Source organism: Mauremys mutica, chromosome 9 (genome assembly GCF_020497125.1).
Source record: "Mauremys mutica isolate MM-2020 ecotype Southern chromosome 9, ASM2049712v1, whole genome shotgun sequence".
Classification (NCBI taxonomy): domain Eukaryota; kingdom Metazoa; phylum Chordata; order Testudines; family Geoemydidae; genus Mauremys; species Mauremys mutica.
Genome location: NC_059080.1, coordinates 10,649,460 through 10,771,355, shown reverse-complemented (window position 1 = coordinate 10,771,355; position 121,896 = coordinate 10,649,460). Strand labels below are relative to the sequence as shown.

General features: G+C 42.9%; 1 protein-coding gene across 1 annotated transcript; it reads right to left on the bottom strand.

Annotated features, from left to right (window-relative positions):
• Nucleotides 1–3,922: 3,922 nt before the first annotated feature.
• On the bottom strand, nt 3,923–98,520 carry MAMLD1 (mastermind like domain containing 1). Its single transcript, XM_045029881.1, has 5 exons — nt 98,337–98,520; nt 40,450–42,132; nt 8,216–8,362; nt 6,417–6,498; nt 3,923–6,124 (listed from the first exon to the last, which is right to left on the bottom strand). The coding sequence occupies exons 1-5, from the start codon at nt 98,376–98,378 to the stop codon at nt 5,106–5,108; spliced, it is 2,973 nt and encodes a 990-aa protein (XP_044885816.1). The 5' UTR covers nt 98,379–98,520; the 3' UTR covers nt 3,923–5,105.
• Between the last annotated feature and the right edge of the window lie 23,376 nt (nt 98,521–121,896).

Genomic DNA, 121,896 nt, shown 5'->3' with positions numbered 1-121,896 from the left:
AGAAACTGGCCTCTGCACTGTGACTCTTTGAACAAAGATGCACCGAGGTCGCGTGTGTCTGGCTGCAAAGAAAGAATCTGGCACGACAGAGCGAGTCCTTGTTAGGCTAATGCATGCCTTGGGCAAAGCGGGGAGGGAAGCCAACGGCAGGAACTCTGCCTGGACCTACCCACCATGTAATGGGCAATGGAGAATGACGTATAAAATGGCATATTAATTTTGAGCAGTGTTACAAAAGCAGTTAAATGAGGGGGGAAGGGAACAAAGAAAACTGCTTTTATTAAATGTCTCTTTTGTTTCACACTAAGGAGCCTTTGCAGGGTTTTATTCAGTATTATACCTTGTGGCCCTATTGACCAGAAGGAGCCTTAAGTTTTCAATAGCTGCAGCAGCTGCCAATCAGTACTTATGTTCTAGCTTTCCCAGGAGAGAGACTTATTGGTATTTAAAATGCACAACACTCCCCCCACCCTCCTTTTTTATTTGCTATGTATAACGGGGAACGGGAGATGAATCAGGCTGTAAATTGATATTAAGCACCAAAGCCTGGCGGTGCTGATGTACATAGGATACGGAATCACCCACACCCCGTAAGTGGAGGAGGAGGAGAGGAAGACTGACGTGGCCACAGATCCTCTGACCTCAGCCCTTCCCCACCTCCTTGCACGTGTCCGGCTGCTCAGGGTGCTAATGCAGACCAGGGGCAGGGCTGCTCAGCTGTGGCATGCTCCCCGAAGCCTTGTGCAGCAGAATCACACCAGGGCAGAAGTGCAGGATTTGTCCTGAGTGCTCAGTCCTGCTCTCAGGAGTTGGGCGTAAGTCAGGAGTAACTGCTGGAGTCAGCAAAGTTATTCCTGCTTTACAACATCCTACACGAGAGCAGAACTTGACCTGAAATTTCAACATCACATGCCTTTGTTGAGAGCGTCTTCAGCAAGAGATGCAACACATCTCAGCGAGAGCACAAAGCGTTCTGTGTTTACGCTGGAGTGCCTGGCAGCTAAATTTGGCTCCTGGTATGAGCCTGCATGTATTTTGTGGTGGAATCTGTTGATCCAGTACATGTAATTTGCTAATGGTGCGGGCGCAAATAGCTAGCTGGAGGGCTGAACTACATTACAAAGCCAGGCAGCTTAACTCCATCGCCCAGGGCTGTGAAAAATGTCATGCCCTGGGCGGTGTAATTAAGCCAACATAAGCCCCAGCATAAAGAATTCCATCGACTAAGCAACTGCCTCTCAGAGAGGTGGGTTTACTAGCACAACGGAAGAACCCCTGCCATCGCTGTAGTGTGTTTACACAGCCACAGCTGTGCCGCTGTAGCATTTCTAATGTAGACGTGCCCTCCTTCTAGTCTCACACTGGTTTGAACTCTGTATGACTCTATTGCAGCTCTCCCTGATTTACAGCCATGTGAGGGCAGGATCAGGCCCCGTGCATCTGAACACTGTTTTCTGTAATCAAAGTAAGATGAATGGCAGAGAAAGGCGTTTGGTAGAACAAACCAGTTTATTGACAGAGGCATTGTCAGTTACAGTCTGATCCCAACCCAAAATGTAAAGCTAATGCTCCAGTCGCTGATCCATTACACAATATTCACCCTGCTTTCATCTTTGTGGCCCACGTTCTGCATGCTCCGTTCACAGGCAGTCTGGGATGGCAACAAGAGAGAGCCCGGCTATCCCAAATGGAGCAGTTCCCATTACTGTTTACATGTGGAATCGCCAAAGGGACATATTTGAAAGTGAGTGTTCATGGGTATACTCCATAGACACCAGGTAATAATACTTTTCATCTTCCAAGCACTTTACAAGCTTTAGTCCTCACAACACCCCTGTGAGGTAGGAAGTATTAACAACTCTATTTTACATATGGAGAAACTGAGGTACAGAGAGGTGAAAAGAGCACGGTCAGCTCAAACCTGGCCTAACAATTAGAGTGTGAAAACAAGTGTTTAACAAAGCCTGAGACCAAGAGAATGATTTTTCTTACATGCTAGTAGAAATGTTTGCTTTTCCATTCCCTCCCCTGCAGTGTTTGAAAAACTGGAAGGCAAATTGATTTCAGTGATTTTAATGGTCCCAGATGAGAAAGTAAAAAAAAAAAAATCAGATAAAATAATCTGATTTTAACAATTGTTTCACGTAAAATCATCTAAGTAGTTAGTAACGTACTGGAGGTAAAGACGTTTGCAGCACAGGATTTTGCAGTTGACATTGTCTCTAAGTGACACTCTGCGAATCTGAGATTGGGTCAGGATTGGAACTTCGAGCTCACCTCTCCTTAAAGAGACAAACTGCATTGACTTCCAGTTGGAGCCAACGCCCCTTCACTGGCAGAGCGGACTTCAGAACAGAAAAGCAGCAGAAGCCTCAGCAATTCTCATAGCCAAACAAACTCACCCATGTCCTCATTGTGGTTGTATTGAGACGAGTTTACCATACTCTGCTTTGTACGGAGGTGAGTCTGCGTTTATGCATAGGGCTTTATTTGGAGAAGTGCAGAGGACCCACAGCTCCCATCTTGGCTTCCTTCCCTCCCCTTTTTAGTGGGAGTTGCAAGTGCTTCTCACTTCCCACGACCAGGCTCATCAGGGATCATTCCTCTAGGATCCACATGTGGATCTTCCCATCTCCGCACATAGCAAGGGGCTGTCATCACCCTACTGTCCCCCTCTCAGGACCAGCTGTAGGCCCAAGGATTCACGCTTAGGGAGAGACGTGTGCATCATCCCCAGCGGCACCCTGCCAGGAAATCCATCCAGAACAAAGCAGCAGAGGCTGCATTCACTCTTCCTTGCCCCCACTCCATATACGATGGCTGGGAGCAGTGGCCAGAGAGGGAAGCCATGGCAGCGGGGCTCCCTGGCGCTGTCCTTGTCAGGGAATGGGGAAAAGGCCAGAGAGTCTGTGTGGGGCAGTGCTCCATGCAGATGCTCATGTGCCTCTGGCAGCTCTAGGGAATCTGGAGGGGAGGAATCCCTACTTATTCCACAGCAGGGCAAACCCTGCCTCCCCACAATAGAATCATCTGGGGAAGATTCCACAAAGGGGATCTCCTGGAGGTTTACTCATCCAGACTGATTTCTTATCGGCTTTTTGGTAGGCACGGGTAGGGATGACCCTCCACCTCCACACTGAGAGGTTGCAAAATTGTTTCCCTAACTGCATGATTTTATTTTCCCAGAAGGTTTGCAGCCTTTTTGGATTCAGTTTATTTGGAGCTGATTTAACTATAGCTTCACTTGTATATTATTAAGACCCATTTGGGATGGCAATTTTTTTTTTTTAATATCCTGCCCCCCCAGAGCAGGCAGTAGCTCTTTATATCTAGAGTTCTCCTGTAAGGGCTTACGTCTCTATCTAAAATGAATGCAGTGGCTCAGCTTTGTCCCCCACACACATATATAATATTTACCATATCTATTACGAGATGATATGGCCTGGCTCTACCACGACAGCATCTGCACAACTGCCCTGAACCGCTTTACACAGCTTTTCCTTGAAGTGGAACAGCTGCATTTTCCAGATAGGCCAACAGATATTTACCAGTAAAAATAAAGAGTTGTCAAAGCAATAGTTCCAAAATCTAGATTCATTTATATTTCTGGATAATAAGAAGTGTCGCCTAAATAACTATGGTGATAGGTGCTATATAAAAATCAGATAGAGCTGTCTGGATTCCTTTATAATTGCATTTGAAAGGATGGATAAAGCTGGCATAGGAAATCCCATCCAAAATTGAAATTCTAGCCTGCTTAATTCAGTTCTTCCTCTATCTCATTTCTTCTAGTAATAGCACATATACATTTATACAAGGTATTCGAATGATGTTTTAACATCCTGGAAAACAGTGAAATAATTCAAATCAAATGTTTGCAGATACAAAATGTTGCTTCTGTGAAATGAAAACATAAAATATATGCAATTTTCCCCTGGCAGTTTATTATGGTATGAAGAAAAAACATTCTGTGCTTGAAGCTGACGTTATATTACAAATGTATTGCAAAGTATGACGTGACTATTAAAATATGATTACACAAATTATGAACGTTTTAAGAAGTTTACAGTACAGTGGATCTTTTATAAACAGACTTAAATATACATATGACAATAGTAGCTGACAAAAAACATCAAAAATTAACTATTTATGTTGATAGACTTTTCCCCTGTGGGAAAAAAAAAGTCTCACATTAAAAACAGAAAATTATGAAAAACCTTGAAACCAGGAACAAATCACCTGTACACTACAAATATACATGGCAGAGGTGTGCAAACCAGAACTATTGTGTCATTGGATGATACCTCCATACAGGGGCTTTACAATGTTTGGCTGATGTTTGCTCTTCAGGTGTCCTCATTTCACACCATAATTCCTCAATTGGTTGCAATCTGTAGTCACGTAATCTGTGTTAACAGTTGTACTATTATGAGTATATACTCAGTACTAGACAGTTAATGCATTCAACGCTCTCATCAACATATGGAGGAGTGTATCCCAACTGAAAACTTTGCTGCAATAGAATATCTGTGGGTGGATCCCTCCACCTGCATGAAGCTCTGATGGGATCCACTCACGAGGATCAGTTTGCAGGATGGGTGCTCTGAATAGGTTGACAGTTTAAAAAAAATGCAACTCCTCAATCTTCTTTCTTGACAAGGGAGATAAATTATCACATTTGCTTCCCGTTTAGCCAGTTTGCACGGACACCCCTAGCTCATGTGTTAAGTTATGTCAAAAACATAAGTATTTTATGCTGTAATACACAGTATTACTGAAACTAACAATATTATTTGCATATTTATAACAAGGTATAATGAATTTCCTATAATAAAACAAAAAATGTATGCTGTAGATTTATTTACAAACAGTCCAGCAAAGAAGTATAAATACTTCTATATTTAATGTTTAGGAAAACATAATTTATAAAATATTCAAATATATACAGTCATCTGAAAAACTGCCAATATTAAACTTTGATGCAGGCAAAGAATTGGCCGCGTCCATTCATTCGGTATTGAAAGAGGAGGCAATTTTTGTTGGTTTGTTTTCACTTTTAAAAGTCACACTTAAGTTATTTACAAGTCAGTCTGCTTCCCTATGAGCTAAACATGTCCGGAGTTTTGAGCGTGCTGTCCCAAAATGTCATCTATCATTGTCAAATTGTTCAACCAGTCTTCATCGTTGTTGCTACTGTTCTTCATAAGGGAGTCAATGAAGTCAGTCTCACTGCAGTTTCCAGGCAAGATCGAATTGCTCTGTTGTGGCACAAAGTCGTACTGCGGCAGCTCGGAAGCAGTACTCATTCTGTTGAATGTTCCTGACAGCTGGCCTGCGGAGGGGTAACTTGGCGGGCAGAGTCCTTGAGCAGGATTGAGCTGGTTAAAACCGGACATGCCTTGTGGCATGGATTTCATAACATTCATAGCTGGCAATGGTCCTCTGGTTAAATTGTGTCTTAAGTTCTGATTATTCAGCGTGCTCAGGCTCTGGCCAGACTGTCCCAGGTTTAGTTTTTGCATCTGTCTGACCTGGACTCCAGGTGCAATCTGATTAGGCGGCGCTACAGCCTGGTGGGAAAACTGCTGACCTGGTATATTTGGTCTCACATTCTGTTTGGAGACGAGAGGGTTACTGGAGAATTGCTGCATGCTGGTATCCATTTGGCTTTGATTGGGCATTCTTGAAACCCCAGTCGGTGTCCACATCTGAGCAGATGCGCTGGGGTAGACAGTAGAAATTCTTGGCATACTAGGCTGTCTTAAGTGTTGCTGAGTTGCTGAGTGATTTGTTAAGGAACTGGAGTTAAAGCTAGACAATGTCATTCCTGGCCGGACAGTAGCATGGCTGTGAACCGTTTGGCATCCTGAGTGCATGCCCAGAGAGGTTTGGTTTGGTCGCAGAGGGATGTTAAAATCAGAATTAGGCGGAAAAATCCCTTGCTGTTTGCCAGGATTATGCGGAATCATAACCATTGTCCCACTGTTCTGGTTAACAGTGGTTGGAGTAAGTCCGGAGCCCAAGGTGTTCTGAAGTATTCCCGGGTTGGATGGCATCATGCGGTGATTCAGTGGAGGAGCTGGCATGGACTGACCGCAGTCAGTAGGAATAGGTTGTGGTACTGCTGTATATAAAAAGAGGTATATGTTAAACATTAAGGGTGCATTTATCCCTGAAACATGGCAGATTTTTAATAGGATGCTTTGCTTTAATTCCTCTCTTTCATTAAACAGGCCTCGCCACAGCGTTCCTTGTCACAGAGTTACTACTTGAGTGATAAGAAAATAGGAGAATCCCATCTTATGTGACAAAATGTAGAATGGTTTTCTTTCAGTGCAAAGTATCATTAAGAGCCCTGCATTTAATGAGCACCCGGCTCGTCAAAGCTTTTAGTAGCACACACTTTCACTCCTTACCCTGAAACTGATTCATCTGCTGGGGTGCAAATGAACTCCTTTGCTCGGATGCTACTCCCAGCATGTTTTGTTTCTGCTTCTCCTGGAAAACAAGAGAAAGAGTTGTCACGTTGCAGCCTCTCCAGGAACAAAAATAACAGCAGACATCTGAAGTACGGCCAGTTGGGCACTAACAACCTACCCAGCTACACACACACAAGCTCGTCAGACGTGCAGCCCAGACAGTTCAGTTCAGTCAGGAACCTAACTGTTCATGTGCCCCTTCTAAAAAGGTGTCTTCTATATAGCACAGTCTAAGCAGGGGCTGCCTTAGGCAAAAATTGTGTAAGCAGGTCCATCTCTATAGGGGAGCTGGAATGACACCGGGACCACTTTGTTCACCCACCTGGGGGCGGGGAGTTCTGCCCCCAGCTCTCCTTGTTTCTGCTCAACCGGGGCCTGATTCAAAGCCCACTGGAGTCACTGGGAGTCTTTCCTTTGTCCTCAGAGGATCAGGCTCTGTGTGCTGCAGGAATCTTTGGGTCTCCCCAGAATCCACCGGGCCAGCTGTCTGGGCACATCCTTTGAAGCCCCAGATTCTTGGGGGTGGAAATGAAAGGTGCTCGCAGCATGTGAATGCACAGAAAGGGGGCAGCCTTCAGGGGGCAGATTGATGGAGGACAGTGCTGGTGGCTGCAAGTGTGTTGGGAAGATGACTCTACTCTCGTGTGTATAGACCAGATCCCTGTTTTAAACCAAAATCTACTGTGGACCCACAGGGAAAACCCATGGGAAGCTCCCTCCTTACCAGGATATTGTGGGCTCTGCCTAAAGTGAGCTGACTTGTATGCCGTGCACTTTCCCTTCCGTTTCAGAGGGATCTTCTCCAGCACAACCTGCCTATGCTACTCGGAGCTCTGGCCATGTCCTTCCAAATGGTGCCATGCTGTCCGCTCTGTGACAGCCCGTACGTACAGTGCAGAGAGCACCGTGTGGATTGGAATGAGTGCCCCACAACTCCAGCACAGACAGGCATGGGGGCAGGTCAGGAGGGGGGCCATGTTGGTAGTGAGAAGGAGGCAAAACCAAAGAGAGGAGGCAGACAGCCAGTAACTCCAGCTACCACGTGCAGGACAGGCCTGGGGAGGAAATCTCAGCAAGGTTCCCTCATGGAGCTCCCATTGCACTGGCTTCTTGGGGGGAGGGGTCTGATTGCCCCACACCTGGCAGTTTCCGCAGGATCCATGGGAAGCCAAGGCCATCCATGCAGAGGTTCTGTGCCTCCTCCCCGCCTCTGATCCCTGGCAGCCCCTCCCACCCCAGCCCCCCGACAGCAAAGCTCCAATACAGCTTCCGCTGCAAGGGCCTCCCTGGCTCCTGGGAGGAGTGGCAAGCTCAGTGCAAAGGGGGCTACAACCTGGGGCTGGACCATCTACTGGGAGGAATCCCCATGAAAAGCCCCCCCCCAACCCTGCCTCACTCACTCACTGCCCTTTCTCCTAGCACAGACCCTGGACTGCAGGGGATGGAAACAGCAGCATAGAGGTGGCCATGTTCCTCTTCCACAAGGAGTGAGTGGAATGTGCGCACGCACGCACACACACACACACACACACACACACCCCATTCCCCCGCTGCAACTGGTGCTGGCCTTTCTCAGAGACAGAAGGCTGGACTCTATGGACCGATAGTCAGACCCAGCCTGGTGATTTCCCACACTCCAGCAATACTCTGTAACAGCCATTTCTTACGCAGCACTTCTCACTTTAATCCTGGCCACGTGTACATTACAGGAGCCCCGTAGGCACAGCAAGCCGAACCTGCATTAGCTGCCGTCTCATGATTTGCTGCTTCAGCAAATGGTTCCTCATCGTATATCCGTTCACCGTAGCTGGCGCAGGCACCGAGCCTCCGCTTGGGATGGTGCCTGGCTCCTGAAGTCTGGTAACAATTCCAGGATTTTGATCCTGCCAAGAAAGATAAAAAAGAGGGGAAAAAAATCAATCTCACCAGGGAGATCACAACAGAAGCCATTGTCCCATCCACAGGTGGCCCCCTCCAGCCCAGTTGCTGTTCCATCCTGAACTGCGTCTTCTGGATTTTTACAAACATTGAATGGTGCACACTGTGGCTCTTGTAATGAGTAGCAGTGGACTGCTCTGACTTCAGAGTATCAACACAGGAAGAAACTGAAGGATCAAAGGTTAATCCAAAGTTCTCTGTTCCTGGCCCACAGCTAGGGGACTGATTCACTGGGATCAATGGAGTCACACGGGTGTGTAACTGGCAGAAGGGATGTGAATCAAGCCCTATATTCTCCACTAATTCCCCAACGTGACGCTAACAGACAAAGGAAGAAGAGCCGGAGCTCGATATTGGATAGAAAGGAGAAGCACACTGCGGAAAGCATAGGAAAAGGAGAGCCAAGGTCATGCAGAAAGCTGGGAGTGGGGGAGACCAGCATCAGAGGAGAAAGCTCCTGATTAGGATGATCTGGAAACAAGGCAAGAACCTGAATATGCAGAAGAGAGAAGAGCCAGATTCCCAACTGGTGTCAATCAGTGTTACTCCACTGGAATCCCCAGCTGGTGGGAACTGGCATTGCTCCATTGTGGTCAATAACGGATCGGCGTCAATTTACGCCACCTGAGAATCTGACCCAAAATGAACAGAGGGGAAAATTCTAAAGCCCATCACAACAGCACCCCAAAGATTCTGGGAGCAGAACCTGAAAGGAAGAGAAAGTCAGAAACATTTAAGCCAAAACATCTTACAGAGGTAGCATGTAATTAGGGAAAGAAAAAATAAGTGAAAAAGCCACGTCTTCAGTGAAGAAGAGGAAGAGCAGGGAAATGCTCCGGCAAACTCTATACCCAGGCACAGTAGCTACCAGTATAATCCCCATTTTAACATCCAGCTTTTACATTATTTATGATGCTTTGTTATTATTGGCAGAGAGAATTATGTACATTATATCCAGCATTCTTAACCAGGCCACGTTTCCTTTGTTTTCAGAATGGAAGCCCACATCCTTTGTCTGAGAATCAATGTTATCAGAAGATAAGCAAGAAGAAAATGGTTGTTGCCTTTTGACATCTGACAATGAGAATCATGCTAAAATGGAGCAAACAGGATACGAGCAATGGTTCGGAGTGACCAGAAGGAGACGTTGGAGGGTGTTTGTCAAAAGCCAGGCTGTCAGAGCAGGAACGCCTTTCGCGATGGTTTCACTATAAGGGATTGCCCCGGTCATTCGGAGATGTATACTTTTTTTAAAATAGGAGCGATTACCAAGAAGGTCACTGAAATTACTCACTTTTATGGCGCCTCCTTTTGTTGCAGCACTTAGGTCTATTATGCAAAACCACAATTGATGAAATGTAAATGCCTGTGAGATAATTCACCAAAAGACACAAACCTGCAACTCATCACTGGACTCATTATCATTCCTATTCATGGGCAGTCTCACAAGACCAGACATTCTTACCGCTGCTTTGCTTACAATCCTGCTGGACACTATTCCTTTTCTCTCCTCCCTCCCACGGAAGGAGAAGGAGGGGAAGAGAAGTAAATATGATTTACTCCTGATGTAAATGCAAAAGTTCATGTAAAGCTAGTGTTCTGCTTTCATGTCAAATATCATTTTGCAGCCATAGTTAAGCTTTGAATAATATGGATTGCCTCTAGGGTAATATTTGAAAGAGCAGGGATTCAGTTTGTGTACTCTACACATGAAAGACACTGAAATGTTCATATCACTAAAATCCCTACCATCTCGCCAATTTCCTCCCAACTTGTCTTGTTGCGTGCAGAGGGTCTGTGCTTACTGAAGCAAACGCGTTTAGTGCAAGGACAAGCATTCTGTTTCGCTCAGGGCTATTGCATTAACAAGTCATAACATTAAAGTCGTCTTTTTTTTTTAAACTAATCGTGTCCACCTCATTCTAATTTCTCCAAAACCTAATTAGGAAAATAATGTTGTTTTTTCCATATTATTAATGGTAAAGAAGGGGAAATCACATTACTAATTGCAGCTCTTGGGCTGCAGCAGAATGGCCTAACGATATGGGATTTTGCTGGAAGAAGGACAATCAGCCAAGTTCATTTGCAAATACCCAGAATAGGTTGCTACATTTGGGATAAGTGTTGCATAACATTTAATTAGGCACTAAAGAGAAACATATATACACACACATTTTTGCTTGGGGGAAAATTAGGCAAAAAAAAAGGAGGGGGGGAACAAGAAAGGAATTCAAAGTCTTTCATTTTACAGTTCATGTTTAGGATGAGCAAAAAAAAAATAAAATAAAAAAATCTCTTATTTTCACCACTAGTGGGAACTACTGCATTCCCTTACAGAAGAAAATAACCGTGTAAGTGTCATGACTAAGAATAGCTCTTGCATGTGGTCTAAAAGATGCTGCTATCTGTACCAAAGGTTAATGAACTTTAAACATTTTTCCTTTTCATCACTTCCCAAGGAAAATCACTTCCCATGCTAAGGCCAAGCCAAACAAGCCACTATATCTGAACTGGCCCATGCTTTGGGCTATCCCATTTTAAATTTCAGGAAGATAGGATCTTGGGTAGGATTTGAATTTCAAAGCCAGAGACCACAGCCCTGGGTGCTCACACATCTGGGGGTGCGTTTAGTTACTTGTGGGCTACATCCAAAGAGATGAATCCCTGGTGTGCAGTCATTGAATTCCACTTGTGTTTTTCATAATACATCACAGCTTCTCTCTCTCTCTCACTCCAAAACTCAAATTAAAACATCAAATCAACAGAATCTTTAACCAAACAGCACGTTGTAAGGAGCCTGGAAATGGTGAAAGCGTGTGGTTCTGTTGCTAGGCAAACTGTCACATGGCAGTTCAGAGCTCTACCGTACTCAGTGGGCTTTCCAATTTGGCCGTTTCGGTTGGAGATGGGATTGGTGCTGTGAGTCGGTCGATAGGGACCCAGCATCGGGGGCTTGTGTTGGGAGTTAGGCAGCAAGAGTTAGAGTCAGTTTTCAGGAATGTGTATGCTTAGTATCCGTGCTCAGGTACAACCATGACACCTGTGGGAGAAAACCCTGGTCTTTGTGTACACCCATGATGGGTCAGCCGCATCAATGGCCATTCACGAGCATAAACCGCGTATGCAGTGACTCATGGTTAGAACTGTTCGTATGCACAAACAGCACGGGTGATTCCTGTGGCTGAGTGTGCCGTCACAGCACTTATGGCTCTGATCCAGCAAAGCATTTACACATGTGCTTAACTCAAAGGCCATGAATCGTTCCACTTGAGACTACGTGCCTGCTGAAAGTTAAGCACGTGCTCAAGTACTTGGCTAGATCTGGGCCCACGTTTACCAGCCATGCACGTACGCACCTCTAAAAACCTGGCTTCCAATTGCGGTAAGTGCACAGGCAAATGAGTTGTGTTAACAATGTGATCACATTTCAGAAACTCCAGCTCTCTACTGTTCATCCAGTAATCACACCCATGTTCACTTAGGTGAGAATCTGGAAAGTTACAGTCCTTAATTCTTCATGAGTCTTCATTAACCAACAGGACTTCCCCAATCTCATCTTGAGGGGTTTAGTCACCCTGGATGGGCAGGCAAGAATCCCATTAACCTTAATCTAAAGTAGTCACTGTTTTTTAAAAAAATTGTTGGAAAGCACCAGTCTCATTCATCATTCCTATATTTTCCCATCTGCTCTTAAGGTGGCACTCTAAGGAATAGAGCATAAAGCAACTTCAATTTTAAAATGCACTAAGTTAAGACCAGAGCTATTGAAGATTTACAATATATTTCAATGAGGGCATAAAGGGGACTGCAACTGCTGGACAAAAAGTCATTGAAAACATCAAGAAGACAGTAACCTGCAGAAGAGTGGCTCTCGGAAAGGCACATTTACTTTACAAGACATAAGCGACCAGTGGAGGCCACTGAGCATTATATTACAGACCCTCGCAATAAAGCCAAGTCATGTGAATTTGAACAGTTAACAGATGGACTAATCAGAGCAGAATTCTTTGTGGTTAACAGATAACCAGGTCAAAGCAGGGTTATTGTGAGAAACAGACTCAGCTTTGCAAAGAACATGAGTAGTTGCTAGTGAAAACTGTGCATCTCAAACGAAAGTAACAAGCAGTGGAAGAACTGAAGTGCATCTGATTAAAAATGCATACAGTGACTGAGCTTTAAAAGTATCTTCCTTTTTGAAAGACGCTGCCAGTTTGAGAAATAGTCCCTTTTCTTTCAATGGGGCTCACAGCTGAATCCAGTAATTACAGCTCTCAAAACAGAAGTAAATGTTTAAGCGCAACCACTGTACCAAAGCATAAAGACAAAATGCAAAGATAAACAGGCAGCAAAGATCAGACTTCTTCACTATTAATATGGGGGGAGAGACACAAAAATGTTAGTGCCGATGTTTAACAAGCTTTTTGAGCCGAGACAATTAACCCTGAAGTAGTTACAAACAAGCTATATTCCAGCAAACTAGGATAGAAGAGATACTGCAACAAAATTCCTCAACAGTTCTATTTCTGGCTCTGCTACTACTCACTGCAAAGCCTGGGCTAATCAGACAACCTCTATGGGTATGTCTACACTGCAATTAGACACCCACGGCTGGCCCATGGCAGCTGACTTGGGCTCCTGGGTCTTGGGCTAAGGGGCTGTTTAACTGCATGATCCTAGAGCCCAGGCTCCAGCCTACGCCTGAACGTCTACACTGCAATTAAACAGCCCCCAAGCCAGAGCCCTGCGAGCCTGAGTCAGCTGGCACAGGCCAGCAGTGGGTTTTTACCTGCACTGTAGACATACCCTATGTGCCCAGTTCACGTCTGTAAAATGGGAAGAATGAGGCTTTCCTACCTTGCAGGGTGTCCTGAAGTTTCATTAACTTGTTTTTGGACAGTGTTTGGAGGAGTGACCTCACAGACTCCTAGATTTTAAGATCAGAAGGGACCATCATGATCATCTAGTCTGACCTCCACAAGTAAGAGTTTTCTTCTGTACAGGGGACATGTAGATGTGTGTTATCCTCAGACAGATAGATGTGGCCTTGTGCTCCCACATCTGTCTGTCTGTCTTGTAAGCTCTCTGAGGCAGTGACTGCCTTTTTGTTCTCTGTCTGTACAGCTCCTAGCACAAAGATCTCATTGTTCCATGCATCAAACTACACTGCAATGAGAGTTGCCTGTTTGGCTCAATTGCAGGATCCATAAAGAATCCACATATGGTGTTCCCTCTGCCTGGTATTCTTGAGAGGCTGCATAATAGGAGGAGGGTGGAGACATGCATATGTTTAAAAAAGGAAAATCCTGGTGCAAGCCTTTACTAAGCAGCTGCTATCAATGCTACCATAAGTTTTAATCTAAATGGATATTAAAAGGTGAAAATATTTGGGTTGAGATGTGGCTACCTTAGTACAAACAACCTCCTTCCTCCCACCCCCAAAGCCTCCCATGCATTGGCAGAATTTTCATGTTACGTGACTTAAAACTGATGTTATAACAGGTCATGACTATTTACATTAAATCAGCATGCACGGATTATAGATCAGTGGCTCTCAAACTGTTGTACTGGTGACTCCTTTCAAACAGCAAACCTCTGAGTGCGACCCCCCCTTATAAATTAAAAACACTTTTATAATTTTAACACCATTATAAATGCTGGAGGCAAAGCGGGGTTTGGGGTGGAGGCTGACAGCTCGCGCCCCCCGTGTCATAACCTCACGAGCCCCTGAGGGGTCCCGACCCCCAGTTTGAGAACCCCTGTTCTAGATCCTATTTATTGTCTTTAATATTACTTTACGTTTGCTCTTTGGGGAAAGATTTCTTCCTTTCCTTCCTTTTCCTCTTCTTCTCCACCCCCCACTCCCACCCCGATTCTATCTCCACTTCTAAGATGCACTTCAAGATAAAACTGACCCTTTTAGTTCAGACATCTTCTGAAGCTCCCCTCCCTCCTCCTTTCCGCTTTGTTTGTTTTAACACAATATACAAGCATTGATCAAACAAACTGTGTAACTCAGTGGGTCTTTTCTTTTTTCATCTTCCACCCGTTTACTTGATATACAACCATGTGAAATACTATCAGACTCGAGTTTCCAGGCTTATCTCAGGGGCTGTCAGTCAGGAACAAGCTTTGTTTGAAGACTGTAAGTGATCCATGGGTATACGGTTTTGTAAAAAAAACAGGGGAAAAAAGTTCTTTTAAGGTCTTTCTTCTGTTCTTATGGCACGGGCATGCTTAGCATCACACAAAGTTAACCCTCCTTCTCTGATGGAAGCAATGACAAGATCACTAAACCTGGTTGGCAACTACACCCGGGACTGTTTTAGCCACGTAAAATAAAAAAATACGCTCATCTCCTTATAGCTGCTCTTATGTTGCACGCTGCTCAGACGAGAAATATCCATAAGGCTGTTTCTAAATGCATCCAGGCTTTTAAGAGGATGGACATTCAACCCAACTCTCCCTTCCAAAAACAATTAATCAAATTAGTGAAAACTTTTATGCAAGGATTTTGCCACATTTTTTCCCCCCAGCTGGTTTTATTCAGCAGAACAAAGGAAAAAAGTATCTAAAAAAATACTGCAAGTTCTTGCATTGGTTGTTTTACTTCATACAGAGGAAAATGCACGCTTTATCAGGCCTATCTGAGATCATGCTAATATGGGGTTTTAATGAACATCATATTGGTAGCAAGAAGGAGCACGTGAGACTGGTTCAGGAGTACAATCAGTGTTCCACTTAGACCGGTGGGACACTCAAGGTAACACGGGGATGCATATACCCTAGGGCACTGAATGCATTGCAGTCTAAGCAAGCCTTAGAGTAGGAGTGGCCACAGTACCATAAAAAATGACTCCCTGCCTTCCAGGAGGGGCTGGAGTAGATTGCAAATTACACCGTTGGTACAGGCATCCCCTACTGGCAGATTGCCAGAGCATCATTAATAGCAACCTTGGAAGAGGACCTTCTGCACTCCACCTCCCCAAGTGAAGGGCAGCAGCAGCAGGATCGGAGCTGCACTCTTATGGAAGCACAGAGGAAATCAGAATGGTAGGAAAGGTTCTGCCGCGGTCCTGATCACAGGGCATCCTCAGCACACGTACATTGTTCCACACTGGCTGCTCCATTCAAGGGCAGAATTCTAGGAGTCTTACTCATTTTGAGCAGGGTCTTTTGGTCACTACCCCTTCTAATAAATTTGCCTGTCTTAGTTATACAGATACACTTCCTGCATGTCTATATTCCATACAGGCAAAGTCCAAAACGGAATTCTCTGCAAAGAATAAAATATTTATATTTGGCTTGTTTCAGCTGTCATGATTCTCCAACCCTTGACAATGCACTCTCATTCCCACTGAGGGCAGCTCGCCTATCAATTTCAGTGAGATAATTTAAAACTGTATTTATCTCACCCAGTTTTGGCTAGTAGTCTCTTTCTGACCACCTCTGCAAGGTTGTGCTAGCCCCAATGACAAACTGCAATGGCTCGCGTCTATAAAGTACAGTTTGAGTCAAGTAATGTGTGTGTTATGTCAAGGCGCTCTCTCTAACGGAGGTGCTGATGAGGTTCACAGGAGTCAGTGTAGCTGAATGCACAACAGGAGCAGCCACAGAAGAAAGCGCCAGCTAGATGCGGAATGTATATATTAAATAGCTGGGGGTGGCGGGGGAAGGATCACATGAAATAACCATGCAAGGTTTGGCTCAAACATGGCAAAATTCAGGAAATTCAGTGTTCAGCGGGCAATTAGGCCAATTCTGGAGATCTCTGCCATTTTTAATTACTTGGACCAAATCAAGATGGAGTGGGTTAAAACGGGGGTTCTTTTTCTTTCTGACCCCCCCACCCCCGCAACATGCTATAAAAACTCCACGCCCCACCTGTGTCACGAAAACTGTTTTTCTGCATATAAAATCCAGGGCCGGCATTAGGGGGTAGCAAGCAGGGCAATTGCCCGGGGCCCCACAGAAGCTACAGGGGCCCCCAGGAAGCTACGTTACTGAGGCTTCAGCCCCGAGTGGCTTTCTGCCCTGGGCCCCAGTGAATCTAAAGTTGGCCCTGCTTCGTAGACCCCCTGAAACCCGCTCGTGGCCACCCAAGGGGCCCCAGACCCCTGGCTGAGAACCACCGGGTTAAAAGAAGGAGTTTTTGAATTGCTCCCTTTCTGTAAGTTAATTTTTTAAAAATATATAATATAGATTATGCACATGAGCAGCAATCACTTTTTCACTGTTAAATCTCTTACCCGCTTTCATCCCTTCCTGCCAAGCCAGATACCTAAAACTCCCAGATCAAGTAATCAGTCCAATCAGGTTCCAAATGCTCCTCAACTTAAAAAACAACAACAACAAAAAAACACCAATAAATGTTGGGCTTAAACAAATGATAATAAATAAAAATAACATGAGTGCTTGTGGCACCTTAAATTGGTTAGTCTCTAAGGTGCCACAAGGACTCCTGTTCTTTTTGTGGATACGGACTAACACGGCTGCTACTCTGAAACCTGATAATAAATAGGCTGTGACCTGCAATGCAAAGTCATAGCCAAGGTGCTAACATCTAAAAATAGAAAAAAAATATTAAGGCACCCTTGACTATTAATGTACATGGTGCCACTAATTAAAAAAAAATCATGAGAAATATTTAAGACACCCAGAGCTGAAATGCTATAACCAAGTCAACTCAATCGCCCCTTCAAAATTCCTTTCCCCCTTCCATTCAGATTGTATTTACAAACTGGAGAGGGCTCATTTTTTTCTTCTGTCATTTCATTATTACAGAGTTGAGATCACTAGCCATCTGCAGCTTCATTTCATCAAGCTCTGATTTGTCCTTGGAGCAAGGTCATCTGGGACAAGAACATAAAATGCCGCTTTCTACTACTGACAGTTCTTTATGTCTTCCTGTAAATATCCCCACTAATTTTAAATAATTTCACCACTTCAGACTTTTCCCCCCACCTCCAAACAGGCTGATGTACAAATACGGGAACAAAGATCTCATTATTTAACCACTGCATGACACACTCTAAAAGCAATTAATGGTGTGTGTTTGTAGATAACTGAAGCATTTCAAGCTATAGCCCAGGAATCCTTGGTAGCTTCACCTGACTTGTAGGATATTAGCTATGGGTCAAGAATTGGGACCCCCTCCTCCATTCAGCATTAACATATGCTTGGAGCACCTCCATATTCCATCAAGTAGACCCCCCCCACACACAAATGCACAACTCTCCTTTCCCCCCAGTCAATGCACAAAAATTACCAGATGCATAATATAGCCTATGGTGGGTGCGGTGCTAATAAAGCATCACTGGGTGAATATGGGCTAGTTTATGGAAATAAAGAGACTGGGAAGGAAGGATTTTCAGATGTAAAACAGAAAATTCCAAGCTAAAAATTAATAGGAAATTAACATGGATTTTTTTCTCAAATCAGATCTGATTTGCCATCAGTTCTGGGGCACCTTCTCCTGAACAGAGACCACAGCTCTAGATTGCAAAACCACACAGGGCAAATTAATGTAAGAGTCCTGATCAGTACAAATAATAAAGCAAAAGAGAGTAATTAAATAACAGGGGAATCAGCACTAGCTCTTGGGAGTCTTAATTCCTAGTTCCATCCAGCATACGCTGGCATCAGCACACTGAGGGGTGCAGATTCTGATCTCAAGCTCACAGTGAGTATTGCTGTGTGTCTGGAAAATTCAGCTACCAGGCTTGTGTACTTGTGTACTGGATTCTGAGATATGCTCTGATGTGCATGGCAATCTGGATGCCTGACCTTTCTGGTTTTCTGTAACCAATAAATCTGCCTGTAAAGACAGTCATACTATGCAGGATTGGTTTGAAACTTTGGCCTGCAATTGCTCGTGTGTGCACGTACCACAGTTATGTGCACAAATGCCTAACTGCTTTATTTGCATATGCAAATACCCTTCTGGATCCACAAGTGGGGGATCTGCTCATGCAAATGTATGCATGCATAATGTCAGAGGCAAGGTTTGGAAATTTGTTTAACTACACACTGGCTGCAATTTTTCAATGATACCTAAGGGAATTAGGCACTCAGTTGCCATTGTAATTCCATGGGTGTCAGACCCCTGACTCCTTTACTCAACTTTGAAAATTCTACCCCAAACCATTTTTTCCTGTATTTTACAAGTCCAAACACAGCTTCTCCTTATGCAAAGCGCCCCTTCACACTGCCCCTGTGGTGGAGTCCTGAGTTGTTGTAGCTGGCACACAGAGGGCATGGCAGTGGGCATACTAGGTGGGTGGCCTGGACACGCTGCACTCCAGTGATCTGCAGCTGGCATAAAGGCCACTAGGGGGCCATTATGAGTTGGAAGACAATTATCCCCTATTTAGGGACACTGAAGAATGGAGAGATTAAGTGATTTGTCCAAGGTCACACAAGGAATATGTGCCACAGTTGGGAACTCCCAAGTCCTAGTCCAGTTACTTAGCCACCAGGCCACATGGCTACAGAAAAGAAAGTGCCATGGACCGGACACTGAGCAAACCAGCCTTTGAAGAGCTTTATGGCGGAGCAAACCTGCCTAACTTGAGGCATTTAGCCTGAAACCTCAAGCTTCTGTTTGTCTATGCCCCTTCCTGCTCAACTCCCAAAGTCTCAGGTCTTCATCCACTGCAGCTTCATCCACTAATGAAAATTGGACTTGAGTGCCTAAGACACACGTCTTTGAAAATTTTACTCTTTGGGTTTTTTAACTATACCAAGTGACACAGAAAAATCAAGGGTCTTGGGAAGGCTGGTGAGATTTCCATCTTCCATCTGAGGCATGGACATTGCAGAGCCATTACAAGCGCTTCTTTCACAAAAGGACATCGCGCGTCAACAGTTAACTTCCCTTTGTTCGCATACAAATGATTAAGGTTAAACGCTTGCCTGGTGACATCACCATAGTTTAAACATGCTGGATATGGTCCAGGGAACCAAAGTTATTGCTGACCCCATGGTTACTGATCCGCTTTGCAAGGAGCTGATGTCTGCTCTCACTTTATGAATTATTTAATGGGTTAAAGATTGATCAGATCTTCTTTATGTAACGTACGGCTATGCAGTGGGCAGAAGGACGTAAACATGCATTAACAAGGTTAAAGTCATATACTGTAACTACCCTGTCTGTTTTCAGCTTGCAGCTTTATTGACTTAATCATACTGGCACTGCAGCCAACAAATCATTAAATCCATTCCATTCTTCTGCTGGTTACCAGCCACAAAAACAGAGGCAGGCAAACGCTAAGCAAATCTCGAGAGGCAGTGGAAGGGAGAGGTGGGTGGAGGCCGAGGGGGGAAAGAGAGAACAGTGGGATCACTATGGAATTCTGGCCTGTCCCTGGAAGCACAAAGACGCCCAATCTGTCTTTATGGACTAAGTGGTCTCATGGTTTAAAGTGACACACTCATTTGTTCCTGTTTTGCAATGATTAAAAAAAAAAAAAAGTGAACTGAGCTTCCTCGCCTCTGTTAGGTTTTAGCTGTGCATGTGCATGTGACAGAGAGCGAGCGAGCATGCACATGCGGTAAACACTTCTGTAAACAAATGTGAGGGGCAGAAAAGATAATATCTGTGCACATGAGGTCTCAGAGTCCTGCGTCATACATATTGCTAATCTGCAGTGAAATGCAGGCCTGATGAAGAGTGCAAGAAAAATACCATGTGCATTTAAATAAGTCCCAGTCTCCCCCTGCCCCCCAGCTGCCTTCTGTGAGTAACAATGACCAATGCAGAGGAAAGGAAGAAATATCTTGATTTCAGACTTTAGTAAGAACTGTAACCCTTAAATCAGCAGTCAAAAGCCTGAATTTTCAAATCAGTGTTCCTAACGGTAAGCTAGATAAGCCAAAACCCACATTTAGGTGCCTAATTATAAGTGCCTTGATTTTCAGGAGTGCTGAACACCCAGGTGTGCCACTGAAGCCAATGGGAGGGGCAGGTGCTCAGCACCTGTGCAAAATCAGGCCACTTTTTAGGAACTTAATGGTAGGTACCCAGAAGTAGAAATATAGGCCTTACACTCTAACTTGTTTTTTTAAGTCCCAAGACATTTATTTGCTATTACTGCCTTCCCAGTTCGCCTCTGGGTGATGGCAGCTGTTTTCTCCATTACCCCACAGGACAGGTGTCTGTTCTGAACAACAGGAAGTTTGTACCTATTGTAGATGATAGATTCTCCCCTATGTCTTCCAAACAATACATGGAGGCTATGTCTGATTCAATCCAGTGTGAAACTCCTGTAGGCCTTAGGACAGCAGGATGAGTTTGTATCTTGCCTCTTTTAGAGAAGGCCACTTCTCTTTTTTTGTGGGCTTTCCCCTCACTGAAGGGACCTACGAAGGAGATTCCCCTAGAGTAGAATGACTCACCCACAAGATTATATCCAAATAGATTCTGGCCGTCCCTGTTCAGCTGCATGAGGAGGGAGAGGCCAATGAGTTCCCCTCTCTTACGCCCTGCATACAGGCTGGCCATCATCTCCCTGGGAGAATAAACCTGTTCCTACTAAGTGCCATCCCCTCCCTCACCTCACTCATGCATACTGCACTGTTCTGACCTGTGTACCCTGTCATGAGATATAGAATCACAGAACTTTTTAAAGATCAGTCATCAATGGTAGTTAGAGTTATTTTCTTTAGACACAAACAGGCTTCATCACAGTTTGAGTTCCAGCTTCGTCTCCGTGTTTACCAGGCTCCACAGCATGTGTGGAATCCTATACTGTGCATAGAGACATCTAGTGGCTAAATACTATACTGCAAACAAACAGATTATTACACTACCCACGAGTCAGCCAGCATTCCTTCTGGGAACACCAGCTATATGATGGTCCCATCCTGTGCCCCAGTAACTAGTCTGTGGGTATCCAGGGCAGAATTTTGCCCTGAGAGAGAAGCAGAATATGACAGGATACTCCTTTGATTCTTGACTGTGGCACCTAGACCCTACAATGATGCATGCACTAGAAATATGGAGATAATCTCCTTTTTCCTCTCAACAACACTATGTGGTGGATACTGTCTCTATGTTGCTGAGGGAGAGAGGTGAAGTGACTTTCCCAAGGCTATGGAGGAAGGCAGGAGAGTCACAGCTATCTAAGATACTTACATGCCCCCTCCAGTATGTGAACGCCTCACTATCTTTAATGTGTTTGACCTCACATCACTCCTGTGAGGTAGGAAAGTGCTATCCATCCCCATTTTACAGATGGGGAACTGAGGCACAGAGAAGTTAAATGACTCACCCAAGGTCACACAGGAAGTCAGTGGCAAAACAGGGATTGAACTCAGGTTGCTCAAGTCCTAGTCTAGTGCCCTAGCCACAGGACCATCCTGCCCCTGAAATGGAACTCAGGAGTCCCTGGCTCCCAGTCCTGTAATCAGTGCTGCAGATCACTACACTCTAAAATTTATCTTGGGTTTATCTCGCATGCCAGAGTCCAGTTTCGCGGCTACAGACTCCACAGCTTCAACATGACTGTTTTTGCTAGCTGACAATGGGATTTCAGCTCTCTTGGTCCAGCATGTACTGTTATCAAACAGTGGACTCTTGTGGGGCTGAGCGCTCGAAGTAAGTGCATCTGTGCTGAATGCTTGTGTCTTCGGGCACTTTTTCACTCAACTGCAAATGTCGTCACAAGATACAAATGCAGGCGAGGCTTCTGTTTGCCACGTTCATTAAGCAGACAGACTGTTCCAAAGTAAACGATGAACGCGGCGATGTCTTAGGAACTATGCACACAGCCAGGAGTCACACACCAAAAGGACTATGTATAATCCCCAATTCCAAAGCACTAAAATAGCACTGCTTTTATTTTTAAATTTTACACAGACTTGTGTTTTCAGATTCAAGCAACTCAGCTGGTGGGTTTAACCTGGTGCAGGCTTTTCATTCCACTGGAGTGGTCATTGGTGTGGACTGGGAAGTTCATAGAAAGGGCTCAGCACACAGGGTCTTTATCCAGCATGTTCCTGTGACCACAGTTACACTTCTTAGGCCTGGTCTACACTGGGAGTGGGAATTGATCTACGATACGCAACTTCAGCTATGAGAATAGCATAGCTGAAGTCGACGTACCTTAGACTGAATTAAAATTACTTACTTCGTGTCCTCGCGGCGCTGGATCGACGGCTGCGGCTCCCCCGTCGGCTTTGCTTCCGCCTCTTGCCGAGCTGGAGTTCAGCAGTCGACGGGAGAGTGATCAGGGATCGATTTATCGTGTCTACACTATATGCAAGAAATCGATCCCCCAATAGATCGATCGCTACCCACCGATCCGGAGGGTAGTGTAGATGCACCCTTAGCCAAGCTCCTGGGATGGGGTTGGAGGACACACTGATCCCTCTCTTCTCTGCAATAAGCAGAGAGGAGATCCCCCTTCTTCCCCACGGCTCCTCCCAGACTGCTGCGGTCAGTGCTCCCATATCTGTTTCCATCCACTTTAACCAATGGTCAAGCTATTCCAAGGAATGCTCGTTGCCCTGAAATTGAATACAAGGGACAAACTCTGCCTGCGGATGCACACATGCTGAAATGCATTGGAAGACAGGGGCGGAGGGTAGGGGTGATAGAAAGACGTGGCAGAGTTGCTGAATTCCTTAAAATTACTCCATGCGCGTGCACACGGGCGAGAGTGAGTGAGAGACTAAGAACTTCCATCTACCCCAGTATCAGACAGTGGCCAATGCCAGGTGCCCCAGAGGGAATGAACAGAACAGGGAATCACCAAGTGATTCATTCCTTGTCGTCCATTCCCAGCTTCTGGCAAACAGAGGCTAGGGACACTGGAGAGAAGGGGGGGAGAGAGAGAGAGATGGCACAGGCATCAGAAGGAGTTAATGGGCCCTACAATAAAGTGATCCTTTTTGTTTGTATATCTTTAAGCAATGCACAGAAGTAGTCATTATACAGAAGGAGCCAAACGAGTTTCGAACACCTGAAGTAAGAGCTTTTCCCAGCCTCAAAGGGCTAACTCTTTGCACAACTCTGTCACTGTCTGCATTTCATTAAGCTGCTCCCATCAGTTATACCTCTTGTAAAGCAATTATGAAATATTCAGAGCAGGAGTGAATCTTCATGTTCAGCCAACGCCGAGGAAGACTGGTTGTGCTGCAGTGTCACATCCTAAATCATTAGGCATTTTGTTTTAATTGCAGGGTTATTTTTAAACGAGGAACTGGTTATTAACTCAGGACAAAACAGAACCTACCACTCCCCATCATTAAAAGGGCTATGATGGCTGGCCAAATTCAGGCTCTCTTCATTCTGGTTGTTCAGCCTGGCATGCAAAGGCAGCATTGATGTGGTGCCCTATACTAACTTCACACACCTAAGGGCTGGAGGAATCTGCACAAGATGCAGCAGGTCAGGTCTGGGAGTATCTACGCTAGATTGTCCTGAGCCCAAACACTGCCCTGGATTCCTGCCTCCTCCCACAGAGGATATGAGAGAGCAAGAACTCTGTGGTTTTGGGAGATACCATTGTGGGGGTGCAGTGACTGCTCTCTATGTCACCAGCCTCCTTTCTCACAAAGAGGTGACAAGTCCTGGATCTGGCCTGCAGTATGTAACCCGCTCTCATTAAAATTCAGGTTATATTTTCATTCACAAGATTTTTATCTGTATTGAAAAAAGTTTCTGATTTCACCAGCGCTAATCAGGACACAACAGATTTCCCCTCTTCGAGATGAGGCTCAACATCTTTGTAGGGCTCATGTGGAGCAGGTTTTCATTCCCCTCTCTCCCTGCCAGAGCCATTACAAAGCTGCGTGTTGAACAGATTTAAAAAAAAAAAAATCACGGATCCACTTTACTTCTTAATAAACGTTCCCACAGACACAAATCCTCCCGCCCATCACAGTACTTACTCCCAGACCCGCCCGACCCCACGAAGGCCTCCCCTGCTCCACTACGCTCTTGTGGAGTAAGAGCAATGTGTCAAAACACAGCACCGGTGCCCACTTCAAGCTCTGGTTTATACTAATGCAGACATCATAAAAATAAACTCCCAGCAAGTATTTCCTATCTAAACAGATTAGCATACCTTAAACTCTTGATTGCTCGCTCACCACATGGCCATAGAGTCACTGCATGCTGGGTCAATTCACCGGGGTGTTCTCACTCACTTACGCTGTTAGTAGGGCACTGAAGATCTGGTGACCTGAAGGAAGATATCTAGGAGACCGTAGGGAACAGTCACGAGCAAACTGGTGGATACCATAGTAGTAAGTTGAGAGGCCCAATATGCTACTGGGACAAAAGATCTGGTCTGAGAGGGGAAAAAGCACATCCACAACTGGCTTTACCAGAAGAATGAACCAACCCTGGGTTATATCTTCCTTTCTCTCCTACCACTTCCACCCCCAAGGACCATGTGAATCATTGGAATGGAGGGAAAATATATACTAAATTCTATGAGCACAAGACACCAGAAAAGTCGCCTCTGGCACTTGACACCAGCTGCAAAACTGGGTTCGCTTGACATTGCTGCTGGAAGTGAACGGACCCAAAAAAGCAGACTGCCACTTGGATACCAGAGAGCTAAAACCCTGTCTGCAAGGCAGGATCCATCCACCTGGGTGAACTGACATAACTGGAGTCCCACCAACAAAGCAGAGTGGCAGGTCCTTAAACCAGAAGCACCAAGGAAGTAAGGAAACAAAATAGTGGCTCCTCACCGAAACAAGAGGTTTTGGCGCCTTAGTGTGATGAGGCAAATGCCATTTCAGAGGCTTTGTCCGAGCAGATCATGATGGCTTGGTCCTACAAGAATTCTCTAATGGATCAGACAGTTTTTCTGATGATCCTCAGCTCAAGAATAGTGAGGTGAGAAGCACTTTTCAGGAACAAGAACTTTTGGACTGTGTACCTCCCCCAACCCCAATCCTGGAGACACTGCAAACCATGCTGGTTCTGGAAGAGGAATCCCTCAGGGTCTCTCCAAGGTACTAATTCAGGGAGCACTTCATTGCACTGGAAATAATTTAGAGATTGTCTATACTACAGCATCCAGCATATGAGCTCTTGAGTAAAGAACAGTCAGAGATGCCAAGATCCAGAGTAGAACTGGGCCGCTTCACAGGACGAAGTCATAGGACTCGGGGGATGGATTCTCTTTTGAATGCAGTAATGATAATTACGCTGGAGTTGACAAATGCTCTGTTGCATCTTCCAGAGTCTTTCCTCTGGCATGTGTCAAATTGGAAAAAAATAACAATGAGCCAACTTCTGTGACATGAGCAATTTTGGCTTGGTCACCTCCAACTCTGACTCAGAGGATACTGTTAGAAGCCATGGGGCTTCTAGATGGATTTACAGAAGTGAAGGTGCCTGGATCAAAAAGAAAGGGGGGTTGCTACTCATCTCCTCTTTCTGAAGAAGCCACCATGACTGTCATAATTTTAAAGAAGAGTTGGTATCCAGCATCCAAGATCATTATAGAAGAACATCATATTAAAGTGAAGTTTCCCCTAAGGTGAATCTCAGTCCCACGTGGGTGCAGTTTGTAAAGGTAGACGCCAGGAAGTCGGAGAAAGCAATGGGATAGAGAGAATGTGAGGCAAGCGGTGCCTGTCATTTCTCCCTGGGAAAGATCACAATCCCATCATCTTCAATGCAGCTTGGAGAATGTAAACGGTGCAAAAGTTAAACTAAATCAGGGATGTGTGAAATTCCCATTGCAGGCTCCCACCCCGAACATACACAATCTGAGAACTAGGATTTAAGGCCAAGATTTTCAAAACTGACCAGTGATTTTAGGGGCCCAACTTGAGACCCTCTAACTGGGCCTATTTCCCAGAGGCCCATTGTTCAGGACTTTCTGAAAGCGAAACCCCTTTAAAAGGTCTCTGTCAATGGCACTCAAAACTCACTGGTCACTTGGCCGCAGCTTGTAACAGCTAAAGGACAGTGAGGAAAGACTGGTCTTCAGCCACATGGCTGCAACAACACCTCCTGCACCAAACACACACCAAAAAAAAAAATAAAAAAAAAATACAGTGCAACTAAAATTACTGGGTTTTACTGAAGGGTTTGTTGTTTGTTTGTTGTTTAAAAGGCTTTACTTTCCTGCCGCTCTTTAGGGAAAGGTAGCTAAAAATTAGTCAGACAATTCAGATCCTCCTTCCCAACTTGGCGAGGTTTCCGTTCTGCTAGCTAGAGTGATGGTGGGTGTGGGGGTCAGATAGGAGGAGGGGGAAAGGACACAGAGGACGGGGGGGAAGGGAAAAATGAACAGCTGCAAACCAATTAAGCCTGACTCTCTGACTGCCTGCTTTGGACAGTGAGGCAATCTAATTCAGCCTGGTGCCTCTCTTCCTTCAGCCGTCTGGTGCCTGCCTGCCTGCCTGGGATTCAGGAAAGGGGCTGTCTGCCTGCCCACTTCGTCTCGCAAGCCAAAGAGGCCCTTCCCAGCCACAGTTTCCAAAGGAAAGAGCTCTTGGCTGGCGGTGCCTCTTCTTTTCTGAGAAAAACATGCACGGGATGTAGTGGCAGCAGCTTTCTAGCCCTCTCCTGCCCTTCCTCACAAACTAAACCAAAGTGGAGTTTGAGTAAGAAGACAACCCGCCCGGCTCCTCTGCTCAGCACTTGCCTCACAGCACAATGAATCGATTAGCATCTGATCATTGTGGTGGTAACCGTATCTTTCACCAGCAAGATTTCAGAGAGAGATAGAATATGATGTTTTCTGCTCATTTCCTTCCCGTCATCCCAATCATGAATTGCTGTTAAAAATACGCGTTCAAGCCTGTAATGTATGGGAAACTGGTACACATGTTTGCAAAGACGAGTAGCTGTTTGTTTTCTGAGCAGTAAACGCGTGGAAGAACAGTGTTACAGGAGAGGATATAGTATAATTGGGGTAGAAATGCACACAGAATTTACAGAAGGTCACTTAAGTTTTCATGCCTCTACTACTCTGAATTACTTTAATTCCTTCTTTTTTTGCTAAAGCTCTTAGGTTATACCATGGGCATGGAAAGGCTCCCTATATTTCCCTCAGAATCCAGATTTTCAGACACAAAGGTCTGGTTTGGAAAGGGTTATTGTAGTGGTCATGATTTTAAAAATATCTGCTCCCAGTTAGAAGGCAAAAAACAGCTTTGTGAGCAGGGTACAAAACAACTTTACCATTTAGTTACACTTTACAGTACTCTAGAAAGCAATTATGTAACTGTCCCTAAAACGTTTAATTAAGAGAGAGATAGGGGCAAGGATTTGTACTCGAGAGACAAGATCTTCTTTACAGTGGCATCTGGATATCATCATTCTTTCAGAAGCCCCTAGGTAACCCTCAGTATTGTTCACACTTGTACGTAAACAAAACAAGAAGTCATGGAGAGAGTTAAATTACTGCCCATAGTGTAACAACATTTCGTGCTTAAAGAGAGTCCATGCAGATTCTGGGAAGACTCCAACATGTTAAAACTGACACAGATTTACACACTGTGGAAAGCTAGAATGGGTAAAGGAGGTACAACGTGGACTGCCCCTCTGACTTCATTTCACACAGGAACTCTAATTCAGGACACTTGCTCATTTTTAAATTAAAACCCCAGCCTGTCAGCGTGTACATCAGAAAAAAAAGCTCACATGCAGAGCTGGCTGTCCAAAGGATTTTCCCTGTTCCACCCTTCTGCAAACAATTCTGATGAAAACAAAATCCCAGTTTTTCTTTCAATAGTTGGGATTTTCCAGAAAAAAAATACAAGTGGAAAATTTTCAGTTTAAAATAGATTTTTCTGGTTTTTGGAAAAAAATGACAACTTTCAATGAAAGCAGAAATTTCCCTTTAAAAAAAAAACCAACAGAAAAAACACATGTACAGAAAATTGTTGACTGGCTCTACTGACATTTTTTCAGAACGCCAGTCAGTACATAATGATAACATCACTCTCTCTCTGCTCATGCTAATCTTAAGTACTCTTAAACCATTAAATACATAATATTCCCCGATAACAGAGTGCCATTCACATTTCAGCAACAATAGGTCAGTTCAATGATATGTGAATCTTTGTTGAGGGCAGGGAATGTATCTATCTCTGTTGTCTGTGAAGCATCTAGCACACTTTTGGGAGCGGTTTAATCATAAAACAATTATCACATCAAGGGCCACACACCCCATTCCTTGTACGCACAGAACTCCCAGTGACATCAGTGGAAATTTGGGGTGCGTGATCAGGCACCAAATTGCCAAGGACATTATATATTTCACACACACACACACACACACACACTTCAGAAATCCAGAAGCACTTCATGGTACCAAGACCTGACCTCAACATAAAGAGACATTAAAGTCAACTGCATCCTTTAACTAAGCCATTATATGGTAAAGTAAGACTTTCACCAGAGACTTCAAGAGGTTTACAATTTTTTTCCTTACGTAATTTAAAATGATTTCTTCCTCATTTGAAGCATAGGTAATAATCCAGGTTTAGCTGAAGAAGATGGAAACACGGTGCTTACATAAAACACACAAACTTAATTATTTACTTCAGTTTCTCCTGAGCTTCTGGTCAGTTAGCAGGTTCTATACTGGAATAAATAATGAGATCTAAAGACAGACACAGTTAGTCAAACCAACACTGAAAATTCACAAGCAGATTGTGTAGCCTCACTAGTACCATGGCAGGACTTTGGTTCTACAGATCCTAGAGAAATTCTGTTCTGAATCTCAGTCAAAGTAATCGGAATGGTCGGTCAGACCATGGTTATTGCTCTGCCTTCAGCGCTGCTGCCCCCCCATGAGGACGGGGCTGGAAAGAGTACTATTGTCAACAAACTGAGGAGGAAAAATACAGCAGGAACAGCTTAATTCCAGATGTAAATGAGCTCAGTAGGGAATCTAAACAGTCAAGTCAATTGCCAGAATCTGCCCTTTTCAACCTCATTCTGCTCCTTTGATCAGAACGAATTCTGAGCTATAGCGATTAATGGAGTAATAGAGGAAGTCACGGGACATCTCTTGGGAAAAGGGAGCAAAAAAAGTAACATCCTTGTTATGCAATTTTTCTGTTAAACACCACATTTCCCTACAGAAAACTGAACGAAGCTATTTCAAAAAGGAACACATGCTGATTTAACAAAGAAAGGATCACCAAAAACAGACGTGTGAAATAAAACGAATAGATTTCAGATCATTCACTCTTTAAAACAATCCCCACTATAGTCATGGTAGGGGAAAATAACCTATCCAAATGTAAGTGCCTTGTAAATTAGAGAGCAAGAGCATATACTTAATACTGTGCTCGTCAACAGGAAATATTAGAATTCAACGCACTCAGTATTCAAGGCAAGGCTTCCAAAAGTCCTCAGTCTTTAAGTACCAACTACAATGGATTTGTTTATGTTGGGGAGATTAATGCTGTCCCCGATAGTATGTCCTTCCCGGAAATGGAAGAAAAGTATTAACATTAGGGGGCTGCAATTCCAAAAAGAGGCTTTTAAGGATTTCTTCTCATTTGCTGTTGTCACTGTTGTGGATGAAATGGCAGATGAGGGTCAGTTCCCCTCCCCCCGCACCTTACAAGGGGCAGGTTTTGCCTCCTTTGTGCCTGATTCTCCCTAAAACCCAACCCCCTATGGAATAAAAATAATCAGTGAAACAAATGACACTGTGAATGTGCTCAAAGTCACAGAAATTTAAAGAATAATTATTAAACTTGCATAAAAAAGGCTATTAAAAGCCAAGTCTGAACTGATGTGAAACATGACATCGAAGTTCTTACCATTAAAAAAAATCACTGGACGAATATGACATTTGCCAACCATTACTCTGCTGCTATGCCGCATCCCTTTTCTCTACAGGATCAAGGTCTAAACTGACAAAAGGGTAAAGACTTACACATGTGATTCACTTTACACATCTCCATAGCCCTGTAGAAGCCATGGGTCTACTCCCAGTGTGTGAAGTTAGGCATGTTCTTAAGTCTTTGCAGGATCACAACCTTCAATAGTGAAGTCTTCAGGCAGGGACCATCTCGTATACATTTGTACAAGTGGGGGGCTCCTGATCCTGACTCAGGGAATACTACAATGTAAACAATAAAAATAAATACCTAACATCTATTCATCAGGCTTTTCTCTGTCTTTAGTGTCTCATTTTCACTCCTGGTAATCACTGGCATCAGAAATGTTAAAGCATGACACTGGATTTTATAGCTAATACTATCTATGCTAAAGAAATTCAACCCACTTGGACCTCAAACAGTTAAATGGTAGGACAAGCCCAATTTTTTTTAATGGCCAAGATAGATTCTTAGAATGACACAGCAATATGGTAATATGTTCCCCCAGAATACAGCATAAAAAATTAAACTTCAGCATGTACATGTCCTAGAGTGATTAGCCTTCAAAGTCCTAAGAGGCTGCTACATTTTGATTGTGAATTTCTATCAATGATTAGTGTATGATACTTGAAATAGACCTAAGTACTTGAAACAGAAATATTGCAAAGCCAAAGAGAGCAGGCTGATTTGCTTCCTAAATGGGCAGAATTTCTGAAGACAGCTCATAATAGTGTTTCGCTTTCTCACATTAATGTTAACAGCTTTGAAGCGACTGCTCCTAATTTGTATTTAAGACCCTTTACCTTTTTCTCTAAGCCATTTTCATAGACCAGCATTTGTTCCAGGGACGTATTTGCCACACAGAGCAGATCTGTAATGGCAGTTAATTTGCACCATTTTGCTTGCTCCTGTATTAATCAGAAAACTCTGAATCATCCCAGTGTTTCCAGATACACAGATGTACGAGAGAAACCAATGAAGCCCGTTCAGTTCTCTCCCCATTCAGAAGCAGAGACAATATCAGTTCCTGTTTACAGCCACTTGTCTGTTTTCCCCCACCCACACACTGAAATTTCTCCAAAATGCCCAGAGAAAAAGAGAAAGAAACTGAGTTCATTTTACCAGGAAAGTTATTTCTAGGTATTGCATCTGAAACAGAACAGGTTTGCACTTTTGTTGTTGTTGTTGTTGAGCACTTATTTCACCGAGGCCAAAAACTACCGAAGTGGCATAACGAGAAGGACCAAGTAGTTGACTGTATTTCCCCCACCCTCCAAACCTGCCTTCATATTTTAGTTACAGTACACAGTTTACCAACCCTCAAAATGATTTTTTTTCCTGTTTACGTGACATCAGCTTTTGATTCTTTCTTTAAATATTTTTGCTTTGTAAAATAGACACATAGCAGAGGGTGGGGTCTGAGTAATCAATATGACCACAGAAATCATGTTTTCAAAATACTTTGGCCAAGGATTTTCAAAAGTGACTCATGATTTTGGGTGCCCAATGTGAGACACATTGAAGTTTTCTGACAGTCAGGCCCCGTTAGGGCGCCCCAAAAATCACTAGTCACTTTTGGAAATCCTTTGCCTGTTTTTTTTTTTTTTTTTTTAAATCTTCCTCAAATGTGGCAAGAATCGGAGGTTAGAGGTAGTGAAGTCAATGAGAGTTTTCAGTACGGGAGGAAAATGGGATCAGGCCCACATTAGGGTAATGGAAAATACTTCTTGGCATTCATGAGTACAACCCACACACACCTTTTTAATATGGGAATTATGGTTGTATGAACTTACAAGTGAAAACACAAGTAGCAGCCCTCGGCCGTCGGCTAAATCACTATTCACGGTCTTCTTTTTATAAATGAGACACAGGCAGACTGTGCATTCAGATAACTTCATTGTGAAGCCCTCTAGGCACCAACTAATGAGAAAAGGCCCCTCTGTATTGCCATTTGAAACTCAAATGTTCAGAGTGTTTAAGTTCCTTCAAAGATAAGGGCCCAGTCAAGAAAAAGTTACAAACCTTTGTTAAGTTGTTTACAAATTAACTGCCTAACCAATAGGTCTCAAAATGGAATTGTAAAATGAGAAATCATTATCGAGTGGGCATGTTTCTAGTGAGAGCCAATACAGATCTGTTTCTGGCTCTACGCTAGTTAACATTTTTATCAATGACCCAGAAGAATAAAATGTAAAAAAAATAAAAATAAAAATAAAGTTTGCAGATGACCAAAATTGTGAGAGAGTGGTAAATAATGAAGAGGACAGGTCATTGATACAGAATGGCCTGGATTACTTGGTACGCTGGATGCAAGCGAAAAATATGTGTTTTAATACAGCTAAATATAAATGTATACATCTAGGAACAATTCAGGTCATACTTACAGGTTTGGGGGACTCTACTCTGGGAAGCTGGGACTTTGAAAAAGATTTGGGGGTCATGGTGGAAAATCAGCTGAACGTGAGTTCCCAGTGCGATGCTGCAGCCAAAAGAGCTAATGTGATCCTAGGATGCATAAACAGGGGAATCTTACTTGAGTACAAGCAGAGATGTTATTTTACCTCTGTATTTGGCACTGGTGCAACTGCTGAAGGAATATTGTGTCCAGTTCTGCTGTCCACAATTCAAGAAGGGTGTTGAAAAATTGGAGAGGGTTCAGGGAAGAGCCGTAAGTATGATTAAAGGATTAGAAAACCTGCCTCGTAGTGATAGACTCAATCTATTTAAGTTAACAAGGAGAAGGTTTAAGGGGTGACTAGATCACAGTTTATAAGTACCTACATGGGGAACAACTATTAAAAAATGGGCTCTTCAATTTAGCAGAGAAAGGTATAAAAGACAATCCAATGGCTGGAAGTAGAAGTTATACAAATTCATACTGGAAATAAGATGTACATTTTTATCAGCAAGAACAATTAACCACTGGAACAATTTACAAGGTCGCGGTACATACTCCATCACTGGCAATTTTAAAATGAAGATTGGATGTTTTTCTTAAAGATCTGCTCTAGGAATTATGTTGGGGAAGTTCTCCTGTAGAGCACAGGCCATAGGTCAGACTAGACCACCACAATGGTCCCTTCTGGCCTGGGAATCTATGAACCTATGAAAGGTTTCTATGATCAGACGCTTTTTGTGCCAATACAAATCAAAAGGCTTAAAAATGTTTTAAATGAAAATCTGTAGCTCTGGTCCAATCCTGTAACTGTACCTGCAAGTACTGCCGTTTTACTCAATGGGGCTCATGGAAGGGAAAGTTACTCATCAAGGTTTACAGGATGGGCTCTTAGTCCAAGAATCCTTTTGGCAAGAAATTAAAAAACCAACCAACCAACCAAAACAAAAAAAACAACCCACCCATATGCACAGTCCATGGGCAAGATTCTCATACTGTTACTTGAGGTGCATCCCCTCTGAAATCAGTGGGGCTTCCTGGAGAGTAGGGTATTACTATGTGTGAGAAAGGGTGGCAGAATCTGGCTCCACTTAAAGCTAATGAGACACTCTTTAACATGATCATGTCACTTTCCTTACACATTTGAGAGAGGGTTTCCCCCCGCCTCCCCTTCTACTTCTGTTAAACAAAGGGAAACAACAGTGCATTTGTTGCTTAAATCAACATGAAGGGACTGACTTAAAACCACAAAAGCAAGATTTATTTCAGTGCTAAGGCAGAGAACTTTGCGTGATGTGCAATGTCCTCCGCTCACTATGCAAGTACTGTGGTATTGCTGAGGCCTATGAACATTTGTGGTACAAAGATGTAGTACACTCCATGTGCTGCAATTCCTAGGTACAAGGCAGTTAATTAAAGACAGAGTGTTAGGATAAAATTCCAGGCTTGTTTCTGAATTTCTTTCGATTACTGGCTTACGCTCCCCTCCTGAATATATGCAGCCCACAAAAAACATGTTTTCTCTCTCCCCCCATCTCCAACAGCAATTTTAAAATACTACGTGTCTGAATGTGCACACATTTTACACATCATCATCTTGTCATGTGGGGAATAGGCAAGAAAGATATTTTGCATAATATCCCCCTGACACCCCTCACTGTTCTTTACTATAAACCCTAGGATTCTTTTCTGTTTCTGCAGCTTGAGTGAACACACTCATTTATTTTTGTAGGGTTGCTCATGCCATAAGTGCCGAACGAACTGCGCTGCTGGCATGGACTTTTTCTGTATTGTTAAGGGGAACATAAATTTAAGAAGGTGAGAGCGTGATGGATCAAGGAAAGAGTTTCAGCTTTGACAGAGTTTCCTAGCAATTTTCAGAAAAAAAAATAAGGGAGTGATAATCGGATGGGGTTGTAAAGTTAGTTTAGTTACTGGTCTTCCACTTACAGCAGGAGATGGTTTATCTCCATGCATACTTTCCTGCATGGATTGTTCTTTGGGGCTGATGCACTATGAAGAGTTTTTAAAATAATGTCAGTTCCACAAACTGAAGAAGTTTAAAGATTTGACTACAAAAGCTCATTTTACAATCCAGAAAACTCTGGTACAAGAGGAGGGTGCCCACAATTTAAACACATAAAGGAAAATGATGATATAAAAAGAAATCAGTTTTGAATGAAAACTAATCTTTGTAATTTAATTCCTAACTCTTGCATTTTGAATTGTTGCATTAACGTCCATTAAGGGGGTCCCGCAGTTAAGTGGCCAAGTCCACCACAGCTCTTCAAGAGTTTATCTCTGAGTTTCTAAAAAGTATTTAACATTTGCTTGGGGGAGGGAAGGGGGGAGACCAATCTATAACCATTTCGTGAAGGCTCCTTTGAGACTGCTGAAAGGAGGGAGGAAAAAAACACCCTACAAGTTTGAGAAAAACAGTTCCAATTGCACAAATAAATATAAAAGCAGAAATGACCATTCAAGAAGATATTTTCACATCTGTGAGGAAAGTATGTGGCGAGGTCAAACTCCAGGCTTAGACTTATTGCTTTCTGTAATCCTGATTCATCACCAGCATCCTTTATTCACCATTCAAAGGCACTTAATTAGCTGAAGGGCTTGTTGCTTTGCCTTTAGAAGCTCTCCACACCCTCAGAGGCCTGGGCTCCGGCATTGTACTATCACTAGCAATACCCTTTGAAATCAAATCTGTTTTTCTTCTCCACGGTACTAGGAAAGAAGTAATATTTTTTTTAAGAAAAACTTTTCTAACCATCAAAAACAAACTAACCAACCAACCCACCCAAAACAAAACCCAACTGGAACTTCTTTCAAAGTGGCACTGAAGAAACTAAATCTGACACTTTTTAAAAAAATGTTCACAGAAGACACAAATGAAATCTGGCCAGCAGTTTTTGGTCTGATCAACTAAAGGTTTATTCATGCATGACTGCTTGGACACTCTCTCTGCCAGAAATGTCTCCATGAAACAGCTAAGCGTTTAAAACAATGGGCATTTTCCCCTGAAGTCACAACAAGATTTGGACGTACTTAGATTCAAGGAGCCTGATTCTCCATTGCTTTTCAGAATGCTTATCCATTTACGCCAGAGCAGCTACCCAGCCAGAATAGTAGCATTTTGCACCAACTACAGGCTGACTTTCCACTGGTGTAAATGACCACACATGGTGCAGGGCACCAGGAGACTCAGGCCCAGGGTATTCAAATGCTTATGCCTATATAGATAAAAGGTAAATGAATAGAGTGTGATGGAGAATATAACAGGGCACCTTTAACACCAAAGCACTGGGTCAGTGTACTCTTAGGACTGCGAATTTTTCTTCAGGTTTGTTTCTAAATGCAAGAGCTTATACTCAGAAACAAAACTTTAGCGCAAATGCATAAAGAAAAAATATCTTAAATAATCTAGCTGAGGGGTTTCCGTTCTTCTATGCTACCTATAATTTACGCTGCCAACTCAGACACCGTATTACTAGCTCTTCCCACAGCTAAAGAAACACTGTCAAGCCCCTTTAGTGTTTTCTCACTTTTCATTTCAATCTGCTCTTCACAGTCTTACTCTTCTTCATGCACCACTCAATAGCAAGAGGCAAGTCTGACCATTCATCCTATAAACAGAATTGTTTTCCCGCTGATTTTTGCTCCTCTCCATTCTTCCCTCCCATGGCTTTGGCAACAGAGCTGAAGCCAACATACCTTTTGTTGACTCCCCTCTGTACAGCTATCCCACATGTCAGCAGGAATGCACAGAGCTCTAGGAACAGCATGTCTGGCTGCTGCAGAGCTCAGGAATGTGCAGTGTGTCACACCTAAATGGTGGTAATTTATTATTTATATCCTCTGCAAAACAATCAGCAAAATGCTATTTTGTTTTTAAGGTATTTACACAATCCAGATGCCATTCTCTTAGCAGGTTCTACACAGTTTCACTATATGTCAAATTTGGGGCCTACAGGACTGAAAGTGTCCCAACCTGCTCCTTGCAAAGCAGCCTGAACTTAGCCACTCACATTGCAGGCTCATTTGCCCTTCTGGGGACCTTCCTTTCCTCATTCAAGGACCTAGTTCTCTTCTCACACCAATAGGAATCAAGAGTAATTCCACTGAAGGCAATATTACATCAGAGGAGAATCATGCACTACATTTTTGACATGCAAGAACGCAGCTCTGCAAGTGCAAACTGTACTGCATGCAAATCAGAGCGATGCACAGCTGTCCAGTCGATCTGGGCAAATGCAGTTTGGGCTCTGCTTTCCAACCTGCCATGTGTCCAAAACCTGACACACCTTTTGGACCACTAAATCTCCTAAGTGTGGAAAAGTGTGCATGATATTTTTGGAGACCACTTTTGACAATTTGGCCCAAAAGACTGGGACTTTTCTGCTTAGAAAAGAGATGACTAATGGAGGATATGATAGAGGTCTATAAAATCATGACTGATTTGTAGAAAGTAAATAAGCGTTATTTACTCCTTCTCATATTCTTCCCTGTAGTGTGAATTTATGAATCCAAATCGGTGTGCGTAATTTCACTCTGCATGGACCTTTACTACATGAGCAAAATGAAAACTTGAATATAATCTACAGGAGCAATGCTAGCAGTACCAGGCTTTCCAATGTCACACAATGCAAACTGTCAGTGACTAAATCAATATCTGTCAATGCTCAACAATGAAGACACAGCACTTCAGATGAGAGAAGATTAGACATTATCAGATTTACCAATTGTCCAGGCACTATGTGATTTTGAAAACAGTCTGACTAAGCTACATGATATATTTTATCTCTGAAGTACAAAAAAACATATAGCTGCGAGACACCAGTAGGTTGCTCCAGCTTTTGGAATGCAGAGTCTTCTCTTTAATGTGTTACAACAACAACAACAACGCAGCTCACACTTGGAGTCTATGTCACAGCAGCTGCTTCTTCCCCATGCTGCTCTGCCTGCTGCAAAGATCAAGTTTCATGCTTTATTGTTCTTCCTCCAACTGGCCACCATCCATTCTCTCCTCCTCCTTCTGTACAAAGCCGCACCTCTTGCTCAAAAGAAGAAAGCACTATGCCTTTTCTTTATAAGTTGTAGTCACATATACAAACACACGCATGCACAGAGTATGGGGATGATTTCAAACCACATTCCAGGGCACTATGATAATTTCCTCTTAACATATTTCTCCATATTGTTCTCCATCAACAGTTACTACTTTTAAAGATGGAGAAGCTATTTGCCTGCCCCCTCAATCTTTTACTTGTTGTCCTTTAATGCCACGGTCGATCTCTGTTTGAATAGTTCTATTCGTTACTGGCTGTGATGGAGAAGTGGTGGTAATAAAATATAAAGGGCCCGATTCTGCTCTCAGCTACTTCGGTGTACTGGAATAACTCCAATGAAATCCACTGAGTTACACAGGCATAAACCTGGTGTGAAATCGGGATCCCAAATAAAATCTCAACATCAGTGCTTTTGACCCAACTGAAAAAATAATTGTATACAAAACTGCAAAAGTTAAGTACTAATATTCAAAGAAATGTAAGTATACTGGAATTTTGATGCTTCATGTGCCTCGAATATTCTCTCTCTATGGTATTTTTTTTTTAAATTTTGCATACCAGGGCCACTTTTTTCATTAAAAATTGTCAAAGTTATTAAAACTTAGGGCAAATATCCTATCTTCAACACTCACCATTGATCACAGGCAGTTTAACAAGCTATAAAACATGGAGAAGCAGTGTAGTTTAGATTATAACTAATGTAATAAGTCTTACCTTATAAAATCAGTGAGGCACTGTGAGCTTCCCTACCTGACGTGGACAGGTGAAATAATCATCACCTGTAATCACTGTCTCAAATGTCCTTGAACTTTACTGATAGCCCCCAAATTATACACTCTCGCTCGCTTGCTGTAGGCAGGCAGAGGCTAGAAATGCAGCACGGGCCGAGCATGAGGAAAGATGCCTGAAGAGGAGCCACTGACCAATTAAACAGAATCTCCAAAGGGAATCTTTTCCAGTTTTTCTTAGCTAAAGGGATAAATCAGTGATGTCGGAGCTCAAAAGGTGTGTGACAGAATGCAACGCAGGGAAAATTGGGGCACCAGGGTCCTCAGGAGCAGGGGAAAAAACACTCTTAGCCCATGACACAGCAAACAACTTCACCGTATGCTTAACTTTAAGAGGACAACTAGTCCCACTGAAGACAATGGGATTTAGATGTGGGGTGAGCAGACAGCAAATGTGAAAAACTGGGACAGGGGTGGAGGTAATAGGCGCCTACATAAAACAAAGCCCCAAATAACGGGACTGTCCCTATAATACTGGGACATCTGGTCACCCTACTCACATGCTTAAATTATGCATGTGCCTAAGTGCTTTGCTGGATCAGGGCCTTACATCTGTAGCCTGTTTTTTTTCTGTTTTAACACCTAATCAACCGTGAAGTGCCCAGTGGTATATGATACATATGTTTGGATAAGCAGCATCAGTGAGTTTCAGCCCTTCCGACCAGCCTGTTTGAAGCAGACGCATCATAATAAGGGGCTATCAAGAGCACACTTATTTGGAAAAGGGTGAGTCAGTCCTGAAATGGCCGCTGTGGAAAGGAGCTACCTTTAGTTACCATTAAGAAGCTGACATTTACCAACAGCTACCTTATTGCTTATTCTTAGTACAGGAAAAGGCTGTGGTATCTAAGATACTATAGTGTGGGAACTGCTGGCACACGCTGGACGTTTGAAAGCTGACCGTGGTACAGTGAAGAACAAAGAAACCCTCAATTTTGTCTGTCATTCCTCAGCTAAATTCAACAGCACCTCAGAGACCATCCTCCGTTCTTCTGAGTGCAGGCCAATGATAAGTGATTAGACTCCACGCCAGTTGGTGTCTGGTCAGAGTCCACTGTGCTCAATAAACGCAGCCCGGCAGATTCTACTGCCAGAGTTTTGCTTCTGGTTAGCAACATAGTTAATTGTGGCTGAGAGGTTGCATTTTTATTTTAATCACTTTGTTTCCCTTGTGCCTGCGCCCACAGAACAAACCCCATTCCTTTAGCTCTCCCTTTGTCAAAGGTCCTTGATCACAATGAACATCTCTCAGGTCAGCTAGGATATGGACAGACGTCACTCAGCTCCTCTCCCAGCAAGGGTTACTCAAGAGAAATGAATGGCGTTTCTAACCCCTGACAGCTGCGGTTCTTTGTCCACTCAACACATAGTCCAGATCTACCTAGGGAAGGGTAGGCACTCACCAAAAGGTGGTCATTTTTTGGTGAGTTTTGTAACAGGTATTTCAAATCTGTCTCCTGGCTACTCAAGTGCTGCATTGTTAAACATATAGGGGCAACATTCTGGCGTCACTTTCCATCCTACCTGAGCCTACCTGGCTTCAGAGGTGGAATTTGGGGTGGTATTTGTTTCAGAGTATGAAAAATTATTTTAACAGAGAGCGACAGATGATGGCAAATCCATCATGTGACTATCGTCACGGCTAGCAAAATAAGCTAACTAGAAGAGCAAAATTATTCCCTTAAAAAGTGATGTAAATGGTTTGAGATATTTGTTGTACAATAGTGTGAAACTATCCACTCAGCTAGGGGAAACAGCTAGGATGTGTATGATGGAACGACATAGTGAAGAAATAAATACAATTACTCCCAAGCACCCCAGAATGTTGTTACCATTATGTCTATGCACATATCCAAAGGGCTCAGTGATGCTATATTTGAAGCAGAGAGGTAGGGGGGAAAAATCCCAACAAAAACATCAGTGTTTTAATGTAACCCGTTTAATACAGAATAAAATGTTCTAACCTGTCTGGGTTGAGATGGCAAAGCAGCAGGCTGCATGTGTCTCTGCATCCGAGGTGGTTGCATCAGTTGTCGAAGATGTTGCTCGATAAACGGCGTATTATTAGCCTGTGGAGACTGTTGTGTGGCTGGAGCTTGCTGCTGTTGCTGGAGATAGTGAATGAGGGATTGCTGTCCTGGATTGGCAGTCATGGGTGACATCTTTGGAGGAGTTGACTCCGATGCAAAATGAGACAGTGGTTTGGTGTTATTGAAAGAAAACTGGTCTTGGGTAACAGGATTCTCATTCTGCAAGCCATTAGATGGCGGTTGCATAATTATGTTCATGGTTTTGGACTGGTTTGTAGTCATCAATTTAAAAAGAGAGCTTTGCATACTGGTGGGATTGCTGGTGGGAGTGATGTTAGGAATTAATGTATTTTGAGGACTAAATGGCTGCTGGTGCAGAGCTGGACTTGACAGTTTTTCTGGCCTGTACGGTGGGGAGGGTCCAGTATTCGTGGAGGCCATGCTGGGAACCAGATTGTTCTGTGGACTTTTAATATTATTGGTTGGGAGGCTGGTTGAAGTCATATTGGATAGCATGGAATTCTGGGGGCTGAAAGGCTGCTGGTTAAGCGCTGGACTGGAAAGCTTCTCTGACCCATATGGTGGAGAGGGCCCGCTAGACGGGTTGTTACTGGAAGCCATGCTTGAAAGCAGAGTGTTTTGAGGACTTTGAATATTGTTTCCTGGTAAACTATTAGAAGTCATGCCAGACACCATGACATTTTGAGGGCTGAAAGGTTGATGGAGGGGGGATGATCCCGGCCTGTAAGGCGGAGAAAGACCTGGAGTGGACATGGTTGGCCAGTTGGGAGCCTGTACTTGCTTATTAGTAGTAGACACTTGTTTGCTTGCTGCCAGCTGCTTTAGTTGCTGTGCATGCCAGTTAGGCGTAGGCATGTTGGGCAAGGGTACTGGCAGAATAGACTGTGCCTGATTCTTATTCTGTGCTCCCGAAGAGATGGGTGATGCAACAGCTTTGTTTGGGGGAGGAACCGAATAGTTAGCCACAGCAGATGAAGGCCCCATTTGGGGTGATCCTCCACTTGTGGGATTGCAACCTGGAGAAAAATCTTTGTTCGCAATGTGGTTCTCCAAGTGAGATGTCTGCGGAGAGGACTTTGGCGTGGTGCTTATGCTTGACTGTGGGTGGCTCAGACCAAGTGGCTCTTCAGCCTTGCTTCCCAAGATCTTCTCAAGATCCAGCTCATTAGGAGAAGGATCAGGCATTTTTGTCAGCTCTTCTAACAGATCTTGCAGCTCCTGGTCCACAGACTGCATATTGTTTCCTTTCTCGTCATAATGAACAACATTATTCTGTCCACCTATTGTCCCTTTCTGTCCTATTTCTGTGTTGGGTGGTACCGAAAATGGAGAACCAATGCCACTGCCATTCATGTGATTGTTTTCAAGTAGCGCTGAATGACCTGCTACTCCCATGGAAGAAGTGCTGTGATTGGTGGAGAATGGAGAGTTCTGCATATCTGGACACGACACACTGGGATTGGTCTCTTGGCCCATAGATAGAGTTACATCATCAAGACAAAGTCTCTTATTGTCGCTTGGGAAAATGACATCGGGCATGCCACTGGAAGCAGGGGAGCTGTCATCTTCCAGTTTTCTCTTAATGGATCCCTGTAACTGCAAGAAAAGGACATGTTATTGGCCTTAGACCACATTCTAAAGTTGCAAGGTGAAATACTGAGACAGACCTATTGGGACAAAGTCCGCCAGGATTTAAGTGGACACAACTGTACGGAAATTAACAGACAAATGCTAAATTTGACATGTTAGTCTTAAACCGGATGTTAAAACTGTAATATATTGTCTGTCTTGTGAATAACAGAATTTAAAAAAATACTTTCTGGTACCATTTCAATGAAGACATTATGCTCCCTACATAACACACATGCCAACATTTTTATGGAAACTATTTTTTTTTGTCTAAACAATGGTAGAGTTGAACAGAATCCTGGATTAAAGTTGGTGACCCACTGCCAACAATGGGTATTAAGTTTAGACCTGAGACAGCTAAACTATTTTACATTCTTTAAAGACGGGGCATATGAAATAATCAGCATACTTTCTAAAGAAAGCAAAACAACCCTCAAATATCTAAACAAATTTTAATCTTTCAAGCTCCCCAGCCACAGATGTTTCAGACTTCAAACACCAAACAGCAGCAAAAATCTTAATTTCTGTTTCTTCTAAATCCACACTAGCCTCGGCTTTGCTTATATGAAGGACTGACGCTCCTTCACAAAACCTACAGGGTTTGTAAAACACAAAAAGACACATGAAAAACTCGATGCTCACTAAATGCTGAATTAAAAATCCAGTAATCTTGACAAATATGATCACACTTCCTACTTTATGTAAAGAAAGTGAAGCTGAAAACAATGGCTCTTTAATGCCCCATTGACATGACATGTCAGTCTTTTCTAAATGTAATTATCTGTGGTCCTCACTTTAATAACCAGGGCCTGTGGGTCATAAGATTAATCAGTCATTAACACTGCTGCTTCAATTTAAAGGCGTTACAATTATGTTATTTATCAAGAGAGAGAGATTGCATTTGGAAGTTACCTAAATACCAACAGGCAAATAATAAAAATCCATCCTTTCCTCTGAAACCTTTTTAGGATGATACAGAAATTGCAAGCCTCTCCCAGGCCTGGTCTACACATTAATGTAATTAATGTGCTGCAGTGTGGACTACAGGGTTGGGCATTGCACAGCACACCAAAGTGTTGCAATCTAGTACAAACTAAAAGGCAGCTAGTTGGCATCAGTGTCGACCACACAGGGCAGTGAGATCGCAACACTCTGTGCGGGTGGGAACTGCAGAGTGCATCATTCCACAATGCAGCACGCTTTGCGGCCTAGCTATGCTGGAGGGGAAATAAATAAATACATAAATAAAATAAAACTCAAATCACTAACCAATGCAGCTATGCCAGCAAAAGCCCTACGGTAGACACAGTTATACCAGGCAAAGAGTCCTCTTGCCTCGATAGTTTATTTTTTGGGGGGAACTGGTATAAGCTACGCTGGCAAAAGAACTTCCATGTATCAGCTCTGTCACTATTAGAAGGGTTTGCTAGTAGAGCGATTTGCAGGCCCTTTCTGGTGCAGACAAGGCCATAGACGCATGCAGTGGTGTAGTGTTATAAGCAAATGTAACTATACAGTTTCTACAGATCTATTATTCAGTTGGTAACACATGTGCAGGGCACTCAAACAGAAATAAAACAAACCTTTCAAAGAGGCATCTCTTCTTCTGAGGGAGATCTAAAACAATCAGGTCCTCTCAATCATTCATGGTTATTAAAGCAACCTCATAGCACTTTTGCAAGAATATAAGCATTAACCCCAGTGTCACGACCAAACTGCACCCAGGTTTATCAACTCCCGCTCTAATTTACTTTACTTATTTGTATTATGGTGGCACCTAAAGGCCCCAGCCAAGATCGAACCCCATTATGGTGGGCACTGAACCTCCATCTAGTAAAACACAATCACTCCCCAAAGAGCTTAAAATCCGAAAGGACAAACAAAAGTGAATATTCTCTTCCCCACTGGTGAAGATGCCTGCATGGCAGCAGGAGACAAATATTCCCCATTATGCAATATTAATAGACAATTGTAGACAGTCATCCACTGCAGCATTCCATGGCCCCTTTCAGAAGCATGGCTCCAACTAAACAGTTGGTCCTGCTTCCTGAGAATTATATTTTCTCTCCTTAGTAGCAAGGAGAGGCTACTTTGAAATGACCCTTGTAAGCGTATCCCCAGTTTTAACCTCAGCATTGAGCCCTAACATAGAGAAGCAACAGACAACGGTCAGGTGTCCCTGAAGAATCTCTTAGGCCTGGTCTACACCGGGGTGGGGAGATCGACCTAAGATATGCAACTTCAGCTACGAGAATAGCGTCACTGAAGTCGACGTATCTTAGGTCGACTTACCTCGCGTTCTCACGGTGCGGGGTCGACTGCCGACGTTCCCCCATCGACTCGGCTTCCGCCTCTCGCCGCGGTGGAGTACAGGAGTCAACGGCAGAGCGATCGGGGATCAAACACTACCCGCCGATCCGGCAGGTAGTGTAGACGTACCCTTAGATCCATCAGCAGCTTTTGCTAACTCTGACCATAATTCATGTTAACATGCATTGGGTCCCAGGTTAAGTGAATAGCTTTGCATTGGCTGCTTTTTTCTGTCAAGGAGGACCTAGAGGATAGGTTTTGTGCAACTCCACATCTGCTCCCAAGGGATTGCTCATGCTGGATTCCACAGATTTTATTTTGTCAACTCTCCATTTCAATGGATGGGGAGGACGGTGCTTGTTAATGGGACCTGTAGTATCATTCATCTGTGAACAAGGCTTATGATTATCATCAAATCTAGATGGTGCAAAATACCTCCACTTTCTCAGTGTGCAGCTCAGAGAGATTTGGAGGAACGTGAGATGGCAGAGGATCAATCTGGCGGTGATGCTCCAGGGTTTGAGGGTAGAGGGGAATATCAGGGAGTATGGTAGGGGTAGTTCTTGTCCATGTTTTGGATGGAGTTGGTCTACCCTTTGCCTACAAAAGCAACATTTAGGGCCTAGGGCCAAGAAAGCCTTTTTCATTCTCTCAGATATGGGCCTTATTACAGTGATCCATGACTTTGTGACCTCCCAACTGCATTACTTCAATGGGCTCTACATTGGCTGCACCTGAAAACCACGTGGAAGTTAGAGTTGGTGCAGAATGCGGGTGACTGCTTGTTGAATGTGTTAATTAAAAGGAACATACACCAGTTTTTTGACAACTGTACTGGATTCCTGTTGTCTTCTGGCTTTGGTCTCTAGAAACCTATGAAGTTTGATTCCTGACTGTGAGAAAGACAATTGCTCTCCTTGCCACACCCAGTGATAGCTAAAGCACTTTAAAGTGTGTAGATGTAAGCATCTGGGGGTTTCTGGCAGAGCAAGCTCAGTGAAGGATTATAGATTGTCATTTGCTTATTCCACTAACCTGACATAGCCTAAGTTTGGTGATCATTAGAAAACGGCACAAGTCCTCGGTCTGATGATGGATGGGCTGCTGGGTGGGAGATTGGTTGTTTGTTTTTTGTTTATCTGAAGTGCCCCCTTTCTTGCTCTGATAAAAATGGGCTGAAGTAGTATGTTTGAATCGACGTTGCCATGCTCTCGGAGACATGCCAGTAAGGCACAGCTGTGTAAATCTAAACACACACATTTAGAGAACTTTTCATTGCTTCCTTCCCATTTCCAAAATAAACACATTGTGATCCCAAGCAGCACCCCAGGAAACCTTGGGCAGGAAAACTGAGGGGGTGCCTCCCATACATGGCCAACTGCATGTCTGTCCTGACTCTTGAGTTTACTGCGCAGAATTTCAGCTGTCAGAACACTTAGAAAAGCTGCTTAACTGTTGCGCTGGGGAGCAAGTGTGAAGAGAACAGGAAAACCCCATTACCACCTTGAATTACTAGAAACAGGCCTCCATAGACTAAGGCCAGAATTTTCAGAAGGGCTCAGCATCCATAGGGGATTTTTAAAACCTTCCAGCACGCTAGGTGCTGAACTCTAGTGGCAAATCCAGCCATAAGTGTCCCAACGGGATTTGCTGGGTGCAGAGTTTGGTTGACAAGCAAGACCTTGTATAGATTCCTAAATCAGAGCTAAGGTCATTTGAAAATCCACCCCTAACTGAGTATTGACCCCTTGCAAATCTGCCGCTAAGTCTCAAGGTACCCAGTAGCACTTGAGCTTTTAAAATTGCTTTTTAGTATAATAAAATGTCTACAGGAGTTTTTTTTAATATGCAAAAGATCTTTGCATTTCACTTTCATGGTGAGTATTTGCAGCTAGTGCCCATAAAACGCACAGGGCCAAATTCACCACTGGTGGAAGTGGGTGTAAATCCAATGAATTCAGCAGGGTTGTATTAGCTTCTGACAGGTCTGAATACTGCCCCATATCTGCAAGGTTAAAATACCACCTTTGAAACATCCCAAGCAAATAAAAGATGGCAATAATATACTGGGGACTTCTTTATTCGTTATCAGCTAGGTGCGGAAACCACTCATTGGATTTGATATTATATTATATAAAGGTATGCTTAAGTATTCCATGCTCAAGCACACATGATTCATTACTCATTTACAGTACACGCAATGCCACCTTGGTATCTCTGCTATGAGCCTGCTAGATTTTTCTCCCCAACTCCCTAAATCCCATTTGAATGCTTTCACTGGGAAATACAGTGCATTAACATGCCACTGTGGCAGTTCTGACAAGTACAGGGGAGAGAAATTCAGCTTCACATTACAGAGACACTTGCTAGTTTAGCTAATCTGATTGCAGTGGCAGCAGATCATCACAGGCGTGCTAGGACGTCCATATCCAGGAGCCCCTGGGTGAACCAATTCAATCAGCTGCTCATTGCAGGCCCTTATCAATCAAGTTATTATGGGGCATCTCTAGACCAAGACTTGGCGGTGGTGCATACATGTCCTCCTCAGACAATTTCTTCACTAGCTTTCCTGCCAGCTTCCCTTGCCTGGCACTGGCTCCTCCTAGGGGAAAGGGTTGCTTTACTACAGCTCTCTCCCCGTTTCCTTTGAGATAGTTCTGAGATCACTTTTCATGATCTGGCAACAAATAAATGAGAATAGCAATCAAAACGTGTTCTGCCCCATTCTGTGCTGGCTATTATGCAGGCAAGCTCGATTTGGCAATGAATGCATGTGTATAAATAACTATGCTGATTGACTACTGTACACGGCTAATTCTGTAAAAGCTTCATTCACACACACAAACAAGGACTAAACAGACAAGCAACCAATGTGCTCTCATGTGATCTTGTGAAAATTCATTAAAATGCATTTGAGCGCACATGATAGCCTCTTAAGAAATATTTGGGAAACAAAGGCAGCCCTTCTGATTTTTGCCACATTAAATTATGAAGTCTCCATTATCTCTGGTCTGCTTTTAAAAACGAGACTATGACATTATCCCAGTTTTACTTTTATCTCAGAATGAGAAGGCTGCATTTCTGGGAAAGGCCGAAGTTACAAACACGAAGCACTGCTAGCTCATAACAGTAGTATAACGAGAATAAATAATAACTGTTTACACTACTCCTTCCAAGTAAGCTTTACAGCTGTGGTTATAAATATCTAATCTGTCACATGCAACCTGTGAGTAGAGAAACAGTTCTCTGCGTATGCATGTGCAGTCTCAGTGGCGCAAGGAATGAAGGGCAGATTCAGTGAGACACAGCCAGACATTCCCTGCACCAGCCCAAGATCAGGCCACCTATGTTATACCAACTGAGGGCTGCACTGACCTGTTATCAGGAGCCCAGTGGGCTACACCCGGTTTAAATCAATATGGGACAGATTGAAGCTGTGGATACAGAGGCCACTCACACCAAGGTGGAGCATCACCGTAGTGGGATCCACAGTCTCTTTAAACTACACTTACATATATCTAGGTTTGTCCTGGAGTCTCCTGGAATGAAAGATTAATTTTTAATTAAGTATTAGGTCATGTGATGAAACCGCCAGGAATATGTCCGACCAGAATTGGCAACCTTACATAGATCATTAGTATTTTGATTATGGCAATTCCCACCCTGTGCCAGGCACTTTCCAAACACACAGAAGAAGACAGGGTCCCTGCCTGAAGAGTTTAGTCTAAAGCAGAGAGAGCTGCAGGGTGCAAGTGGTAAACGCTGAAGCAGAGCAATCAGACTGAGAAGCGAGACAGGTAGCATGATTTCATTTGTTAAAACACCTAATTGAATAAGCCTCCCTGCCTGTCTGCCTAGTCACTCAGCTTCATTTCTTTCTTAAAAACAGGAGCTATCCATGTAAGCCAACCTTCCCCTCCCATACTGCCAGCCTACATTAACTCCCTACCACTTGTTCCTCTGCCCACCCAGACACTGAAAGGAAAGTGCTGCCATGGGCTGAAATGCAGGACTCAGTGGGGCTTCATTTCTTCCAACCTGCCTGCCATCAGACCCCTCCTTCCATTAGAAACACACTGAAGCTATAGCAACGACGAGACATTCTTAATTTAGGTCAACACTATGCAGAGATAATCATTAGGGAGAAAAAAATGTGACTACTAAACCTCCTGTTGTAGGTTCTGCCTAGCTAGCCTAGCTTTTATAGCACATTGCAGATACAGGCCCTGATTTATGGCAACCATAGGACACGGATTGCGGATCCCTGATCCTTGGCTCCAGTGGGGCCTTCTCCAACTTCCACATTGGTATTCGCCTCTTCCCCTGATGCCCCCGCCAAAAAATGTGGTTACTATTTAACCCCCGCCCCCAAACAGACATAAAGACACAAAGGAAAGATGTGAAATGTCAAGACTATTGTATTTTTACAGGAGGGACTATGGAAAGAGCAGAGGCATGGAGCGTAAGGAAGTGGCCCTGTGTATGTAAGGAAATTGTAAACACATTTCTACTGATATCACTCAGGACACATTAGAAACGACCTATCCAATGCACTGCCATTTGTTACCTTTTGCTAGTGAACGATTCACACGCAGTCAGATTTGTATTTGACTCCAGGCAGGTCTATGCTTAAAAAGCTGCTGCAGCACAGCTGCACTGGTGTAGCGCTTTAGTGAAGATGCTATTTTGCCGACGGGAGGGCTTCTCCCATCAGCGTAGTTAATCCACCTCCCTGAGAGGCAGTAGCTATGTCAACGGGAGAAACTCTACCTTCGATATAACACTGTCTATGCCAGGGGTTAGGTCGGTCTACGCCAGGGGTTAGGTCGGTATAACTGCGTTGCTCAGGGGGGTGGATTTTTCACACCCCTGAACGACGTCGTTAACACCAATGTAAGTTTGTAGTGTAGGCCTGGCCTCAATCCTTACAAAAGTCTCTGCTGGGATAAGCCAGAAAAGCTGCTTCTTTAGCTCAGTTAGTGCAGCCCTCACCTTCGAATGCTGAGGATCCCCTAGCTGGGCACTTAAAGGCGTGTTAGAGGCTCTCCAAAATATCAAGGACAGTCTTTCTCCAAATTTTTTACAAATATATTGTCTTTTGTTTTCTTCCTCTCGGGCACCTGACCATGGCAAGGAATTTAATTATGCAACAGACTGTGCATGTATACCATTAACCTTACTGGATGGAATCAGAACTGCTCATGTGTATGTCATAGTCCTCACACTGCTAACAGCTCCAGGTAATTTTCCGTTAGCCAAAAATGGTAACAGACTTGTGCTTTGGAAGGAAAATCTGGGTTCTACGAAGAAGCTGGGCAGTCATGGCTTGCAGACCAAGGACAAATGTGAACTCCTAGCCAGCCACAGATTTGGTACTTTTTGCAAATAAACACAACTCAGTAGAAACAAAAGCTTCCACTGATTGCCACTGGGTGCGATACAACCTACACTAGCAGTTCAACATCCACACAGCCTGCTTTGAGGGGGAGACCAGTCTGAGAGGAGGCCACCATTTTGAACTGTAGCCTCAGCACAGCCCACACTGGACTCCTCTTTTGCAACCATTTCACCTTCTTTCATCTTCACTCCCTCTCTCACCCTGAACGGTAGTGCAGTGAGATTCCTTCCTCTCTCGGTCTGATAGTGCCAACTGAACACACCCATTGGGTCTTTCAAAGGGGCTGAAGAGAGTCAGTCACCCAGCTCTCACTGAAAGTCAATGAAAGTTGGGCCCCTCTTTGAAAATCCCAGTTTCTATGACATTTATGTTCCTTTGATTAAAGTCAGAAGACAGCCCGGCTGTTAAAATACAGCCCTCCACCAGGAAGGAAGTTAGACTCTCTAAGTATCCATCAGCATTCTCCAGCATTTTAAGAGCTTTACACAAAAAGCTCTCTAGACAGCACAAGGGTGCTTCAGAAAACTAGGGAATTCAGGTCACCAACTAGCTGCGAAGACATATGAATAATGGTGAGAGGGAGCGTGCTTATCTTTTGAGAAGAAGATGTAACCTCCACTCAGGCTAAGCAGAATGGAACAGCTACACTCTGACACACTGAATTGTGAATTTTAAGCTGGAAGCAGAGTTTTTCTTTCAAGAACCACTGCAAACTGTGATTGAGGGATTGGATGATTTGGTTTTGAATATAAAATCAGAATCTATGATTTGCTTAACTGAACTGACTGGAGTTCATCTCTCTCTCTCTTTTTTTTTTTTTTTTTTTTAAATGCTAGACACTGTCAAAACTAGAAGTGGTTTGCAGCACTCAGCCACCAAAACTTCAGTCTCTGGCTTCAACAAACTTCTGCACATCAGCCCAAAATGTTTCTATCTGTTCAGACAAAAGCAACAGTGTAATGTGAAAATGAGGCTGGCAATTTTCCATTTAAAAACAGATAAACTTCACTGAATTCTTTACCGTGTTGTAAATGTACAGATTGGAAGGATTTTCACCTCTGCAATGACTCACAATTCCATGATCCAGATGTAGTTTAATGATCTACTAATCCATGAAAACTCTCCATTAAAAATAAAGAAAAGAATTCCACTGGGCATTTTATGACAAAGCACCGTTACTGTGAAGTGGTTAGGATATACATTCACATTTTTTTAAATGGCAGTGGTTACTTAGTGCTCTGCCCAAACAAAAAGATGCACAGCCTGCAGGTGGAAGGTTGGCTGCCTTATGGCACATGGACAATGAAAAAAACAGACTAGATGCTCAGTTGCAGATACGTTCAGGGAGTAGGGGCCCCATGACAGTCATCTAGGGAAGAACCTGTCACCACGTTAAGAGGTATGCAGGCTTAGCATATCCCCAAATATAATTCCTGGTGGCCCAACTGCTTTCTGGTGGCCAAAGTTGACATTACAGGGCTGCATCCAAGAAGAAAGACCAACTCCTGAATAGAGAATAATCTGAGAAGCCACAGGGGCCATATCTACACTTTAAAAAAAGGTTTGTTTTACTATGTGCTAGAATCATACTATAGACAAGGTTAGTTGTAGGTTTTCTGTTTTGTTTTTATTAAGGCAGAGTTACAATAAAACATTAACATATTATTGTCACACTGTATAAAAGATGGGTGACCATTTATTATTGATGCCATTATGATATAATTGCGACAACTCTTGTATAAAGTATATATCATGTAAGGTATCAAGGGAGAAGTTAGTCTGTCAAGTATGATTATCCAGGCTAAATCCATGTATTAGCTTTGTGTCTAAAGTTATGAATATTGGCTATGTATTTGTATCTCAAATGTGTTTGTTCTTGGGGTAACATCCACAAGGTAGTTTACATTCAGTCTCGACAGCCCATTGGACGATTCAAAGCTTGATGGGTCATTCAGAAGAATGAACTCTTCCGATAGCTCTTCCTGAGGACGCCTCAGACAACAAGGAGCCAAAGGCCACCCTTGTGATTCAGCAAGATCTATAAGGGCGTGTGATGTGGACATGTGACCTCAGACTACATCTTTTTTAGTAACTTTCCATACACAGGGGCTTTGTTTGGGACAGTAAATTTCAATGCACATGGCAGAAGATATAAAAGACACTCGAGATATCTCCATTTTGCCTCATTTCTGCTCCAGTCCTCTGGACTGTAGATTTACAACTAAACGGAGTATTTTGAACAATGGTCTGAGGACCATCCAATCTTTTGGAAGTTACCAGAGAGACTTTTGCAAGCCAGCATGATCACTGCTACGATCCTGATCTATGAACACTGAAAATCACTTGTTATGTATAGAATTCTTTAACCATTCAATACAGCTCTTCTTTTCTTTTACTAATAAAGTCTTTAGTTAGTTCTCTAAGGATTGGCTGACAGCATGATATTTGGGTAAGATCTGAAATACATATTGACCTGGGGGGGATAAGTGTCTGATCCTTTGGGATTGGAAGAACCTTAAGTATGGTGAATAGGGTTTTCAGTAACTTCTCACTATATTAGACCTGTGTGTCTGGATGAGAGCCAAGGGGCTGGAATGCCTAAAGGAGACCGTCTTTGGCTTCTGGTTAGCCAGCGTGGTGCTACAGGAGCTCCTTTGTTATTGGTTTGGTGAATCTAAGTATAGAATAAACCACCAGTACGGGGGATTGTCTGCCCTGTTTCTTACAGTCTGCCCTGAGTGTGGCATTCTCAGTGTGGTCCATCCCAGGCACCCAGTCAAAACTACATCGTACATTACTTATTCAGGATCAGGCTACAGATTCTGGCTTGCTGGCTGTGGAGCCCTGTTTCTCTGAATGCACTAGAAAGGATGACCATATTGCTAAATACCTATCTTCTTGTTGGCACTTCTCTTGTGTATGTACTTGGTGTGAAAGCTTTTCAATTACAAGGACAGTCCATATTTTACTATACCACCATTCCATAGCAGGAGGGGCTCATATGTTTCTAATAATGTGCAATTCACAAAGTCCAGCTGCTAACATGAAAGAAATTAATTTGTTCTGCTTATAAAGGTGATCTTTTACTGAAGCAATAGCTTAGCAGGATCAGGGGATCAACAGACGACTCTCTCTAGTAAACTTAAGGGGAGGGTTTACCCTGCCTACCTAGCATGTGTTAAAAACTACAACTTGCCTTGTCTACACTAGGGGCAGGTCTACACTAAGGGCGGGGGTCGAACTAGGGTACGCAAGTTCAGCTACGTGAATAGCGTAGCTGAACTCGAAGTACCCTAGTTCGAACTACTTACCCGTCCAGATGCCGCGGGATCGAAGTCCGCGGCTCCAAGGTCGACTCCGCCACCGCCTTTTGCAGTGGTGGAGTACCGGAGTCGACCGCAGCGCTTCCGGAGTTCGAACTATCGCGTCTAGATCAGACGCGATAGTTCGAACTCCGAGAAGTCGAACTCACCGCGTCGACCCGGACGGTAAGTGTAGACTAGCCCTAGGATTATAACAAATGTTAAAAACACGCCATTTCTCCTAATATAGGCAAGCCACAGAGACAACTTTGGGATAGAGAAAGCCTTGAACTTCTTCAAGAAAAGTCAGTGTGGACCAACTTACTCTTCATGTTTTCATCAACCTACTCTTGATCATGAACGTGGAAGTACCCATGTGGAGGGGAGAGGAGCTGAGGATGTAACTATAATTTTTACAGTGAAAGAATATTAGTTATTAACTAATGAGTGAGTGTACACTACATGGAGTTTTGCTTATTTGGACACACAATGTGTTTACTTGTTAGTTTACAATGGAAATGTGAACTCTATCCTTTTCCAAACAAAAATATATAGAGATCATCTATTAAAAGTTATAGACACACAAAATAATTCCTCAGTGCAGTTTTTATATTCTCAGAGTCCAATCTTGCACCCATTGAAGTCAACGGCAAAGATCCCATTGACTTCAGGGGCACTTCTCTCCCCACTTTTAGCATCAGTCATTCTATCTGGATTACTCACTCTGTAAATCAATCTTTGTCTGATCATGTGTCAAATCGGAGGGACCCATAACTGTATTTAAAAAAAAATCTGTTCTCTCTAAACTATTTTATCAGCCACTAGCATGTTTTCACTTTTATTGTTTTAAGTTTGTATTACAAAAACACAGTCTCTATTAACACACACTAAAAAAAGGGCCTAATCAGATTTATCTTTCCAGTTCACAATCTGCTATTGCCGCATAGCTTCAGTCTGTGCTGATGTGACAGACAGATGAAGGTTACATTGTAAAAGCCTACAACAGGAGAGCTGCCTGTACGAAACACCTGGGATGATTGCAGCCTCCCTTCCTACCTCGAGTTGTAACAATTCAGAACACACCGCCTCTTTTCCAGTTAAGGTTAGATGCTTTCTTAAATTCCAACTCCTTCTGTCACTTCCTGTATTCTAATTAATCTTCTGCCTTGAGTAACCCTACAACACAACATGTAATCCCAACTGAAAGTACTTAGAACTACAGGGTTCAGCCGGTAAATGCAAAAATCCAGCACATCCTGGTTGCTGGAAACAAAGATGTCATCTCAGAGCATGCCCACCTATCCCAACTGGAAATTCAGAATGGATTGGATTGCCAAGAAGTATCTTCTTTAGTAAAATGAGCTTTACATGTTACCTTTCATAAGCTTCTGTATATAAAGCTTGAAATCTTTACTAAAAATTAAAGGAAGTAAATACTAAAACCCCTAGGGAAGTGACTTGATTTTTTCACGTTGACATTTGGATGCAGCTAAGTCTCAGGAAGATGGATGTATAGTTATGCTACACTCTGTTTTCATTCTAGAGTTCTAATACAGGCCATTTGGAAAAGAGTCAATGGCTAGATTCTCTTCTCATTTACACCAATGTAATATTAAGAACATCACCACTGAGATCAGTGCAATCTATGCCAGTGTACAATCAATGCAAGTGAGAAGACAATCTCAGCCAGTACATATCTACTTCTCCATCATACTCTCTGCAATACTAACAACTCTTACGTTTCTTTCCATGTGTGACGTGACATTAAACTGGAGGAAAGAAAAAGGGAGTTAACCAATGTTGGCTCTGCTATTATTTAGTGGGCTAGTCTGAATTATCAGGCTCATGTTAAAGGGCACTGCCACTCCCACATAGTGGTACAACTCTGCTCCACAAAGACTGATGCACAGGTCGTACTAGTGCACCCTTCTCTAACAGTTCAGCTACTTTCTGTGCTAATTGCATTGGCTGTTAAACCAAATTTTCAGCGGAAAAATTTGCATTTGACAAATGTATCTGGAAGAGCAGGACACTGCCACTTACTCCTGTGTTGTTCTGCTAGCAGGAGATTTCTGTACAGATGCTCTTAATTAGTCATCTGAAGACTTAAGCAATCACATCATGCATATTGTTTAGCTGTAACTTTTACGTTCCATTTAATGACAAGTGTTATTAACTAGACAGCTGAAGAAAGAATTAGTTCTTCGCCTTTCTGTTTTTTAAGTTGGAGTACAAGAGCATTTCTTTCATATCTGCCTGTAAATCAAATCAATCTCAGATTCAATACTGTTCCATCACTATTACCTCATTGGGTCCCGCTTTTAATACTTATAGTATCATTTTTATGTATTTGTATAGTCCAATAATTTCGAAGTCCTATGGTGCCTTTTGCAGTAATTTCTTAGCCTACATTCATTTCTTGTGGCGATAGCCAGGATGGTGAAGTGTAGATATGCTCCACTGAACAAAAAGGGATGAATTCGCTATTTAGGCCAAACGAGATTTTAAACACACTCTTTATTTCCTCTCTTCTAGCTTCCAATGCTGGCACAGTGGTACAATGATCATAAGCTAACAAGAACTAGTGATGAAATGCACAAGTCTTTGAATCACAATCTAGGCAGATCCTTCACCATACAACCAACTGTGCCCCCCCATAGTTTTGCACTGGTTTCTGCTTCAGGTTATTTTTCTCTTTTTAAATCCTGATGGTCAGACAGATAGACTCCTGTTATTTCATCAGGGTTGCATTTTGACAAGGAGATATGGTTAGGGATTAAGCAGCCTGGAGTCAAAGCCTTTGATTGTGTCAAACTGGTAACTTGACTCTCCCCAAATGCTCAGCACCCATCAGATTTCAGTGCTAGGAAATCAAGAGAATGAGGCATTTTTGGCTCAATGTCCAAACTATTTACACTTCCCTACAGAAAAGAATAATGGCTCTAACCTTACCTACTTGGTTGCCCTTGAACGTTAATGTTATATGGCCTAATACTGAATCAGTCAGTGGTCTTATACCCGCTCGCTATATTGAGAAACTAATGCAGTAATAACAATGAGGAGTCCTTTGGCACCTTAGAGACTGACAAATTTATTTGGGCATCAGCTTTCATGGACAGTAATGCAGTAATGTAATGTGAAAGCCTTGCTAGGGTTAGCAAGGAGCAAAAGGTTCAGAGGTGCAGTTAGAAGGTCTCTCCCCATTTCAAGACTGCAGGTTTTCTAAAGAGAATCGCAACTCTCTGAACCCCAACTCGAGAAATTAAACTCACAATACAATCTCTTAGAGGGTCTGTATTGCTACTTCTAGCCTGACCAAAAGTGAAGTACAGAAGCCTGAGGAAAATGGGGTGAATGGGAGAATTAAGAAATTTGTGAAACTTCCTCCTCTCCCACACACTCCATCACCATCTAATATTTCTTCTGTGGGTTGGTGCCCTGACAGTCACTTGGAATTTCAAAGTAGAAACAACCCCAGAAACTTGAAGTGAAACTATGAATTCTGCCCAGTTTAACATACAACCATAAAACCAGTCCAGGTTAGAGCAAAAGGCTCATGAGTCTTAGTAGATTCCTTGCTGAACCTGAGCTGAGTGGAGAATTTATAACAAGACAGGAAACAGTCATATTTTATGTGGTTTCGGGTCTGGTTGTGAACATGTCACTCAGTTCTAACGACCTCTTTTCATCCTACCAGTTTCATCCTTCCCCGCAGAGCAGAGCTACTGGTCTCCCAGCATATTAACTAGAATTGAAATAGAGATTGGTTGATTGTCTTTATTTGTATCCTTCCACCTTTAACATCTGACCCTGGACCAATAGACACTTGCACATGCGCTCTCTCTCTCGCACACACACACACACACACACACACCCCTCTCCTTGAGCAGTGGCTGTTACTCACAGCTCGTGTAGGCTAGCAGGAAACTCAAGGTACATTTTATTACAGGGCTCCCAAAACATAGTGTCATTAAAAAAAAAATCCAGACCCCACACTGTGATTGAAATCCTGGCCCCAGCTAAATCAATAGAGGTTCTTAATATGGACTTCAATGGGGACAGGATTTCATCCTATATTTTATTACTATGGACTAATGGAGTAAAACAAAAAAGTTTGGGATCTGGAAAATTATCCCCACCAAATCATAACACTGTTAGAGTAATTCAGTGGAGAGAGGTGCTGTGGTTAAAATCTCTTTACAGACAGATCCCCCTCTGTCCTATAGGCTCAGTGTTAATCACACATTCATCACTGTAAATTGACAACATAAATGCTGATTTGTGCAAATGATGTTAGAGAAAATGGTGTTCTAGCTACAGAAATGAATTTAACAGCCTTTCAAGCTTTCTACACTTCTCGGTTTTATGTAAACCCTCATTTTTTAAGCCTTTGTTCTGCATTTAAAAGGCCACCCAGTGAAAGCTGTGAAGTGGAGCACGTGTTTCCACTGATTTTAAAATACTCTTTACTAAATCTCACATATAAATGTATACAAGAAGCTGTTTGCAACCTACTGTGTTAAAAGATGACTTATCAGATAACACAGTAAAAGTTTCAATATGCAGAATTAAAAAAAAGATGACTTTAATCCACTCAAAAATATTTTTATCTTTTAAAGCAAAATCTCTATACCACTGAGATAATACCAACCTTCAAACACACACTGTGGTACCTGTTTGAACAATTAAGCCCATGAACTTGCAAACACTTAACTTTAAGCACATGAGCGGTCTCTTTGGATTTAAGCCTGGGTTCAAGCCTTTGCAGGATCAGGGTTTAATTTATATGTCCAGATTGCAAGTCTCGTTGTCTGCATAGTACCAAAGATAGCACTAAAAATGCTCAATAACTGCATAGTTAAGACAACTTTTTAGCATCACTGGTGCACTTTTATCCTTAGATATTCATGTTAAAAAAATTCTCCCACACAATACAGCATAGCTAGAGTAGCTCAGTCTTATCACCATGTTTTTTCCCCCTTTCCAAACACAGCAAGGGAAAGCAGACTAAATAACGGACCGTTTTAGGGGTAACTGCGGTGTGCTTTGAATATTACAGATTCCAGCTTCGTCTTGAGCACAGCAGAAGGCTACCAAAGGACTGAGATGGAGCTCCATAGGCACATGTCTGTATTACAGATGGCAGCAGCAGAACTTCATCCAGATTAGAGTCAAAACAGACTCCAGTGGAAGAGTTCTTCACATAGGACCTGTAGCGGGGCTGTCACCTGCTCCTGCCCTGAAGGGCTTGAAGTCAGCCCTGGGAGAGGGCTGAGGCTGCGTGAGGGCTGCGGCTAGGAAGAGCCGCCAGCCTCGGCTGATTGGGGAAGGCAGCCACAGCTGGGGCCACACCCCAATCAGACCATAGCTGGCCTTATAAAGGCCAGGGAAGCCAGGAGCTAAGTGAGTCGCTCTCTAGCTTGCTGAGGGAGAAGGGCCTGGCTGCTGGGGAGCTCAGCAGGGTACCTAGAGTGGAGCAGGGCTGGGGGAAGCCTAGAGGAGCTGGGGAGCTCCAGCCTGGAAAACCCCCCAGGCTGTGGGCCTTGTTAAAGGCCGGAAAGGGTACTGGGGCTGCAGAGGGGCAGCCCAAGGGTAGGCAGCAGAGCCAAACCCCCTTTGCCAGTGATGAGTGGCATTTACACTGCAGTCTGCCCCAGTGAACAGGGCCTAGATCGAGACTGGCAGCAGCCATAGTCTGAGGCGAGGTGGGGATAGAGGGTGGGGGGTCCCTGGGGAGGGGAGACCCAGATCTGTGGGGATACTGCTAGGGGGCAGCACCCTGGCGTGAAAGGGGCACCCGGGTCCAGGAGGGACTTGGGCCCAGCGGGACACCGGCCTGCAGAGGGTGCTCCAGAGGCTGAAAACACTAATTCCTGAGACGACCAGCAGGAGGCGCTGCAGCAGTGCGTCCTGCCCCGTGACATCGTTGCGGGACCATAGCAGGATGTGACCCTTGGGTTCATGATAAGCTTTGAACAGCAACTTACCACTTTCCCCACTTACACTTGTCAACTTATTATTCTTAAATCCAACTACATCTTAACCAGTGAGTTATTTGACTGCTCTTATGCTCACGTAACAAAAACGTGTGTTAGCTCTCGAGTGCCAAGCATCAAGCGGGAGAGACAGCCATCCAGTTACTGGTTTTGCAGCCAGACTGGAGTTATCAGTCATAATAGAAAAAGTAGTTTAGAATACCCAGAATAAAGCATGTGGCTCTGTTCAGGATTACGCCAGATGGTCCAGTTCCTCTTCTGAAATCCCCATAAAAGGAGCTGGACAGGGAGGAGAAAGGAGGGCTTGAAACTTAAAGCTGACTTTGTGCTCAGCAACGTAAATCAAATCAAGCAGTGTCAGGGGAACTCTCTGAATGTTCTGTGCGTGGCTGCCCACTTGTTTCCATTCCTTCCTCGCATGGGGGTGGCTTTGAAAATGACTCCAGCATTACTAACCTCAGTCCATTGCAATAGCAGCCAGTGCAAGTCTCAGTGTGTAAGAAGCATCTCAGCTTCTGGTGTCTCAAGTGTTTCAAAACTACAGGTTTACCACAAAAGGAAAATGAATTAGCCATGTGAGTGGCTGTGTTAATCAGATACTTGATCTCTGCACCTTCAAAACCAAGATGCTCTCCTCTCAGGACTGGACTGCATATGGAGACAAAAGTCTGATGCCTTGATTTACTGACGAAGTACTCCTGGAATCCATACATCATGTTAATGGGTCAGGGGAAAAGGAATAATGGAAAGGAAAGATTTTTATTCATTAAGATTCTTGGCTCGGATTTTCAAAAGAGCCTATGGGAATTAGGTGCTCAATTATTGAATTTCAGTGGGATTTGGAACCTAATGCCATTAGACCCCTTAGGAAATCCCAACCCATGTGAATTTTACAAATGGAATTCTAGTCTCCCCATTGATAGGAGTTAAAAAGTTGAGTTAAGAATTCCCCTTATCTTTGATCCAATAACTAAATACTATTAATTACTCTGTTTAATTTTGAAAGGTTAATACTTTGGAGATGATCTTTCCAAATAAATTAACTTCTGTTCACCAGGTTTCTCTTCCCTGACAACTTCCAGCTGCACAGTGATGTAATCTGACTGCCGCATAACGTGGAAAATCTGAATATTTGCAACTTGTAGGTGGGGACTAGAGACGGGGAAAGATGAAAGCTTCTACAGTGAGATCACCAATTTTTTTTGGTTGGGGGGGGAGAAGGTATCAGAACTGCATCGAGATGCATGTCAGTACGATGCATAAGTAGTTACACCTACTGTGAATTAGGTGTACAATGTGTTTGAGGTTTTCTGGTTTACTGCCAGAGTTATTTTCCTTTTTAAATATGGTACAGGATCTTACGATTATTAATTTGGTGTATTCAGAGTACATAAAAACAGCATTGCCAGGGTTGGGGCAGGGGGAAGAGAAAAATGATACGTGTTTGGGCTTTCCAAAGCCCTTCTTTCTACGAGACTTCGGTTTAATATGAGTGGTTTCTTCCAAACCTAAAATAGAATACGGTGAAATACCAGGACAAGGCTGTGGTCCTCACTTCACGCAAGGGCTCCTCCAATGAGTCTCAGGATTGAGCCCTTGTTTAGAAGCACTGAAAAGACACAGGTACTACAGAAACATGTGGACTTCTTTTTGAGTATCACTAGTAAATTACCCTTCCCTTTCCTAATACTGTACAGAGATTATGCTGAGAGCTGAGAATACAGACTGCTGAAATGTCAGAACATTTAAGCTGTACATACTTCATTTAGGATGAAAAAACAAAAACAAAACTGCTGTTGTCTCTTAGTTATGACATTTCCGTTTACCTACTGGAATTGCTCCACTCTCCATGAAAGCTTTCCAGTCCAAGAACACATTTCGCTCCCAATGATGGAAAGCCACAAAGGTAAAATACTAAAACATTTTTTCTACATTAACTTATCTCAGCTGTCAACAGATCTGCCAATTCATCACAAATGCAGTCATTTCTTCATAAGGGTCTTAACCTGCCGCCAGATATACATGTTGGGAACTGCCCTGTATCTTACGGGGGGCGGGAAAATCAAACAAGTCTGTGTAGTAGCTGACTTTCCGAGATTCACAGCCCATGCATGCCACATGTTGGAGGACAGGACTGAACCTGAAGGCATGGAAGAAATGTAACGCCATATAACAGAGAGCTGAAGCATGTATGAGGGAAAGTTCCCCTGTATGGTCATGATTAGGTGGCTGGGCGAAAATATTATAAAAATCTGGAGCAAGATTGTTGAATTCTGATTGTGCAGCTACAAGATCTTAGAAAATTTCGGGCAAAAGTTTGAATTTCTCTGACATTTATTCAAAATGCTTTAATCTAGAAAGTAGGCCAGGCATAGTAAGTTTCCAAGTGAATCCAGAAAAGGTAGGGGAGTACAGTCGTTTAGCAATCCCCCAACTCAGCTGAAAAGCATGCGACTCCACTTCCAGATGAATGTCTGAGCTAGTTACTTCACCTGGTACTCTCATCATTAGTTCAGACAAGATACTTGGCCTCCCACCTGCAATGTGAGGCACTTCTACCTCCTTAGCTCAGGTCCCTGCTGGGCTAGTGGGCCTCACAAATTCCAAAAAGTCTTCTGGGGTCCCAAGTTCCTAACTTGGGACCATGGTCTGCTCTCAGGGGCACCAATGTCACCCAGAAGTAAGTATTTAATGGAGTTACTCCAGATTCTCATGAGCATCACCGAGATCAGAATCTGGCCCTTGGTGCATCCAAGCCAACAGCGTCTCATCTGGCTGGCGTGGTTGCCTGGGAAGGGAATGTTCAGCAACTCTTCTAAAAACAAAGCTGGTTGCAATTAAACATCTCACAGTTGCCGGACATAAACTGTAGTTGACTCCCTCTGGTTCAGGCCTGGGATTACCCAGACATGATGTAGCGTGACAGGAAGAGGGAGGGAAACGTCACCCTGGCTAAAACTGAAATTTCCTCCCTCCCACCACGCTAGGTCAGAGAAATTTATTAGGCTTGAGCCTTGTACTTTTTGTAGCAAGGGATGTTTAGCACAGATTGTCCGATTGATTTTTGATGGGTCTAAGTAAGAGCCATACGCCAAGTTTATTCCCTAATCATTTGGGATGGAGTATGGTGAAAACCAATTTTTGGGCCGATTCATACATAAAACAAAGCTTTCAATATTCCATTCCCTTTTTAAAAAATACATAATTTTGCAGGACCTATCAAAGAAACCAAACCAAAACAAACAAACAAAAAACCCAATACATTTTGTGCTCCTTCTATTGCCTGTGCAGAAATACATAAAGATCTACTATTCCCAGAGCGCTGTACAAATATCAAAGGTGCTGATGCACAAAGCTATTCTGGCATGATTAAGCATGAGTGAAGAGGTTTCAAGTGTTCTGCTTTTTTCCATTTTTAAAAGCCATTGTAATTGTGCCTCTATTCAAAACCCATTGTTTTTCTCCCCCGCAGGCCTGATTCTTCACTTCCTTGTACCTTGCACCATCATTTGGACCTGTATAAAGCGAGAGTAGGAAGAGGGGGTAAAATGCGGCTTTTCTGATCTGGGAGCATTTTAGAGCCACTTTGCACAGGTGTAAATGACAACAATAGGAGCAAGGCTGTAGAATCCAGTCACTACATGCTGTTCTCTAATGGAACTACCCTTCTCCATCCCCCCGCTCTCCACGTTGGGATTAAAAAAAAAATTTCCATTCATTTAAAACAAGTGAAGGGAAAAAATGAAAAACAAACAAAAGAGACGTATCAAATCAGTCCTTTGCATTTAAAACACACCAACATTTGATTTAAAGGGGCCAGGGGAGTAAAAACTGGATTAAGAAGTGTTGCTGGATTAAGAAGTGTACAGTTTATTAACAGACAAACACATCCAGTAGTATTACTGTATTTAACTTGTGTTTAAGAATGTATTAGTTCAGAATATTGAACCCATCTGGAAATATTTTGTAGTTGCACATTTAGATAGATGTAAAAAGGAATGCATGGGAAAAATGTGATGACATCATGGACGGACCCTTCCATTTCAGAAGTTCCCTCTTTTGGCATCTCATTTTGTATTCCTTTATAGGGCATTTCCTTATTTTTGCATAGCTGCAACTATATAACCATTACGCAATAGGAAAGAGACTATGTTTGAAGTGTCAGTATGAGTAAACCCCCAAAAATAACCTCCTTGCTCATTTACAATCAAATATTATTTCTAATCCGGATAAGCAAAACTGAACTACTGGGAAAAGAGAGGAGATTTCAAATAAACGCATTTAGCATTCGCCCAAAGTGGCGCCAACTCCACATAAAGCGGTGTCATACAATGTAGCTGCACCAATAGCAAAGCACAGAGGCTCATTTTCAAGACTGATCCAAAACCCATTGGAATCTTTGTGTGGATTTCAGCGGTATCACATCAGGCCCCAGGTGCCTGGGCCATTATGTAGTTCGATAAGGAAGTGGTTAGGTGGGGTCTGATCCTGTCAGATGTTAAGCACCTTTCACTTCCATTGGAGCTGAGGGCACTCGGCACTTTGAAGGACCGGGTCTCTGGTTTGTGCAGAACAATGTACAGGCATGCTCAAGATTCACACTCTGGTGTTACAGGTTCTTTTATGAATTTTTGACAAAGTTCATTATTCCAGGCATAGCACTAAAAAAACCCCAAACAATCTGGATTGCTTATTAATTATGCCAAAGTGGAATAGTAAAAGAGGGCAGCATCTGCTCTAACACTGCCTGTGAGTGCAATGTGCAATTGTGTCTCTCTGAAAAAAAGATTTAACTCTTTCCTGAAATCTCTGAGCTCTTTGGCTGAGGGGAAAAAAAAATTAACTCCTGTGCAGCTATACATTTCCTTTAGTATAGGATTGCCTACAACTAAATCTGTGGATACTAATCAATGAACACATAGAGATTTTTACTACCTCTTAAAAAAAATTTAAGCTCATCTCCACATGAGAAAGTGACAGCAACCGTAACCAGTATGCAGTGCAATCAAGGCAACTGCAGAACACCACTAGCACACAACTAAATGCTGAACAGAATTGCACAAGCCATCAGCGGTGTTAACCATAAAAGCAATTTTTCCTGTGACAATGGTGACCACAGGAGTGTCACTTTCTTCCAGTGGTGAATAAAACTCTAGTGGGAGTTTTGCTATAGATGTCAATTGAAGCCCTAAAAGGTGTGACTTGCATCCATCACTTTTAACTAATGCCATAGGTCAGAAGGTAAGTAACTGATCAGAAAGGAATAGGATGAGACTGAAGCAATGGTCCAGACCTCCTGCCTTACCTCTGAAGTGCCATGCTTGTATGACTACATGCTTTCTCCTGTATTGAGTTCCTGTTGGTATTTTTAGAAAATCTTCTTGAGAGATGAAAAAATGAATACCAATTTTAGAAATTCACTAATTAACATAGCTAAAAGTAAATTCTGGAAAGAAATCTTTCAGTTCTGTGCCTTTCTACACATGGGACAGTTAGCACCAGGCTTAAAAAAAAATTAAAAAAAAATAATAAAGATAGATTTCCCTCTGATTTACAATTAAAGTGTTTTAAAGTAAGTGATCTAATTGTTGACTTGATAGTCCATAACATCAACACCGTCAGCAGGATTCCAAAATGCAAAATATTGACAGGATCAGATAAACATATAAACAAGGGAGTTATTAAAATGCAAATTACCCGCCTTGCAGAACTGCTCTGTGCTGCTACACAGGACGCCAGAGTCGGAATCCGGGCCTTAGCCTCCTGCTCACTGTGTCAGTTGGAGGGTGGGGGAAGAGCAGGAGGGATGGAGTGCAACGGAGGACAGTAATTGGGTCCAGTGACTGGTTGCAGAGAGAGCCCCTGTCTAACCATCTGAGCCAGAGGACACTTGCATTGACATGGGGCCCACAGAAGGGATAAGGAAGGAGTGAGATTTTCGTGGGGGGGAATTAAGTGGGTATAAAACAGGCCTTCAAGAAGGTGCATACACAGGCATTAGACTCTCCCTGGATTTCAGGTCCTACCAGAAAGGCTCCTCCTGTGGAGACAAGCCACAATTAATAAGCCAGACAACAGCTGCGCATGGCCGGGGGGGGGTGGGGGGGAAGGGGCTTGCTCTACAGAAGAATGGCCAAAAATTGAATTTTTTTTAGGAATTGCTGACTTCTGACATGGAGACACACAGTAAGTGCTAGAGAGCCGCTGAATTAAGATGTACTCAAAATGGAGCTCTGAAGAGGGGGGTGGGGGGAAATCCTCCACATCCCTAGAGGAGATCTCAGCGTCCTCATTGTCTTCTCTCACCACTCGGCAAAGATACCGTCCTTCCAAAGGACAGGACAGGAGTCCAGCAAGATCTTGTTAATGGTATTTGGGTTAGAGGAGTCCTGGTTGTGAGATATAATGAGGCACATTTCCCTCCCGCCACACCCAAAACAATTTAATTTTTTCCCCTTCTCTTTTGGAATTCCATGTAATAGGCTAAAATTTGGGAACAATGTGTTATTATTTTACCTTTAAACACATTCTTATCATGCAAATATGTTGGCTATGGGGGGTGTATGTCTGTCTGTGTACGCATGTACAAGACAGGGAGCAAAATAAATCCCACCCCTAGTTTGTGTTGCATAACATAAGCATCAGCTAGGAGAAAATGTTTACAGTCAAATTATAATTTCCATTTTAATTCCAAGTCTTCAGGAAATGCTGACAAGCCTATGAGTGCATTTCAGTCCTGTGAATGCTGCTGCTACAATATCGAAAAATTACACCAATTTAGAGGTAACATCCACTTAACAGGGAAATTCTAACAGGGAGGTTTGTCTAATGGTATAATTAGGCTAAACAATGCAAAATTATAACTGTACGTTGTGCCATCTTACATCTTAAACTGCAGCAATTCCACCTTTTGCTGCCACTGCTCATGATCACCATTTATTATTTCTGTTATCAGAGTGCCTACGAACCCTAAACACGGGCCAGGACCTCTTGTGCTAGGACCCATACAAACACAGAACAAAAAGATGGTCCCTGCCCCAAAGAGCTCACAATATCTCAGAGGCTGAGATGGATCAGTACTTGTATGGGAGATCTTTGAGGAACACCATGGTAGTGCAAGATGTGGACCTGGTGATTCAGAGGGGCACTCTTTCCTCTGAGTAGGTATGCCATGCCATGCTGTTAGAGGGCACTAGGCTGACAGAGATACATCTCATCTGAAAGACAGTAGGAGGTCATGGAATCATAGAAGTGTAAGACTGGAAGGGACCTCGAGAGGTCTTCTAGTCCAGGCCTCTGCACTCAAGGTAGGACTAAGTATTATCACCGACACCTATGATTATGATTACCTATAGCAGTGGTTCCCAAACTTGTTCCGCTGCTTGTGCAGGGAAAGCCCCGGTGGGCCGGGCCGGTTTGTTTACCTGCTGCGTCCGCTGGTTCGGCCAATCGCAGCTCCCACTGGCCGCGGTTCGCTGCTCCAGGCCAATGGGGGCTGCAGGAAGCGGCATGGGCTGAGGGATGTACTGGCTGCTTCCAGCAGCGACCATTGGCCTGAAGCAGGGAACCGCGGCCAGTGGAAGCCGCGATCGGCCGAACCAGCGGACGCCACAGGTAAACAAACCGGCCCGGCCCACCCAGGGGTTTTCCCTGCACAAGTAGCGGAACAGGTTTGGAAACCACTGACCTATAGCTATTAGGGATCTCACAGTGTGCAGGAGTGTAATTAACTGTTCTGTTCATTCCCTCTGAAGCAACTGGCATTGGCCACCTGGGCTAGATGGCCCTTTGGTCTGACCCAGTGTGGCCTTTCTTATGTTCTTAAACCTGGTGTTCTGGCCAAATTCCAATAGAGGTAATTAAAAATCCCTTTGACATTTCAACTGCATCCATAGCTTTCCCTCTTTCACTTCTCATCCTAAATCATTGGGTAGTGTTGTTGCATGCGGCTGCTCCATTTCACCTCAAAGGCAGCTGCATTTTGGTGGTACGTGATGTAACCCATACACATCGCTTACCCGCCTTGCCAGGAATGGGACATAACTAGTCGTACTGTCTAAAATGCTTTACAGTTTCCATTGAGTAGTGACCTGTATTAAATATCTGTTTTGTAACATGCACGGTCAGTCAGTGTAGAATTAGGCAGGCAAAAGGTTGCCAAACCTCACTGACTGTCATTGAGCCATACTGATACAAAGCCAAAAAGACAATCCTTCATACTGTCTTAAAAAAATCTGAAATAGATTGAGCTTCACACATATAGATAACAGCAGAGAGATGGAAACAAATTGAAAAATACCAAAGTGTACTTGAATCTGCCAGGCAGGAACCGGTAGTAATGCTGTATTGAATTTGCACAGAAATTAGATGCCTCGTTAACTGTGGATAGATGCACAACTGCTAGAAATTTAAACTTCCTCTTTTCCCCAGATCACAACAGTCATTACAAATCATGCAGATGAATGAATGCTGAAAAGACACTCGCAGTTCTGCAATTTTGGTATGATGAATCCAATAATAAAGGAGGGAGGAGAGGCAGCGGCAGTAGTAATCTTTATAATCAAAAACACATTTTCTGCAAAGCATCTCGCTATTGTTCATATGTAAAGTACATCATGCTGCTGTTCGGTAACAAACTGTCCTGCATTTTGTAGATAGAGAGCTGTTTTATTACACATTCCCTGATTTGTGACTCAGAAAACAAATAAACAAAAAACCCACAAAATGGATCTACTTTTTCCTTCTGAATGACTGCTCAAGAGATACAGCATGGCTAGATAATAGAACTACCAGGGCAACGTACAAGATGTAGCATTTGCAGTAGTACATTTCTACCGCCTAGTATTACCCATGGAAATTACTAACAAGACGTTAGAGGAACTGAAAGCTACACTACCTGTGTCAAAAGCACAACCAGAGTGTGATCTTGAAACATGCTGAGCATCTTGAGTTTGTCAATGGGAGTTGATGGAGTACAGCACAGGCCCCTTTAGCTGCATCAGGGATATAAAATTCTACCGTACCTCCTCCCAGATCGCTCCTTCTTCCTCCCTGAGATAATTTCACAAAACTGAAGGTTTCTTGGCAAGACAGGCTTTTCTATTCTCTCACTCAATTTGTCTTTCTGACCAACAATGGTTAGGTGTGGTGCAAATCTTTGCTTTACTGTTTTGAGCAAAAGGTCTTCTTCCTAACACTAAAAAAAGTTACCAATGGATACTAGTAGCCTTGACCACGTGCAGGAAAACTGAGCCTGTTGCTTATCAGTTGGTTTGGCCCAATTCCAAGAGTAACGCTGTTATAAAGGGCCATCACAGTGTGAAAAAGGAGCTGGTCTATTAGAATACACTCAGTTAATTCTGGTTGAACTAACATTTTCCTAGGATAATAGTTCACACTGAATTTATACCATTGTATTAAGTGTAGTATGAAGCAGAACTGCAGACCTGTTTCTAGCTCATGACACTGGTGCAACAACATTCAGAAAAAAAATAATTAAAATCTCTCAAATATAAAACCGGTGACAATCTCTGACTGGTCACAATAATGTTTACCAAAACAATGTGTGAGATTTCAAATAAAATTCCCCACCACCGTAGCAGGAAAAAATATTTAAAAGTCAAAAATTCCAGGCTCGCTACATTTACTGTAATTGTTCTTTATAAGAAGAGCCCTCTAGTTATGTGAAATGACATTACCTCACAGCCCCAGGCTCCCAATTCTATGAACAGGAAGGAAGCAGACACACATCTCTTTAAGAGCTGTTTCCTCTCTGCTCTATTAATTTCAGAGATTAAGCAAGCCACTCCTTTGTGGCATAATAGAGCAAGATAGAGCCATTGTGTTTGCAGATCCTCCTGCTAACTGGTTTTTTTTCTGAATTTAGGGGGTGTGGGGAATGCCATAGCATTTTATTCTCAGATGAAAAAAAGACATAAAAAGTCTGGCAGCTTTAATTCCTCCCTCCTTTTAGTTACAATTACAGCATTTTTGGGAAAAAAACGGCAACAAAAAACAACCATATCCAAACCCCTCCTCCCCCTCCACACACACACACACACACACACACGAGAATTTCAGTGCCTCACTGATACAGTTCAGGAAAAAGAAAGTGCCGTCATGTCAAAAATGAGGGTTGGGGTTTTTTTTTTGTTTGTTTGTTTTTAAAGGGGTCCCTGGATCGACAGAACTTTTTTCAACCTGGAAACCTTTCTGGACGTACACATCTTGCTGTCCCATCTTCAAGTCACATTGATAGAGTGGAGACACTCAATTTACTGCTTGCAATTCTGGCTGTCATATCCTCACTTTAAAAGAAAAACAGTATATTGCTCTGTCTCCTTCATGGCACAAAATTCCTCCAGCTTGTAACAGACGCCGGATAACCTTTGATAATACGGAAGCCACTGCTTCTCCTTTTCAAAAGCCACAACACATTTATGTTCTAGCCAGGATTATAAGCACTACAGTAACCCATCACTCCAGCAGGGTCTGACTGATTCCTGAAGTTTTTCTGGGAGGTGCCTGGGGGAGTGGAGGACGGGGCACACACCCGAACACATGGAGGGATCCCTGTTCTGAGTCTGGGTTTTCAGTCAAGCAGATGATTGATCCTTATTCTTAAATGTTCCCGTGTTCTTTCCAAACTGTTAGGCAAACTAGTGTGGAAACACAAGAGTTTTTGGAGTCAACTGACAGAGGAAATACCACTTCATGGGGGCGCACAAAGCAGCAAAATACTTTAGACCCATTCACATTTTTCAGCAGTCTATAAACATGGCTGCTCCTAAACAGCAATGTCATTAGCAGTGAATGGATTTCTTTACAGAAGGGAGGAATAAAAGATAAATACATGCAAGTGGTTTTGAATGTTTTCTAAAAAATATATTTTAAGCATTAGAATTCAATAGACAGAGATCTTCTGTCTGGGACAGAAATATACGAGCCAGAACACAGTTTTTACTGTACCTTTCTTGGAATACAGACGATGGAATACAAAACGCATCAGGATAAAACAATTTGCCTATTCAGCAGCTTTCTTTTCATGAGCTGTTTCATCTTTTTACTGGTTGCCCCCACCCCCACCCAGGTTGCCCCTCCACCTTTCCAAGCCTCCAGTAGAAAACTTGAGAAAAAAAGAAATGGGTTCTTTAAACAAAGACCTGATTCTCTGGAACAGGAGCGCACACATACTAGTAAACATAAGCGTGGTATTTTGGGCATAGCGGTGATGAGTTACTCTGCCACTAGCTTTAAGAATTTACTGCACAGGCTTGGCTCAAGGCTTCCAGTCCTTGTAATAACCCAAAGGAAAGAATTCTAGACCGTGAGTCTTCAAGGACAGTGTCCCTCTTTCACCAACTATTTTTTTCCCTTTAACTTTCAAGCATGGTTCCTGCTGCTGAAAGATGCCAGCTGGACATCGGTGGTCACATAGAGGACTCAGAACAGGTACAGCAGGTCCCAGACTGATTCACCAGTGTGCCTTAACTCTGTTCTAATGCATTTAATTTGTGATCTCTGCTGAGGATGCCAGTTGTGAGAGTGAGAAATGTGGTTACTTGTCTACAAGTCAACGGACTGAGATCACAGTTAATTTCACACAGGCCACTGAATAGCAACAACTTTTGGTTACCATTCATCTAGGTAGGATTCGAATCAACAACCTAGAGCCAAATGGCTCTGTATTCCACTTCCAGTCTGCTAGTTCTGTAACTACACTCACTCACTCACTCATGCCAGTCACCCCAATCGGTGTATGGGCTGTCAACCACAGATCTCCAGAGTCCTCTATCCTGGGCCATTCGCTCTAGCTGGTTCCAGGTATAGCCCATTTTTTTGCTATCAGCCTGAAGGTCGCGTCGCCAGGTGTTTCTTGGACAGCCTCTTTTCCATCTCTAACTACATTCAAACTCAAATCTGTTGTTTTTTTCTTGCAGTCTGTCCTAACTTAGCACACGACCCTTCCCCTCTGCTGCAGTGTCTTGACTAGCCTTGCATCTTTTAAATGTATATCTGATTCAGAAGGCATGTCTCAGGGGTCTTGATAGTTCTGTGAGTGAACAGTACTCATGCACACCTGGCATTCAGCATCACATCTTGACCCTAGTCTTTGAATTAGCTCTCTCCCCCGTATCCCCAGAATTTCACTTGATTATAGAGCTCATGATGTTTCTTTTATACCAACACCTGACTGATGCCCTCCTCACTTTCTCTGGTTTGGGAAGACATCCACAGAATCTACTGCAAGGGGCATCTTGAGTTTATTTTGTTGGCAAGAGTGCCACCAGTCTAACTGCTGGGAATAGGAAACGGATTACTAAATATAAGTGGAACTATGGAGAAAGACAGTTGAGCTTATTCCGTATTGCATGTCTGCTGTGGCGCACCAAAAGTAGTAATTGTGTGCACCTGAAAATATGAACCTTTGAAGTTGAAGTTGGGAAAGCCAGTTGGCCAGTACTGGGGCAGTGAGGTCTGAATCTGAAATAAGAGCTCAGTCCTATGAACCTTGTTATATTTTCTGTGAGGCACCGATGTATCACCCCCACTAGAGCAGTATGGAGAGGCGCTAAAGGAGGTATATTCAGACCTCCTTGGTCAGGGGGATGTTTATCTTTACATGAGGCTTTATGCAGAGGATGGAAACAATAAAGAAAGCCACCTGCACAGTCTTGGGAAAAAGACTATCCAATGAACAGGCAGGATTTATTATTTTTAATATCAAAAAAGATGTCCATATCTACTCCGCTCATAAACTCAGAGCAAACTGGCTTCAAGTCAATGAAGAAAGAGACATAGGGGTTTAAAAAAAAAGTGTAATTTGGGAGCTCACAAAATCTGAGTAAGTGACAATATTAAAATGATCAGTCAAAACAACCCATCCCCAGCACACAAACCTTTGTTCCTTTCCTCTATTAGGGCACATTTCTGCTCTCAGATCCACCTTTCAGAACACTGGCAAAGGGAACCAGTGTGCCCTCATTGTCTGACACAGGCAGGCAATGTCAGCTTAAGTTTTCTTCCCCCACAACACACACTCAGTATTGTGGGTGATTTTCACCCCAGTGAAAAGAACCTGCACGAGGCTCTATTCATCACTTAAGTACAGCCTCACAATATGGGCTTAAGCAGAGCGGAGCAGACCCTGTGCACTGGGAGAAGTTTCACACTCCTGAATTTGGGAGCCTTTATGCAGAACGAAAGCCCAAAATATGTGCTTAAAGCCTTGTCTATATGAGAAAGTTGACCCAGTTTAAGAAAAGGTGTAAATTTAAGCTTTTTTCATTAACCCCCCTGTAGATGTTCTTATTTGGGTTTAAGGGTGCCTTATTATGATTTAGCTTAAACTGATTCCTAACTGACAAACTAAACCATATAAACATGTCCACACAGCCTTCTGCACTGGTTTAACTAAACTGTTTAAAAAAAAAATCACACATTTAGTTAAACCAGTATAACTTTCTCATTTAGACACGTCCTTCAATAGGACTGAAAATGGTGTTTGGGATAAGGATTCTTTCCTTACTTGAGGTTAAATGCAGGATCAGATACCTTGAGAGTGTATTTCAGATGCTTCGTACAGGTTAAAAACAATTCCAGTAAAGATGAAATTTCTGAACATTTGTACATATCCTTATACGCTGTACAGTCCTTTTAAACAAAAATTGCAAAATAAATGCAGACAAATTGAGTAGATCACAGCACGTTCAGGGTTCAGTAATTCATAATAAATTGCCAAATCCTGTCATGCATAAAGAAGTCTTTTGCAGTGTTTTGCCAGACACAGAAACATAGATAAATAATTACAGCAAAGGCTTTAAAAACAGCTTATTAAATTGAAGGGGGAGCGGGAAGAAACATAGCGAAAGCATTAGCTATAAATGAAGTTTCTTAACCTAACTGTCAAGGGTTGAAAATGTGTAGGCTGAAAGCTGTACAATCTTTTTTTGAGAAAATAAAGGTTTGAAATGTTCCTCCTTTAGCGTGACTGAATTCCTTTAGTATGTGACCTCAACATGCCTTTCCTCTATCTTTATCTGCTGACACAGCAGAGCTGTTGATCTTTCATCAATGACCTGCGCAATCAATAAACAACCTACAAACTGTGTCAACAGAAATGGTCCAAGCAATGGTTTGTCCTACATCTCCGTGGCACCAACCACTGCTATTACTGAACCTTTCCCTGGGATCCATGGTTGTATCTCAGTGTGAATCCATTGACAATACTGGAGTCAGGCATTGTTTTCTTGTGCGCCCTAGACAAGTTTAAGCTGACTGGGTATCTGATTTTGCTGTTGGATGCAGTCACAAAAACTGCTTTGCATGTTATAAACACTATATACAAATTCTCACCATCTTACTGATTATTTAAAGTCATTTCGCAAAGAGAGAATCCAGGTTCATGTAAATAAAATCTGAACAAACTGGTCAAATCAATGTTAAATAAATAAATAAATAATCCGAGCTCTATGAAATTGGCAAAATTTACCAAAATACTGTTTGAGCATCACCTGACTACACTAAATTATAAATGAAAAGTAACACTCTCAGTCACTCACAACTGCCCGCAATGAAAATGAAGTGACAATAGGACCCAAAAGAAAATAAAATGGTGACCTCACGACCATTCAGCTGACACGGATATTACCCTGTAAATACCACCCCATATTAAAATACTTGAAAAACAATTAATGTCAAGTTTGTCTGTTGCATAACATAAGAAAAAAATTACTTGGATTTTCAAGGCTATTTATAAAAAAAGAAGAGGGTGCTATTTCAACTCATATTTGACCCATATTAAAAAAACAAAAAACGGTTTTACAACACTCAAGACTAATGAAAAGGTTTCCATGTACTATAAAAAGCCACAGAAACAGAAAGAAGCATTCTTTGTCATGTTAATATTGCAGCATTGAACTAGTGTATAAGAAACTAAACCAGTGAAAATTATTAGAGACCTACTATAAAAAGAAGTGAAACACGTTAGTCCATATCCATTGCCAAACTGAGTCAATACAAAAGAGAAACCACCAGCATAAGCAGTGAAAAGTAACAGATTATCAAAGACGAAAGAATGTTATTCATCTAAGGTGCCTATTCTCATGACAAATAACACATCAAATGCAACAGAGATGAGGAGGATTTTTTTTAAAATACATTTTTAAACGGATAGTGTCACTTAAAAATGTTAAGGGATTTTCAATGCAAAGTGTCCCTCATCTCTAGCCCACAAAAAAACACTCCCCAAACCCTGCTGAAATCTGTCCCAAATACCACTTCTTATATGCTACCTATATTTCATGGACCTAGGATACCAATTTATCATTTAATATCTTCCCCCCTTCTCCAATAATTTATAGCACTGTGCTGAGTTTTTCCAACTGCATGCAGAGTAGCTCTAGAAAGCTCCAAAACAAACTCAAACATGGGTATAATCTGAAGTCATAAATATTTTCAATCACTACAATTGACATACATGATTAAACATACACGTTAGTGATCAGGCTCCTTCAAAGAACAGCTAATAATAGCAGTTATTGTTTGGAAAGAAAGTCAGCAAAAATGGTCCGTGACCAACAATGGTTATTAAAAAGTAAAAATAATTGTATTACTGTCACTTCATCAGTACAGAACTGAACCATTTGGAAGTATTTAAAAAAAAACACAAGCCAAGAAGAGTGGTTCAAGTCACAGTATCTTAGAGATAATACCAGGGGATTAATACAATATTCCACTAAAGCTAAACTTGGAGTAGAGAGACAGACAAGGATGTGACTCAAGATCCCAGTCACTGTCATTTTAGGACCAGATCCAGCAAGCTGATCATGTTGGGCAGACCTCTGAACCCAGGAGCTCCATTGATTTCAACAGTTCTATGCAGGCACAAAGGTCTACCAGTATAGAGCATCCTGAAGTCAATGCGGCTCCAGGTGGGCACAAAGGTTAAACCCACATGGATCAGCATGCCGGATCGGAGTCTTGCGCTCGTCTTACTTGGGGTCTGCCTGATACACCAAGCGCTGGTATTTCTGAGGCATCTGTTAATGATTTAGGAGAACAGAAAGATTACATAGTCCTCCTACACGTTACAGTTATTTCTCAGAGTAAGACTAGAAGTCAGTTTCCTGTCTGGGATTGTTTAAGTAAATATAAACTGGTACAAACTTCCAGTCATGGGCCTGTGAAGCTTGAGGACAAAAATACATTTTAAAGAAATCTTGAACACTACCGCTTCTCTGATCTTGAGTATAGCATCAACCACTAGGATACCGGCGCCTAGAGAGAGCTGGGAACGGGTGTGGCTTGGCCTTGATTGGAAATGAGTGAGAAGCTCTTGAGTTCTTGAATTCTTATCCACCTCCTCTGCTGTTTCATAGGCTCTCAAATTGACTTGTGAAGGAGACATCATAACCAGCACAAAAACCAGGTAACAAACTTGCATCTTTCTCCTATCCCCTGGAGCTTACTGAAGCCCCTTTGTGGTTCTGAAGCTCCACAAGAGTACAGGAGTGATGTTTGTCCCACTCTGGGTAAGGGAATCCATCAGACTAGAGAGATTTAAAAAAAAAAAAGGCAGCAGCAGCTTGTCTAGATAGAAAATCTTAAGTGCTGTTTAAAAAGAAAATAAGAACAAATGTAAAGCTGAGAAGCTCCATAAAGAGGAGAATTTATAGATGTGATTGAAATACCAAATTTCCCTTTTCTGATCTTATTTAGTACTTTAAAAAACAACAACACTGTCAAAAGAACCAGAAGTGTTTAGAAGAATATATATAAAAAATCTTGATGAAGCCACTTACTGATAAATTGCATCTGAAGCCAAGTAAATGCATCTCTCAGGACATTGTTTTTATGGCTAGAATAAATTCTACTCTACCTGGGAACACAATGCCTTTTTCAGATATTTTACCTATTATTCCTAAACTAAAGAGAGTTGGTTTAGCGGCTTCTAGCAGCTTAGCAGGAAACAATTAAAATTTCCAAGCTATTTGTATAATCGACAGTTGGCAACGACAGTCCCAGTGTATAAAGAGAATGGGAAAATAGCTCTGCATTTCTGAAATGCTTCCAGAAAATTTCCTTTGAGAACGCATACAGTGAAAAGTATACAAACAGGCAGTAAATGTGAATGTAATTTAATAAACATCCAGTAAGCTATATGGTGTGATAAATAGGTAATAAGGTTGTAATATGGGTATTTAGCTATCAGCTTCCAGAGGATCTGGAAGCTAAAACTAACAATAATACTTTCATTAGACTCTCCTGCCTAGCATCAAGAGCCAATTTCCACCTATTAATATGGATTTCTATTACCTGCCTTGTGAATACTGTTAACCCATTTATCAAGCAACAAGCCATACTTTTGTGACTTATTACAAGCAGAGAGGAAGCAGAAGGGTTGCTAAACCCGTAACATTAGAGCATCAGATTAAATTATTTGACCTAGAAGCTAAGAACACTCCACTTAAATTTAAAATGATAAAATTGCTCACATTAAGGCTAATAAGACCTCTTGCAGGATCAAATCTTTCCTTGCTGCATCAAATGAAAAAAAACTGTCGCTGGCTGCAGACTAATTGTAAACTTAGTGCATGCGTAATTAAACATGCCTCATTGGTTCTCTTGATATGTCAATAGCAGTAGGAGGAGGTTGATTTAAGCTAAATGACTGAAGTCTCAGCGAACATTGTCCCTTTCTGTGTCCTCTAAGCAAAGCTTCAGTTAATGAAATAGCCCCGGCCAAATATGAGAAACCCACAATTAACTACTTATTATTCTGATTGCAGCAGTGCCCAACGTATTCCTGGCACCTTCCAAGAGCAAAGGAGATGCAGGGCCAGATGATGAGGTCGATGGAATTACATTGAGAGCAAAGATTGTCCCAGAGAGTGTACCAAAAAGAAAAACCCACAACATTTCAGGGGAAGGGATGTCGTATATAAATCGAGTAACCAGGGTGATGACCATTTTTTTTCTTTTGACTCACCAAGGAAATATCTGATCCTCCAATACGTCTTATTAACCTTAATGTGTGGCTGGCGATTTAAATAAAAAAAAATCATCTGTTGCAGTACGTCTCGTTTTGTTTGACTGACATACGATTGCCAACCTTAACATACCTTGGCAGTTTCCCTGTATCTTGGGCACACAGCTCAGTGAGGCCAAAAAGGCTCCAAAACATAAACACCCAAGTAACAGCATCTCTCCTTCCCATCTCGTTTTAGACCATGCAGTCTAATGTGTCAGTGAACTGTATAAAATGTCATACAGCAAATACGCTGTTCATTGTGTTCCTCCGTGAAGTTAAGGTACCATAAATACATCTCAGTAGGGTAGATGGTTGAATCTCACTTGGTTGAACAACGTTTCATTCTTTTCAGAGACGAAGGGAGTCCTGCTGTTTTGTGAAACAGATTTAACACAGAGAGAGACAAGGTGGGTGAGGTAATATCTTTTATTGGACTAACTTTTGCTGGTGAAAGAGACAAGCTTTTGAGCTACACAGAACTCCTCTTCAGATCTTCTTCTACTGCCAACAACAATGGAAGATATTGAATACATACAAAGTAATTTCTCTGTTGTGTTTTAACTTTTGGTGCACGGCGGCAAGTTTTATGCTTTTGAACGTGCTCTTTTTTATGGATTATTTGTCTCGGCCTTTAGTCCATTTCTGTTAATGTTTTGGTTCAGTGCAAGGATGGGATCTGTGTAACAGATGTAGTCTTAGAAAGCATTTGTTTATGTGGGTATGTCTGTACACTCACAATGTAAAGGGGGGGAAACCCTTAAGAATGTGAAAACAGTGTTTCTGATGAGGCAAGAAGAAGGGTCTTTATTTGGAAGATTTACATTATAGGCCACTGAAATCACAGGACTTGTGTCAATAACTTCAACAGAAGAGGGGTTGAGATCCTACATTGATAGAGCCCTAGCGTATCAATTCTCAAAATTAATAGAGTCTGGTATCTGAAAAACTGGATCCCAACATGAAACTCTGATAAAAGCACTACAGGTCTTTGTCTTGCATTAAAATTAGCCCACTGAAGCCTTATCAACCTAGTTCTGTATTTGTCTAGCATAGCCCAATTACAAAATGACTTCAGTGGCCAACACTCAAAAGGACACAGCCCCGCAGAACGGAGGCATAGTTTAAATTATGTCCTGTTAAAGCAGTGGGTATTCAACCTACACATGCTGTATTGATGCTTAGCTCATAAGAGAGTGAGAAAAGAAGCAGCAGCTCTAAAACTTTACCCTGTGAACTTGTACTGCTTGATATAAAGATCCAAGTCTCAATTATCAAATTCAAGGAAAAGTCCAAAGACGTTAACCTTGCAATAATAAACTGCTCTTATCCTTAATTCTTCTTCCCAAAAAACTGTAGGCACGCTGCATACGTCGTAACTTAAAACGCTTTTTCTGCTGGACTTCTAAACCCCTTGACTTTAATGAGGTCGTGCACCATTTGATTTTAATTACAGATATTTTTACACCCTAAATTTGACTAAAAATGATGCGATTTACAAAGCAAACAAGCCAGTTAAACAAAGCTAATTACATTCACTGGAGACAGACTTGCTTTTCCCCGCAGTGAGTGTTTATTTCAGCTCCCAATGCTCTGATAGCTCCTGACAGCTTGCTGGGACACAAGAAAGAAGTAGGTCAGGGTAAGCCGGAATCAGCAACAGAGGCTCCCATTAGACAGGCTTGTAGAGTAATACCGAGATCGAGGAAGTGTGTGATGTAGTGACAGTGTTAGAGACACATAACAAACAGCCTGAGGACAGCCTCCAGCAGAACCGGTACATTTATCTTCTCTGTGTTATAATGACCCCTCATGTAGCTTATCCAGTTTGTGATTCCTAATACAGGGCATGCTGCAGAAACCTCATGACAAAAATGGACTTGCAGTTTGCAATATTATGCAAAGCCAGAGGCAACACTAGCACAGCTTCTCTTCCCACAGAGCCCTTACTTTCCCTTCAGGGTACAAGGCATGCCAGTTTCTATAGGCATTCATCTATTCATATAAGCAGAATATGTCCACCCTCACTCCAATTTGCAATGCAGCTAGGTATCCTACTCCATACACAGATCAAACAATAATAGACACATTTCTCTTAACCAGCTTTTAAAATACTGTATATGTGATTATGCTTGAAGTGACTATACTGTACCAGAAACTATCAAACAGTCAGTAGCAAGAAAAGCTGTTATGGCAGCCAGTCGGTGTGATGAAATTGTGCTATGATGTATAAAATGATGCCACTTCCTTCTGAAGTAGGGATAAAAAGGACTATTGATTGCCTGGCTTCTAAATAAAAAATTTCTAAATGGGATCTACATTGGGCAATACAGATCACAGCACATACAACAGCTTGGAAAGTGCATTCTTTCACTACAGCACTGCTGGATTTGGGAGCAGTTATTGGCAGATAGGACAAGCAAAGAAGCCTGTGGTTTTTACTCAGTTTCTCAGCAGGGATTGCTATGTTATGAAGAAACAGCAGCAGGACTGGGGAAGAGAACAATTTTTGTTTAAAATCTAAAACTTAAAATATCTCCCTTAAGTCTCTCATGATGTTAGACTTCATTAGGGAAGGAGATTTTTTTTTTAAATTAGATACTCCCGTATATCTGGACATTTGTTTATACAACTCTCCCCTCCTCCAAAAAGAGTGACCTGGCAATGAAAGCAGAAAACACGGTATCATAAAATCTGCAGTGTAATATTAAAGTTGGAGGTAAGTGGAATAGCAGAGTCCTAACTCCTCTGGTTCTCATTACTACTGCTCACACTATTAAAAGTTCAAAGTCTATCATACAGTATCTGACAGCCCTCTGCACAGACCAAACCACTTCAATTATATGAGTCAATTTCTCTGGCTTACTTATAAAAGGATATATATTTTCTTGAGCTCAAAGCTGTGTACTTTCCTTTAAAAAAAAGAAAGAAAGAAAGAAAGAAAGAAAGAGTGATATCTTGGAAAATAGGTAAGTTTGACAGAAACAATTTAAACTGCCATGGGCATAAACAAACGCAAATGGAGAATGTTGTTTTATTTTGTTCTGAGCTCCATACATTTCCTGTGCTTAGAAAGGTCTCAGACAACTACTTCGTTGTAAGGGCATGAGCTACTCAACTCTCAGAAATGGAGGCGTTTGTCCATCCCAAACAGCTTGCATTATTTTAAAAGTTTAGTTTTTACCACCCCAACTTCATATTCATATCAATTTATTAATAATATATTCAAATCAGTATTATTCTATCCTTAGTCTTTATTTATCTGAACTTGAGTACAGCACAATTAATGTACCTGCCCTTTGGTGTTTGGGGTGGGGTCACGCTATATGGACTTTTCTATTCATCCTGTATTATTATTAGTCAGTAGAAGGGCCCATCCCTACAGTTTTTACTCAAGTAAACAGTCCCACTAAGATCAGGGAGCTCTTGCTTGAGTGAGGTCTGTTTGATCAGGCCCTAAACATCTACATATAATCCCTAACCAATTAAAGGTCTAAATAAACAGTTATCTAAAGAAAATATGCAGCAAAATCAGAGCACTAAAAATGAGACAATTAAAATGATCAGGGCACTAATGCCTATAAGGAAGGAAGGACGCTTTTAACAGCACTAAAATATAAAATTGATTTGTACACATATTTGATAAAAAAAATCAATACAATTAGCAGTAACTGAATACTAGAAAGGGAAATTGATTGCTCAAAGACCCAGAGGAATATCAGTCCATTCTTCTAGATCCTCCACTCTTAATAAAAAATTTCTTTTTCATAATCCTGCCTAAATTCTTTCCCCATTGATAACACCATTAAACAGCTATTCTTTTATTCCTATTATCTGCAGTTCTGCTTGAATCACATTTAAAAGTCGTTTTAGAGTGGCATATTCTGGTCATTTTGCTATCTGACGTACAATCCTCCAAGCGGTAGCACAGAAGAATACTGGCTAATGAGCGGAAGCAAAGAAACGCAAGAGAAGAGCTTATCAAATTAAATACCAAAGTTTAAATAAATGGATTGCCAGATAACTGATTTGCTTCATCAATTTAGTCCGTTTCTGCTGATTCCTCTTTTCTTTCTCAAAAGAAGAATAAAAAGCTTGTCCAAACAAATAAACATTTTGAAGCAAGACCTAACAATGAGAGAGCAAGGCTGCACATCTCAACTCTCCTGTCCTGCTTCTGTCTCTTGAATGATACCTCACCACAGAATGTTAAGGCTAGAAGTAGTGATTCCAAGAACAGCAGGATACTGAATTTATAGTCAGTGGTTTCCAACAGTTTCTCTCCAAAAGCTCAAGTTTTCAGCAAGTTATAGCAGATACTCTCTGCCCTGCCGGATTAGGCCCCCAGCAGAAGGTGCAGGCAGATAGAAGGCTCAGGGTTGAATCAGTGGAAAGCATTTCTTCCTTATTCTGGATCTTGCATAGCAATAACTTGGGCACAAGTAAAAACAGAAACTAACTTGAAACAAAGAATATTTTCTTTCAGTTATAGATTAATGCTCCAGATACTGTCCTGGGACCAAAGCAAGATGCCTAACTAGTGCCTAACTAGTGCAGGTTTCAGGTTAGCACAAATTTCCCTTTCTGCACCAACGTAGGTCTGGTGGCACTAAGAACCAAATGCAGTGAGACTCTTCAGGCTTCACCTTAGAAGGTTCTGCTTCCCAAAGAGAGGTTTCATGTTACATCCAACCACGCTGGATAGTCTGACAAAAGATGGACATCACATTGTCACTTTACACAGGTCTGCAAAGGAGGTTTCTCCCTTGAGATTTCTCCTTGGATACAAATTGCCTCAGCTGTTAAGCTTTCTGAATTGACTCCTATTGATATAAATTCTCAAAAGCCAAAAACTGCTGACAGGCTTTAACTGTTCATGAAAGGTCCTGATTGAGCAATTTACTTTAAGCACATGCTTAACTTCAAGCATGTCAGTAGTTCCAATGAAGTCAATGGGTACTGAATGAATGGTCAATGAGATTACTCACATGCTTAAAGTTCAAGCAAAGTGCTTAAACATATGCTAATCAGGGACCAAAGAAATAACATCAAGAAATCACAGGCCAAAATAAAAAGGTAGCCCTACTTCAGGATCACCATGTTTGCTTCTGAGGGAATTCCTGAATCATACCTCTCTCCATACACTCACACCGCAAGTTCTGTCATTCCTTGAGATAGTACATCTGGCTGAAAAGAGGCCTATAGAGAGAGTGTTCAACACCCAAGTAAAATAAATCCTGAGGAGAGAAGCTCCATATGATGGAGTCAGAGATTGCAATGTCAGTGGAGGAGAACACAGAATCTCAATCTGAAAAGATGAAATTGAACTCAAGGTACTTGGAGAAACACCAATGGAACAGTTTGAACTTTCTACCAATAACCTCAACTAAGTTCTCTAGGACTTCCTCAAGACTTTACTCCAAAGCCTCTCTCAGTTTTCTTCTCTCAAGGAAGAAATATTACCTTGCTACAGGAGTAGAAACCAGGAACTCGTGAATTCTAAGGGCTTGTCTTCACATACAGCGCTGCAGCTATGCCGCTGTAGCACTCTAGTGAAGACACTACTATGCCAACAGCAGAGTTTCTCTCATCAGCATAGTTAATCCATCATGCGAAGAGGTGGTAGCTATGTCAACAGGAAAAGCTCTCGGGGGTTAGGCTGCTATAACTACGTTGCTCAAGGGCATGGATTTTGCACACCCTGAGTGACATCGTTATACTGGTACATTTGTAGCATAGACCTGGCCTAATTCTAGCTTTCTTTGCAGCCTTGGACAAATCTCTTCAGTCTCTTTACCTTACTTTCCCCATCATCATCTGTAAAATGAGAAGACCAATACTTAATTTTACCTCACTCACAAGCATCATGTGAGGATTAACTAGTGGATATCTGTAAAGTGTTCTGGAGATAAAAAGTGTCACAGGAGCATTAAATATAGTCACCACGTCCCTACAAAGAAGATCCCTTAGTATGTCAATTGGACCAATGAATGAGGACTCCAGAAGGAACTGCAAGTCCCTCTACGAACCAATTTATGAACCATTCCTTCCTGGACCAGTTACAGCTAAATGAATACTAATCAAGAATGTTCAAGCTTCCTGAACATAGGAAAGAGAATATTCCCATTCCAGAAACCACCATAGTCTCAGACTGAATGCCACCTAAAGCTTGGTATTCTTGGTCATGTAGGAAACCAGAGTTCATCCACACATTCATTTTGGAGCATTCATAATTATAGATCAGCCCTTATTCTCTAGTGAAATCAAAGGAGACTCACTTTCTTCCACATATGGAGAAAGTTTTTAGGGAGAACCATAGAAGTCTTTCTTACATTCCCTTCTGATTTTTTACACTACATTAATTACAGTTCCTTCTTTTGAGGAGTGACACAAGCCTCCAGTCCCCTGATATCAGGACGCACTGCTACATAAGCAATCTACAGTTAATGGAGGAGAAGAACACTTCTCTGATGCCCAGGATGATGGAGCCTCAAGACAGCCTGTAACTCCCACACCTTGGGCAGGAGAAGGACTGGCATCTATTCTTCCACAAAATTAGTGCATCAAGCTTCTCATAAACCTCTTCAGGAGAAGGTGTTTTAGGCAGCAGTCTCATCGGCAGCTCACATAATCTTCAAAGCCATCTCAGTGGGCCTGATTCCTAGTGAGACTTATAGTCCACAACGAGCACCGTCTCAAAGCCAAACACTGCATATTGTAGCTCTGCACTAATGTCTAAATCTAAATTCATAGATGCCTGTTTTGGTCAGTCATCTAATAGATGGGCTTTAGATCAGTGGAAGAGCTGACTTTGCTTGCAGAAAAATCCTCCTAACAAATAAAGTTGAGATGGTTACAGGGCAATTTAAGACTGTTTTGCCAGCTGAGACGGGTGGAAAAAAAGGTGCAAGCCACCCTGCACTTTATCCCCCAGTTTAATACCTGTTTCCACCTGCTGGCAGGGGGAAAAAAGTCACTGCACATGGATAGACAGAGGGTGCACTTCGTATCTTCTGCTGAAGAAAGAGTCTAATTGCTCTTGCAGAACAAAAATAAAATAAAAGGAGGAAAAGAATAATTGTAAACTGAAGAAACGCAGTGAAGGACAAAGAAAACCTTTATCTGTGGGTCCACCTGGAGAAACAGAATAGCAAATTTCCAGACAAAAAGTGTTTACAGGTTAATTAGAAACCCCCAGGAATAAAGTTTACAATGGAAATCATAGCAGAAGCTTAAGCCCAGCTGACATACTGGGCATGGAAGTTTTATATACGAACTATACCTGCAGACGCTCATCAGGCTTCTTAAAGAAAATAAAGAGTAATGTTTTCAGATCATACTAGCTAGCCTTGGTTAGCTGCATTTTCTTAATAATGCACACACACCCTGAGAACACATTTCCTTTGTAATCGTGTGAACGTTATAAACTCATGTTACACTAGAGTAATTTAACTTAACTGAGCTCTTGGTTTCATAAAAAGTGTAACAGTTTGCTCCACTGTACTCTGTGTGGCAAGCCATTCAATGGTACAATTTTCCATAATCCCAGTGTAAAGGTCTATAACTATTTCTATTCACAGCGTGAATACTAACAAAGGGACTTTCTGTGGATTAGTCTGAAGCTGTAAGTGGGTGCTGGGCTACTATGGAGACCATTTAAAATGATGAAATATTAGAAATGCAGTTACAGATATAAGACACTTAGAAGGACTGGCCAGCCGCCAGTATCAGTCATTTACCCTGCAGTTTGCCATTGCTGCCATCCTCAGATATGATAAAATTAAAGCTACTGGCTTACGTAAGACTTCCGATAATTAATTCATGCCTTATCTTCACAAAGTAACAACATCCAAAAAATCAGTGCCATACAGGCGAGTGCTATGGGTTTCCTCACACAACAGCACTTGACATTCTACATTACCGCAACTCGCAAGATTTCTGTGCATGCTGACTGTATGTGGTTTGGGCACGTGAGCATCAGAAACAATTTAGAGTGGCTAATTTTGACTTCAAACTCTTTCTATGGAGAGTCATTCAAAAGCTGTCTCTCTCGTCAGCTTTGGGGGGGGAAGGAGGAGAAGAAAAAGTGTTGGTAGGAGATGTTCAGAGCCAGAAGGACTTAGGGCAAACAAGACTGCCTGAGTCAAACTCTTCCCAGATGTAAAGCACCTATGTAGAAGAGATTGAGAAGCAAAGTGGGGTGCTTTCTACTTCTATCTGTGACCCTGAAAAACCTAATAAATCCATTGCTAATAGAAGCCAAACACTCTCCCTTCAAAACACAGAGCAGTCACAGCATCCAATCAATGGCACGATGTATAATGAATATAATTATACTAATAGACTGTCCCATAGTCATAGCTGTATCTGCAATCTTCTAGAAGTAGCATTTCTCCAGCAACTTCACATTTATTAACTTGTTTGCTTTCTGATGGTTGAATCTGTTTCCCACTCCCAAGGCACGTATATTTATCCTTTTAGTTTAACACTACAAAGTAATCAAATCACTCCATTACAGCTGACAGACTTTAGGGGCCCTGAGGGGGTAAGGAAAAGCATCCCAATTTTCACTTATATCCTTCACGCTTCGCTCATCTACACCCATGGAATTTGAGAATACTGAATTTTAACTGACGTGAGAAGTTATCTGAGCACACAGGACTTTCACTTGAAATTAAGGCTGATCTACCTTCTGGGATCTGTGACCACGATTCACTTCTGATAAAGACTGAAAGCCATTAATGCACTCACTTCTGCTTCAAGTCAAAGGCAAGTGTTGTTGCAACCACAAAAACATCCATCCAGAGCTATGTAAGGTTCAAGCCAACCAAGCCCATGAATAAGAAGACTAGGAGATGAGACAGGGAGGATTTCAAACTTTACCTATTCTACAGATTTGATGGGGGAGCGTAAGGGGAGAAGAGAGAAAAAGACAAGGTTCAATATGGATATTGAGTGAAAGACACTTCTTTGGGGGGATTTTGGCTGTCACTCTTGAGTACAGCTCACTGACAGTTCTGTGATGAAATATTAGAAAAAATGAAGAGTATATCACCCTTGGCGGCAAAAGTCAGAAAGAATCTTTCACATCACACAAATGCCAATGTCCCGCTGTTACCCAATGCAAAATTTTTTTGTTTAAAATTAACCAGAGATGAAAGAGTCCCATGTGTTTAAAAATAGCTTAAACGATCCACAGTTAAAATACTTGGAGGACCCCCATCATTATTAAGACACAATATAGTTGATTTAAATTAGATTTTATTATTTAGACTCCAACCGAGGTGCTAAAAAGGTAGTCCATTTTTTTAATCCCTAGTTGTGAAACAAATCTGAATGCAGCCTGCGATCAAATAATCTTAAAGAATTATGTTTTAGTGCATCAGCAATGTCAGGCATTTCAGAGCAGTAGCATCAAAACTAGATATTTGCTGCTTGTAGTGAGTAACTCTCTTTGAAAAGGGAGGAACAAACATTCTTTTCTAATGAGTCACCATTTGGCAGCCACAGATCAAAACCTTCTGCCTGTGTTACTGACTGCAGTACTGTACATAATTGTTTTTGCAGCCTGTGTGATTTTTTTTTTAAATCAACAGAGTAAATTACGAAAAGAAGTATCCTTAGAAAAACAGGCAAAACCCAAGTCCTTATACATGATCTACTAGGTTACTGAAATACCATAAAAGTTCTGAGATTATTTCCATACATAAATTCTACGTTCTGAAAACTCTAGTAAAAGCAGAAGCAGCTGGTCATAGCAAAATGAAATTACCTTCAGTATCTATTCTGTATCTTTCTGTTAACCATACCAGATGGACATTTGATAGTTATTTTGAAACTATTATCTGACTGTATTGGGAAAAAGGCTTCTAGGGTTTGAGTGGAACAGTACAAACTACAATATCCATTTAGCATGTTCACATAATCAATTGTGGCAAATAGAACCTTGTGAAAACCTCAGCTGGTGAACAAACTATTCTAATGTATTCCTGAAAGCATGTCTCATTTCCCCACCCTTTGTGAGAGCTTTTTCTTCATTCCTGCCTCTACCAGAGAGGAAGACACCAGTATGCAATATCCATTTTAAAAGAGTTCAACTTGGTTTATTTGGATCACTGGAGCCAAAGCATGGGTGTAACTGGAACATTCTGTTTGAAGGCTTCAGCTGTCAAACTTTCTCTGAATGTTAAGTTTGCAACAAAGAGCTGATTTTAAATAATGTTTGTATTTAGTAGGGCCACAATAATATGCTAGCACACTTTATTTTTAAATATAAGTTTCAGACATGTGGAAGGTGCCAGACTTAAGGCACTGGAAAATGAAGATCTCAATGAAAATTTAGTTAGTTAATCGTCACATCACACCCTTAAGAATATTATTAGCCCCATTTCACGGATAGGAAAGTGAGTATATGTCTGCACAGCATTTTAGAGCAACCCTACAGCCTGGGTTAACAGACTCCAGGCAGTGGAACTTGCGCTAGCAGTCTAAAAATAGTTGTGTAGACCAGTGGTTCTCAAACTTGCTCCAGGCCAATGGGAGCTGCTAGAAGCGGCGTGGGCCGAGGGACATACTTCCCACAGCCCCCATTGGCCTGGAGCGGTGAACCATGGCCACTGGGAGCCGCAATCGGCCGAACCTGCGGACATGGCAGGTAAACAAACCGGCCTGGCCTGCCAGGGGCTTTCCCTGAACAAGCGGCGGCCCTAGTTTGAGAACCACTGGTGTAAACACCGCTTTGAAGATGCGGCTCGGGCAGGAGCTCAGGCTATGAAGCCTAGCGAGGGGGTGGGTTTCAGAGCCCAAGCCGCAACTTCAATGTGTTGTCTATACAGCTAATTTTTAGAGCACTAGCACCAGTCCAAGTCCAGCGACTGTGCTGTGTAGACATACCTTGAGAGGCTAATGCCTACTCTCCCCACCTGCATCCATTAATTTTAGTTGCCTCCATTTTTGGGGGTGCGGCTTGAGACACCTAACACTAGATTTTCAGTGGTAGAGTGCATGTGCAGCTCCCACTGAAATCTGTGGAGCTGTAGATGTTCAACACCTCTGAAAAATCAGGTCCTAGGGATCTCAAAGCTGAGAGCGCAGAACCTGAGGCAACCAAAATTAGTGGACACTTGAAAAGGGTAGCGAGAGCATTAGTCAGTCTCCTTGCTCATTCAGTCCTTGGCCTCTTTGTCAAGACTGCAAACAAAGGTACCAAATGTCACAGAGACATCTGTGGCCACTAAGAACTGGAGTGGGACCTACAACTTGTTTCACATTAGCTATCAAAAAGCCGTGAAATATAACTTTTGGTTACTAGAAGGCTCCATATCTCATTACCAGTCTATTGAACCCTCCAGTCCTTTACACTGATTGATTTTAATTTAGGTTCAATTTACCCTCAAATTAGGGGTTATTGGAGTAAATGTTTACAGTAACTGGTTACACTTTGGCCTGGGGATGGAGAATACAGAAGGAAGGGATTCCTGGAAATAATCCGATTTCTCTTCAGGACAACCAGAATGTTCCATCTTTCTATTACTTCTTTTGGCAATCCAGTAACTCCTGCCCCAACCCCATGTGATGACGCCATTTTCCTTCACATCTTCAGTAAGGCCAGTTTCAGAGTCAAACCCTGCTGTCTTTATTCTGTCCTTATGTAGGGAAAGCGTCCTATCAAATTCAGTGAGAGGGTTTTGCCTGAGCAAGGACTGCGGGATTGGGCCGTCACTGCACAACTCACATACATGACCCCAAAGCAAACAGTAACCTTTTGTTTCTGCTAGAAGTAAAACAGCAATATGTGACCAATTATTTTCCAGCCATATGTAATAAATTATACTTTCAAAGTAACTTCAGTAGGCCTGCTCAGAGGTGGTCAACATTAGGATGAGGAGATGCATGAAAAAGATCCAGCAGACAATACAGTTCTTTTCACACAATACTGCCAAGGCTAGAGAAAGGCTATGTTTCTGCTGAGCTAGCTAGACCCTCCCAAACTAAATGAAAACAACAACAACAACAACAAAAAACAACCTTCACTGTAAACATTACGGAGCACAATACATGAAAAGAAGAGATTCATAAATGGGATTCATCACAAAACCAGACTCATTGCCTTCCTTCAGGACCATACCCTGTTCTCAAAGCACCTTTTCTGATGTCAGTGTGAGTCCCACATACAGATTATACGGCCTTGTGTGTTGTTTCTAAGATGCTCTATTAAAAAATAAAAATCTCCAGTCTGGAAGAAACCCAAGCCATATTAAATGCTTGTTTGTTGCAATTAAGAAGACCTTTAAAAGTCACCCTTATAAAAGCCTGAAATTCACCCAAAATTATTGAATGGATTAAAGCAGTACTTCTGGGGAAATATTTGCCAAAACCGTAATTATAATTTTTCCCTAGCTATAAATCATTTCTATATCTCTGGCTACAACGAGTTAACAACACCATTTACACTAGTGCTGTTGTATCATTAGAAGCAACAAGATTATGTACTGTAATTCTAATGCCAGCACAATTATTTTAACACCGAGTGTGTCAGGTTTGACTCTATACCCCCTAAATTAATTTCAGAGTAGTGGCTAAATAAAATGGCATCCTTCTTTGTGCTTTTGTTATAACATGCTCATGTGCAGCAAACTGTGAAGAAAATGTAGTAATTAGAGGTTAAATTAATCCCTGACAGACAAGCAGCTTAGTAAAACCGGGCCCTCTTCACAAAACATAGCATAAAGCTTGCCAGTCTTTCAGAATATGCACAAAAAACATGCGAGATTGGCAAGTACATTACAACTGCAGTCCAACCAAAAGGAGTAACATTCAAAAGTCAGAGTAAATCTTCAAATAGCCAGTATTAACACCTACATCTTATTTAAAACATGTGATTTAGAAATCAATGCTATTGTTGTAGACACCCTGATCAAGATCAACAACTTGAAACTAAAGAGCCTTACATAGCAGTACAGGCTTTATAATCACAGTATGATCAACCTCTGATAGTAACAACTAGAAAGCTACCTTTCTGGTTCTGATTTTAATGTAAATCTCGAATAGCAAATCTCTATCTCCTCCCCGCAAAAATAAAATGTGTTGCATAATTCTGACAAATTAAATGGGTGTGGTTTGGGAGAGTTTAATTTTAAACAAATTCATAGGTATTTGATTCAAAGATGAGAAGAACCTTCGCTGGAACGGAGTAAGGAAAAACCAATGCAAAATATAAGACACCTGGCCATACAATGTTGATACTCTCCACTAATTTGTGTGTGCGTGTCAAATTCAAGTAAATAGTTCTCTGACCCTAATGACTGATATAAAACTGTCTTATGAACAAGTCCCTCAAAATAAGGCTTCTAATTAGAGAGGGAAAGGCTGAGAAGCATTTATATTGCAAAAAGATCCACTGCTTTTACACAGCTATTCACCTCTCCCCCATGCCTTCCATCCCACTTGGTTTACACATTACCTATGAAGGTGGAAGGTGCAAAAAAAAGAAAAACCTGGCTTCCCCCAGGGCTATTACACTGATGCCACTCAATAGATTGCCTGACATGGGGTGAAACAATAAGACAGTTAACACCCTCCCCTGCAGAGGTAATCCATATCATGTCTGCAGCAGACTGAACCTCCAGCTGTCTGTTCCTGAACTGGAGAGCACAATGGGCTGCTGTGGCTAGATCACCAGGTAGATTCAAAAGAAAACGTCTTACAATCAAAGTGAAGGAGAATTGGTGTCTCTGAGGTTCTCGGATCTACTTGGGAGTGCATTCGTAACACTGGACAGACCTGAAATATCAGCTCATCAATGATTAATGAACTAGGACATGCTCCAGGAGGTACTTGTACAGCACTGCCTTGTTGATAAAGCTGCCAAGTTCTTTGCCTGGGACAGGCAGACAAAGAAAGAAGCAAGAGTTTGAAATGGTCCACCAGAAGGACCAGGTGTGTCATTACCAGTGACACAATTTCACTAGTTCATAACAATATTTTTAGAGCTTGGACAGCTTGCAAAATAAATACATGATTTTTCACTCACTGGCCTCCTGTCAGTAGCAGCCCTTTAATGGGTCAATACTCATCACTGGCTCATTGCACTGATTAGGCAGAGCCTAGACTAAGAGGTAGTAGGAAGTCTCACTGCCCCAAGAGAAGCAACGGGAGATGCAGAGGCTGCATCATGCCCTCTGCCACATCCCTTTGTGAGCATAGGGCTAGTGGCACCTCCATCGCCACACAAGAGCACTGTGAGGTTCACAGGCATTCAGAAGATGATTGCAAGTCCTTTGGGGCAGGGACAGCGCCGAGCACAATGGGCTCCTGGTCCATGACAGGGCTCTTAGATGCTACGGTCATACAAATAATCATAAGAAGAAGTAATCCCTGCTATACCCAGAGCTAACCAGTCCTACTCAGAGCACAGAGGTTGCAATTCAGTCTGGCCTTATGCAAGCTCACACCTCCCTCACAACTGCTCTCCCATACACGGGCCAGCCAAAAATTTGACCCAAACGATGGTCTCCTCCAGATTTCTCAGACTTTTTCCCTTTCCTTTCCTCCAACAAGCAGCCATGAGAAGTGGAAGTATGGCATTTTGCACTACCCTTCCTCGAGGACACAGGACCTGATCCGTGAACCTTTACTCATGGGAGAAAAATCACGGACCCTCACATGCCTAAGTGTTACCAGAACGGGCCCACCAAGAGAGAAAAGACCATTACTCTCTCTGACAAAATACATTACCGAACGCAACTCATTTCATCCAAGATGCACTATAATGTCACACGCTTTTTAGAAGAGTTGATGTGACTGCCTGGAAAATTCCATGCAAAACAAACCATCTTTTCCTCTGCTTTGTTTCCTTTCCCTCCATTTTTAATTTATTATTATTATTATTATTATTGAGGAGATTTACATGGGGAATAAAGAACCTTCATTTTTTAAGAGCTCATTTACACTTTCTAGTTACCCCCATCTGAATGCATTACTCTCTGTGACAATGCAATTGGTTGCTTTGAAAATGATGAGGTCATACATGGAGAACTATGGTCCCAATTCTGCTACTCTTACTCACATGGAGAGACACTTTCATTCTGAATTAAGGTGGCACAATCTGGCTCTCAGGGAACTGCAGGTGACATATCTCCCTCTTTCCTGCTGGATAAGGTGAAACCTTTAAGTAACAAAGCATTTGGTTTTCCACAAAAAGTGCTCCCAATAATAAAAAGCAAGAGAAACACAGAAAGGGATGTCAATGCTGATTGTTTTGCAAAGTTTTCCTGAAGCTGTCAGTAGCCTGAAGTGGGGCAAAGAAAGACAGATGTAATCAATAAAATATGATGTACATTTGCTACCTCCACTCAAAATAAAGAAATATTTCAGTTTAACATACCAGGAATTCAGATACCACAGTGATAAGTGCAGTACAAGTTGCCTAGTTAATTTGAAGCAATGGCCTTTTTGACCGGCCACATCTTATGTTTTTAAACAAGATAAAACTCTTAATGACCATACCAAAGTATCTTCTACATTTGGCATTCTAAGGCAATTTTCTGAAGTTCCCTCTCCAAAGTTTCTGGCAAGAAATGAAGTGCTGCATAATTTTAGGGTTCAACATCTGAAAAAATTAGAACAGTCTCAACTATTCTTTGAGATGTATAAAAGAACAGTTGAAAAACTTACAGTTGACTGGTGCTACCTAGGTTACCCGTCAATAGCACTGAAACTGGTATATTATTAAGAGAGGTGTATGATGGGAATTGGTTTATTGTGCTGATCCATAGTAACCAGCTCCTGTTCGTCCATCATTTATCTCTCTCACCAGCGACATATGGGTTTGTCTATTCACACTCTCAGCATTCTATCTGCTCCAACAAACAGTCAGCCTTTTTTGCTTGGATGAAGAGATTTTTTTTTTAGTTACATCCATTCTGTGCGTATCAACATTTATGGCAGCCAGATAATTGCCAAAGAGCTCAAGGGGATAAAAGCTACCTCTTTATAACAAACACCCCCTTAAAGAAATCAATATTGATATAAAACATTTTAACGTGAAGCTTTGGTGTATCTTCTGCTTCCTTCAGTGTGAAAGCCATTTTTCTAAATGGTAAGTCAGAGAACATTGGACAGAAAGCCTTACTAATGAGTTAAAATACTGCTCTCCCCATAGAGGCTGAAAATTAGCAGCGTACAATATTAATCATTCCTTAAATAAGTGAGTGGCAAATCTGTCAGATATAAAGAGGTTTCTTTGGAAATGTGCCATCGTTATTTCAATTGATTTAACTATCTTTATCTGAAAATCATACCAATTTCTAATGAATCGTAACTTACCAGCACCTTCAACTAAAGGTTTCACATTGCTGACAACTCACAAATGGCCAGCAGATAGGAACAATGCAAACTTTGGGATTTTCCATTTCCTTCCAATTAAAAAGCCTCAGCCAGCTTCCTACTTCTCCATGGCTCTGCTCCCCTAGTTTGCATAAATCTAATTACCCCACTCTTTGCAAGATTTAAATGATCCTTCTACAGCTATTTTTTTAAAAGTTATTTTAAGGTAACTTTTCAAGGAACGTGGGACATTTATCGATCAAATGATTGGGAACTCTCTCAAGTTGTACACTATTTAGCCTTCTTAATTTACTGTTTCCATTGTCCTTCACCTCTCCCTCCAATTGTTTGTTACGCTCATTGCAGCTAGTTTCCAGTTAGGTCCCAATCCTGCAATTAATATCCCCACGGGTTGACCCTTGTTCCTGCAGAGCTCTGATTGCAAGGTTGGGATCTTTGATTATAAACTCTCTAAAGCAGCAACTGCTTCTTCATGTGTGTTCAGACAGTGCTTAGCACAATGGGTCTCTAACCTTGAGTGGGTTCTCTGGGCGCTACCACAATATAAATATTAAGTACAGTAGTCACAATGGAATATGAAGAACAATTCACTGCAAGATACCCAATACAATGTATTTATAAGGCACCTCTTACATCTGTGCACTGAGAAGCCATAAGAGGCGTGATATTTTAACTGCTGCCAGTAGTAACTCTTCCAAGAAACATTAATAGCTACCTTCACTCTTCAAAGTCTAAAGAATTACTCAGTTTCAAGGATTTAAAAGTGGAATCCTGTAAATATTTGCCCTTCTGAGTTTGAATTATTAGTTGCAAGGGTTTTTAAATTCTGTTTTTTGTAATCAGAAACCCAGTTAGAAAAGAACAAGATTTGCTTTGGGCTGCTCAGCGATAACCATTAAATAGCTTTTCACTCACTGGAGAGAGGAGCTGTTAACTGCATATCACCTGCTTTACAATACATAGTATTTGTTTTTCATCCCTCAGCAACAGACTATTTCCTGGTTGAGTTTAAAAACTCAGTGACGTTCCTGTTTCAACCCACACATCTGTGTCACTGTCAACGTCAGTGGCAGGAAAACATTAGAAGTCACCCTCTGCTAATGGTTTCCTAACATGGAATTTCCTTCTATCTTTCTCCCTCAACCCACCTCTTCCCTCCAGCCAGACACATCTTTCCCAAATTGCTTTCTTTTGCCCTTCCAAACATATGGCACAGAAAGACAACTGAAAATGGTCACTGCCAGAACAGGGAGATTATGGTTATTTAAGACCATAGAGTAACTTATTCAAACTACTCTTGCCTGCCTTTGACTTAGAAGCCTGTATGTATATGTGTTCAACCAGCCTTTCATCTGAGCGTCTCTTATACAAAACACATACGTTTGTCTTGCAAGCATCTGGCATCTCCCATTGCAGTATTAGTGCCTCCCACCCCTAATATTATACTTGTAATCAGCTTTCTTACATAAATGTATAAGAAAATATATTCTCCTGCGCAGTGTGTGGGCGTGTTGGGCTGGGGAGCATGCCAATAACTAGTAAAGCAATATGTGAGACCATTACTTTTCCCCCTGTTGAGAATATGCTATTTAGTATGCAAACTATGAGCACCTAGAGAAAAGAGAGATGTTTCTTTAAGGGGAAGAGCTGATTAGCTGCTCTTGCTGGCAGCAAACAGCTGGTCAGTCGGGCAGGTTCAAGGCCATTTCAGCTCCCTCTCTTATGGAGGCACCATATGTTCCATCTCTCACATCAGCAGCTTTATTTTCCAATAATCTTGCTCCAGAAGGGAAGCAACAAAGGAGGCGAAGGTGGGGAGAGCCCGCGTTCTACACTTGGCTTATTATTTCCCAGTGTCAGTTTTGTGTGTGGACACGCTAGCCTTCCTCTCAGCCTGGGCTAAAACCAGGGAAGGGGAAAGGCACCTGGGAATGCTTTTTGCCTCCATTTCCTCCTAGCAAGCTGACGGGGGGAAGGGAGGAAGAATTCCCACATTAAGATAAATTGATTTTGGTGGGGTGGAGGGGTCTCACTTCTGGCTGCAATAGGTAATACACTCATTCAGGTCCCCCCAGGCCTTAGGGGTCAGTTTCTCTCCTTTCTCCAAGCAATCGACCTCTGAGATAGACAGGCGTCAGGAATTAACCAGGGATTAGGGGCTAAACACAAACATTATATAATAGGTGAAATATTTCCTCCACTTGCTCAGTTTAACCCCCAGCTTTCTCCAGAGTGCTGGAACGCTCCGGGGGCGTTTCAGCCCAGGGCTCGGAGGCGGCCGCCCAAAAGAAACGCCAGCCCCTGGAAGGGGGACAGAATCAAGGACTATCAGGGTCGGAAGGGACCTCAGGAGGTCATCTAGTCCAACCCCTGCTCAAAGCAGGACCAACCCCAACTAACTAAATCCTCCCGGGCCGCGGTGTCGCAATCAGCAGCAGGAAGGAAGGAGGCGAGGCGTCCACACCAGCGGGTGACTCGAAGCTCTGGCGTCGCCGCTGCTGCTCTGCACGGGTCATTAGCTGCTCCACATGCCAGGGAGCGGCGGGAGCGGGGAAGGCGCCCCCTGCACCACGCCCGCTCTGGCAATGCACGGCGGGGACTGCTCCAGGCGCACCGGGGAAGGGACCAGACACGCTTAATCTCCGCCTTTGCAGCTCGCAGGCTGGGGAAGCACGACAGGGAGGAGGGAGATGGAGGAGGGGGTCATTTTAGAGGTCACCCGCCCCCACTGTGGGAGAGAGGGAAGCTCCTTGCCCAGCAGCGATGCAGAGACTCCCCGCGGAGCCACCCGGGTGCCGGGAGGGCTAATCTGTTTGAGACTGGGGAGATGCAAAGTGGTGACGGGAGCCTGCAAATTGCAAAGAGGGAATTAGAGCCCTGATCATGTTAGACAGCGATTGGGCGTCCCAGGCTTTCCTGCAACCTATAAATCTCCAGTTACAGACGCTAGGCTCGCTGCAGAAGCGGCTCGCTGCACTAGTCCCTCCCTTTGCTCGGCTGCTAGCCTCGTGGAAAACAAAAGCCGCTTTTTAATTTATTGTTCCAGGAACAGGGGAAAACGGCCTGAAAGGAAACTAAAGCCCGATTTCTTCCAGGGAAACTGCCGTTCTCCCCGGGAAACCTCCACGTCCCCTGGTTACAAACTCCCCCCACGCCCCTAACAAAAAGAGGCTGCAATGCCCCCAGCCCGACCCCACTGCACCCCGGGGCCAGGAGACCTGGCAAGGAGCAGAAGCCAAACAGCGCCCAAACCAACCCGCCCCCCTCAGCAACTTCCAAAGGGGTCCGAGCCACAGGACGCGGGGAGATAATTGAGGGAGGGGGGGGGTCAAAGGAAAGCGAAGGGAGGCAGGATCCCACATCACAGGGCTGCAGGTTACAGGGGAGACAGGGAAGCGAGACAGCGAGCTGGTTGTTTACCCTGCGACTGCCTTCAACGCGGCTCTTAATCACAGGATGAGAAACCAAAACAGTTTAAAAACGTGAGTCAGCAGGCATTTTATTTTAAAAACAGCCCCCGTCTCCGATCCAGCCTCACACACTCAATTTGCACCTTCTCGCCTCACTCCGGGGCCACTGCTGTTTACACACACACACACACACCCCGCTCTATATTGAAGGGGGTTCGAATTTGTGCTGCAAACTCTCGGGAGGAATAACTCGAGGGCTCCTGATGCTCTCAGCTGGGTCTTTTGTTCAAATCCTGCCTGCAAAGTGTGCACTTTACACTCCACAAATAAGCACAGACTTTTCTGCCAACAGAATACAAACACAGGCACACACCCCTAGCACCCCTCATCCTGTGTGTGACACCTTGCTGGGGAGTCCCCTTAAATGGGTGGGTTTTATTCGTCCATGTCTGTTTGATCTAAGTTTAAATCAAAAGCCCCCCCAGTAATTAGACTAAAGCAAGCCTTCCTGTACTGCTCTGTTTACACAGGGATACCACAGCTCCAAGGGCTGAGTGTATTGGCAGGTTTCTAATCCTATTAGTCTCTGTGCAGTCAGCATTTAATCTAGGATAAAATTCAGGCAGCAGCTACTTCCTTTCCGGACGGATTTCGAGACACATTTCATGATGAGATATAATAATAATTAATAATAAAGTACCCTTTGCATTAATCATCTCAGCCCCGTGCCAGGGTGCAGGCAGCAGCCAGAGACATTCCTCTCTGCCTCTTTGCCGGTGCTAGCAGGGAGCAGGAGGATCGTGTGTGTTTCTCAGATCACGAACAAACCAACACGGTGCGGTTGTCTAAGAAATAAAACTAGAGACGTTCTCTGAGTGAACCGAGCGATACGAGAGAGAAAGGGGAGGAAAGTGTTGCAGGCTTCTCGCTCTTTGCCAGGCAGCTGCTTCCCAGCCAGACACAGAGGCTGCACTTTGTCTGCTTCCTTGAAGCAAAGCTCCCGGAGTTTCAAATCTCTCCTGCCACACACCAGCCCCGGTCCCACTTTCTTTTCTTTTTTTTTAAACCAGACAATCGAAGGGATCACCTTGATTCAGCCCCATTTTAGACACCCACAGATTGACACCAGCTTATCAGAATGGAGGGGTCAGTCTTCTCAGCAAGTTACCCGGTTTCTTTTCAATTGTTAAAGCCCCAGCCGTGGGTTTGACAAATATAAACGAGCAGAATAAAACAAGCACAAGGTGGGTACTTCCAGGGACCAGGCGCTCACGTTATAAACTGCACTAAAGCTGGGCAGGCAAGTATTTGGATACGAATTAAGCCCCTTTAAATCAGCTACAACTTTTCCGGTTCATATCAATTCCACATGCTACTTACTGGAATATGTGGCTCCATGACCCGCTGGGAAACCAGAAGCATCTTGGACTGGTGATCAACCAGCTGTTAGATCCACTTTGGCTGTATTGAACAAAACCACGCAAAGCAAAATACTCTAAGATTGTTTTCTCCTTTTAGGTTCCAGACAAGTTCATCCTGGCATTGCAGTTTGCTAATGATTCACTGTCTGTCTCAATCTGCTCACTACATTTCCATCAACCCACAGCTTCCTCACTTAGAAGGTGGAGTTTGTGGGGTTTAAGTTACTGATAGGCATATCTAACTGCTGTGTCACTCAAAGAGGAGGAGACACACACACTCTCTCACACAACACACAAACCACTCTAGCCTTAAAGGGGAAGTGTCACTTTCTTTTCCCCTGTAGAAACTGGATCCAAGGAATTATTTGTTCAGTGCATGGAGGCAAATAATTATACAGTCTATATGCACCCTACTTGAACATGCAAAGAGCTGCTTAGCATTTTTATAGCCTTCTCCTGGATGTGTAATTTCATTCTGGGTAAAAAAGTAGGGTCATTTAACAAATATACAGGGAGTTACTGGAGCTTTATTTTTTTCTTCAAAGGATACAAATCAGTTAAAGGCTAGTGTAATGCATGATTTGTAAAGATTTGTAATCCTAAAACTGGTGATTTCCTGGCTCTTTCTGCTATTCCAGCTAAGATATTTAATAGGACAATGTTCAAATAAGGGTTAAACTCACCTCCCATAGGTGAACCCAGGTTCGGAGTAAAGGAGTGGTACAGCTGCCTCCTGTACTGCCAGCTGCGTATACATGTATGTAGCTAGATAGATATAGAGCTGCCCGAAATCAGGATGCTTCTCTTATGGTTGTAAACGTGCTTGTCACAAAGTGTGATTTCTGAATATTAACTTTGACAGAATAGCCACTGCAGCTGAGGGGCTGAGATTTTCTTCTGATCTCCTCCTGGAATGTGCATAAATTACTCAGCATAGCATAGGACAGCATACCGAGTTCACAAATAATTGTGAGCATAATCTCATTCCATTACCTTCCTAAATCACCATAATGTTCACTCCTGTACTGATACCTCAGAGACTCTAAAAAAACCCTTTTCTTGATTCATTGACCTAATGGGTGAGATTGAAATACAGTAGCACCATGTGAGAAGCACCCAGAGGTATTCCAGTTAGTTACTTTACCCAGATTGTGAATTGATTTAAACATTAAAAAAAACACATTGAGGACCATCACTCGATGACCGTCCTTTTTCTTCATGCCTTTTCAATGTGAATATTAAGATTTTATTCTACATTTTTTACATACCATGTTAATTTTTAATTTCTAATAAAACATCTTTTTTGTTACGCGTGAGACAAGAAGAAGAGCTCTGTGTAAATCGAAGCTTGGCTCCTTCACCACCAGAAGTTGGTCCAATAAAAGATATTACTTCACTCACTTTGTCTCTCTAATGTCCTGGGACCAACACAGCTACAACACTGCAAACAACAATGGAGGATATCTTTTTTTTTTTAATCACTTCTACTGGAAATAGGAATAGTAGTAAATTCTACCCATCAAGAGAGGTCTGCCCTTAAAATTAAGAAGAAAATCGAGAACGTTTTATGAATAAAACCCAAGAACTACTTTGGCCAAATAAATATAAGGATCCAGACTCTGGCCTAGATCCTATGATAGTTCTATAACTGAGCATCCTCAGCTCTCATTTACCCCATGTCCCAGTGAAATTATCCTGGTTTCACTGAGGACAGAAGTGCCCTGATTTTTTTACCTTTATAGTTGGAAGTTTATAAAACAAAATAATAACGAATGCCCTCAAAGGTTTGATCGTGGCATCTGAATGAAGCAGGCTCTCACACTCCTTAGGTGAAACCCCCAGTTTTATGGGCTGGATGCATCCACCGACTTCATGATGATCCCACATTCCCGAGCATTATTTGTATTATTTTAATTGCTTTTTGTTTGGCAACGTCCTACTAGTTTGGTAGACTTTTTGTTGTGTTGTCTTGTCTTGTGTATCTTTGAGAGTTATGGTGGCATTATGTAGTATTTTGTATATTGTACAAGAAGTAAAATAATTTAATAACAAACTGTAGCACTGTGAAAGGTTGTAGATCGGGGTGACCAAGCATACTAACCCCCCAAGCTACATATGATAATCTTCAGAAGTTTGAGAGCCTGGCGCACCTTACAGGGGTCAGGGCTTCTGCCTTGCCAGAGGCGCCTGCCCCACTTCTGCTGAAGCCTCCCCCATAGACGCCGGCTTCCTCCGGGTCTGGGGGGTGCTCAACCCCCGCTCCACCCCAGGCCCCAAACCCTTCACCCAAGCCCCCACCCCCCTCCCACCTGTTCCTGCCCTTACCCCGCCTCTTCCCCGCCCCCTCCCCTGAGCGTGCCCCGTCCCCACTCCTCCCCCTTCCTCCCGAGCCTTCTGCGTGGCACAAAACAGCTGATTGCGGCAGGTGGGAGGCACTGGGAGGGAGCGGAGGAGTTGATCAGCAGGGCTGCTGGCGGGCAAGAAGCGCTGGGGGGGAGGGGGGAGCTGACTGCAAGTGGGTGCTAAGCACACGCTCATTTTTTTCCGTGGGTGCTCCAGCTCTGGAGCACCCACAGAGTCAGTGCCTATGCCCCCCACACACACACACACTGGGCAGAGAAACCCCTAGCCCCACCACCCCACTGCAGGGCAGAAGCCCCGAGCTTCACCCCCCACCCCCTGTCCGGTAGGTGGAAAATGCAGGGGGGAGAGGGTCAGAGGGGCTCTGCAAGCTACACTTTAACTGTAAAAGAGCCACATGTGGCTCGCAAGCCATGGTTTGGCCACCCCGTCCTAGATCCATAACTGTGACAACTTAAGACTCTGGTGAAAACCTGGCCATGCTGAAATCTACAGCAAAACGTCCTCTCTGGGTGTGTCTGCACTGCAAGAAAAAACCTGCGGCACCAAGTCTCAGAGCCCAGGTCCAGGGCTGCCCAACGGGGGTGGGGGAAGTGGGGCAATTTGCCCCAGGCCCCGGGCCCTGCAGGGACTCCCACGAGAGTTTTCAGGGGCCCGCACAAGAGTTTTCAGCAGGTCCTTCAGTGCCGCCGAACACACCCGGAGCAAGTGAAGGACCCACTGCCAAAGACCTGGAACTTCTTCCGCTGCGGGTCTTTGGCTGCAATTCAGCGGCAAGGGCTTCTTCCGCTCCAGGTCTTCGGCGGCAGTTCGGTGGCAGGTCCTTCACTCGCTCCGGGCCCCGCCGCCGATGTGCCCCGAAGACCCGGAGTGGACAGACCTCCTGCACCGAAGACCCCAGGCCCCCTGAATCCTCTGGGCGGCTCTGCCCAGGTCATTGGACTCAGTTTAAAAATCGCAGTATAGACATTGGGGGGGGGGTCTCAGAGCCCTAACGTCTACACTACAATTTTTAGCCCTGCAGCCTGAACCTCATAAGTCTGAGTCAGCTGACCCAGGCCAGCTGTACTTATGCCATGGGTCTTTTATTGCCTTGTAGACGTACTTGCACTGGGGCAGGATTCCACACTCTGTTTATGCACTGATTGGGTCCATCGTAGGCAAACTGCTGACAGTTCCTACCAAGGTGCCTCAGTCTTGTTCTGGAAAACGGTGGTGGTTTTGTTTCTGATAGGAAATTCTAGAGGCATCAAGATTGTTGCTATGGCCCATTAAGTCCTTGGTCTTTTTACTGAGATTGCCAACAAATGTGCCAATTGCACAGATGGTTTTCCTGAGGTGGGCACCAAACACACTTCAGATCAGCAGGGATTCTCTCTTTCTTACAGAGTTTTACAATTATTTGTCATATTTCCTTTAGCATATTTATCCCAGATATTCTGGAGCACGTGTGACTTATTCAGTCTGTTTTACAAAACCAAAGTCCTTTTCATAGTGACAGACTGAGATGTCAGACTCAAAACCTGGAGTCTGGGAAATGTGCAGTTAGGATAAATATATTTTTTAAAAAATAATAGTAATCAACTAGAAGAAAGAGGAAGTGCACTGAAATGTGCTACATATTACTCATCATTTTGAAATAACTGAACCCAGCCGTCTTTATCCTGTAGATTTTGAAAAGCTGATATCCTCTCACATAGTCTTAAAGGAAAACTGTTCATAATCATACATTACAATATTGTGCTAACTAAGTGCCTGGCTTATTCAGCTGAGGACAGGTCTAGAGATTGTATAGTGTAGTTGTGTGAGTATCAGGCATTGTCAAATGAGGGATCCAAGTGCAGCAGTAGACCAAAAACTCGAACATCTCAAGTAGGTGCAAACTGAGCATATTAAAGAAGGTGAAAGCCAGGTCAGCACTACTGATAGTGCTGTGCGCTGCCACTGGGGAGAATCATATTCAGTTCCCAGCCTAGTTCTGCTGTTCCTGAGGTCAGTAAGGGAGCGGAGGTCCCAGCAGGTGGGGATCCCTCCACAGCAGGGTGTGGGGAAGTGTCTTGAAAAGCAACTGCAAGTGCTCTCAGCAGCATGGATGGACTGAAGGGAACTCTTGCCAGTCTGTGGCTGGAAGGTTGTTTGTCATAGCTAGAGCAATATGAAGCTTTTACTAGGCAAAATACACCTGGCTTATTTACACACCGGAAACGTAGGTGAGGTTCACTGACAGACTCACAGACTTCTGTGCTCCGAAGTCAAACAGGAGGAAAACATGAAGTTTGGCGGTTCTGCATGTTTTTGACCTTAAATCAGGTGAAACTCAGTGGTTTCAGCTGAATTTCACTTTGAGGTTGTGTGTTTGTTGGAACCTGAAACTCAAAGCTAAATTCAAGGGGAGTGAAACCACATGAACTGAAAAAAAATTTGCATGAGTCCTTGCAAACCAAGCCTCCTGAGTTTCCCCCAACACTAGCTACAAAGCAGTGCCTTATTGGGTGGTAGTGAGCAATAAAGTGTGGGGAGGAGGGGAAATTAGGCAGGATGCCTTGGTGCTCACCCAAGGATGCAGATATCTCCACCCCGTAGCAAAGACAGACGAGACTCATGGTTACAAGGTCTGGCATGAACAGAAGCTTAAAGGAAGAAGAATGGGGTTGTGGCAGAAAAATTGTTCCTATGATGAAAGATGAAAGGAGAACACAAAAGAACAGAACGAGGATTGGTTTTGAAGCAACAAAGATGGTTTGGTTTTACAGGAACACAGGAATTGCCATATACTAGGTCCGACCACCAGTGGCCCATCTAATCTGGGATCTTGTTCCTGACAGTGTGCAGTAGCAGATGCTTCAGAAGAAGGTGCAAGGAACACTGAAATGAACAACTATGGAATAACCTGCCCTTAGAGGAGGCTTAGGAAGCTTTTTTCCTAAACCGAGGCAGTTAGTAACTGGTTTATGTCCTGAAATATGAGGGCTAATATCCCATGTCCATCTTTTTACCTTAACATAACTGGATGGGTTTTCTTATGCATACACAATTTTAATCCCGGTCTGGAACCTGCTAAGATCTTAGCCTCAACAATATTTTGTGGCAGAGACTTCCACACGCTAATGAGGCATTGAGTTGTATTTGCTTAGCTCAGATTTAAGTGTATTTAGTTAGGTGTCCCTTTCCCTAGTTAAATCACATAGAAGATATATGAAAATTAGCTGAATTATTTTTCTGAACTGCATCCATAAACAGTTTTAATTTTCTCAGTAATGCTTGTTGCAGTAAGAAATTTTTTTAAAGTACTCTGGAAAAGAATGTGACATTGTTAATATATTGATTCTAATTTTCCTGAGAATCACTAAATTTGGAAAAATAGAAGGCTTTAATTAACTGCTCACTAACAAAGGGTTTTTTTCCTTAAAGGGCTTCAGAATGGTCTTCATTGATTTGGACATGAAACAAGAACACAGTTGATGCAAATCAATTTTTCCTCAGTAGATCATTATTTAACATGAATGTCAGCACAACAATGGCACAGGTAAAGTCATCAAAGAATGGATTGACGTATTATCTATTTAAACGGATGTGCAAACTGGTTTAAGGAATTACATAAATCAAAGTGAATGCCATTTTGTCTTCTTCACAGAATAAGTAGTCAAAGGTCTAACCAGAGATTCTGTGCTTTTGAGTAAAAGGAGATGCCGATGCAACTGGCCATTAGTACTTTTCTTTCAAAAAGCATATTTTCAGTGAAATGATGCATAATATAAAGTGTGCTACTTTTAACTGTGTATAGATTTAATTCAAGTTAATTACTGGGCAATTGCCAAATACTTGTTCCAAATGGAGCTATTTTAATCTTAATTCTTTTTAAAAAGATCAATCTATTGTTTTTCATAGTTAGGGATCTGATCCTGCAGACACTTAAGCACGTGCTTAATATCAAGCACATGAGTATTCCCACGGAAGTTAGCAGGACTATTCAAGTGCTTAAAGTTAAGTACGTGTATATGCGTTTGCAGAGTCAGCATCTTAGTGATCCAAGGCTTGCTTACATAGAGTGAAATCCTGGCTCCATTTAAATCAATGGAAGTTTTACCCATATGAAGCAACAATCAAAACTTGAGAAATCTGCCCAAAATTATTCACCACAAGCAAAATCGTGCTGCCTTCACACCAGGGGCGGCTCCAGGCCCCAGCACGCCAAGCGCGTGCTTGGGGCGGCATGCTGCAGGGGGTGCTCTGCCGGTCGCCGGGAGGCGGCTCCGGTGGACCTCCCGCAGGCTTTGATGGAGCATCTGCAGGCACGCCTGTGGGAGGTCCACCGGAGCCACGGGACCAGCGGACCCTCCGCAGGCACGTCTGCAGGAGGTCCACCGGAGCTGCGGGTCCGGCGACCGGCAGAGCGCCCCCCGCAGCGTGCCGCCATGCTTGGGGCGGCGAAATGGCTACAGCCGCGCTTGCTTCACACAGGCAAAAGCTCTTTTTGATGTCCGTGGAATTTTGCCTGAATAAAGGCTGACAGGTTTGGCCTTCCATTATTTTCTCCCTTCTTACCTGCAATCATGTCACATCCAGGACTCTGACTGAAGTCATTGGAGTTTTGGTTTCAGAACAATGGCATGATCGATGTTAGGTAGCAGGGCTGTAAAGAACAGTAAATTCTTTACATGCCTTCTTCAAAGGCAAAATATTCCATGGAAAGATGGAATTATGACTGACAGATGATTTAAATGTCTTCGTAGAGGAGATATTGCCATCCCAATTCGAATGCTTTTGCAGCTCGTAAGATTTTCCATTAAAAAAATAAAACGTTACAAGTGAATGGCGGCATCATGTTTCATGGCTGTGTTGTTAGCAACAAAAATACATTGAAAACATTGACTAATGAATGGCCTTTCTCCAGTTTTGACTTGTGCACACACACCTTCTCTCTTCACTTGTGATACGTGCGTCAGGCTCGGCTGGTGCATAGTGCACACTGGATCTTGGACTTTGTCATGCAGGATGTGCAGGCATAGGCCAGCACGTCGGAAGGGTTTCACACTATTATTATTTATTATATGTATTACTGTAGGACCTAGGAGTTCCAGTCTTGGACCAGGCCCCCATTGTGCTAGGGACTGTACAGACACAGACCGAAAAGTCCCTGCATTTTCCCACTGGCCTCATTTAGAGGCCCTGAATAAAACCTTCTTTTCCCCTGAAACACACAAGTGCCAATGTACACACAGGCACAATTTCCACAAGCCCGTATTTGCGACATCTGTCCGCATGAGATGCCTCTTCTACAAGCATTACATTCTGCAGAAGTCCTGCATTTGTCAGTAGCTGTAGCTTACAGGAACCAAATGGGCAGAAATGCAGCTTCCTGCCCAAGAAATTGGGCATCAGGACAGCAGGTGACATTGTAACTGTTGTCAACTGCCAGCTTTCCATGTTAATGATGTGTAATGTGATGCCTTGATTGAATCATATCCCTACATATCATTCAGATCGGGCATCACACACACAGATGCCACACTGCAAAAGTATTTAGTGAAAAAAAAGTAACATGCCATATTCACTGCTATACAGTGCAGTCTGTATATATGTGCAATGATCATGGATTGTGAGGCCCGATTCAAAGCCAGCCGAAGTCAATGTAAAGACAACTATTTTCTTGGATGAGTTTTGGACCAGGCTCTACCTGAGGCATTTGGGGATAACTGCATCAGTCAAAACATTAGATCAGCTTTAATTTCATACTAACTATTTTTGGAAGAAAGGAATATGTATGGTTTCCTCCTTTTGGGGAAAGGGCAGCCTTTTCTGGGCATTTCAATTCCATGTCTAGTATGTTCATCTACTTAATGTAGCTGGCACCACCTTTAGGGTATGCCTTGTTTCTTTAGTGCAAATTACTATTTTCACACAAGTTACACGGCAAAGTTGCATTCTGCATCCCAGAGTAAATGACATGAACATCCATAAACTACCTGATGGTAGAATTGTCCCTAAGCTTTAAAGTCATAAAACAAACATGACATTTATTTCCCTTTGTGGAAGATTCTTTGAATTAAATGCAGAAATTACACTTTACACACTTATCACGAAAATCCAAAATTGTGCACAAAACCTCAACTTTTCTGTTTATTAAAGGAGCGCACCTGTTGGGTTGATCTCTAATAACACAGATATTTTGCCAACATGAGTTAGTGATTTACTAGAAATTATTGATTTCAAACCTTAGTTTCCCAGGGCTGCTAAACATATCCTGTCATATGGGATATGCATCCATCTGCTAGAGGCAGCAGCCAGTCTAGTATGAAAAGCATGTGTTTTCTCCACTACCATCAGGTCTGTGGCAATAAAAGTAAAGCTCTACTTGCTTTCAGTACACGACTTTCGAGTCATGGTCACATGCCTAGCACAGTATCAGTATGGTTTCGTTGCAGCATACTGACAGAATAGCCACATTTTTGTTGTGAAACAAAATTAATAGGACATCACTGTTATGAGAAATGGTATCATCCCCAAATAAAGAAAACAACACTAAAATATTTCACAGAGCATCTCAAACTTTTTTAAAAAAAGGTTTTGCTTCTTTATACCTCAAATGCCTTCAGAGTCTTCCATCCTTAGAATAAGTTTAGTGCATGGTGCAGCCATCGATAATCCTGTCAGGAGCCAGGTATTTCAATACCTGGTACAGATGAGATGCTTAAACAGGATTCTTTGTGCTCAGTAGGTGGAATTTAAGCACTTCTGTCATATGGATCAATTATTTTTAAGTTATGCATTGTAAAAAAGAAAATATATGCCAGGAATAGGAACTTTTTGTTCCTGAGAGCCAAGAAGTAGTATCTGATTGGGCATGCCTTGGCTGCGGTCTTAAATATCGCCTGCATTCTCCTCTTGCCCTGCTCTCACTCCTTGCTCTTGGTCTACTGTGTCCACTCAGCCAGTGTCCACCTCTGTCACTGCCCTTCCCTCACTCACCCCTTGCTCAGCCCCTCTAAACATTCATTCACATGATCTTTCTTTTGTCCACCTGGCTTCTCTCCCCGACCTATCCCCCCATCCAGCTTTCTGTCATCTTTACACTTCCAGATCCAGGCTGCCCACTCTTCTGACCTCAACTCCAAAACAGGAACTTGAGTGAAGATATGTCACACCAGGAGCTGTGTCTCACGCCTCACTGCCCCCTTCTCCAAGACAGCTGATTGTCCAATGTGTCACTTGACTTCACTGCTACCTACCCATCTCTTCTAGTGTCTGATCATGGGCTCTGGGCACAAACCAACAGAATAAGTCTTTTGTGCCATTCTGGGCATTCATGCCTAAGGTTTCCCATCACTGGTCAGTTATGACCAAGATTCTTAGACTTCTATAGCAGTTAAGGTCTAAATTCAACGGCAAGGTTCCTGGAATTGTATGGTACCATCTAATGTTTCTGCTGTACGTCTTCTGTTTGGTGTGTTCCCCGTCTCAGTATTGGGCAGCCTCGAAAGGAATATACACTTTATAGTCACTTTTCCTAAGTCACTTACACATCATAATGAGTTCTGCGTTTACCAGACTGCAGACCCTTCAGGGCTGGCAGTAGCAGGAAATGACAGAACTAAGAGGGTTGTGTTTTCTTTTCCTTGTAGTTTGTCATTCCACCCCTACTTTTCTTGTACAGTCCTTAGTGCAAAATAAGGTTAATTTCGGGATCCTGGAAGAGGACACAGTTTGGGGGAGAGGATGCAAAGAATCTCCCCCCTTTACATGGCGTTGAAGGGACTGGCCAGATTTCTAGTGTTTGTGAGTAGCATCTCTGGCTGTGCTAGATTCCTGCAAGGGGCTGGGTGAAGGCAGCGCTGGCCCTGTCCCCCTTCCACAATGAGCAGTAGAGATGAGAACAATACAAGGAACATGCTTCACTCAGGCTGAGAGAGTTCTTGGGTGTGCACCACCAGGATACCAGATGGCCCTGGGGACTCCTGTTGCTGTGCAGAGTCTCCTGGCCCTGTCTCAGCACAGGCTGTGGCTTAAAGCCACAATGTAGTGTTTTCCTACACATTTGAATTGAGAAAAGCTATTCATATGCATTGAAGCTACGGATCACTGGTAAAGGATAGGTGACTTCCAAGCACCGGAGATGTTGGACCAGGTCCTCAGCTGGTATAAAACAGCATAGCTACCATGACTTCAAGGGAGCTATGCCAATTAGGGGAGCTGGTTTGGAAATGAATCTGTAAGCTTCCAGTGATGGCTTTTGCTCTTCCGAGGGGTTGGGAGCAAATTGTTCCCCAGCCTGCAACAAGATCTTCCTGCACTCACAGGACAGTTGAGGGACTGCAGCTTCCCAAGCCACTTCAACGCTAATAGCTGTATGATCCTGAATCAATGCAGAGGGGTCTGCCAGCCACAATAATTGTTAACTGCTACAGTGAAAGGGGCTATTTAAGCTGGCTACTAAAAGTTATGTCTGCTACCGCTATTTCAACAAAACATTTTGGCCATTAAATTAATTCAGGCATATCCTCTCTTTCTATGGGGAAAATACTGGGGGCATCCAAGCAATGAGAATGGCAGCTAGACTCATGGAGTATGACACAAAAGGAGAAAAATAACCATTTTCTAAAATATATTAGTGAGTGTATTTTGCAGTAACATCATAGGCAAATTTCCTAAATGTAGAAGTGCTGGTAATGGCTGAGAAGAGAATAAGGTGCCCCTGATGCACTCTTTGTAAAAGCAAGAGTTTTAGCCGTAATGTCCTGGCTTAATACCAGTGGGGGAGTTGCAGGAGGCTAAATTCTGCCTACATAGATACAGGGAATGGAACTTCTGTTACATTCAGTGGGTGTTGCAAACCCAGATCTAAGCGCAGAATTTGGCCCTTCTGACTGCTTAACGTTACTCTTGTAGTTTCCGTTTATAACAAAGCTTGCTTTTAAATAGCAATACTGATACTTACAGTAACGATGTCCCTGGTCAGGCCATATGCAGTGACAGAACCCAGGAGCTCTAGATCTAAAAGCATGAGCCTCGACTGCTTGAACTAAAGGACCAGGGCCATTAGCTTAGGCCTGGTCTACACTACGTGTTTAAACCAGTTTAAGGAGCGTAAAACCGATTTAACGCCACACCCGTCCACACTAAGAGGCCCTTTATATCGTTATAAAGGGCTCTTTAAACCGGTTTCTGTACTCCTCCCTAACGAGAGGAGTAGCGCTAGTATCGGTATTACCATATCGGACTAGGTTTAGTGTGGCCGCAAATCGACGGTATTGGCCTCCGGGTGGTATCACACAGTGCACCACTGACCGCTCTGGACAGCAATCTGAACTCGGATGCAGTGGCCAGGTAGACAGGAAAAGCCCCACGAACTTTTGAATATTTCCTGTTTGCCCAGCGTGGAGCTCCGATCAGCACGTGTGGCGAGGCAGTTAAAAATCAAAATAAAGAAAGAGCTCCAGCATGGACCATGCGGATGTGATTGCTGTAAGGGCAGGCAAATCTGTTCTATCAGCGCTCCGTTACAGAAGACAAAATTCAAAATCATTTTTAAAAAATCTCCAGACAGACGCCATAGCAGGGACTCAGCTCACTGCTGCGTGACAAGCGTAACGGAAAGCCAAAGAATCAAATGGACGCTCATGGCCTGGAGGACTCAAGCTATCCCACAGTTCTTGCAGTCTCCGAAAAGTATTTGCATTCTTGGCTGAGCTCCAAATGCTTCTAGGGTCAAACACAGTGTCCGCGGTGGGTCAGGGCATAGCTCGGCAATTTACGCACCCCCCCACCCACCCCCAGAAGTGAAAGGGAAAACAATCCTCTCTTGACTCTTTTACATGTCACCCTATCTTTACTGAATGCTGCAGATAGACACGATGCTGCAGCACTCAACACCAACATCATCACTCCCCCCCTGCCATGGGTGGCTGATGGTACAATAAGACTGATATCCATTGTCATCATCAGCCTATTGGCACATGGGGCAGTGCAAAAGGACTGGTAACCATGCCGACTAGCATCAGTTAGGTTGATCAAGGGTGCCTGCCCCTAATTTTTCCTGGTAGATGGTGCAATATGGCTGGTAACTGTCTTCATCATAGCAACAGGGGGCTGAGCTCCATCAGCCCCCACCCTTCATGTGTAAAGAAAAGATTCAGTTGCCCCTGGACTAGCAGTGGGATGCTGGGCTCCTCTCCTACACACTGCTTAATGTCCTGTCTGGACTATCATAGCAGCTGGAGGCTGCCTTCCACTCATTTCTCACTAACAAGTCACTGTGTCATCACACAAGTGGGGGGACAATGCTATGGTAGCCCAGGAAGGCTGGGGGAAGAACAGAATGAACAGGTGGGGTTGTTGCAGGAGCACCCCCTGTGAATAGCATACAGCTCATAATTTCTGCAGGATCTGACACAGAACAACTGTGCTCTCTGGTTATGATATACAGTGGTTCTCTAGTACACTTGCCCATATGCTAGGCAGGACTGATTCTATTTTTAGATACCAAAAAGGAGGGATTGACTCAGGGAGTCATTCCCAATTTCGGCTTTTGCGCCCCTGGCTAAGATCAGCCAGGGGCACTTATGACAGCAACAGATGGTGCAGTGCAAAAGGACTGGTAGCCACGATCATCTTATTACCAATTTATGGTATGGTAGATGGTGCAATATGACTGGTAACCATCTCTGCTGTCATGCAAAAGCAAAAGCATGCTGCTGTGTAGCGCTGCTGAATCGCCTCTGTGAGCGGCATCTAGTACACATACGGTGACAGTCACAAAAGGCAAAACAGGCTCCATGATTGCCATGCTATGGCATCTGCCAGGGCAATCCAGGGAAAAAAGGCACGAAATGCTTGTCTGCCGTTGCTTTCCCAGCGGAAGGAGTGACTGACGACATTTACCCAGAACCACCCGCGACAATGATTTTTGCCCCATCAGGCACTGGGATCTCAACCCAGAAATTCCAAGGGGCGGGGGAGGCTGCGGGAACTATGGGATAGCTATGGAATAGCTACCCACAGTGCAATGCTCCAGAAATCGACGCTAGCCTCGGACCGTGGACGCACACCACCGATTTAATGTGTTTAGTGTGGCCGCGCACACTCGATTTTATACAATCTGTTTTGCTAAACCGGTTTATGTAAATTCGGAATAATCCCGTAGTGTAGACGTACCCTTAGAAGCAATAGCAGCCTGTGCCACCCAGCAGAGGGGGACAAAGAACCACAGTGTGTTTGTGCAGGTTCTATTAGCATTGATGTGGCACTTTATCTCTACATTGTACAAATATTAAGTAATTAGTCCTCGCAATTCCCTTGTGAGGCAGGTATTGTTTCCATTTGGCAAAACAGAGATAAAAGCTATGTCTGCACTAGAGAAAGGACCCACAGTTAGCTTGAACCAGTGGGGCTGCACTAGGGTAAATTTCAAAAGCACAGGTGTCCTACTAGCAAGGTTGTCTCATCCACATTTATGCTACACCACACGATTGCAATGTATACTATCCCATACAGTTATTCCCCTGAAGCAGTTTTGAAATTTTGAAAGGCCTTTTGGGAGATAGTAGAATTGTGGTGGGAGAAATCTGATTTTCATAAGTCCCCTGGAATTTGCACTTTTTCTCAAGATGGAGTCAAAGGTGATTGTCCAGCTCTCACTCCTTGTGCAGCAAGGAAGGTTTCTGCTGGAGCTCTGTAAAAGGAGGTTGTAAGGTCGCTGAAGTAAGGGCAATCACAATGGAATGTGATTGCAGGTCGAGAAGAGCAACATTCTAATTAGCTGCTTGGCTTCTGTGTATGGTCTGACAAATATAACGTGGTGTAAATGCTATGGCTGTAAGACCCAAATACATTATTTCTTGAAATAAATTTTTCCGATTTTTAGAGATGATAAATTGCATTTTCTGTGTTACTTAAAAACTAAATCTCTGCTTATCTGCTCACCACATGACATGGCTCAGCCAACCACTGTGTATTCTGAGCAGGGCACGTCCATTTCTAATTGGTATAGTAGCCCATGCAATCTAAAAAGGGAGCCAAGCAGCATGCTGAGATTTGGGAACTATGATGGGAACTAGCGCATCCTGTGTTACTGGCATGCTAGCAGAACCAAACAGTGAATTGTGTACATTTCTCTAGTGTAGAGCGGTTAAATGATTTTCCTAAGTCTAATAGGTGACTCAGTAGCAGAGTTGGGATCAGAACTCAAGAGTTCCTGTCTGTCTATCTAGCTGTTTGTACTGTGCTCATCAGTATGAGATCTGGTTCCTTGTCCTCTAGACCACACTGCCTCTCGGTGCAGCCTTGCAACGACAGCTGGGGATAGGATTGGCGACGTCCCAATGTTACTCTAGAAACCAGGAATACGAGTTCTGGAGGCAATGGCATCTTTTACAATTGGCAGAGGTGAACTGGAGATCAGCCTCAGGCAGAGGGTGAGCTCAATCTCAATGGGGGTGGGGAAAGGATTTTGTGTGAGAAGAACTTGGACTGCCTAGGAAGCCTCTAGCAAAGGGGGGAGGTGTTATCTCAGGTTGCACAGAACCCCCGGTGAGAGCATCAGAAAGGAATTTATTTCCTAGCGATAGAAACCTGCCTGAGGGATGATCACTGGGGTGCCCAGGTCCCCTTTGAAATCAAGCTAGTGAAGGACATCAGGAAGGACAGAGAGTTTGGGAGAGACTTTTTGGGCTTCTGTATGCAGGGGCACTGGAACAATTTGTATAGTGCTGAGAGCCATTGAACCAAACTGCAAACCTGGGATATAATGAAAATCACTTCAAGCCAGGGGATGCGGCAGCACCCCAGCACGCCTAGTTCCAGCACCTGTGTCTGTGTGTCGCTTTAGATACGGATCAGTGCAACAATTGTAGAGCACTTTCAAGATGTGTTCAGAGGTAGAAATAATAAAACTTAGCTTTTTATCCCTCCCCATCCTGTGACTGATTTTTTCATCATAAAGGGATTCATTAAACAGGAAGGCTCAGCCTAACAGCGACCGGACCTCAAAAACTATTCAGTTACATCCAGTGAAGGCGGATCAGGGAGACGACTCTTTGCCCTGAACACCTTAAACAGAAAAAAGACACGTGCCAAGGTTTGGTCTTGCCTAGGAGCCGACTGGCTGTACCGACGCATAAGACACTGAATGGTTGTGAAGTGTTGCTCTTCAGAGCTTACTGTCTTCCAGTCCAGAGGTGGCTGCTGTTGAGTGATGAGTGAAGTGGTCCATATATATGAGAGATTTTGAGCCCCTGCAACTCCCATGGATGTCAGTGGGAATTTAGGATGCTTAGTACCTGTCAGGATTGGGTCATTAAGACCTGATCCTGCCTGGTGCTAAGGGCTTCCTGTGCCAACCAACCTCATCTCCCACTGGGCTCGTAGTCTGTAATCAGCCAGTGGAGCTATTTGTGTGGCAGATTCTATAAATGCCAGTTATTTCACACTTTCACGTGACAAGAGAAGACTCGTGACCCAGGTGTCCATGACAATAGCGAAGCTCAGTGCATATGTTTTGGGAGGAATTCCATTTGTAGGGGAACAAAAGTTAGCAATCCTAGTGAAAAAAAGATGCAGCAAGGCATCAGATCCTGCTTCTGAGTTAGCTTCAAGGGCCTGGTTCTCCTCTCGATTATGCCAATGTAATGCTGTACAAATGGCTGGCTTGTTATTGCATCTCAGAGCAATGAATGAGCCCAAAAGAGTGTGAAGAGGAGAGAGAAAAAGTTAAAACCCCTCTGGGAAGAGCTGCTCCTCTTCTTTAACGTTAAGGTTTGGTTAACATTCTACTGGAGTCCTCGAGAAAAGTCTCATCAGAGCAAGTCTCCGTCCCATGCTTAAAACATGGACAATAATTTGAAGCATAAGCTCTGCACCTGCCCGTAGCTGTCTAGAGGCGTTTTGTGTGCCTGCATTTTTGAAAGTATCTCACGGTTTTGTTTCCTGTGAATGTGCATTCAGCCCTGCACACTCATGAAATGCTTAGCTGAGTTTGGGAGCCTGTACATCGCGGGCTGGGGGAGGGGGAAAGAGGAAAGAAAGAGGGGGTTGTAAAGCAGCTTGAGAACTGATACAATTCTGCTGTGAAACTTTGTGTCAGAGAACAACATTCTCAGGCTTCTGGAGCTTGTTTAATGAACCTCCAGCACCATAATAGCTTTAAAAACTCAAACACCTTTTGTAGTCTCAGCATCTCCACAAGGAATCACTAAACTGAGGGCCTGATCCTGAGAAGTAATGAGTGCTCCCCACTCCATGGGAGCTTCAGGATTGGACTGTAAAATAAACACATCACCAGTTGGCCCCACAGAGCCAGCAGATGTGAATATGATCAGAGATTGTCCATACAGCATAGTTCCAAACTTGCGTTCCTAAACTGCAAAAACATTAAATATTTAGGTGGCCATATGCAAATAATTGAAAATCTGTTTATAAGAAGCATACCACATCATGCAGACATTCTTTGTACTGAGATCCTGTTTCCAAGCCTTCTTCAACTCTTTATTTTTAAAGGACTTGATTAATAGTTAGCTAATTTTTTCAAGAGTGTGTGTATGTGTGTGTGTGTGAGAGAGAGAGAGAGAGAGAGATGTGGACATACCTGGAATATTGTCAAATCATGCAGCTAACGTAGAAGAAAACAAATTTATTCATGTACCAAAGAAAACCCCAGGATTTTACACATAATTTCAACCCTCTCAGTGAGTATCAGTTTGATAACTCAACAAATAAACACCTGTTTATTTAGGAATTTTCTTGTGGACATTCTGAACCCTTTGGAGACGAGGGCCCCATATCTTCTTTTCTTAATGTCACTGTGAATTTGCTTGTGGAAGTATATGACACCACGCATGGAGCCTGAACAGCTGAGCTCATGCTTTAGGCATTCTCCCAGGACTGGATGGGGGAGGGGGACTCCTGGCCTGTATCCGTCTGCCTCTCTCATTGCATTTACACACACACAAATCATGTTATCATAGTGAAAAAATGTAAGAATTCCAGGAAACAGAGGAAGTTTGTGTGTTGACCTTAATACATTTTTTTCAGAGGGAGATCAGTCCAAACGTTAGAGGATGATAGACACTAGCTTAACTCATTTACAAATACTTTAATTCTCATTCCAATAATTACCGTTTTTTTTCCCTTTCAGCAATAATGTTGTTTGTATTCTATACTGCATGGTTACTTTGGCTGAGAAAGAGAGCTTGAAAGCATCTGGTAAAAAGCTCTGTGGGACCCATTTTGACATTAAATGGATTCTTATAAGAGGGCCAAATGCATTTAATTCTTATTTTCATTAAAATTGGGCGAGGGGGGGAGAGGGAAGGAAAGGGTGGGTAATGGACAGGGTTAATTTTTAAGCTCCTTCACTTGGAGGCCAGGGCTTAAGTCTGCCTTGAAACTCTGGTCTCGATCCTGTGAGGTGCTGAAGTGAGCACTCTTCCCTCAGATCCAGCGTAGCATTTAACCACGTGCTTAATTTTAACCATGTGAGCAGTCTCCTTGAAGTCCATGGGACCTTACAGTTAAGCAAGTGCTTCGCTGGATCAGGGCTAGAGCGCTCTGCACCTTGCAGGATCAAACCGTAGCTTGCCTAGCATAGAGCCTTGATATACACTACACCTAGCAGTGGCCTTCCCTTTTCTTCAGTGCTTATGTTTACAAGATTCTACACCCAAAAAGCCAGGAAAAATGTAGCTGAATCCTTAATACTTGTTTCCATTCGGACTGTCTCCTAATCCTGTGTATGGTGAACAACATGGTCACACATAGACTTATACTTGTAAAATGGCAAGTAAAAAAACATGCCTCTTGACTGGCTGGTGAGAATTCCAATCAGTGAAAATATTTCAGTTTAATTGCACGGGTCCGACCTCCCTTAGCCTCGTAACCTCAGTTACGAGCACAGCCGACGCCTTGTGCCTCACAACGCACCTGAACCTGGTCGTTATTTCACCCTGGTGTGTGCTGTGGCTTACATAACAAATCACAGGCTCTTTTGACTTTTATAAAACATGTTACGGCTCCGAGTCTGTGCGTTTAGTGAGCGAGATGGCTGGGTATTAGGCCTATGTAAACCTCACAGAGTTCGAGAGTTCTGTGAATCAGTTAGATTGGGTTTGCAAAACCATTTCAATCTTTGAATTCCTTCTGTCTTGAAATTTAAACCCCCGGGCTTGTCCAATGACTCAATGAAAAACAAACAAGCTTGTTTTTCTCGCTAAAGTGCTGTATGTTAGGGACAGACATCCTCCCCCGCCCCCAGAAAGCCAGGTTGACACAAGTAAGGCCCTTAATACAGTATATACAATGGGGTAGATCCTCAGCTGGTGCCAGAACTCCACTGACGTCATTTGCCAAGGATCCACCCCACTAAATTTATTTCTCCAAATTTTTCTCTGCTCCCTTCTTCAGTCTCTCTGTATTTGGTTGGGTTTATTTTCTCCTTCTGCTGTCTGCTCCATTTATTTTCAGGGTTTTTTTTAATGTGTCTTTCCTCTCTCTCTGCCCCCTATCTGACCCGTCTGTCAGGCTCATCTAAGTGGACCGCAGACCCAATAATCTTTGAATTAGGGTTGAACTTTCAGACTGTTCAAATGGATTTAGCATTAAGTAACATAAGCTCACCCTTCCCTACTGTTTACGGATTTGAATGTTGCAGTGTTAATGAGACTGTGTTAAGTTTATAGCATTTTACAAGTCAAATTCTGCCTAGATTTACCTCATGCGGGTGAACCCAATGAGCAAACCTCATGGGGTATAAATCAAAACAGATTCTGGCCCTAAGGTTCAAGTATCCTGGAGTTTTAAAAGTGAGGGGCTTTGATCTGGTAGCAAATGTTGGAACGAAACCCTATAGCTTTCCCAAAGATCCAACAGAAAGACAATTGACACATATTAAAGAGTTCTGGTAACTCCAGGCCATTGTGCTGAGTCCACGGATATAAGCTATAAAATGGGTGCTTCTGATTCTTTTCCAGAAGCTGCTTACAGCTGCAGAATACTGGGAGTGTTTCTAGCCTGCACATTTCAGCTGCATTGGCAGGGTTCTATCTTTCCTGGCTCCCGCGTACATTACAAGTGTGTACGGAAGGTCTGCGGTGGCTCCTTTTCAAGCCGAAGCTGATTATAGAACCGTATTTGCCTACCTTCCCTACCACCAAACAGGTCAATTTTCCAGAGGGTTTGATGTCACATAACCACACTACTCAGGGGAGAGCCACAAAACACCTGGAATCTTTTCTAAATAAAAATCCTTTCTATCCATCCATTTCCCATTCTAAATTATACAGCATGTGAATTAAAAAATAATACATGTAAATATAATAACGATAAATTATAAATAATCCTGAAATGTAATTTTATTCTTAGGCTTTTAGAATAAGGGAGCTGGAGGAAGGGAAAGGCTCAGAGTGACTATGAAATGCATATTTACGGGCTAGCAATTGATAAAGGACATAGGGGTGTCTGAGCAATAGAGAGAGTTTTCAGTAAGGAAATCTAGTGTTCATAACACTTAAATAAACTCCTCAGTGTACCTCCAGTGAAATCAACAATGCTATGCTCATTACATCAGCTGAGGACCCGGCCCCTTATGTCTAATGAGAAAAGATCATTGCCATCAATATTTTGGGAAAGATTTTCTCAACAGGTAACAATCTACCCTATTTTACTGCCACGTGAGAATTAAGAAGAGACTATAACCAGGGAAAAGTAATTTATTTCTAGTGCAATTCTGTGCTTCTAGCTTTGCCTGTCTATATTAGATATTAAAAGGATGAGCAGCGTCTTTAAAAAAAAAAGCATTGGGCATTAGAGAAAGACATGGGAGAACTGAACGGTGTATGAAATTGTGGCATATTTTACAGAGTGAGGCCCTGATTCAGCAGAACAACTTAAGCACTTGCTTTATTTATGGGCTTGAATAGTCCCATTGAAGTCAATGACATTTAAGTGCTTTGCTGAATCAGCACCTAAATTATTTGGGGCAGGGGGACTTTAATATCTCCCAAGGAATTACGCTTTTTAATATCTCCCAAGGAATTATACTTATTAAAGGGGACAGTCTATAAATTAGTGTTCAAGGTAAAATCAATTTCTAGATAATACATATCCCTAAAAGACAGATTGTTGGTTTGTATGAGCATTGTATCAAAACTTTAATTAAACCCTTTTTAAATAAAACCTGTCATACATTATACTGCTAATTGACTTGACCTGGTACAAAGAGGACTCTGCCAGCCAGAGGAGACTAAAGGAGATTATTCTGTCTGGTGCTGCAGCGGTTGTGTGTTAATAAAATTTATTTCTGCAGTCTTGCCCAACTCCCTATTGTGTATTCAAGAAATGTGTGGGCTAGAAGCCAGTCATCACAAAGCAAAAAGTAATAAAACCTCAAAAGACGACTTTTTGTACCTCACATTCTGCTGGCTTGCTGTGGCACAAAATGCACAGCCCATTCTGCTCAGACGCATGCCCCAGCCGGGTTTAGATTTCACTGCAGAACATTTTTATTTTATTCTATTTTGCAGCAGGAATTTAAAAAACCTGTATCTAATTAAACCTGTCAACAGTAACGAGGGAAGTACAGTGAAGGAGTCCAAAATGCTCAGAGATGAACTGTTCTATGCCAGGAGACTGTATTTTATTGCCACAGTATTAGCTATCCCAGACATCAGCCACCAAAGCAACAAAATCCTGATTTTCCTCTCACTTGCACCTGTTCTGCACAAAGCTAACTTCTGCTCTCATCTGTATGAGTGTAAATCGGGACTAACTCCGTGGAAGTGAGTGGAATTACTCTGGATTGACACTCGGGCAAATGAGAAAAGACTCAGGACATGACTGGAATTACTCCCCATGAGAATTAGGCCCAGGAAGTTTTAACCATCCCCTTGATGGCGGTTGTCTGCCTGCTTCTTGACAAAGGATTTTGCAATGTAAAGGTCTAACAGAGTCATCCCTGCTTATACACTCTCCAGGTTCACATTAAGTTTCTGATTCAGCAGCACATTTATGTATGTGCTTAACTTTAAGCATATGAATAGTTTCACTGACTTCTGTGGAACTACTCATATTTAAAGTTTAGTATGTGTTTAAGGGCTTTGCTGAATTCAAGAATAAACCAGCAGCCTTTTTCTCTATCTCAGGTGCACATCTCAGGACAACTGTCCACCTTTTTATTATCTCTAGGGTTGACGTTTGCAATTTGCTCAATCTGGGACTGATTTTGAAACTGACTGGAAGCTTCGTTTGCTGCAGAATGTCGCTGCCCCTGCTTTGGAGTAGGTCTAACTGGTGGCACCATATTTTACCTGTACTCCACATGCTGCATTGGCTGCCAGTTCATTTCACAGTAAAACTGAAGGTGCTGGTGGTCTCAGCTGATGAAGTCTTAAGTGATCTAGATCCAAGGTAGCTCAAAGATTGTCATGTCCCTCTCTAACCCTCCACACCGCCTGCGCTTATGGAGAATGTTTAAATTAGCTGTGGGGAAAGCTCTTAGAAAGTAGGGGCAGGGCATTATCAGTAGCCAGCCAGGAATTCATTTCTGCCCAAATACATTTAAACCCAAACCTGGCCATATTAGAACACATTGCAAGACACATCCCTGTGTCCAAGTTTTCAACTGAGATTGGACACTGGAATCCTGAACACTTAGCTCATGGACCAAGTTGGCTCCACCTTGCATCCTCTGAAGCAGCATGGCTTCAGAATATCCATATACCTAGGAAAGTTAGTGGTTCCCGCTTTATACAAAGTAACTGGATACCACTGTAATAATAATAATAATTAATAATCTGCTGGGCTCATACTCAGGCTTAGCCTGTCTGGAGTAGCTGCAAGACAAATGTACAGCGTCCCTAGCATGCCCCCATTGGTACTCTTCATTTGGAGGGAAACCTTCAGAAGAGATGGGCATTTTGTCAGAGCCCTTTCCCCTTCCCCTGCAACAGACGTGCACTTCAAGTGGGTCTGGACTGCGTTTAAGAGGTGGAGAGGAGTCAGGCAATATTTTGTAGTGGGAGTAAAGGATTTGCTGGCATATCTGGCCCAGTTTCTCAAATTCACCGCAGTAAAATAAATAAAAATAAAATAAAATAAAATAAAAAACGCCCGATCCAGCGCGGAAGAACGAGCTGACAGAGCCCCTGGCAGGATGTGTCTGCTCTTGATTTCACAGTGCCACCCATCCCTTTGCTGTGTTCCAGTGCTCCCCCCTACTATCCCCCCCATTGTTATTTTGTGTCCCAATGCCAGCACTGATTGTGGTGATTGATTGACTTAGCTGGTGCTGCAGGATTCAAAACCAACAGCAACAGGGGTAGCAGCGGCTGCTCATGGAGATAGCTGCCTAGGTTAATCCAAGGAGAGGAGAAGCAGTGCCCATGAGCTGCCAGCTCCAAGGACCTTACCATAAATTAAAAAACACCTATATTATTTTTAAAAAATGAAAGATGTGAGTGAAATCCTGCAGGCGTTCCAAATGATCTGCACCAACTTCCGCTTTCTGGGCTACATAAAAAGCCCCTTTCTCCCATTGCTGAGCAGTTCCTCACACAAGTAGTCCCACTGACTTCAATGAAACCATTCATGCCAGTCACTTCTCACCAGGAGAAAGGGGTTCATAGTTCGGTTCCTCCTAGTTAATTATGGCACTGCCAGAGACACAGAGGAAGGTATTTTAAAATAAAATACCAGTACCCCGCTGCAATGCGTCCCCTCCACTTTGGCAGCCACGTCCATTGTACTAGAGCAGTGGTTCTCAACCAGGGGTACACGTACTCCAGGGGCTATACAGAGGTCTTCCAGGAGGTACCATCAACTCATCTAAATATTTGCCTAATTTTACAACAGGCTATGAAAAAAGCACTAGCGAAGTCAGTACAAACTAAAATTTCATACGGACAATGACTTGTTTATACTGCTGTATATACTATACATTGAAAGGTAAGTACAATATTTATATTCCCATTGATTTATTTTATAATTATATGGTAAGAAAGAGAAAGTCAGCAATTTTTCAGTACTAGTGTGCTATGACACTTTTGTATTTTTATGTCTGATTTTTTGGCAGGTAGTTTTTAAGTGAGCTGTAACTTGGGGTATGCAAGACAACTCAGACTCCTGATAGGGGTACAGTAGTGTGGAAAAGTTGAGAGCCACTGCACTACAGCTTC

Bases quoted from the DNA above. Each gene is read 5' to 3' on its own strand.
- MAMLD1 (XM_045029881.1), bottom strand. From the start codon at position 98,378: ATGCTTCTGGTTTCCCAGCGGGTCATGGAGCCACATATTCCA. The intron at 42,133-98,336 runs GTAAGTAGCATG...CTTTTCTTGCAG, and splicing joins TCATGGAGCCACATATTCCA to TTACAGGGATCCATTAAGAG. The intron at 8,363-40,449 runs GTTAGAACATTT...CTTTCTTGGCAG, and splicing joins TGCCATCTCAACCCAGACAG to GATCAAAATCCTGGAATTGT.